Source organism: Drosophila innubila (genome assembly GCF_004354385.1).
Source record: "Drosophila innubila isolate TH190305 chromosome 2L unlocalized genomic scaffold, UK_Dinn_1.0 5_B_2L, whole genome shotgun sequence".
Taxonomy (NCBI): domain Eukaryota; kingdom Metazoa; phylum Arthropoda; class Insecta; order Diptera; family Drosophilidae; genus Drosophila; species Drosophila innubila.
Window position 1 is genome coordinate 2,764,952 of NW_022995373.1, and position 134,965 is coordinate 2,899,916.

At 34.7% G+C, this 134,965-nt stretch overlaps 1 protein-coding gene across 3 annotated transcripts; it reads right to left on the reverse strand.

Annotated features, from left to right (window-relative positions):
• Window positions 1-41,044: 41,044 nt before the first annotated feature.
• Window positions 41,045-117,718, reverse strand: LOC117782563 (tyrosine-protein kinase transmembrane receptor Ror). Of its 3 annotated transcripts, XM_034619587.1 has the most exons (10): window positions 117,496-117,718; window positions 117,305-117,437; window positions 117,102-117,238; window positions 67,435-67,587; window positions 66,780-67,373; window positions 53,207-53,420; window positions 51,586-51,790; window positions 41,639-42,086; window positions 41,414-41,546; window positions 41,045-41,347 (listed from the first exon to the last, which is right to left on the reverse strand). In XM_034619587.1, the coding sequence occupies exons 3-10, from the start codon at window positions 117,128-117,130 to the stop codon at window positions 41,135-41,137; spliced, it is 1,989 nt and encodes a 662-aa protein (XP_034475478.1). In that variant the 5' UTR covers window positions 117,131-117,238; window positions 117,305-117,437; window positions 117,496-117,718; the 3' UTR covers window positions 41,045-41,134. The 3 variants fall into 3 exon arrangements, 1 of the variants encoding a protein (XP_034475478.1); XR_004617293.1 differs by lacking the exons at window positions 41,045-41,347; window positions 41,414-41,546; window positions 41,639-42,086; ... (2 more) ...; window positions 66,780-67,373; window positions 67,435-67,587 and adding exons at window positions 97,412-97,728; window positions 102,517-102,822 and having other exon boundaries at window positions 117,090-117,238; window positions 117,496-117,709; XR_004617292.1 differs by lacking the exons at window positions 41,045-41,347; window positions 41,414-41,546; window positions 41,639-42,086; ... (2 more) ...; window positions 66,780-67,373; window positions 67,435-67,587 and adding an exon at window positions 97,412-97,728 and having other exon boundaries at window positions 117,090-117,238; window positions 117,496-117,588.
• Window positions 117,719-134,965: the final 17,247 nt, after the last annotated feature.

Sequence of the window (134,965 nt, forward strand, 5' to 3'; positions counted from 1 at the left end):
TAGCCGAGTCGATGTAGCAATGTCCGTCTGTCTGTCCGTCTGTATGAGCGCCTAGATCTCAGAGACTATAAGAGATAGAGACACCAAACTTGGTATGTAGGTTCTCTATATTGCAAGCAGATCAAGTTTGTTTCAAAAATCGCCACGCCCCTATATCCACAAATTGAAAAAAAATGTCATATTCAAATTATAAGAACAATTTAAAAGCTAGTGACACCAAACTTCGTATGTAGATTCCTCTATATTGCAGGCAGGTCAAGGTGTTTGTTTGAATCGGACCACTATATCATATAGCGCCCATAGGAACAATCGGTCGAAAATCAAGTTTTAGTATGAAAAACTTTTTTGTTTTATGAGATATCTAAAGCAAACTGATAGAATATGCATTAAACTTGGTTTAATATATCCTGTCCAAAGTTGGTTCAAATCAGATCACTATATTGTATAGCTGTCATAGGACCGATCGGGCGAAAATCAAGTCTTAGTATGAAAATCTTTCATGTTTTATGAGACATTGTAACCAAAATGATAGAATATGCATTTAAGTTAACTAAATATTTTTTATTTTTTCCATTATTAGGTTTTGCCATAGTAAGTACGGGGTCTCCGACAGTCGAGTATGCTCGACTGTAGCACCGGCCGACTAGTTATGATTAATTTTGTGTTTTTTTTTACCATTATATTAGCTCTATTCTGTGCTAATTGTTATTTAAATTTAATCTCTTTTTGATAATCATCATAATTGTAGATCGGGGAAATTTCTTTGAAAAAGGGAATTCTTGTAGTCTCTTGCCAAAAACTAACTCAAATGGGCAATAGCCATGTACTGATGATGGGGTAACACTATAGCAATATGTGAAGTACTGAATCCAATCATCTCAATCGTCTTTATTTACTGATATATACGATCGTATGTGTTCATTGTTCTTTCTATTGTTCCCAATGTTTGATGATGACGAAAGCATCACGAAGGGTGCGAAAGGCGACTAAATATATATACAGCTAAGTTGGAAAATTTGCTACGTCTGTCCGATCAGATCGAGTTATATACCCATCGAAAGGTTTAGTCCTTACTTACAAAATGGCATACTAAAACTTTTTCTAATCAACCTGGGTCATGAGATACGGGGTGTAAATGGAAGGAAAATTTAAGTGATTGCAGCTAATGGGGCTGTTAGCCTTTTGGTAAAATTTTGTATTTTAAAAATTCTACTTAAATATATATATATAAAATACGCGTCGACTAATACCTCAATCACCCAAATCCGATAACTGGTTCAAAAGATAAATAAATTTTAGTGGAAAAATAATTTTTTAAAATATAAATTAATAAAATAAAGCGACAATTGGCATCGGCACTGCGCAAAAGTAATTTTATGTACAAAAGTTACCCTTTTGCACACAGTGCACAATGCCAATGTTCGCTTTGTTTTATTAATTTATATTTTATTTAAAATTTTAGATTAAACTGAATTTTGTTTGTCACAAAATGGATATCAGAAATTTGGGGCTAGAAATTGCTTTTCACACTACAATTTACCTCGTGTAGAGGTTTTTTTGTGGTATGATATAGTGGTCCGATAAACCAACATTAAACAGGATATATAAAACCCAGTTTTATGAATATTCTATCAGTTTGGTTACGATATCTCAAAAAACAAAAAAGTTGTTCATACTAAGACTTGATTTTCACTCGATCCGATTTGAACCAACTTTGGACAGGATATATAAAACCAAGTCATATGCTTATTGTATCAGTTTAATTACAATATCTCATTAAACAAAAAGTTGTTCATACTAAGACTTGATGTTCGTCCGATCGGTCCTATGACAGCTATATGATATAGTGGTCCGATTTGAACCAGACAGGATACATAAAACCAAGTTTATTTATATTCTATCAGTTTGGTTACAATATCTCATAAAACAAAAAGTTTTCATACTAAGACTTGATTTTCGCCCGATCCGTCCTATGACAGCTATATGATATAGTGGTCTGATTTGAACCAACTTTAAACAGGATATATAAAACCAAGTTTTATGTATATTCTATCAGTTTGGTTACGATATCTCAAAAAACAAAAAATTTGTTCATACTAAGACTTGATTTTCACTCGATCGGTCCTATGACAGTTTTTTGATATAGTTGTCCGATTTGAACCAACTTTGACAGGATATATAAAACCAAGTCATATGCTTATTGTATCATGCTATATTGACTCGGTTATTCATGCTGATCAAGAATATATACTTTATGGGGTCTGCCACGCCTCCTTCTGCCTGCCATGTTATTCGGTAAAACAAACCCATAGACCTGTACTTTTTTTCGGGTAACAAAGTTTTCATACTAAGACTTGATTTTCGCGATCCTATGACAGCTGTTATGATATATCTGATGATCCAACTTTGGACAGGTTATATAAAACCAAGTTTTTATTCATATTATCAGTGGTAGTCTTAACAAAGTTTTTCATACTAAGACTTGATTTCGCCCTGATCGGTCCTTCAATGACAGCTATATGATATAGTGGTCCGATTTGAACCAACTTTGGACAGGACATTGCTTTTTGACTTGGCTATTGATGCTGATCAAGAATATATATGCTTTATGGGTCTGCCACGCCTCTGCCTGTTACGCACATATTCGGTAAACAAATCAAATAGACCCTGTAATTTTTTTTAAGTACGGGGTCTAAAAAGACAAAAAACAACAACAATTTACAAAAGCATTCGAATGCACACACATACATAAGCGCACATAAACGCTAGTTTGTATACATGTGTGTGCGCATAAGAAGCGTGCCACGCTTACAAAAAATAATGTCTATTACTTTTTTTCGTTGCACAGTGGCTCTCAATGTATTTCAAAATCTAAAATACATTAAAGCAAATCATCACTGCGGACGGCATCAATGAAGGGTGCGAAAAGGCGACTAACAATATATACAGCTAAGTTGAAAATTTTACGACTGTCCGATCAGATCAAGTTATATATTGATCGAAAGGTTTAGTCCTAACTTACAAAATGGCATAAAATTTCTAGTTTACCTGGGACATGAGATACGGGGTGTAAGTGGAGGGAAAATTTGTATGATCGCAGCTTATGGAGCCGTTGGGGTTTTTGGTAAAAAAATTTTTTTTTAAATTTTATCAAAATACGCGTCGATTGATACCTTGATGACCCAAATCCGTTAACTGGCTCAAAAGATAAATAAATTTGAAACTTTTAGTGGACTTCTCAAAATGAAATGAAAAGTTAGTTTCTTTGTTTGTCTGTTTGTCTGTTTGTATCAAAGCGCTAAAAAAGCTTAGATGTAATGATGGGGACTTATTCCTTTTTGAATATCTACAAATGTTTGCTCTACGAATTTTTCAATTTCCCGCTAGTTTGCCGAGAAAACGCTAAATCCCGATAAATAAAAAAATAGCGAAAATTGGCATTCGGCACTGCGCAAAAAGTAATTTTTATGTACAAAGAAGCTCACCCTTTTTGCTCACAGTGCACAATGCCAATTTTCGCTTTTTTTTTATTAATTAACATTTTTAATTTAAAATTTTTAGATTAAACTGAATTTTGTTCGTCACAAAATTGGATATCAGAAATTTTGCGGCTAGAAATTGCTTTCGTCACTAGACTTTTACTTTGTGTAGAGGTTTTTTTTGTGGCATCAATATATTAAGGAAAACTACGGACGACGTCAACAAGCAGTTCACTGCAATGGACAACGAGATTCAAAAACCTCGCAACGATAAAGCCGAAATCATGTTGTCGCAAATAATTCAACTAATAGAAAACTCCGAAAATATACAATCAGCAATCACAAATTTATTTATCGACCTGAATCATGGGAGAATCAATCCGCAGCTACTTATACCGTCCCAACTGAAAAAGGTAATCAATGTCATCAAAGAAAGGCTACCAGCCAAACAAAGACTTCCAGGACCATCGACAGGTACAGAGCTGAAGGAAATATATAACTTAATGGAAGCTCAGATGCCGAGATTCCGTTATTCAACCAGGAATCTGCAACTGTCTACCGACTAGTCCCGATTCCAATCGTAAAACATAAAAGGACAGTCATAGTTCAAATAAAGGCTGAATATCTAGTTTATAATTTCAACCAGGATATCTACACGTTGATATCAGAAACATAGTTAGCGTCATGTAACCTGCAATCTAATAAACATCTATTGTGCAAGGGCCCTGGAAAAGTGCAACCGATAGCTTATGCGAAGTATCAACGTTAAAGCAAAGTCTGGATCCAGATTGTGAACTCCAACAAATTACAACGGAAGATATGTGGACACAACTACAACCACGAAATACATGGCTATTTAAAATTTTCACTGAGCCAGTTCTGGAATGGACCTGTTGAACTCAGCACAACAAAGTGAAACACATCGCAGGACAAGGCATTTTGCGACTAGAAGAAGGATGTACAGCCCGCCAAGAAAAACATCTACTAACCGCATGTCAAGAAATTACAACAGAGGATGACGTTGAATATCTGACAGCAGCTTTAATTAAATTAGCAAATAACATCCCATTATTTCAAATAAAACCACTAGCAAATAAGTTGATAAACAACACAGAAGAAATTGATAAAATTAAGATTTTAATAGAAGAACAAAAACACGATAAATTTTAGCTAAGAAACATAGAACTTCACAATGTTACTGGACACACATCTTTAACACTGATAATCATTGAAATTATAGTTATAGGTATAATATATGTAATAAGAAAATGTAAAACAGATAAGCAAAAAATTAATATAGATTTCGGGTTACCAACAACAGCTACTAATAAAGGACTCCCGCAAAATGTTCATAAATGAACATACGGTTTGAACAGCCCTCGGGATGCGTGACAGATTTGGGACACAAACCACTTGAAAGGGTCACTACAGTGTAGAATTACCACATGGGTCGCAATCCTGGCGCTCAGAAATAATACATTAATGTGTGAACCTGTATGCTCAAAATAGATAAGAAATACACTCTAGTACGTAAGATCATGTAATCATCATGTACAAGAATGCCAAGAAAGGAGTCAAATATATTACAACGCTAATCTATTGAATAAGTAAAAAAGTTAACCCTATGGTTAACTCACTCTAAATAATAGATTAGATAAAATAGAACAATAAGTAGAAAAGAGTCAAACATATTTTAACATTATGACCAATATATCCTTATAATACATAAAATCACATAGATTCGATGAGTAGAAGTAAGCCCAGAATATTGTCAACACTATATTGAGCCCTGTCTAATTAGTACATAAGATATCCTATAAAACCTCATACAAACCCAACAAACGACACAGTTCTTAAACCAAAGGCGTGAGTGTTTTTACTTAGAGGTTGGCAAGCGTGCTTACATACAGTTCTGACGTTGTGACTAACATCGCGACAAAGTTCACGTACAGAAACAGGTGTATATGTATTTTTTTCCTTTTTGTCTAACCAAATTGGAAAATGATTTGCATTTTTATATCTTTATCTGATGTCAGATGAACAGCTCGTTTCCAGTGATTAGTAATTTCATGCCATTTCTTTGCTATTTTGCTATTTTTGTAAAGAACTCAGATTGCTTCAGCTGCTCTTCGATCGTAAAGCTTGAGCCGGAAAGATTCTACGCAAGAACCCACTTGTCTAATATGTTTGTGGCATTAGTGGCATTCACGAAATTATAGAAAAGTCACTCATCATATAGTAGAATAGATTTCATAATGTTTCTGCTCTTCGTCCCTTGCTTGTAACCGCCCATAAGGCCGTCGATCAAAGGACTCCTTCCAATGTGATAATTCTATTCCTCATTGGGATTGGCTCTGAGGAGTGGTAATATCCTAACATATATATATATATAGATGACAGCACTTGTTATGTTTCCACAATACCGAATTTATGATAACTCCTTTAATTTTGGAGCAGAACTCGGCGGGAAGTAGACTGGATTTGAGGACTAATTGGTTCAAGTATGGGCAATGAAAAGGCTTTAGAAAGACTTGAAGCATGCAGTTGTTGATGAGGATAGTTCTTCTATATCGATGGGTATAGGACCAACACTTTAGGTAAAACTGTTGCCTGAGTGTCTTCGAAAGCATTAAATGAGAGGCTTAAATCTTGAAATGCATCGGAATTATCATTTTCAATAATTTTCAAATTTTCTAATGGTTTCGGAATAGTCTGAGTTTCTAGATTAAATGTTGTCGACAACATAATCGGAGTCCCATCACTATTATAACTGCTAAAGTTATCATCGCTTCTACAAAATCTATCAACTCAAGCAATTGTTAATTTGAAATTGCTTATAAATAAATATATATTTATAAATAACACTAAGCAACAGCCCAATTCTGAATTTAACCAAACTGACTTTTTTGGATAGATATAGTCCCAAACGACGAAAAACATTTTTTTTCTATGGCAGAGTTATTTTTAGAATTTTTAAATTTGGCTTTCGAGCCGTTTTTTTTTTGAGGTTCACTTTTATCATCATACTCGAGAATGGCAAAACCGATTTTCAATAGCTTTTCCTACAAGCTAATGAATATATCCGTAATTCATCCATATACACGATTTAAGCCAGTAGTTAAGGAGCTATTATTTTTTGAATTAAGATAATGTTGCTTTTTCTTAGCTTTTTTTACTTTAAAATTCAAGGAAAACTCGAAAAAAATTTAGAACTTCGGTTTTATTTTTTTTCGTTTAAGATATGATTCATTAAAATCTATGGAGAAACGGCAATATAATAATTTTTTTGAAATCTATGCATGTTTTACTTGATTTTTATGACTTCCTTGTAGAGCGGCATGACCTTTAGTATGACAATTTTTTGTATTTTTTTGAGATAATAACCAAGTTCACAGAATTCGAATTTGTTATTGTCTTACACATTATGACCAAAGTTGGTTCAAATCGGTCGAAAATCAAGTTTTAGTATGGAAAACTTTTTTGTTTTTTGAGATATTTTAACTAAACTGACAGAATATGCATTTGAGATAGTCATTCGAACTATTCTATATATATACCTATATTAATTACTCATCGTTAAGTATGTTTACCGTTAAAATCTATGCTAAGACGGCTAAGTTATTAGCATATAAACAATGAAACAAGTTTTTCGCAAAGGTTGATTTTTGACTGATCGGTATGTTATAAAGGTCCGATTCCAACCAAACTTAAACAGGTTGTATAAAACGATACGAGATTCTTAATTTGTAAGTTTGGTACAGATAACTTAAAAATAAAAAAGTTTTTCAAATTAAAGGTTTCTTATCGACCGTTCGTATCGATCGTTCCTATGGCAGCTATATGATATAGAGCTCCGATTTCAACCAAATTTGGCAAGGATGTAAAGGATAATTAAAAATACCCAACTCATGATTGAGATATCTCCAAAAATAAAAAATTTGTTCATACTAAAACTTGATTTTGTACCGATCGGTCCTATGGCAGCTATATGATATAGTTGACCGATTTGAACCAACTTCGGTAAGGATGCATAAGACCAACTTATATGCTTATTCTCTCAATTTAGTTAAGATACCCTAAAAAACAAAAAAGTTGTTCATACTAAAACTTGATTTTATACCGATCGGTCCTATGGCAGCTATATGATAAAGTGGTCAGATTCGAACCAAAATTGGCGAAGATGTAAAGGACAATATTGAGAACCTAATTTGTGAGTTTGGTTAAAATATATAAAATATATAATAAAATATATAATAAAATATATAATAAAATATATAATAAAAAAGTTTTTCATAATAAAAGTGGATTTTCGACCGATCGCTCCTATTGCAGCTATATTGAATAGTGTTCCGATTTGAGCCACATTTGGTAGGGATATATAACACATTATATGATATACCACATGTGCGATTGGTTAATATATCTCAAAAAATAACACAACTTTTCATACTAAAGATGGATTTTTGATTTTTCGATCGTTCCTATGGCAGCTATATGATATAGTAATCTCATTTTAGCCTAATGTGGTCAAAATGTGTAAGACAACAGCAAATTAATTACCTGTGAACTTGGTTAGGATATCTTAAAAAACACAAAAAATGTTCATACTAAAGGTCATGCCCCTCTACAAGAAATTCATAAAAATCAAGAAAAACATGCATAGATATAAAATATTATTATATCGCCGTTTCTCCATAGATTTGCATGAATCATATCTTAAACGACGTTTTAATAATGCAGCTTTGCAAAAAAATAAAATAAAACCGAAGCTCAGAAATTTTTTTGAGTTTTCCTTGAATTTTAAAGTAAAAAAACTAAAAAAAGCTTTAAGAAAAACTACATTTTCTTAATTCAAGCAACTAATTCAGCTCTTAAATAAGACAGTGTATGGATGAGTTACAGATATATCTATTAGCTTTTAGGAAAAGTAATGTTTTTGAAAATTGGTTTTGCCATTCTCGAGTAATGATGACAAAAGTGGGCGTACCTCTAAAAAACGGCTCGAAAAAGCTCGAAAAAAAGCCAAATTTTAAAAAATTCTAAAAAAAAACTCTGCCATAGATAAAAAAAATTTTTTTTTGTCGTTTGGGGGCCTATACCTATCCAAAAAAAGGTCGGTTTGGTTAAATTCAGAAGAAAAAATTCAAATATGTTGCCCTAGTGTAATATATATACTTAAATTTAAGAAAATTGCATATTAATAGTTATATTAGTGATTATCAACTCAAAACAACTTTAGAAGCAAAAAATAAGCAAAGATATCATAAAAAAGTTGCGTGCGATATTCCCTGATGATACAAGCGAACGGACATATTTTTTCCGGTCTTCAGTTTGTCACTTTTAAGAATACTTCAAGTTTCATTTTGTATTTATTTTTTTACAAAACATAAAAGAATAATAATAATACCTACAAGCATTCTAATTCACAAATCGGTCGACTTAATTAATATATTTTTTTTTTGACGATTGAAATTTCAATTTATTTGGTCATAATTAAATTTGGTATCTTTCACAATTTCAATGTTTAACAAAATTCTGTAAAAAACGGTTAATCGGAGAATAATCATATAGTTTTTGAAGCGTCAGAAAATCAATTCCAAATAAATAATAAATAAACTCGAAAAGAAAAATATATTAGCTTTCCATTAGTAAGGGTTAAAGCCACGTATGGATTAAAACAGTGCTGCCCACAGGCTGAAGGTGACCTATCGGGCCTGTTCCGAATTCGGAAAACGAGTGGAATTGCCGCAAATCGAGTTGATTAATGTTCTGAATTCCGCAAATCGACAAGAATTGTCGTTTTCAAAATGTGCGCTGTTGAGCGAGCGGAATCAAAAGTAAATGCTACAAAAAGCATTAAAATAATTCCCTAAAACAATAAACTGAAAATTCAAATAACCTTGAACATTTTCAGAATCGTTTCACATCACTACTTTAACTGTTTAAACATTAACATCAACAAAATATTGCATACAAAACAAAATTGGGCGGCAATGACTTAACTGATCTGTTCTGAATTTCACTTTACTTTTTGTTATCGATACTACCTCTCGCAATCGAAAGCTGCTAGAGTTACTTGAATTGATAAATAAAATTCGAACAACGAAATTTTAGTCTAATTTATATTCTATGTGCTATATTTAACATGAAATGTTTAAAATTAATTTTCAAAAATAGTTTTAAGTAATTCCAATCGGATTTAAGAGAAAAATTGAAGATTGAATGTTTTTATTATTGAATTCATGACAGCTCTGGTTAATGTCGATATTCACAAGCCAGGCAATCAGCTGGGGACAAAAAAATTTAATGCAAAAATGCAAGCAACCAATAACCATAGTTGCCGGCATTTTGCAGAGTCAAATTAGCAATTTATATTGCTAATAAATGAACATACGGTTTGAAGAGCCCTCGGGATGCGTGACAGATTTGGGACACAAACCACTTGAAAGGGTCACTACAGTGTAGAATTACTTCATGGGTCTCAATCTTGGCGCTCAGAAATAATAGACTAGTGTGTGAACCTGTATCCTCAAAATAGATAAGAAATACACTCTAGTATGGAAGATCATGTTATCATCATATACTATACAAGAATGCAAAGAAAGGAGTCAAATATAGTACAACGCTAGTCTTTGCAATAAGTAAAAAGGAGCCAAGTACACGTTAACCCTATGGTTAACTCACTCTAAATAATAAATTAGATAAAATAGAACAATAAGTAGAAAAGAGTCAAACATACTCTAACATCATGTCAACTGTATTCTAATAATACATAAAATCACATAGATTCGATAAGTAGAAGTAAGCCAAGAATATTGTCAACACTATATTGAGTCCTGTTTAATTATTACATAAGATATCCTATAAGACCTCATACACTGAAAAAAAAGACCAACATCTAAAATCAAGAACATTCATCTTAAATATTATGTTCTTAAAATAAGATTATTTTAAGACCAAATTACTAAAACTAAGATTATTAATCTAAAAATCTTCGAATCTTAATATAAGAATAAAAATCTTAAATTCTTAGGAAAGTATAAATAGGTACTATTTCGTATCAAACAAATGATGGCCGTGCGCTCTGGTAAGAGGCCGCTTCAGTTAATGAAACAGTAGGCGGCAGTTCGAATCCCCTCGTAACAAATTAAGATAACATTTATAAAATTACTAAAACAGTATAAAATATAAATAAATTAAAATTCAAAATAAAAAAAATAAATATAAAAATAATTTTCATTTATTTTATTTTTTGATTTTAATTTAAGAACATTTATTCTTAAAATAAGAACTTGGTCTTATTTAAAATGTTCTTAAAATCAAGATGTGTTCTCTTAATTCAAGAATTTGATGTTCGACGCATTTTTTAGACCAAAATCTTAGTTCTGAGACCAAAATCTTGATTTTAGAACATTTTTTTATCAGTGTACAAACCCAATAAACGACACAGTTCTTAAACAAACGCGTGAGTTTTTTTACTTAGGGATTGACAAGCGTGCTTGCATACTAGTTCTGATGTTATGACTAACATCGCGACGAGGTTCAAAGATCAGGTTTGCTTGCAAATGGTCCTTCGAGTAATTTTGCTTAGTGACTGCCACTTCTTGTAGGTACTTTAATCGGAATCACATAAAACAGATAGCACCTGTCGTGCATCGTGGCGCAGCTAGGGAAAAAAAAAATACATATATAATTCTTCGGCGAACTACGTGCGACTGCAGCGTGGGGCTGGACGGAAGGCACCAGAGCAACAACAAGCGGCGCAGAAGACAGATCTGCAAAGGAATCAGTACTGAGCGACGCTGCAAAGGAGCGGCGTGGGAATCAGGCTGAGTACCGTTCGGCGTAACCACAGAGAAAACGAGCAAAACGCTGGGAAAGTGGAAAATTGTGAACCACGCCAGCGAGAAATCCTGCAACGTACAAACTAAAAAAGGCAGAGTATGGAAGAGTTTTCAAGGCACGCCAAATCAGAAAATTAGAAAATTCAATCCAGAAAGAGCTTTTAAAGGACGCTGCAGAAGAAGATGCCGCCCCACTACCTTTGACGATAGAGGACTACTATTTAAGGCGTGAAAAGAGGTCAGAAGCACAAAAGCAGTCGAGGAAGAAGACGATACGAGCCGGGAAAAGGATCCAAAGGAATAAGAGACGTAAGGAATTGCATACATAAATTGCAATTACCACTGGAGCAACGAAAGAAAACCTTATTCAAGAGCTCAGCAATTTTGAAAGTCAAAAATATTTGAATTAAAAATAAAATAAAAAACGAAACATTACTTCGGTTTTGATTTTTAGTTAAAAGAATATTAATAAAATTGGTTTACACACGGGAACATTGGTTTGCAACCAAGACCAGCAGCCTAGTCTATTTAAGGAATTGAGAAAACATGACCAAGCAACTAATTCGATACGGGATCACTATGAAAATCTAATCGAAGAAAAAAAAAAAAATACGATGACTCACGGAGAAGAAGCCGTCAGAACAAAGAATTAAGCTAAAAACCCGTGGAAATACCGGCGTTTTTTGAGATATTACGACATGGACAAGTTTTTTGGATACTTTTCTCAAATGGTAGACACGAATGGGGAGTTAGATATTAAGTCAAAATTTATACGACTTATAGAACTGGTAAGAGGAGAAGCGGCGCAATTAATAAGGCTCTTTAACATCAGCACAGAAAACTAGGACGTAGCGCTAAAGATCCTAAAGAACAGATAGGAAATTCGAGGAAACTATTTTCGAGCCACTGGTATCGCATTTTAGACTTGCCCAATACAAATAGTGGATCTAGTAAGAGTGTTTAAAACATGATAGATACAACGAACAACTATTAAACTTTTTTTTTTGTCACAAAATTGGATATCAGAAATTTTGGGGCTGGAAAATACTTTCGTCACTAGACTTTTACCTCGTGTAGAGGTTTTTTGTGGGATATCAGAAATTTTTGAAATTACCATTTTTTGACATTATATTATAGCTATCATTAATGCAGACAGATAGTAAAATATGTAAATTTATTTGTTGAATTTCTTTTATATTTAAAAATAATAATAAAGAGAACAGGGGCTCCGCCGCTCGACTATAGAATATCCTGAGCCAGGTACTTTTTTATAAAGTTGATTTTCGATATCTCTACATACAAAAAACTTTTTCATACAAAACATCATTTTCGATGTATCCTATGGTAGCTATATGATATAGTGGTCTGATCAAAAAAAAAAAAAACAAAACATGACTTGAGCAGATACAGACAGACGGACGGACAGACAGACGGACATGGCTCAATCGACTCGTCTGTTGATCCTGGTCAAGAAAATATATACTTAGGGGGGTTTGCCACGCCCCCTTCTGCCTGTTACATACATTCTGCCAAACACATTATACCCTTTTTTGCCCGTTTTTAAGGGCTCAGGGTATAAAAAGAACAAAAAAATTTCATATGCGTTGCAGAAAGACACAACAAGTTTAGGTCAATAAAACTAGCTTAAGCCCGAATTGTCAAAAATAAAAACTAAACTAACACTAACACAACACAAAACAAAATTTTCTGGCAACACTGGTAATTTTTGTCGCGCAAAAGCTGTCTGCTGCATAGGTTTGCTGGTATGCCACTTTATAGCTGCTGTCATCTTTAAACTCTTAGAATTATGTAAATATGCACTTAATCTGTAATATCTTGTCGAAACGAATTTTTACAGATAAGTGTGATATACGCGCAATTTTTTTGACTATAACATATTGAAATTTGATAAAGCTGTCATGTGTAAATTTTTCAAAAATTGCTAAAAATGTAAGCTAAAAATCCTTATTTCACCTGTAAAATGTTACCTGAGTACTTGAAAAAAAAAATTTACAGGTACGCCTAAAAGCCCTCACTTTTCCAATGATATATGGGACATATTTGTAGCTTCTATGGCTTGGAAACTATTAGGGTTTAAATTTTAGGGGGATTTAGCGTTTTCCCGTTAAACTAGCGGTTTTTTCAAAAAGTCTTAATAAATCGTTTCTAAATTTTCGAAAAGGAATACTGAAACTGACTTTTCATCTCATTTTGATAAGTCCACTAAAAATTTCAAATTTAGTTATCTTTTGAACTAGAAGTCATTTGGGTGATTTAGGTATCAATCGATAAAAAATTTTAACCAACGGCCCCAATAGCTGGGATCGTTTAAATTTTGACCCTTCCACTTATACCCCCTTATCTCATGAACCAGGTGAGTTATAAATATTTTTAGTATGCCATTTTGTAAGCTAGGACTAAACCTTTCAATCGGTATGGAATCTGATCTGATCAGACAGTCATAGCAAATTTTCATTGTTATCTGTATATATTCCTAGTCGCCTTTCGCACCCTTCGTACTGCTTTCGTCACTACTACAGTGATGTAATAGGCTAAGACAAAATGTAATTTATCAAATGATTGTATTAATGTTAGTCACTAGTGCCATTATTTATTAGCATCAGCTACAAGCGCAGGTATTGATTACTGAATTATCAGAAGTAAAGAAGGGATTACCGATAAAAAGAAACCTGCCGAATAAACCCAATGTTGTGAAAAGACCCTTTGGTCTTAAATGACAGAAACTGCAGTTGAAATGCCTTTACTTGCAATTTTTTTTACTATTAAACGTTTATTCTATTCTTACATACAAACACGTTACTATGATCGGATTTCAGAATCAATAAATTTGTGTTGTGTCCGGGTTACAGAATATTTTATAGATAAAAATCGAGTGCCCGAAATATCAGGTTGCCCTAATTAACAAGTTTCCGAATTATTGAAATGGAACAGAAATTAATATTTTCGTAAAAGAAGTTTATTCAAGAAAAATATTTTTCTTTTCACGTTTCAATTTCGCGAGCGAAGCGATCCGGACATTGACGAGCGAAGCGAGGAGGGGGCGGAGCCCCCTAGTATATAAATAACAAGTCGGCCGGTGCTACAGTCGAGCATACTCGACTGTCGGAGACCCCGTACTTACTATGGCAAAAACTCATAATGGAAAAATTAAAAAAATATTTATAAAAGATTTTTATACTAAGACTTGATTTTCGCCCGATGGGTCCTATGACAGCTACATAATATAGTGGACCGACTTGAACCAACTTCTGTAAGACTAACTTAAATGAATATTCTATAAGGTTGTTTACGATATCTAATAAAACTGAAAAGTTTTTCATACTAAGACTTGATTTTCGCCCGATCGGTCCTATGACAGCTATATGATATAGTGGTCCGATTTGAACCAACTTTAAACAGGATATATAAAGCCAAGTCGTATGCTTATCCCACAAAAAAAACCTCTAAGCGAGGTAAAAGTCTAGTGACGAAAGCAATTTCTGGACCCAAAATTTCTGATATCCAATTTTGTGACGAACAAAATTCAGTTTAATCTAAAAATTTTAAATAAAAATATAAATTAATAAATAAAGCGAAAATTGGCATTGTGCACTGTGAGCAAAAGGGTGAGCTTTTTTTGTACATAAAATTACTTTTGCGCAGTGCCGAATGCCAATTTTCGCTTTTTTTTTTATTTATCGGGATTTAGCGTTTTCTCGCCAAACTAGCGGAAATTGAAAAATTCGTAGAGCAAACATTTGTAGATATTCAAAGAATAAGTCCTATATTACATCTAAGCTTTTTTTGCTTTGATACAAACAGACAAACAAAGAAACTAACTTTTCATTTCATTTTGAGAAGTCCACTAAAAATTTCAAATTTATTTATCTTTTGAGCCAGTTAACGGATTTGGGTCATCAAGGTATCAATCGATGCGTATTTTTGATAAGAATTTAAAAAAAAAAATAATTTTACCAAAAAACCCCAACGGCTCCATAAGCTGCGATCATACAAATTTTTTCCCTCCCACTTACACCCCCGTATCTCATGCCATTTTGTAAGTTAGGACTAAACCTTTCGATCAATATATAACTTGATCTGATCGGACAGTCGTAGCAAATTTTCCAACTTAGCTGTATATATTGTTAGTCGCCTTTCGCACCCTTCGTGATGCCGTCCGCAGTGATGATTTGCTTTAATGTATTTTAGATTTTTGAAATACATTGAGAGCCACTGTGCAACGAAAAAAGTAATAGTATTATTTTTGTAAGCGTGGCACGCTTCTTATGCGCACACACATGTATACAAACTAGCGTTTATGTGCGCTTATGTATGTGTGTGCATTCGAATGCTTTTGTAAATTGTTGTTGTTTTTTGTCTTTTTAGACCCCGTACTTAAAAAAAGTACAGGGGTCTATTTGGTTTGGTTTACCGAATATGTGCGTAACAGGCAGAAGGAGGCGTGGCAGACCCCATAAAGCATATATATTCTTGATCAGCATCAATAGCCGAGTCAATAAAGCAATGTCCTGTCCAAAGTTGGTTCAAATCGGACCACTATATCATATAGCTGTCATAGGACCGATCGGGCGAAAATCAAGTCTTAGTATGAAAACTTTGTTACCCGTACTTAAAAAAAGTACAGGGGTCTATTGGGTTTGTTTTACCGAATATGTGCGTAACAGGCAGAAGGAGGCGTGGCAGACCCCATAAAGTATATATATTCTTGATCAGCATGAATAACCGAGTCAATATAGCAATGATACAATAAGCATATGACTTGGTTTTATATATCCTGTCCAAAGTTGGTTCAAATCGGACAACTATATCATAAAACTGTAATAGGACCGATCGAGTGAAAATCAAGTCTTAGTATGAACAAATTTTTTGTTTTTTGAGATATCGTAACCAAACTGATAGAATATACATAAAACTTGGTTTTATATATCCTGTTTAAAGTTGGTTCAAATCAGACCACTATATCATATAGCTGTCATAGGACGGATCGGGCGAAAATCAAGTCTTAGTATGAAAAACTTTTTTGTTTTATGAGATATTGTAACCAAACTGATAGAATATGAATAAAGCTTGGTTTTATGTATCCTGCTTGGTTCAAATCGGACCACTATATCATATAGCTGTCATAGGACCGATCGAGTGAACATCAAGTCTTAGTATGAACAACTTTTTTGTTTAATGAGATATTGTAATTAAACTGATACAATAAGCATATGACTTGGTTTTATATATCCTGTCCAAAGTTGGTTCAAATCGGATCGAGTGAAAATCAAGTCTTAGTATGAACAACTTTTTTGTTTTTTGAGATATCGTAACCAAACTGATAGAATATTCATAAAACTGGGTTTTATATATCCTGTTTAATGTTGGTTTATCGGACCACTATATCATACCACAAAAAAAACCTCTACACGAGGTAAAATTGTAGTGACGAAAGCAATTTCTAGCCCCAAAATTTCTGATATCCAATTTTGTGACAAACAAAATTCAGTTTAATCTAAAAATTTTAAATAAAAATATAAATTAATAAAAACAAAGCGAACATTGGCATTGTGCACTGTGTGCAAAAAGGGTAAGCTTTTTGTACATAAAAATTACTTTTTGCGCAGTGCCGAATGCCAATTGTCGCTTTATTTTATTAATTTATATTTTAAAAAATTTTTATTTTTCCACTAAAATTTATTTATCTTTTGAACCAGTTATCGGATTTGGGTGATTGAGGTATTAGTCGACGCGTATTTTTATATATATATATTTAAGTAGAATTTTTAAAAAATACAAAATTTTACCAAAAGGCCCCAACAGCCCCATTAGCTGCAATCACTTAAATTTTTCCCCTTCCATTTACACCCCCGTATCTCATGACCCAGGTTGATTAGAAAAAGTTTTAGTATGCCATTTTGTAAGTAAGGACTAAACCTTTCGATGGGTATATAACTCGATCTGATCGGACAGACGTAGCAAATTTTCCAACTTAGCTGTATATATATTTAGTCGCCTTTCGCACCCTTCGTGATGCTTTCGTCATCATCAAACATTGGGAACAATAGAAAGAACAATGAACACATACGATCGTATATATCAGTAAATAAAGACGATTGAGATGATTGGATTCAGTACTTCACATATTGCTATAGTGTTACCCCATCATCAGTACATGGCTATTGCCCATTTGAGTTAGTTTTTGGCAAGAGACTACAAGAATTCCCTTTTTCAAAGAAATTTCCCCGATCTACAATTATGATGATTATCAAAAAGAGATTAAATTTAAATAACAATTAGCACAGAATAGAGCTAATATAATGGTAAAAAAACACAAAATTAATCATAACTAGTCGGCCGGTGCTACAGTCGAGCATACTCGACTGTCGGAGACCCCGTACTTACTATGCCAAAACCTAATAATGGAAAAAATAAAAAATATTTAGTTAACTTAAATGCATATTCTATCATTTTGGTTACAATGTCTCATAAAACATGAAAGATTTTCATACTAAGACTTGATTTTCGCCCGATCGGTCCTATGACAGCTATACAATATAGTGATCTGATTTGAACCAACTTTGGACAGGATATATTAAACCAAGTTTAATGCATATTCTATCAGTTTGCTTTAGATATCTCATAAAACAAAAAAGTTTTTCATACTAAAACTTGATTTTCGACCGATTGTTCCTATGGGCGCTATATGATATAGTGGTCCGATTCAAACAAACTTGACCTTGACCTGCCTGCAATATAGAGGAATCTACATACGAAGTTTGGTGTCACTAGCTTTTAAATTGTTCTTATAATTTGAATATGACATTTTTTTTTCAATTTGTGGGCGAATTTTGAAACAGACTTGATCTGCTTGCAATATAGAGGAACCTACATACCAAGTTTGGTGTCTCTATCTCTTATAGTCTCTGAGATCTAGGCGCTCATACAGACGGACAGACAGACGGACATTGCTACATCGACTCGGCTATTGATGCTGATCAAGAATATATATACTTGCCTCCTTCTGCCTGTTACGCACATATTCGTTAAAACAAACCCAAAAGACCCCTGTACTTTTTTTTTAAGTACGGGTTCTAAAAAACTATACGATAAGACGTATGCAGATATAAAATTAAAAATAGGACAGTCCATACTATTAAAAACGAAACAGGTCACAAATTAGACAGTAGATACGAAGGACCTTATTTCATTATTAAAATAAATGAAAATAATAATATAAAAATAGAAAGCAACAAAAAGAAAAAAACACAAATCACTGCGGACGGCAGTTCGCGCTAGTGACGAAAGCAGCACGAAGGAAATTTGGAAAATTTTCTATGACTGTCCGATCAGATCGAGTTATATTCCGATCAAAAGGTTTAGTCCTAACTTACAAAATGGCATACTAAAACTTTTCTAACTCACCTCGATACGGCGATTTTTATTTTTAAAATTCTACTGAAAAATACGCGTCGATTGATACCTCAATCACCCAAATCCGATAACTGGTTAAAAAAAATAAATAAATTTGAAAATTTTAGTGGACTTCTCAAAATGATATGAAAAGTCAGTTTGTTTGTCTGTTTGTCCGTTTGCATCAAAGCGCTAAAGAAGCTTAGATGTAAAAATAGGGATTTATTCCTATTCAAAAATCTAGAAATGTTTGTTCTACGACTTTTGGAAAAAACCGCTAGTTTAGCGGCAAAACGCTAAATCCGCTAAAAAAAAAAAGCGCAAAAATGAAACCATAGAAGCTTTAGATATGTCCTATATATCATTGGAAAGGTGTGTTTGAGGGTTTTTAGGCGTACCTTTAAACTTTTTTTCTAAAGTACTCAGGTAACATTTTACAGGTGAAATAAAGTTTTTTAGCTCTCATTTTGGCGATTTCTGACAAACGGCTCCAACGATTTTAAATTTGAGTATGTTGTAGAACGTAAAATTTTGCGGTTTTTGCTAAATGAAGCATACATTTTGGATGAGGGGCTTGGAAGATATTACCTGTTAACTGAATATATATATTTTAATAAGTATTACGAGAGGACAGCAGCATCAAGGCAGCCAGAGCTTGAGAGTGTATAGCTGACAGCTTTGCGTTTCACAAATAACCAGCGCTGCCCGACAGTTTTGTTTTATTTTGCGCTGCTGAAATATCCAGCGTTGCCAGACAGTTTTGTTTTGTTTTGCGTTGCTGAAATATCCAGTGTTGCCAGATCGTTAAGTTTTGTTTTTAGACGATTTTTATTTTTAAATATGAAAGAATTTCAACTAATAAATTTACATTTTTTCTATCTGCTTGCATTAATGATAAAGTTACAATGTCAAAATCAATAGCAATTGCAAAAATGTCTGATATCAAACAAAAAAAAACATCTACACGAGGTAAAAGTCTAGTGACAAAAGCATATTCCAGCCCTAACATTTCTGATATCCAATTTTGTGACAAACAGAACAAATTTAATATAAAACTTAAAAAAAAAGATAAATATAAATTAAAAAAAAATTATACTATCTGCCGGCATTACTGATAATAATATGCGTAATTCATTGAAATCGGTACAAATTTATCAATAAATATTATGGAACAGTTCTTAATTTAATTAAATAATTTTTTTTTAATTTATCTTAATGTTTAATGAAAAAAATTATTAAAAATTAATTAACTAAAAAAAGTCTATCGATATGTGCATCAAAATTGTATATTGTAATGAATACCGATACATATATCGATGCACATATCGATAGCCGGCCGGAGTGTTCTTGTTTGCCATCTCGAACACAACGATCATTTTAAAATGTATCAGCAACCAGGACGCTACTCATTAAGTATTTTGAAGTCTGTTTTTTATTTTTTCCATCTTCCTATGGCTGCCAGTGCTCATGCCACAGTGAATGCGGCAAACGCTGCCAGGGCTGGGAAGCTGCCCCACCCACATATGCTCCAGCTGCCCAAACATGGATGCGTGGGTAAGATTCAAAGAGGAGCAGCGGTTCATCCAGGCTGGGCTCAAGTCGGCCAGCCACAAGCAGGAGTGGGCCAGCCGGTGCCCCAACTGGTGCCTCAACCTGTGGCCCAACATGTAGCTCAACCGATGGCCCAACCGGTGGCTCGAATGGTGGCCCAACCGGGGGCTCAAATGGTGGCGCAACCGGTGGCCGATGTATTGGTCCCCCTGGATGAATTTGGCAACGTATTTCCCGGACAAAATTAAAAAAAATAAAATAAAATACCCAAAAAAAAACCTAATTTCATTTTATTTAAACATTTAGCTTTATTGGAAATATTTAGTATTTAAACTTACACTGATAAAAAAAATGTTCTAAAATCAAGATTTTGGTCTCAGAACTAAGTTTTTGGTCTAAAAAATGCGTCGAGAACATGAAAATCTTAAATTAAGAGAACACATCTTGATTTTAAGAACATTTTATATAAGACCATGTTCTTATTAATAAGATACAAAAATCTTATATTTACAAGACCAAAACATAAGTATAAATTAAAACTTAATATTTTAAGAATAAACATAGACCAAGCAGTTTTAAATTCTCAAGATAAGTATAAGAATAAACTTCTTAAAATTAACTATTCTTAAGAATTGAAATATTTTAAAGTAAGATTAAACTTCTTAAAATTTTAAGTTCTTATTTATAGACAAAAAACTATTAATATCCCAAGACAACAATTCTAAAAGTGAGACCAAAGTTCTTAAAATTTTAAGAAGAGGTATTCTTATTTATAGACCAAAAAGTATTAAAATCCCAAGACAACAATTCTAAAAATGAGACCAAAGTTTTTAAAATTTTAAGAAGAATTATTCTTATTTGTAAGACCAAAAATATTCAAATAAGATTTAAGCGTTTTATTAATTATTAGGAATTATTTCCGTTTATTTATATTCTTATAATTACAAAATAAAATAATCTTTTTGATTGTATATGCTTTTCGCGAACATATGTTTAAGAGTTGTTTAATCTATATAAATGTAAAGGTGGAGTTATAAAATCATTTATTGGTTTAAGGCATGTTTCCGTACATTTGGCACCAACTTCATATGATTGAAAATGATGATCGAAGCCTTTTACATTAATTGAGTTGCAAACAATATACAGTCTTTCGTTATGAATTATAAAATAAATAATGTTATATAATTCAAAATATATGCTTCTTATAGCTAGGTAATAACTATTTTTATATTGTGTTCCCTTATGAATAATGTCATTAGCAAATACACAACTTTCTAAATCTATGCCGTGATTTGCAAATAAAATAATATGAGCTTTTTTGATTACATTTTGGCTTTCAACAGTTAATACTTTATGAATAGGTTCAATACCATTATCATTATCAAACAAAAAATTTGAGAAGTTGATGCTTGCTTTTAATGCAGCTGTGTATGGCGGATTTTTTCTAGAAGTAATATTATTAAAATATAGTTTTGATTCCTTATGCTTTGCTTCAAACCTCATCGTCCATAAATATTTAGTGGTCCACACATTTCTATGGCAGTTTTATAATGTACCATAAAATGGTGTTTCGGTTTTAATGCACCATATAGTTCAGTGTATTTACTATGATGTTTTTTTACCAAAAAATTTAAGCGACATAAATCTTCGCCAATAAAAGATGATTTGAAAAGAATATCGATTATTTGAAGAAGAACTGTAAGAAGTTTTCAATGCTTATTTGTTATAGGAACAAGATCTCCAATCATTAATGGAAGAAAGTGAACAAAAGAGCGTACTTCGCTGGCAGTCATTTTTAAATAAAATTTTTTCAAGTTTGCAATATTTAATGGATTCGAAATGTTTCCGATTTCGATTTCGCCAAAGCTAAAGAGTTGTTTTCTCCCATTTATGTCGTCTAAAGTTATAATTTTATCATTAATTAACGATGTTAAAATATTACAAACATCATAGGCACATACACCCTCAAAAATGTCATGCATTATGTCAAAGCAAAAGTTTTCAGTAACATGAAAGTTTGTTAAATCATCAAATATACACACGTCTTTTACACCTGTTTCTTGAAAATCGTTTTTGCGTAAATCCAATTCATAACTAACTTTGTTTCTTAATGATTCTACTACTTCACACACATAATTTTGCATTTCCATTTTTGTTCTTGAGCATGCTCGAAAAAATCATTTGGAATTGAACGACTGAACAAAGCCCATTATGCTATTAACGGCTAGACTGTCTCCAACAACTTGTCCAAGAATAAATCTTATCTTGCGAACTTTTCCATCAGTTTCGATTTTAATGCCATTTTCTAATTGTTTCAACTCACGTACAAGGTGATAAAATTACCAACATCTTTTAAATTTTTTGAAGATACAAATGAAACTGGAAAAATATAATTTAATTTAGATAAAAGATGTTGTGGCATGGATGGAAAATTCAAATAACATCCGCATATTGAAAAAGTGTGGGTGCAAAAAGCATTATTGATTTGGAAATCGTCGAAGTACAATACGTATGGAAGAACTATATCAAACTTATATAAATTCATTTTAAGCTTAAATACTTGACCACTTGCAAAATTACTTGAAATGTTTTCTTTCAATAAGTTTTCCGTATTTTCTAAGGTATACTCTTAGAGTTTAGGCAACTGAAAAATGGATTTAAAAGTAAATTCTAGTGGCATTATATAAATGCTGACACGACTAGGCCCCAATGTGGGATTTCCGTTGCAGATAATGTCAGTTATATTATTGCTTATAATAAATTTGTTTGGATATTCAAGGATTTGATCATGTTTTGAATTTCTATTACTTGATTTCGCTGCATAAAGTTTTCATTATACAAGCTTAAAGCTAATTTTAAAACCATCGTATATTACTGTCATTTTGCTCATTATTTACATTTTCATTTACAAAACATTCATTATTTATAGATTCATTTAGAATAGATATTTCCTTATTAATAGACATTTCACTTACAGTAAAATTATTCAATATATTTTTAGAGTTTGACTTTTTGAAATTAAAAGTATTTTCATTTGTAGCACACTTATGTATTCTTTCCAAGTGAATTCGAAAATTTTTGAAATCACAAAAAATTTGATTGCAGTTATTTTCTACGCAACATAGTTTAAGATTTTTCTTAGTCAGAAGGTGATCTTCTTTAATATGTTTAATAAGTACTTTGGGTTTAATTACTTGCTTTTTACATAGAAAACATGTGTATTTCTTAATAGTTTATCAAGGAAGTAATATTTGGAGATTTAATATCGAACTTTGTATTAATGTTGTAAAAATATTGTTGAATGAAAAGCCAAGAATCACGGTAAGCTATAGGATAATCTAGTTTAAGAACTTGAAACAATTTAAAGCATACGTCTATACAATCTAGCAAAGTGGGAAGTTTTATCAAATTTTTATCAAAATATATATAAAAAGTCTTTAAATCTGTATCAGTGTATCCTTCAACAATTATGAAGTCATTAATAGTCATTATTAATTATAGTCATTAATATTTATCAATCGGAGAAAAAAGTTTTCTTGCGATTCGATTAATGTTGCCTTCTTGCGTTTTTTTGCTCATGTGTTGTCCTTGAACCGAGCACTTGACGGCAGAACCCCATTCAATAAAATAGCGAACAAATAGTCTTCTGCATCTATTAGAGAAATTAAAAAATCTCATTATTAAATTCAAATGAAAAATTAAAGTTCTGGGGTAGGTCAGATTCTACAGAATAAAATAAAAAAGGAATTAAATATTAATTTACATAATTTAACCGATGATTAAACAACATCTATTATGTAGATAATATAGTTTTTAATAATTTAAATATAGTACTTTTTTGGGGTCACGTTAATAATTTTAATGATGTTAGCTATTTGTTATGATAATTCGAATAGGTTTTAGTTCGATTGCTTAACATTATGGCTTAGATATGAGTCTGTACAAATATAATTAGCTTATATAAATGTTATATGCATTTAAGTGTGAGGGCACAAAAAGTGTGCAATAAGGTAAATTTTTGTGTTTACATTAATTCCTATCAGATAATGTAAAAAATATTACAAAAATACATAATAATATATGGAAATTTTTCAAATCGCAGCGATATCTGCGATAACTAAGAAAATAATGTACAATTATATTTATATGTGACATACAGTTAGTAGTATTTAGCTATACAATAAATTTATGTATAAATTGAATGGGGAAACGAATGTACAACTACATAAAACGGAGCTCGTATTGAGGCGAGTCCGTATCATGAACTTTCGTCTCGTCTGCAGGCTCAGCACTTGCTCGTGCTCATGACGATGGTGACGTCGTATGTTCAATCGGTGGGAGTCCATGATGAGTATGATATCCGTTCCATAGTTCCATTTACATATATGTCTATATAAAAGCTCTAATACACTTACCTTTATTTTTTGTCTTCTTGGCATCGGCAAATTGTTCTTTGCAGCGCGCACTTGTCAGATTTTCGTCATAATAGTTGGCAAACTTTGTTTTAAAGTCTTCCCATTTTGAAAGCAGAAATTCTTGCTTTGCGGGGTACAGTTTGTTGAAGTCAATCTGTAATTTTGTAATTGAAAACATGTAAAAATTTCGATTGTCTTTTACTTACCAGATCTGAAGCCCTAGAATCCTTAAGCTTTGGCCACTTGCTAAGAAATTCAATGGAATCCATTATCCAAATCACTCTAACGCACTTCTCTTTGACTTCTTTCCAATCGGAACAGTCTCTCTGTAAATCGTTTTTTAAAATTCCAATTGAGAAGTCCACCTCGTCGCTTGGGGTTTTGTCAGCCTCAGACTCCTTCACAACAGTTGAGCAAACATATGACTCATATTTAGTCTTCTTGCTCCGCTGATTGCGATATCTGGAAATCAGTTTTCCTCCTGCATTGGCTTTTCCTTTTCTAGGAATAAAATAATATTCCTGCGAATGATATACAAATAATTATAATTTATAATCGGTACTGAAATTTGAGATATAATTTATGGTCTGTAATTAAAAAACAAGTGGAAAAGGTTATAGTCGAGATCCCGACTATAGGATACCCGTTACTTAAGTTAAATATGTATAAACGTATTTGTTTTAAGAATTTTTTTTTAAGAAAAAAGGATTTTGTTATTATTAATTTTTATTATTTTATATTCCCTGAATTCCCTATTGGGGCATGGCTTGTTGTTCAAATTGCCTCCTCGCCGCGCGCTTTAGTTTGCCACCCAGCGGGTACTAGGTGACAATCCAGGAGGAACCACGTGGAGGTAGTGCGTCGACTTGAGAATAGCAGGGACAAGGATCATGTGTCATTAACCAAGTCGAATGCACTAAGTCATTTTACCTTGTATGCTACTCCCCATCCTCCCTCCTAAAGAATAACCATCTAATAATAATTAACATCTAATAATAATAAATAAAAAAGTTTGCTTAAAAATAACCATACCATAATAATAAATACACCGTTGAGAAAATTATTCAGATGTATATAAATACGTATTTTATTTCTCTAAGGTGTGGGCTCAGTTGCAGTGACTATAATTTCGCCATGATAACTATATGTAGTTTCAAAAGTGCGTGCACTGCTGTCGGAGGTATTTGAAAATGCCCAATCAATATGGGAATTACCATTTGTTGTGGATGTTGCTAGGTCTAACAACGAAGTACAGCCTTTAGAATTCACTAAGAAATCAAAAATTCTTCCACAACAACCTGCCATCGAGTGAAGACATAAATTGAAATCTCCTTACACAAATATGTCTGTGTTAAATAGGGAATGCGTTTCAAATAGCTCTTTAAACTCCATTTCGAATTTAAGTAACGGATAGGTTGGACTTTTGTAGACTATAAGAAATCCAAATGACCTGTATTTCAAAATGGCATATTCAAACACTGGAGAAGTCAAGTTCCTACTATTAGCATAAATGCGATCACTAGTAGAAAAACAGATATTCTCAAAAAGATCAGTTTTAATAAATATGAGAATGCCTCTCTTTGGTCGATTTCCGTGAGCTAAGGACTGGCAATCTAGTCGCACTGCTGTAGTAAAGACAGAAATATTGTATGTTTCGTTTGAGTATGTAGAAGCCTCAACAAAATAGAAGATTGGAGCATCACCAGATCTGCACACACATCGTTTATGTGGCAGTACAACTTTCCGTATTATGAAAGATAATATTCAAACTTGAACTATTAAATAAACAGTTGAAGTGCGTTTGAAGTAATTTTTCGGATCGTAATTCTCGAAGCGCTCTATCTGAAGCTGATTGCTGATTGCCACATATAATGCTTCTCTTCGCATTCCTGGACTAGTGTAAGCCAAAACTTGGCTATATGTAGCTCCTTGACTCTTGTGGATCGTTATTGCCTCGGCTGGTACGACCGGAAACTGCTTTCGATCGATTTAAATCTGCTCGTTGGAGCGAAATTGAAAACTTTTAATATTTTTATGCATAGGGGTCCATAAGTTTTTCACTCGATGACTGCACTGAGCCCGTACACTAACACCTACGCTATCATCAAAAAAAGAGATCCATAGAACATCTGGAGTATTCGTTGAACTGAATCCAATCTCTTTTAGAACGCCAGAAGCTCCATTCACAAGGCCATTGGAAGTGTCTATATTCACTGTTACCATAAATTTGGCTGTGGTTTTCAAAATCAATGAAGTACACAATCCTTGTGTATCAGATGTTTTGAAATTCTTAACAGACTCTAGACATCTGTTCCTAGTCTCTGAGTTAAGATGAGTGGCTTTAACAGAATCTATAGCTTCCGACATATATTGCTCAGTAGGAATTTATGATAGTTTTTCTCTATTATAAGAATCAGTCTCCTGATTACTTGAAAAAAGGTGAATTGCATCACCTGGAACTTGACTTGCATCGCAAATGCGGGTTCTAAGTAGAACAATGTCGTCTGACGACACTTGACCGGATGCCATGTTATTGAGTGCAATTGCAAATGGCTGGTCATCTCGCTGGCGCATTATTTCTGTCAGTTCAAAGTATCTAAAATTATCCCACAAAGTAGACCCAACAATAGCACTATATGGATTATGGGATGCTGTGATGGATTGAAAAATTCATCGATCACCAACTGGTCGCAGTTGTCTAAGATCGGCAAACACGATAACAGAAATTTCCCAAAATGCAATGTCGTTATTGGAGAATATTTGTTTAAGGCGACAATCCAAATAGGAAAACATTTTCGCTCCGACCATAGAAATTTCGTCGATTATTAGAACTTTGAGATCCATTAATCTAAAACGAATGTTGTTTAACAAATCCGGACCTAAGCTCTTAAACGCCGATCCAGCTTGATTAACAGTGAGCGAAAACATGGAATGAAATGTAGAGCCACCAATTCCAAACGCAGCTTTTCCTGTGGGAGCACACAGTAGAATTTTTGTTGTTGCTGGGTCACATCCTATTCTACGATTATATTTAAGTGAAAGAGACTGATATAATGTCGCTATAAGTCTACTTTTACCGACCCCTGCTACACCGCATACGAACTCATAAGAATTATGGCTATTACTAACATTATGAAGGACATGGGTTAAAAAAGTTTTTTGCTTTAAATTTAAAGATCTAACTAAACTTGCCAGAGTTTCAGGAGAAACAATTGGCGGCATCTTGTCAACTAAATTAACAACATTCAGTTGCGAAGATATCTCTGGTATTGCCAATGCCCTAAATTCCTTATCAACTGCAGCCTCCCCATCTACATTGTCCTCATGCTTTACCTCCATGGCCATTCTAAGCGTGTCGTCTAAATTGTCTATAGCATTATATTTTTGAAAATTAACTTTGATTGTAGCCTCATGCAGGTTATTAAACTCCTCACAATTTCTGCCAACTAGCTCTACCTCTTCATTTCTCCACGGAAAATATAACATTGATAAGACTCTAAAATAATTAGGCCTTTCCGTGTTAGTATTAAATGACCTATGCTTTATAATGCAAGGTTGTCTCCTTTCTCTGATGAAACCAGTAGCATCGCGAAGTGCGTCATAACCACCTAGGTCTCCATCATCACCTTCATTACCTTCATTGTCACTATTTCCCGTTGTCTAGATGTTCTAGATGTCTCACTGATCTCGTAATTTGCAGCAAAATTGGCTAAGCACTTACTTTCAAGGAAATCTGGTCTTTGTATATATTTTTCGTGTAATCCTTTTACAAATATGTCACTTGAGTCCTGAGGCATATTTTGAAGGATATTAGCGGGTAAGAGCATACGAACACGTTGATCCGGTGGAAACGTATTAATATGCTTTCATTTATTGCTGCTTTCAGACAAAGCCATTCCTAGGCAGCAATAAACAGCTTCCTGAGCAGATATCTCAGTGCCATAAATGAATTTATTACCAATAAATTGAAGTTTTTGTCTGATAGTCAAATTGCCTCTTTAAATTTCATTAACGGCTTCACGCATCAGTTTTGAAATGCCCCTCTGTAATTTGTTAATATAATTAATTATATAACATCAGCAAGCATATGGATCCATTATAAATTGAATATCCATATTTGCCCTTTGCATAGAAAGAAGGTTTCTTCTTTCTGCAAATGGTATCTTTAGAAAAATTTGAGGTTTTTTCAAACCAGATTTTAAAGCAAATGTGTAGTCCTCGTAAGAGAGGTTCACTTGCTCGTGTGATAGAAAGTTTTTAAATATGCTTAAGTTGGTAATAATTTCATTTGAATGCTCTTGAGCTAATATGCTGCGAATTTTCTTTAAATATTCCCTATGAAGAGGAAGATTTAGAGTTTCTTCGGGCAGTGGCATTAAAATATTGGTATGAGGCATAGACGGACGGACTGGGGCTATCGTAATTCTCGATATACCTTCATTGGGTATAAGGTCATTTTCGAGCAGAGTTTCTTGTCCTCCAGGATTAAGCTCTTCAGCTTCTAAATCCTCATCCAAAAGCTGTGGCTCCACATTAACATTTTGCCCATAGTTGGCTAATAGCGCCTCCACTAAGGCTGAGTCAGCTTGAGATGCAACAAAAGGAACAGTATCGGATGTGAAATCTGAAATCCACTGCTCGTTAATTGTAACATTATGCTTTTGGTACAGCTCGATATTCACTAAATATCGAACTGCGGCAGCAACTTTGAAAGGTCTTATGGTTTCTGCCATAAAATCATGACCATATTCCAATCGGCGTTTGAGGTGGAGTTGAACTACCTCGGCCTCATGGAAAGCTCGTGGAAGGGATGTGACAATTCTGGTTACTGAAATAGGAACATTAACAACAGCTCCATTTATGGCACTCTGTCGTTCATAACCTATTGCCTTAATAACCATAAATGGAAGGCGTGGAGAAATCAATCTTTCCTCCAATGTAGTAAGCCCCTTTAAGGAATCGTCCAGCTCGGGAAAATCTATCTATCTATCAATCCCTATCTTGTTGTTGTTTTTCTAATACACGACCCTGTTCAGCTCGTGCAAGAGCTCTCTGCGTAGTATTTCTAAGCTGTTCGTCATTCCTATAAGTTCCGTCCAGTCTCCTTAAATGTCTACGGAGAGTATCAATAGCTTGATCTTTGGTTCTAGCTTCTGCCCTAGATCGTCCACTCCTATGAGCCTCTGTGTTCTCAGCTTGCTCTGCTGCTCTAATAGCAGGGTTATTTATTGAATCTTCTCCAAGGGAGACTTACAATAAGTTTATCAAATCTTATATTTAAAGCTTAGCTAACAATCATGTGGACTTAATATGATCAACGGTGCCCCAAGGATTTATTGCTGGGATGGAAGGTCGTTTCGTTTAAGGCGGGTTCGACTGCAAACCCGAGTTAATCGCCGAGCAAGAGGACTTGGGTGCAAGGATAGCTTAATATTGTAGTTCGCCTTTTGTCGTGCTATCTCATCTTGGACGTATGTAACGTTTAAATCTCTATGAATGTTCTCGTTTCGAACATACCATGGTTTGATTGTACTCGCTGTATGATATCAATATTGCTACTGCACGCGTTTTCCCACAGCTGCGAGCCGTAGGTCCACACTGGTTTTATGGTGGAATTGTAAAGTAGGACCTTGTAGTCCAAGCTGAGAGGAGATCGGGGGTTCAAAAGCCAATAGCGATTATTGGCTTTCAGTTTAATCTGCGTTTTTTTTTGCTTCAAGGTGACGACGCCTATCAAGATGAACGCCAAGGTACGTATTTCTTTGGCTTGTGGGAGTTGCGTATTAGACAGTGCTAACTTAGGACATGTTTGCATGTTGAGAGTAAGCGTGATGTGTTTACACTTTTGTTTATTTATTTTAATACGCCAGTCGGCTAGCCAATTTTCTACTACCGCCAAATGTTCAGCTAGACGTGCTGTTGCTTTAATGGGGCATCTGGAACGACTAAGAATTGTGGTGTCGTCGGCAAACGTAGATGTTGTTAGCCGCTCGCTTATGGGGATGTTCGCTGTGTAAATTACGTATAATGTTGGTCCCAATACACTTCTCTGAGGAACTCCAGCTTCTATAATATGATCATCAGATGTAGTAGTGTTGCATCTCACTGCGAAGACTCTATTGTAGGGGTCCCACTCGAGAAGCATATGAGTGTACACTGGGAGCATCGATTTGATTTTATGCATGAGACCTTCAAGCCACACTCGATCGAAGGCCTGGGGGACGTCCAGGAATATTGCGCTGCAGTATTCCCGATGTTCGTATGCTGTACGTATTTCTGATGTTATTCGGTTAACTTGCTCGATAGTTCCATGCTTTTCTCGGAAGCCAAATTGATGTGTTTGGATTGTGTTGTTTGTTCTCAGATAAGGAATAATGCCCGTCAAGAAGCATTTTTCAAAAAGCTTAGACAAGCACGGTAGTAGGCTAATTGGTCTGTACGATGATGGTATTGTATGATCTTTTCCAGGTTTGGGAATCATTATAATGACCGATTTCTTCCTTTTTTTTGGGAAGTAGCCGAGTGTTGTAATCGCGTTGAAAAGTTTACAGATGAGGGAAACAGCACAGTTTAGAAGTTCAATGATCATATTTTGAGTTATTAGATCGCAGCCTGGAGCTTTCTTTGGTTTCATCTGTTCTTTTATGACTTTTACAATTTCATTTGGACGAAATTCAGGTGGTTCATGTTCGCCAGAACTATCAGATACACAGGATGATAGTAAAAACGAATTTGTTGCGTGATTTGGTTGGAATACATTACGTAGGTGAGCAGCAAATGTGTTAGCTCTGTCTTTGTCGCTACGGGCCCAGCAGCCTGAGGAGTTTCTTATGGGCGTTACCGTTTCGATCGGCGCACTTAGCGTAGGGTGATTGGTGATAATTGCTCTATGTAGCGGCGTTGGGCATCTGCTTCTTCATGCTTAAGAGCTTTGCTGAGTCTGCGGGAAGCATCTTTAAAGCGTTGTTTTGTAGATGGCGACCGGTGAGACTGCCATTCACGTCGCGATCGCCGCTTTTCCAGAACTAGTTGTTCTATTTGAAGATTAGTTTTGCGTTGATTGGTCTGCACATGCGAGTGTTATGGAGTAGAGATTTTAGCTGCTGCAACAAGTACAGATTCTAGTAAATAAGCAGAGCAGTCGATGTCCGCTTCGATGTTGAACTGCGTTGCAAGATCGAGGTGAGAGCTAACGTATTTCTTGTACTTGAGCCAGTTGGTTCTGTGTGTTGTGAGTCTATTAGAATATTCCACATATTCCGGGGATTGGATTCTGCCCTTGATCGTCTATTTCTATGAGCCTCTGTATTATTCGCTTGCTCTAACTCTCTATATTCTTCATCTGGTCTTCTATGATAACGACGTAGCGTATCTAGTGCTTGTTCTATGGCTCTAACATCTGAATTCGAAGGTCTGTATCTATTGGCGTTCGTGTTATCAGCCTGCTCTGCCTCTCTATAATCGAGATTTAGCCGCCTAGAGCGGCGACGTAACGTATTGTTTGCCCGTTCTTCCTGCCTAATAGTTGGATCCTGTCGAAGCTGGATCGTTCTCTTGCCCTAAATCTAGTATTGTACCGTCGCCTGGCTGACCGCCGCTGTGTGTTATTAACTTGGTTTTCTGCTCTAACTTCTTCGTCTACCCGACGGTTGATCTGCGACTCTGCGTTATTAAGCCTTTCACTAGCTGCATACTCTAAATTGTCCCTATTTGACATATTCCACAGTCTGCGTCTCTGAGATCGTTGAGAAGCAGTTTGTCTATTTAGCCGGGGCATTTTAAAATTAGTTTATTATAAATATCGTATGTAATTTGTTCAAAAATAAAAATCGCGCAATATATAATAAAATTTTGTTTAAAAAAATATGAAATATAAAAATGAGAATAAATGTTATATATGAAGAATTATAGCTGTAAAAAAATAAATGAAATATATATTTTAATTTATTTAAGATGTGCATATATCGCAGTCTTCAAAAGAAATTGCGAGACACTGCACCTTTCATAAAATAGAAAAAAAAAGAAAATCTTATCTTAATGATACTTCAGATAATGGCTTTGAAGGGGTTCGCTTTGTCATCAATTTCCTAAAAATAAACACTCACGACCCGCCACGAATTAAACAAACTAATAAGAAATTTAGAATTAAATAGGGAAAATGATAGAATTAAATAGGGAAAAAGAAATAATAAAATAGGGAAAGAAAAACGGCTTCACTTCACACAAAAATATGCTTGGTAGCATTAATTAAAGTCAGACTTTCAAATCAATTATTAGGAATTATGAGAATCGAAAAGGAAGGCTTTTGTCAAAATAAGCAGCTTCTTCAGGTGAACAACTGATACTGGTTATAAGCTGGTTCATGTTTCCAATTGTGCAATTGCAGTTATTTTATACCAATCTTTTATGTAGCAACTGCTTCAGGTTGTAACAAAAAAATTCTGCATAGCGTAATATTTGAACCATCCTTTCTGGAGTACATGAGGGGAAAAATTATGCAAAAAACTTTGTACCAACTTCTTCAGGTTAACAACGGTTTTTGGTTATCAACTTTAGCTATCATACGAGCAACTGCTTCAGATTTTAATCATTTAGCAACTGCTTCAAGTTAAGAAAAAAAAATTTTGCTAGAATTTAGAAATAAATGTATTAAAATTTAATTATGGAAAGTTAAAATTGTGTGTCTTGCTTGCTCACAACAACACAGAACACATGCAAGGAGATGTCAGTCTCTCACATCAGCCTGAATCGACCAGCAATTCAAATTTAATGCCATCTTTGCGTCGCTAGAACCAGTTGAGAATTCTTAGGCACAAGAATGACAGAAAAGTTTGCTTGGCATATTGTGTTGCTGTTGTTACTTAGTTGTCGATTCAAAAAATTTTAAATTAGCCACTTCTTCAGGCTTATTATTTTGCTAATATGGTAATTTTCTCTATATGGTAACCGGTGACTTGACACGCTCAACAACATACTACACTTGCATACATGCAAGGAGTATGCTCAATACGATTCGATAGATGCCAGTTCCATCATCATTGAAGATTCATCGGTACCATTTGGGTTGAGTCGAGTAGCGATTCAAGCCGAATGTCATATTTGCGTCGTCAGAACCAGTTGAGAATTATTTGATGCATTTTTGTTGTCTAAACTATAAGAAGATAGATAGATCCCTTTATTCAAACAGACGAGCGAAAGGTTTTTCGCTATTTGCGGGGGCGGAGGGGGGCGTAGCTTCAATTTGAAACAAACTTGATCTGCGTGGGGTATATAGAAGTCTGTGAGTGAAAGTTTGGTATCTCTATCTCTTATAGTCTCTGAGATCCTTTTGTTCATACGGACGGAAGGACGGACGGACGGACGGACAGACGGACAGACACACATGGCTATATCGACTCGGCTATTGATGCTGATCAAGAATATATATATATAGTGTCGGAGATGCCTCCTTCTCCCTGTTACATACATTCCAACGAACACAATATACACTTTTACTTATTTTTTAAATAACGGGTATAAAAATTTATATATATATAGATATTTAAAAAAAAAAATCAAACATGGACAAAATTTTAAACATGAAAAAAAAAAAAATTTTATAATAAAAATCTTTTTAATTTTAACATTAATACACTATATTTAAAATAACTTCATAAGATTACGTTATTTTTCAAAGGGAGGGAGATGTAGTATGCACACATATCGAATACACACTGTAACACTTTGTTGCAGTGGTTACATAAACATAGGTCCCAAGCATATTCAAAGTGCAAAGTAATATGATCGCACAAGAATGCAATGGGCAGCATAAGTGCCAAGTCGGCGTCTAGCTTGCCGCGCATGGCGCTCTCTTTGTGTGCACATAACATTCTCTCTTTTATATATAAAACCCAAAACGGCTGCTCCGCTGCCGGCGTACCTGGCGTCGCAGCCCTTAGCTTGCTTAAGACATTTTAATGTAAAACGAAATTAATCAATAAATGTACTTTAACGAAAACATACGCGTTTCCCTTTTTACACTAGACGTTAAAAATGCATTTAATTCGCCAAATTGGAACATCATCCTGCATACATTGGAAAGACTCGGAATCTCGCCATACCTCATACTGCTGATCCGAAGCTACTTTAATAGCCGTGTCCTTCTGTATGACACAGATGATGGTGAGCAGCAATACCTAATATCTGGTGGAGTCCCCCAAGGCTCAGTTCTTGGCCCACTACTCTGGAACATCATGTATGATGGAGTCCTGCGCATCACCCTACCGGAGGGATGCACGCTCATTGGTTTCGCTGATGACATTGCACTGATCACAGTTCGCAGTCTGCTTGCTGATATCGCCGAAAGCTGCAGCGTTGCCGTCGATGCCATCATCACCTGGCTAACAAGCCAGGGCCTCTCTCTCGCTGAACATAAAACGGAAGCCGTCCTTATGAGCAGCAGGAAAAAACCGCAAAATCCCTCAATTCGCATAGGCGCTACAACGATCGTGACCCGACCAGCCATTAAATACCTGGGAATATTGATCGACCATAGGCTAAAGCTCAAGGATCATCTCCAGTATGCCAGTCTCAAAGCAGCCAATGCCACAAACGCCATAAGCAGGATGATGGCAAACACCAGAGGCCCAAAGCAACAAAGCAGGAAGCTCGTAGCGGGAGTGGTCACCTCAATCCTGCTGTATGGATCATCAATCTGGGCTCCAGCGATGAGCGTACCCACATACAGCCGTGACTGCAAAGCCGTGTACAGGCGATGCGCTCTACGAGTCGCTTGCGCCTTCCGAACTGTCTCAGAAGCAGCATCCCTAGTAGTTGCTGGAATGATCCCTTTGGATCTCTTGGCAGCGGAACGATGCAGTGGAACAACAGAAAATAGGGACCAACGGGCAAACACCTTAACGCAGTGGCAAGCCAGATGGGTAAACTCTACAGATGGAAGCTGGACGAGGCGTCTCATAAGGGACATCAGGCCCTGGATTCAACGTCGACATGGTCAGGTAGATTTCTATATCTGCCAGCTTCTAACAGGCCACGGCTGTTTTAGAGCCTACCTGTACCGCTTCAAGCACACGGACAGCCCATACTGCGATCATTGTCGAGCCGAAGTCGTTGACAACGCCGAACACGCCTTCTTTGTGTGTCCTTTATTTGACCCATTGCGAAGCAGGATGAGCTCAAATAGCCACCAACTGTCACCGGACAACATAGTCGACCATATGCTGCAAACAGAAGAGAACTGGAATGCCGGGAACGGCTGATGGCATCAACCATAATGAAGGAGCTGCGTCGCCAAGAGAGAAGCAGGACCTCAGAAGAATTCTAGGAGCTTATCAAGGCTGCTATTCGCCCCAGAACTTCATTGGCAATCCCGTGGGAGCGAACAAATGCCTACTCTTCTGTTCTTTTTCTTCTTCCTTCTCTTTTTAATCTATTACTGTTATATTTATATATTTCTTGCTCTGTACATACTATCTTGCCTTATAAAAAAAAAAAAAAAAAAGAACACACACACATGAACAACCATTCGGCCTATAAGGTGGTAATGGGTAAGCTGGCAAGACGTCCAATGCCCATGGAACCGGATCAGCTGGTAGCCATCGTCTCAACCCTATTTCCGGAGCACCCACACACCAACCTTACGGCGGGTACCATCAATGCAGTGGTGGAGATAGCTAGTAAAGCCATAAAGGGAGAACGTTGGAAAGGTGGTAAAAAGCAGTACTGCCTCATCACAACACTGGATGTGCGCAATGCTTTCAACTCGGCAAGCTGGCCATCCATTGTAACAGCCTTGCACGAACTCAGGATCTCCGAGTACATCGTGAACTTGATATGCAGCTACTTCAGGGACCGAACTTTGCTGTTCGACACCTCCAACGGACGAATGCAGCACAGAATCACAGGTGGCGTCCCCCAAGGCTCAGTGCTGGGACCAACACTGTGGAACGTCATGTATGACGCGGTGCTCCGGCTGCCCATGCCACCTGGCACCCGCATCATCGGCTTCGCGGATGACATAGCCATCGTCACAGTGGCAAAGGAGCTAAAACACGTGGAAACTAACACAAACAGGGCAATTGCTGAGGTCATAGATTGGCTAGAGAGCAATTCCCTTTCCATTGCGGCCCACAAAACGGAAGCTGTGCTAATAAGTAGCAGGAAGGCTATTGAAACCGCTACCATAGAAGTTGCTGGTTGCACAATAGCATCGAAACCGGCGATCAAGTATCTTGGAGTGCAGCTTGACCATAGGTTGACCTTTAAGCATCACTTGGAGTACACGGCGAAGAAAGCGGCAAAAGCGACGACTGCGTTAAGTGGCATAATGGCAAACATCGGAGGGCCACGACAGCGAAGCCGGTGGCTCATTGCCAATGTAGTGCGATCAAAAATCCTATATGCAGCACCAGTATGGGCACCAGCAATGGCAGTCACGGCGTACAGCAGATCCTGTAAGGCAGCATATCGCACTTGTGCTCTGAGAGTACTCAGTGCCTACCGCACGGTTTCCGACGACGCAGCTCTGGTGCTAGCTGGGATGGTCCCACTGGATCTACTTGCCGAGGAGACCAGATGCAATGGAGATCCAGCTTCCAAAAGGAATGTGACGATGGCGAGATGGCAGGAGAGATGGAGAGCTGCTACCAACGGCAGCTGGACCAAACGTATTGTCCCGGACATACGGCCGTGGGTGAGTAGGAAGTACGGACAAACTGACTTTTACTTGACCCAACTGCTGACAGGACATGGGTGTTTTAAATCCTATCTATATAGGTTTAATCAGGAGACGAACCCGTTTTGCACACACTGTGCAGGGGTTATTGAAGACGCAGAGCATGTCCTTTTTGTCTGTCCTAGATTTTCTGCTGAACGGGAAGAGCTAAGCCTAATTATTGGGAGGAATTTCATAGTCACCGACTTTATAGATATCCTACTTAGCTCGCAAAACAATTGGGTCGCTGTAACCCACATGGCCGCAGATATCATGAAATCGTTGCGTCGCGCTGAAAGACAGCGCAACTCAATTCAAACTCTAGATGAGACTCTAGAAGAGGCCTTCATGCCATCTCCCCTCGTGAGGTAATACTTAGCGGTGGTTCCGAGAGGGAAACGGAGAGTAGGGGTCGTTTAGTGGGTGCAAGTCCACACTTTTCGGCTTTTAATGCTTTTTTCCCTATAAAAAAAAAAAAAAAAAAAAACACACACACACATACAGATATACATGTGGCATTGGAGACATTGGTGTGAAGAGTCCAAGTGCACGTAATTTTTCCTCAGTCCGGTGTATTAAAGCTTGAACCGTTTTCCACCGCCTGGAAAATTGCAGAAGCGATTTAGATTGGTGCTTGTGAGCTGCAACATACATTCCTAGGATCGGGAAGCCCAGCTACACGTAAATTCTCGGCCTGGCCGGTTGCTGCTGGAGTCGAAAGTCACTCAATTATTCAGTGGACAGGGGAGGGACGGCCTGCTGGTAAGTGCCTTTCTCCGTTTTCCCGCCTTTCCACCGGCTTTCGCTCGCGAAGCTCGGTGTTCGCTTTCTTTTGTTTATTTCTGCGCACTCGCTGGTGGCAATTTCACGCTGTCACTAAGCCACTGTTGGAAACCGAGGAGAGCGCGCAGCTGACGACGTATGGGATAAGACGTCGAGCGCTGTACGTTCGCCTTCAAAACGGCCACAGAGCCTTGACATCTTGAGAGGGAACGCAGACGTAACGAAGACGACGGTGGGGCATAACAAACTGCTCGCCCTGGATCTCGCGAAGCAATGCCTCGCGGTAATACCGTGAGATTCCCCGGGCCCATCTACCTACTATTTCTTTACCTACTTATTTATTTTTTGTACACTTTGTTCTTTCCTTTCTTCTGTTCAAAATTATTATTGTTAACGAAATAAAAAAAAACAAGTGGAAAAGGATATAGTCGAGATCCCGACTATAGGATACCCGTTACTTAACTTATATATGTATAAAAGTATTTTTTTTTAAGAATTTTTTTTTTAAGAAAAAAGGTTTTTGTTATTATTAATTTTTGTTATTTTATATTGCCTGAATCCAGTTGAGAATTCTTAGGCACAAGAATGACAGAAAAGTTTGCTTGGCATATTGTGTTGCTGTTGTTACTTAGTTCAGCAACTTAGCAACTTCTTCAGGTTTATAATTTTGCTAAATGTCAATCCCCTTGGTTAGCGAGCTCTCTATATGGTAACCGGTGACTTGACACGCTCAACAACATACTACACTTGCATAAATGCAAGGACTATGCTCAATACGATTCGATAGATGAGAGTTCCATCATCATTGAAGATTCATCGGTACCATTTGGGTTGAGTCGAGTAGCGATTCAAGCCGAATGTCATATTTGCGTCGTCAGAACCAGTTGAGAATTATTTGATGCATTTTGTTAAGTCTAATAATATTAAAACTATTGCATACTCTAAGGAGCTAATTTTGCTTCAAGAGCTTCGGCATGTTAATACTGCTGTTCTACTTGTACGATCTTGCTGCGATTTTATAGGATAATAGATAATAGCAACTTGCAACTCTAATACCCACAAAAACGTATTATCTTAAATACTGTGGGTGTGGTGGTTTTTCGCGATTTGCGAGGGCGGAGGGGGGCGTGATAAAAATGTAATACAAACTTGACCTGCGTGGTGTGTAGAGAAATCTGCGAGCCAAATTTGGTTATTCTATCTCTTTTAGACTCTGAGATCCTTTTGTTTAAAGAAATTACTTTGAAAACATTAAATCGCCATTACTGCCGTTCTACTTGTCCGATCTTGATGCAATTCAGTGGGATAATAGATAATACTAATAGATAACGTTTATTTTACAAAAACGTATTATCATAAAAAAACTGTGGGTGTGGTGGTTTTTCGCTATTTTCGGGGGCGGAGGGGGGCGTGGCTTAAATTTGAAACAAACTTGATCTGCGTAAGGTATATAGAAATCTGTCTGTCAAATTTGGTTACGCTATCTCTTATAGTCTCTGAGATCCCTTTGTTCAAACAGACGAGCAAAAGGTTTTTCGCTATTTGCGGGGGCGGAGGGGGGCGTAGCTTCAATTTGAAACAAACTTGATCTGCGTGGGGTATATAGAAGTCTGTGAGTGAAAGTTTGGTATCTCTATCTCTTATAGTCTCTGAGATCCTTTTGTTCATACGGACGGACGGACGGACAGACGGACAGACACACATGGCTATATCGACTCGGCCATTGATGCTGATCAAGAATATATATACTTAATAGTGTCGGAGATGCCTCCTTCTCCCTGTTACATACATTCCAACGAACACAATATACCCTTTTACTTATTTTTTAAGTAACGGGCATAATAAGCGAAAATTGGCATTCGGCACTGCGCAAACAGTAATTTTTATGTACAAAGAAGCTCACCCTTTTTACTCACTTTTTTTTTTATTAATTTATTTTTATTCAAAATTTTTAGATTAAGCTGAATTTTTTTCGTCACAAAATTAGATATCAGAAATTTTGGGACTAGAAATTGCTTTCGTCACTTGACTTTTACCTCGTGTAGAGGTTTTTTTTGTAAACTTATACATCCTAAACGAAATGGGTTTACGTCGAGAAACAAGTTTAAGTATAAAATTTAAATTGGTTTTATACATCTCGACCAAATTTAGGTAAAATCAGTAAACTATATCAAATGGCTGTCATTGGAACAATTTGTCAATAATTTAGTACAGCAAGGGCATCAAATCTTTTACGTGCCAACGGCTCTGGGTATCATACAGTCTAGTAAACTAAATGCTTTCTAGTTGTTACCAGCCTTAGCTTTTTCTATAGTAATAACGGGGTCTTCGAGAGCGGTGTATGCTCGCCTGAAGAACCGCGAGCAGGGTACGCAGCCCCTAGTCCAGCTTAGCTTTTCCAAAGTATTTACGGAGTCTCCGACACTCCAGTATGCAGCATCGCGAGTGAAGCGAGCAGGTGGCGGAGCCCCTAGCTTTTTTTTTCTTTAGTTGGGCTTTTGCTAATTGCTCTTTAGTTAATCCGCATGAAGAAGAGATACTTGGAGTAGAATCATCGTCCGTTGAGCCCAAAGAATCGACTTAGCTTACGCTAGTTGAGTTGTGTCTGACGGAAGAAAGCTTGTTTTTAGTCGCATCATTTCTTCACGTTAATGAACATAAGGAAGAGTTGGAGGGGTGTTCTTTTTCACAACTAGCGCACTTAGTCCGCGTGCATGCGTTGAGAGTATACTCAGGTAGGACGCAAGTGACTTAAACTTAGTATGTTTAAAACAAAACGATTTAATAGTTTAACCTAGTGTAATATAAATTAACACAGACATAGATGTAATTTTCGAGCGACAAAATTTATTTATTTATAAAAAGATCTTAACAGTACGCATACAAAATTATTTGTTATTTATAAACGCAAATCAGCCATTAAATTATTTATATTAATTATGGATTAATGTGGTCAATTTTAATGTGACCGTCATACCAAGTCCTTAATCGATGTGAAATATCTGTAAATGTGGGACGTTTCACAGCTTGTTCATGCCAACATTCAATCATTAGCGAATACACTGCACTTGGACAATTCTCTGGACAAGAGAGTAGTTGTCTAGATCTGATTAAATTAATAACTTCAGGGTTGCTGTAGCCACTGTATGGCTGTAAAATATTGAAGATTTATTTAGATTCGAATAATTAAATATATATGGAAAATATTAAATATACCTGCATTCCGTAACTATAAATTTCCCAAAGAACAACGCCAAATGACCATATATCACTTTCTGTTGTAAATTTCCCATATAAAATTGACTCAGATGGCATCCAACGAACCGGAAGTAGTGATTTTGATTGCACTCTATATTGAAAGAAAAAAACAAATTTTGAGTCGATTTAATAAAGTCTTTTGATTGCCCATATCTACAATTTTCCAGCCATTTTTATAAATACCTATAATAGTCAGAGCTGTAAATATCTCGCGACAATCCAAAGTCAGAAATTTTCACAGTTAGTCCTTCATTGACCAAACAGTTTCGAGCTGCTAAGTCCCGATGTACATAATGATGACCAGAGAGATACTCCATGCCTTCACTGATTTGCATCGCTATTTGCAAGAACTCCAATTGCAGTAAACATTTTTTTTCCATTGGTGAGTTGGCGATTAAAAATTCGTGTAAATCACCATTAGCCATATACTCAAAAAGCATACAGTAAGGTTCTTTATTCAATATAACTCCTAATATGCATACAATATTTTGGTGTTTGAGGTCCGATATTAAATCAATCTCACGTCGAAAGTCTTGTTGGGTTTTAATAGATGCATTTTCTTTCAATGCCTTTATAGCAACATTTACTGTTTTCTTATTTAATTGCCGTAGTTGTCCTTTATATACCTTTCCTAAAGAAACAGAGTATAATAAAGTATAAAGAAATTAAAATATTTTAGTGTTTTGCAATAAATTAAGTGCAATTAAAATGCAGTTTTATAACTAGGATATTAAGGTATTGTATTTAACTATAAAACAAACACTTCCAAACCAATTGGGATATCGGGATTGACTACGCTGTTAATATTCGGGAATACATGTATAATATACATTGTATATAACGAATTATTAAGGCCTGTTCCGAATTGCGAACGTTTTAAAAAAGTATAAACTATTTGCTGTTCACAATTCCGACCAAAATTGACTTGTTTTTACTTAAGGAAATCGGTTTCGATAACGATTCGATATCAGTAAGTCATCGACCGTATCAGCTGTTTTAGCCAATGAAGAAATATAAATTGCTTAAATAATATAAATTGCTAATTTACCTCTGCAAAATGCCGGCAATTATGGTTATTGGTTGCTTGCATTTTTAAATAAAATTTTTTTGTCACCAGCTGATTGTCTGGCTGGTGCATATCGACATGAACCAGAGCTGTCATGAATTCAATAATAAAAACATTCAATCTTAAATTGTTCTCTAAAATCCTATTAGAATTACTTAAAACTATTTTTAAAACGTAATTTTAAATAATTCATGTTAAATATAGCACATTAAAGCTAAATTAGACTAAAATTTCGTTGTTCAAATTTTATTTATCAATTGAAGTAATTCTAGCAGCTTTCGATTGCGAGAGGTAGTATCGATAACAAAAAGTAAAGTGAAATTCAGAACAGCTCGGCAACAATTCTTGTCGATTTGCGGAATTCAAAACAGCAATCAACTCGATTTGCGGCAATTCCACTCGTTTTCGGAATTCGGAACAGTCCCGATTGTTTCTTATCCATTAACCCTCTAACAGGCAAAATCATAATAGAAATTAGGTTGGCCTTTTTTAAACAAATTTTTGAAATCAAAAAGCGCCGGGCTGAAAAATATTTGTTTTCACCCCTAGAATACACTTCTAAAATTTGAGCCGGATCGGAGATCATTTGATAGAACTAAAAACGGGTAAAAGGTCACCACAGGGAATTTGTATATAAAAATATAGCAATTGTATGGAAAACTTTTTTGTTTCTAAAGTAATTTTAACGAAACTCACAGATTGTATATTTGGGACAGCCTGTTACATCCTGACCAAATTTGGTGAAAATCGGACTACTATATCATACAGCTGTCATAGGAACAATGAAAAACTTTTTGGTTTCTAAAGATATCCTAACCAAGCTCACAGATGGCATATTTGGGACAGCCCGTTCACCTTAACCAAATTTGGTCAAAATCTGACTACTATATCTTATAGCTTTCATAGGAACAATCGGTCGAAAAACGAGTTGTGTTTGTTTCTCAACGTATCTCAGCCGAACTCGCTAGTAACGAGTTTTATTATGTTCTATACATTTAGACTAAATTTATTTAAAATCCAACTACTTATCTTATAGCTTCCATTGGAGCAATCAGTCAAAAAATGCGCTTGGTATGAGATTTCTTAAAAGATTTTTTACATAAACTTAAAAATTATTTTAATTATTTTTAATATATATTCAAAGCTGGGGTTTATTACTCATATTTAAATACGCGCATAATTATAATTAACATACATAATATTATTATTTAATGGATCGAAACCCCTATTGGGGCATGGCCTGATGCGCAATTTGCCTTCACGCATCCCTTTTTGCGAGCGGCTCTGTCAGTCGGTAACAACTATGGTTGACAGTACTTCCAACGTGTCCGGGGTGTTCCTCTTCCTTGTTGTCTACCTACTACTGTATCAACGACATTACTCCATGCGTACAATGTGACCCAGCTATTATTTTTTTACCGACTGCTCCTATGGAAGCCAAGGACGATCTTTGAAGGCGTGTACAAGTGGTGTGGAATCGAATTCCAATACAGATATTTGAGAATATCGTAAAAAATGTACCAAAGCTTATAAATTAAGTAAACAAAACTATGTTCCTATGGCAGCTATATGATATAGTAGTTATTTTGATCAAATTTAGTCAGGGTGTAACAGGCTGCCCCAAATATATAATCTTTGAATTTGGTTAAGATATATTTAGAAACAACAATAACAATATTTCGATACAATAACTATATTTCTCCATACAAATACCTTTTACCCGTTTTTGGTTCCATCAAATGATCTCCGATCGGGCTCAAATTTTGGAAGTGTATTCTAGGGGTAAAAACGAACATTTTTCAGCCTGGCGATCATTGATCACGCCAACTTAAAAAAGCTTCATACAAGCCGCGGCCAAGCTAATAGACATTCAATCAAGTTGATATTTATTTTCTAAGTAGATATAGGTCAAATAAGCTTAAGTTTTAAATTTCAAAATTTTCCGTTGGTTGGAACGACCGACTGAAGACGGTCTTGTCGGTTTGAGCGGAAAAAAATATGGTCGTTCGCTTGCACCACAACTTTTCGCGATAATTTGTGCTTCTAACGTTTTTTTTTTGAGTTGGTAATCACCTATATAACTAAATTAATATGCAATTGACTTAAATTTAAGTGACTATTATAGAATATATCAATTTATAAGCAGTTTTAAATGAACAATTGCTTGAGTTGAGCGTTACTATGCAATATGTAAAAATTCTTTTACAGGTAGTTTTTTAAGTTAAATGTCTTAAAATATAATTATTTTTGTAATGGGAGACTGATTTGTATAAATTGAGCATTCACTTCTACTAAAATACTGACTATCGGGCCTGTTCCGAATTCCGAAAACGAGTGGAATTGCCGCAAATCGAGTTGATTGCTGTTCCGAATTCCGCAAATCGACAAGAATTGTCGTTTTCAAAACGTGTGCTGTTGAACGAGCGGAATTAAAAGTAAATGCTACATAAAGCATTAAAATCAGGGACTGAAAATTATGATTATTGTTCAAAATAGCTACATAAAAAATCAACCATAACGAACTTCTCGTTTTTTTTTGTTTTGAATGTACCAAAATTTTTGTTATTTGTTTATCTCTGCAAACAGCTAATAAACTTTTATTTTAGTTATAAAAGAAAAAAATCAAAATTAATGGTTATTTAAAGACTTGATTTTTTAAATTACATTTAAGAATTATTTGTGATCAAAAAAATTAAGAATAATAATTATTATTGATTTTTATTTTATTAATAAAAGTCTTTAAAGACTTTGAAGACTTTTATTTTGATAAACAAAATGAAAGTTTTTAAAGACTTTTACGATTTGAAAACTTTTGAATAAAAGTCTTTGTCAATATCTTCGCTTATACTCAAGATAAAACTTTCAAAATTACAACACCAGTAAAACCTACGACATTCTATGAACCTTTATCCTCTACTAACCAACTACGCTCTTTTTCGCACAGCGGGATCAATTAACAATTTTTTTTTGCAATAATCATATCTCTTAATCCAATAAAGATATTTAAATTTAAAATAGTATGAAATTGGCGGTAGAAGGCGGCAGCTAGTTATCTTCCATCAATCTAGTGAATTTGTAAACGTGAGTTCAAATACTTTTATTATTTTTTGGACTCAAAAAATATTTTTCTGCTTTTTCAACTACTTCAGTACTTTTTTTTTACAATGTAATAGGGTAAAATTTTTAAATAGTTGGTGTAAATAAAAGAGAACCAAGTGTTTAATTTTGAAATTTTTATCTTGATTATAAGCGGATATATTCACAAAGACTTTTATTCAAATTTTTTCATATGACAAAAGTCTTTAAAGACTTTTATTAATTTTATTCCTCAAAAATAAAAGTCTTTTAAGACTTTTAAAATTTTAAAATCAGAAAAAAAAGTCTTTACAGACTTTTAAATTATTCATCAAAAAAGACTTGAAAGACTTACTAAAGACTAATAAAATAAAAATAAAAAATAATGATTAATTTTAATTTTTATTTTTTTTAAATAAAAATTACTATTAATTTGTATTTATAAAATAAAAGTCTTAAAATAACCATTAAAAGTGACTTTTTTGGATATTCCTCATAACAGTTATGGTATTTGATTAAAATAATTCCCTAAAACAATAAACTGAAAATTCAAATAACCTTGAAAATTTTCAGAATAGCTTAACTTCACTACTTAAACTGTTTTAAGTTGAAGAGCATTCAAAAAAAATTTTTTAATATTCATATATATTAAATATTGCATACAAAACAAATTCAAGCGGCAATGACTTAACTGATCTGTTCTGAATTTCACTTTCGAAAGCTGCTAGAGTTACTTCAATTGATAAATAAAATTCGAACAACGAAATTTTAGTCTTATTTAGATTCTATGTGCTATATTTAACATGAAATGTTTAAAATTAATTTTCAAAAATAGTTTTAAGTAATTCCAATCGGACTTAAGAGAAAATTGAAGATTGAATGTTTTTATTATTGAATTCATGACAGCTCTGGTTCATGTCGATATGCACAAGCCATGCAATCAGCTGGTGACAAAAAAATGTAATGCAAAAATGCAAGCAACCAATAACCATAATTGCCGGCATTTGCAGAATTAAATTAGCAATTTATGTTATTTAAGCAATTTATATTTCTTCATTGGCTAAAACAGCTGATACGGTCGATGACTTACTGATATCGAAACGTTATCGAAACCGATTTCCTTAAGTAAAAACAAGTCAATTTCGGTCGGAATTGGGAACAGCAAATAGTAAAACGTTCGTTTTCGTATCGTTTTTACTTTTTGAAAACCCTCGGGATTGGGAACAGGCCTGTATATCTTGCTCTCGAAAGGCAGAGAGACTGTGTTGCATATGCAACACAGCAAATAATGAAAAGTTGACTGGTAGCACGGTTGCCTCAGCAGTTGTCTGTTTACGTTTTGATTACACAGAACTGATTTGATTAAAAACAGTTAAGCATAGGAAATGTTAATGTCTCAAATAAAATTAAAGAAGGTGGAACTTATAATAGCACTCAAGCACATAAATGCTTAATAATTTTAAGACGATTTTTCATTCTTATTAAAATGAAAAATATACATTTACTTTATTTATGTGCACAGTTTATTTAATCTTTTATTGTTACTTATGTATAAATATAAATTAAAACAAGGAAAGTTTCCAGATTTTAACCGGAACACTGGTGGCTAATATTAAATAAAATATCTATTTGGCAAAAATTTTGATATGGTTCGATCAAGAATTGCTACTAGTAATTTTTTGTGAAGGTTTTATAATTTTAGTAAAGTTTTAGTGGCGTGTGGACGTTTTCAAAATTGCGGTATTTAAATTCGTGAAAGAGAAAAAATTAGCTTTTTGATATCAAACTTATTTATTTCTGTTAACTGACTTATTTTTGAAACTAATTTGATTGAAAAAAAATGTTTAATAAATAACATATTTCTATGAACCTATAATTTTGACAATTTTTCAACTTTAGGTTGATTTTTAAAATAGAGCTCCCTCGAGCCTGCCAAATTTGACCTTTTGTCTCGAGGCTGAGAGCATAATGAACAAATCCTGGTTTTGACGTATCCGACAGAACTATCGTGTAATTGAGCTCCTGTACTTATTGAATTCCTTATTTTTGGACTCTTGCGCCTCCTCTGACAATTCTCCAATGGGAAGTCATTAATGTTCAATAATTTCCGATCCGTAATGAGACATTTTGGGAAATTTCTCTGTAAAGTATTCTTCGGTTTTCTTGAATATGACCCGAACTTGCTGGTGTCCCACTTTTCTATGCAGTAGAAAATATTAAGTATAACTTGGACCCGTTTAAGTATTTCCACATCGATTCCTGTTATTCAATCCGTATCCTCAACACCGTTTAAAATGGCTGTGTTCCCATCATTCGTGTTTCCATAATTTACTTTTGGAATATACAACAATAATCCAAGATCATTTCGAAACGCAATTTGAATTTTTTCCTTGGGATTTTTTGAATCACTACCATGTTGAGGTAGGGAATAGTTATGTCTGAAAAGCATGGCATAAATCATGTTTTCGATGAAAGCAATTATAAAAAGAAATATATGCATTCAATAGAGAAATCTTCAAAGATTACGAATCCAATCCAAGGGATTTTGAATTCAGATACAACTTGTAGGCGTGACAGCCTCTCATATTCGGCCCAATTTTTTAGTGCCAGCACAAGTATGAAAATTTTACAACAAATTTACAATTTAAACTGAATTGTAGACAAGTAATGCGACTGATATTTTGTTTTGGGATATTATCTGAAATGAATATTAATTTCTAATAAATTGCTGAATAAATTTGTTTCTTCACTTGTTTACTTCTTAATCAATAATTTTTAGAAGAAAACTTTTAATTTTGATGGAAGATAACAAACTCCCGTCACATCACGCCATTATGCCACTACTACAGGACGCTTTGAAAATAAGTTCTGTATTGAACGTATATAGTTTGTCTGAATTCATTTGCATTTACGGCAATCAAGTCAATAAAAGTGATGCAAAATATCACTGCGGACGGCAGTTCGCGTTAGTGACGAAAGCAGCACGAAGGGTTCGAAAGGCGACTAACAATATATACAGCTAAGTTGGAAAATTTGCTACGACTGTCCGATCAGATCAAGTTATATAATGATCGAAAGGTTTAGTCCTAACTTACAAAATGGCATACTAAAACTTTTCTAATTCACCTGGGTCATGAGATACGGGGGTGTAAGTGGGAGGGGCAAAATTTGTATGATCGCAGCTTGTGGAGCCGTTGGGGCTTTTTGGTAAAATAATTTAATTTTTATTAATTTAATTAATAATTTTTTAAAAATTGTTATCAAAAATACGCGTCGATTGATACCTCGATGACCCGAATCCGTTAACTGGTTCAAAAGATAAGTAAATTTGAGATTTTTAGTGGACTTCTCAAAATGAAATGAAAAGTTAGTTTCTTTGTTTGTCTGTTTGTCTGTTTGTATCAAAGCGCTAAAAAAAGCTTAGATGTAATGATGGGGATTTATTCCTCTTTGAATATCTAGAAATGTTTGTTCTACGACTTTTTGAAAAAACCGCTAGTTTAGCGGGAAAACGCTAGATCCCACTAAAATTGAAACCTCAACAGTTTCCAAACCATAAAAGCTACAGATATGTTCTATATATCATTGGAAAGGTGTGTTTGAGGTGTGTTTATGCGTACCTTACTTTATTTCTAAAGTATTCAGATAACATTTTACAGGTGATATAATGTTTTTAAGCTTACATTTTGGCGATTTCTGACAAAACGGCTCTAACGATTTCTGTTAAATTTTACTATGTTGTAATACGTTTTTTGGTATATGAAACATAAATTTTGGTTGAGGGGTTTGGAAGATATTACCTGTTAAGTGAATAAATACATTTTTCTATCGGTCGAAAATCATGTTTTAGTACGAAAAACTTTTTGGTTTTATGAGATATCTCAACCAAACTGATACAATATGCGTTTAACTTGGTTTTATATATCCTGACCAAAGTTGGTTTAAATCGGACTTCTATATCATATAGCTGTCATAGGACCGATCGGGTCAAAATTAGGTTTTAGTATGAAAAACTTGTTTGTTTAGTGAGATATTTTAACCAAATTGATAGCATATGCATTTAAGTCAGTTTTAAAAATCCTGACCGAAGTTAGTTCTTATCGGACCACTATATCATATAGCCAATCGGTCCAATATTAATCTTTAGTATGAAAAACTTTTTTGTTTTACGAGAAATCGTAACCAAACAAATATGTAACTGATTTCATCTATCACCTGTTTGTATGCAACAATTCTTTTAAAGATGCACTTTTTATGTAAAATATAAGAGCAATGCACTATAGCGTATTCAGGAAATTATGTGGCAAAAGTCTGTAGCATTTGAGCCCGGTGATATATCGGTCTAATATTTGAAATATATATTCTTAACACCTGAAAGAAGAATTGGACACAAAATAAAAGAAACGTTCACACGCAAAATTTCATGTTTTTCAACATTTTAAATGCGATAACAAATTAAAAAAAAAATTTAATAGGTAAAACTTTTATTTTTTATTTTATTTTTAAACAAGTGGGAAAGGCTTTAGTCGAGATCCCGTGGTGCGTGGCTTAAATTTAAAACAAACTTGATCTGCGTGGAGTATTTGTATAGAAATCTTTGTGCCAAATTTGGTTACTCTATCTCCTTTAGTCTTGTATTACTTTGAAAACATTAATTCGCCTTTACTGCCGATCTACTCGTCCGATCTTGTTGTGATTTATTGGGATAATATATATTAATGAAAGATCACGTTAATTACAGACGAACGGAAGGCTTTTCGCGCTTTGCGGTGGCGGAAGGGGGCGTGTTAAAAATTTAAAACAAACATGACCTTCTTCAACGCCTTTGGAGTCTGTGTGTGAAATTTTGGTATCGTTGTTTTTTAAAGCCTCTGAGATCAAGGCGCTCACACAGACGGACGGACGGACAGACACACATGGCTATATCGACTCGGCTGTTTATGCTTATCAAGAATATAATTCTTTATGGGGTCGGAGAAGCCTCCTTTTCCCTGTTAGATACATTCCAACGAACATGCAAGAAAAAAACTTTTTTTTTCCAATTTCTGAGGTCAATAAGTCTATTTTACCGTTAATTTGCTCCCTTTCTCATGATAAGCCTATTTTTATTTTGTGGTCGCAATTTTCTCTGAAGTGTTCTAAAAATGTATTTCAAATTTCAGACCGATATCTCAATAGCTAGAACTTTTCGCCACCAACTTCAGTCAATCCTGCTATAGTAGTTAAAGCCATTGAACATATTAAATTATTAGCTTCTGAGCATAGGCTATCTCTATGGCGTAACATGGAAAAATGACGTGGGTTATGTTACTAAAAGTCAAAAATCTCCAATCGGGCACAATTGTAGTAATGTTTTTTTTTTAACCTCTTCTTGAATATTCACAGAATCAAAAACAAAAGTCAAATTTGGTAGACTCGACTGGACTGGGTTTTGAAAATCAACCTATAGTTGAAAATGTCCCAAAAATCATAGGTTCATGGAAAAAAAAAAATATATATATATATATAAAGCTATAAAAATAGGGACAAATCGTAGTTTCCTGTTTGAGAATTATAACCATTTCGTTTTGCTGACCTTTTTAAGTATGCACAGCTTCTTATCTGCAACTTTTAAATCCGGTGAGATATCGGTCTGAAATCGTCCAAGTTTTTATAAATGTCAAGTCAGCAGTCCGGCAATTGTTTTTCTTTTGCAAACCAAATCGACTAGCAGACAGAATTATAAATTTTTATGGTATTTAGCCCTAACAGAACGTTTTCTGGTTCACACCATAAACGGCTTTAAGATATACAACAAAACGTAATATACGGAAAATGGAATCTCCTTTTTTTAGTGTTTGACAATTTATTATAATATCGTGTGCCACAAAAAATATAACACAATATTTTATAGACGAAAAATGACATCTACGTCTTTTAGCGTGTGACAATTTATCACAGTATCGTGTGCATCAGTTGACACAAGAAAACTTAACACAATATTTCATACCGAATGCTCCCTCGCCTAATTCTTCAAAGAACTCTACATCTTGTAGTGTAAAGTGTGGTATTCTCAGAAGTGAATTCTTTTCCATATTTTTAGATGTTACACCCACAGGTTCCATGGAACTATTTAAAGGTATTCTTCCCATATCTTGATTTGAGTTAAGTTGTGAATTTCCATAAATATTATCTCCGGCGTTAGGTGTGTTAATCTGTAATACAATAAAGTAATTATAATGCAATAAAGTTATTAACAAAATAGGAATATTACTTCGGCACACCGAAGATTTGGTACCCTTGCAGAGCGCTGTTAATGTAACACAAAAAGTTAAATATAAACAAACTTAAGGTAACTATATTAAATTGCACTTTTCACTTTCGGTTCTTCCTCTCCACGCTCACAACTGTGAAACTGTTAAAGTAAACCAAAAGCTATCAAGTTTTTAATTAAGAAAATTTTTAATTTTTTGTTGTATTTGTTCACTTTGAAACTCTAGGAAAACTCGAAAAAAATGTGTGACATATGGTTTGAACCTGTATTTAGATGTCGTTTAAGATATGATTTATTTAAATCTATGAAACAGCGCTATAATAACATTTTATAGCAATAGGATGTGTTTGTCCATGTGGTGTCTTCCAGGTGAAGTGATTTGGATCCTAAGGCCTGGCGCACTCAGAGTCAGTGTTGTGCCATTACGCGTAATTTTTGAATGTCTACACTTTGGTGACGACAATCCGTAAACAATGTAAACAATCCGTAAACAATGCAAACAATGCATAAACAATGTCTACACTAGTATCCTTCATAGGTTTGGCTATGCTGCTGGTTGATTTTTGCTGTTGTTATCTTTTTTTTAAATGACCTGAAACCCTTGCTAAAAAAAATAAAAAACAAAAAGCTAAATGCAATGTGTCACCCAATTGCAATTATCTATAATATTTAACTTTTATTAATTTACACGTTACATATAACTAATATTTATATAAAATTATATATTTCTTAATAATTTTGGTATTCTTAGTTAATATATCTGTCGCCTTTAATAATGTCGATTGATCCTGATTGATCCTTTCAAATGCACTATAATCAGGGGTGACACAAAAAGCAAAACAAAAAAATTTCTTAAACCCCATACATCTCCATCTAAACAAACGATCTGAAAAATCAACTGAACGAACTAATTTACTCACAATCACAGACTTACCTCATTCAATCACTTCCGTCATCCGACAAATAGAACTAATTTCGAACCATTTAATACAACTCCATTCTTGTGCACTATAATACTATAATAATGAATAATTAAGTTGGATAATTATCCAACTTTAATTGAATATATTTGATTTATATATAACAATTTTATATAACTTTTTTTCTTTAAGTGCGCCAGCTCACTCTTCTTACATTGTCGGCATTGTCTACATTGCTTACACACACACACATTGCTGACCACACAGACGGACATGACTATATCGACTCGGCTGTTGATACTGATCAAGAATATATATACTTTATAGGATCGGAGATGCCTCTTTCTCCCTGTTACAAACATTTTAACGATGATTATTTTTAAAGTAACGGGTATAATAATACAAATAATTATAGTTTTAATAAAAACAGTACATACGTTTTGTATATTTTTCATTCCTTGAGAGCCTTTTTTTTTAAAAAACACGAACAATAGTATTATAATAAAAGCAGCAACTATCAATCCTGATATTAAAATAATCCTTAACCAGAGATTATGTGAACATTTTGGAATGTGGCAAGATTCTATGTTTCGATCTAATGATCTATCATCCACAAAACACCATGGGCTTTTCTCCGCACTCCCCGGGTTTCTGAAAAATATGCAGCATATTCATTTAATAGTGTTAAAAAATCCTATTTAATTTAATATTATTATTATATATATATTATGAATCCCTTATTGAGGCGTGGCCTGCTGCGCAATTCGCCTCCACGCATTTCTGTCTTGCGCGCTTCTCCGTAAGTTGGTAAAACCAATGGTTGACAAGGTGTCAGCCACTTTGTCCCTCCAACATATCCGGGGTTATCCTCTACCTTGTTGTCTGCCAATTGCAGTTTCAAAGATTTTACGTGCTAGAGTGTCTTCTTCTATACGTACAATGTGACCCAGACAGAAAACTGACAACATCATCGTACAGCTCATACAGCTTCTCGTTAAACCTGATATGATAGATATCGCTAAAGCAATCAGGTCCATAGATTTTGCAAAGATTTTGCTGTGTCGAGGCTTCCGCGATATATAAAGCATTGGATGATGAGCGTCCTGTAAAGTATTTTCTTTGTCTTTCGAGGGAGAGCTCTACAGTTAATTTTCTTACTGAACCCAAAGTAGAACCTGTTGGCAAGTGTTAATCTATGCATAATCTTCTTGACGGACCCAAACCTATAGCTTCCTGCAGTCAACTGAGAATTCCGTGCTAGAGTACACCATAAACTTTGTCTTGCCATAAACTAGTCGGCCGGTGCTACAGTCGAGCATACTCGACTGTCGGAGACCCCGTACTTACTACGGCAAAAACTAATAATGGAAAAAATTAAAAATATTTAGTTAACTTAAATGCATATTCTATCATATTAGTAACAATGTCTCATAAAACATAAAAGATTTTCGCCCGATCGGTCCTATGACAGCTATATGATACAGTGGTCCGATTTGAACCAACTTTGGACAGGATATATAAAACCAAGTTTTATGCATATTTAATCAGTTACGATATCTCATTAAACAAAAAAGTTTTTCATACTAAGACTTCATTTTCACCCGATCGGTCCTATGACAGCTATATGATATAGTTGACCGATTAGAACCAACTTCGGTAAGGATGTATATGACTGACTTAAATTAATATTCTATAGGTTTGATTACGATATCTCATAAAACTAAAACGTTTTTCATACTAAGACTTAATTTGGCCCGATCGGTCCTATGACAGCTATATGATATAGTTGACCGATTAGAACCAACTTCGGTAAGGATGTATAAGACTTACTAAAATGCATATTCTATAGGTTTGGTTACGATATCTCATAAAACTAAAACGTTTTCATACTAAGACTTAATGTTAGCCCGATCGGTCCTATGACAGCTATATGATATAGTGGTTCGACTTGAACCAACTTTAAACAGGATATATAAAGCCAAGTTTTATTTATATTCTATCAGTTTGGTTACCATATCTCATAAAACAAAAAAGTTTTATACTAAGACTTAATTTTCGACCGATCGGTCCTATGACAGCTATATGATATAGTGAACCGATTTGAACCAACTTCGGTAAGAATGTATACTACTAACTTAAATGCATATTCTATAAGTTTTTTTACGATATCTCAAAAAACAAAAAAGTTGTTCATACTAAGACTTGATTTTCACCCGATCGGTCCTGTGACAGCTATATGATATAGTGGTCCGATTCAAAAAAGAAACAAACTGGACCTACCTGCCTACATACCAAATTTGGTGTCACTAGCTTTTAAATTGTACTTATAATTAGGATATGAAATTTTTTTTTTTCGATTTGTGGGCTATATGGAGACGTTGCCGAAATTTGAAACAAACTTGATCTGCTTGCAATATAGAGGAACCTACATACCAAGTTTGGTGTCTCTATCTCTTATAGTCTCTGAGATCTAGGCGCTCATACAGACGGACATTGCTATATCGACTCGGCTATTGATGCTGATCAAGAATATATATATATACTTTTTTTAAGTACGAGGTCTAAAAAGGTCATTTTATATGGCAACTTGAAAGATTTTTTAAAATTAATATAGTTGAGTATAAAATTAATTTTGATGGCTAATTAAGATAATTCGTTCTTTTTTTTGAGACAGTCCCCGCTTACGGACAATTATCTTCACTATTTTATTTACACAAATTGTAGTATTTAGCACTGCTGGTTAATTTGACTCTCAACGCGACTGTTGACCTGTTCTCAATAAAATGCTCACATACAGAGAGCTGTAAAATTCAAATTTTCTTGATTTACTCATACGCAAACATTTTTTCTCAATTGCACTCACTGAACAAAACACAGAATAGAATACAAATTAGGTCATTCTAAAGAGCACATCAATAGTGTTCATGCACAACCTAATACTCTTATATCCATTCGAAACACCAATCGAGTCAATCATACACTTACATCTGACAAAACAAAAAAAAAAGCAAGCATCATGTGTATATTTGAAGTGAAAGAACAAAACACATGAAATTACGAAAATCGTATATGCTTCTAAATGGAAAACCAAACACAACTTAGTACTTGCAACACCCGGTACCATTTGAAAATATTTGTTCGATCGAATAACATTTCAGCAATGTTGCGTGTTTGCAGCTCGTCTTTAAGGATATAAGCTGTTATACAGAAACGAATTAATGTTTCAATAAAATAAAAAACTATAATAATGTCATTATTACAAAATACAATTGATAAAATACAAATTTTCGATTATAATTATTAGTTTTTCTTTAAATTATAATTTAAGAACAAGACTTTATTTACCATGTCTGCGATCTCTTCTCGGATATTAAAAATCTGGCCTGAGAGAAGGCCCGCACTACTAACTGGAATGCCTAAAACTCCGCTGCTAACCTTAAAAAGTAAGTGGAAAAATTTCCTGTTTATGTTCCACCACTGCCAGACTTTAAAATCATCTGTTAATTTAATTTTAAGTGACATATAAGACTGAATTTTAGAATCAATTGACTCATTTCAACTATCGCAGCTATATGTATGTCTAGGTTTTTCTACGACGTCCCTTTCTGACCAATATGCTTTCATTAAATCAGTACATAATTTAGTTACCTTTTTTTTTCATATTCACTAAATTGTAGCAATTTGTTAGTGGGGCGGAAATAAGAAAAAGCAATTTTATAGTAATATACTGACTATAATATACTGATCTACAACTGATTCTAGTAGCCCCAAATCGAAGATTTGAATTTTATAGCTAATGCAGCGTCACTAAATTCGGAGTTAGTTTTTCTTTTTAAATTGAAAATGGTTGGTATCACTAAGTGAAGTGTTGGGTCATTTTCTCCTTCTAATTCTTTCAATGCTTTTTCAATGTGCCCTAGAGTTTTGGCTATTGCATTAATGTTATTTATATTAATATCACTGCGGACGGCAGTTCGCGCTAGTGACTGAAGCAGCACAAAGGGTGCGAAAGGCGACTAGCTAATATGAAAAATTTCCTACGACTGTCCAATTAGTTAGAGTTATATACCGATGGATGGGCTTTTTGGTAAAATTAAAATTCTAATTAAAAATATACGTCAATTGATACCTCGATCACCCAAATTCGACAGCTAGTTCAAAAGATAATCAAATTTAAAATTTTTAGTGGACTTCTCAAAATGAAATAAAAATTCAGTTTGTTTGTTTGTCTGTTTATATCAAAGCGCTAAAAAAAAAGCTTAGATGTAATGATGGGGATTTATTCCTTTTCGAAAATCTAGAAATGTTTGTTCTACGACTATTTTTGAAAAAACTGGTGGATTTTAAAGACGCTGTTTCCCGCTAAAATTGAAACCCAAACAGTTTCCAAACCATAGAAGCTACACATATGTCCTGTATATTGTTGGAACTATAAGGCGTACCTTTCAACTTTTTATCTTAAGAACTGAGGTAACATGTGAAATAAGGTTTTTTAGCTTACATTTAGGCGATTTATGACAAAATGGCTCTAACGATTTTTGTTAAATTGCAATATGTTGTAAAACGTAAAGTTTCGTTTTTTTTTTTTTTTGTATATGGAACATAACTTTCGGCTAAGAGGTTCATAAGATATATCCAATTACTGAATATATATATTTAAATAAGTATTGAGAAAAGACATCAGCAACAAGGCAGGCGTAGCAGCCAAAACTGGAATGAGTTGCGTTGCTGAAATATCCAGTGCTGCCACACAGTTTTGTTTTTTTTTGCGATTATTTAAATATAAAAGAAATTCAACAAATAAATTAACATATTTTTTTATCTACTTGCATTAATTATAAGTTTACAATGTCTAAAGCAAAAGCAATTTCAAAAACTTTTCATAATACACAAAAAAAATTTCTACACGTGGTAAAAGTCTAGTGACGAAAAAAATACGAAAATTGGCATTCGGCACTGCGAAAATAGTATTTAATTTGTTCGTGAATCCATCCCCCCTTTTGCGCACAGTGCAGAATGCCCATTTTCGTGTTTAATTTTTTTAATTAATATTTTTATTTAAAAGTTTTATATTATGCTTTATTTTGTTCGTCACAAAATTGGATATCAGAAATTTTGGGGCTGAAATATGCTTTCGTCACTAAACTTTTACCTCGTGTAGAGGTTGATATTGGTGACGCTAAATTTGCAAATAACTCATTAAACTGCATAACATTAAAACGGTACAATTTATTTTAAACTTTGACTTTGCTTGTAAGCTGTTACAAAAAATGACCCCATTTGACCTCTTTTAAATTTTTTAAAATAGATTAATGAATAAGTAATAAGTTATTTGCAATTTATTTCAAATGCGATTTTTTGCGTTTTACAAGCAAATTCTCGTTTTTTATGTAACCTCTGCATAAAAAAATGATTTGCTTGAAATATGGCGAAAAGAATGCACAAAGAAAGAAAAATTTAATGCAGTTTTGAAACACGAAATTGGAATGGATTCAGTTTCGGATGAAATGAAGAGTCAAATAAGCCAAACCATACAAACCATTCCATGAAAAATCTGAATTTGGAAAAAGAAAAGAAGCCGCTGAGCTTGCAAATGGGACAGCTGTCCCCAATCTTCTCGTTCGAGCAGCAGCAACATCGGCTCGTAAGCACGTTGATGCCGATTTGGCTGCAGTCCTGAAAGAAATTAAGAAACTGCGACATTTATCAACAGTGCAGTAAAATTACAGCAGAAAAAATGAATGGTAGCAAATGAGTTCCTCGCCAAAGTTTTGTTTCAATCTGTTTTACAGCATACAGCTGAAGCAATTGTTGAGATGCAAAAAGAAGTTTTTTAATCTGTAATGGAAGCGGAGAACACAGATTCCTTAAGTTCCGAATTAATATTAAGCTATGGATTTGATAGCAGCACTGGTAAAGCTCGATTTAAGCAAATATTTAACGAGCCAAGCTCGTCAAGTAGCTGTGATGGCTCTCTTTTAGCTACAACAGTTATTCTCTTAAGGTTGCTGCTCTTATCGGAATAGCCAATTTGAAATAGTGGCACACCACAATCTGTAAGATTTTGTAGCCTATTAAAGGAAGACCTGGGCCTAAGAAAAGAAATTGATGCTTTGAACAAGATAATAGTATCGGTTGGAGATGGAAAATTTTTTTGAAGTAACATTTAAATTATTTTAAACACTAAGGGTACGAGGAGATGATAAGTTGACCATCTTAAAAAGAAAAGCAGTCATTCAAAACGATTTCCACACTTCCAGCTGAAGTCGTTCAACTGTTATGCTGCAGCGAACCCAAACAAGACGAATCCAACCAAGATGAGGAAATTAATTAATGAATGTGAAGAGGACTTTTTTGATTTAACTTTAGAAAATGAATTAGATTTAAGCTATTAATAAATGTTTTAGGCTAGTGGCAACGAATGACTGAATACTATGTATTATGTTTGCACTAATGGGTGCAAGAAGGTCAATTTTAATTTTTGGTCATGAATGGGTTAAATTCCATTTTTTTTTAACAAATTTATTCTTACTTTCTTAATTACAGGTTTTAGTTTAAATGCCATTATTTTAAGGTCGTTATTAATTTCGCACAGAAAAAGTGGTCATTTGACATAAAATGAATGCCAAATTTCGTTTTTTTTTTTTACTAATTTATATTTTTATTTAAAAGTTTTAGATTAAACTGAATTTTGTTCATCACAAAATTGGATATCAGATATTTTGGGGCTAGAAACTGCTTTCGTCACTAGACTTTTACCTTGTGTAGAGGTTTTTTTTGTGGGATATCAGAAATTTTTGAAATTGCTTTTGTTTTTGACATTGTAACTTTATCATTAATGCAGGCAAATACTAAAATATATAAATTTAGTTGTTGAACGTATTTCATATTAAAAAAAAATATTTTTCTTTAATTCTACAGAAAAACTAGGGGGCTCTGCCCCCTGCTCGCGTTGCTACAGCCGAGCATACTCTACTATCGGAGACCCCGTACTTACTATTAAAAAAAAAAAGATTTTCATACTAAGACTTGGATTTTGCCCGATCGGTCCTATGACAGCTATATGATATAGTGGTCCGATAAGAACTAATTTCGTTCAGGATTTTTTAAACTAACCTAAATGCAAATGCTATCAATTTGGTTAAAATATCTCACTACACAAAAAAGTTTTTTAATACTAAAACCTAATTTTGACCCGATCGGTCCTATGACAGCTATATGATATAGTGATCCGATTTGATCCAACTTTAGTCAGGATATATAAAACCAAGTCAAATGCATATTGTATTAGTAAGGTTGAGATATCTCATAAAACCAAAAAGTTTTTCGTACTAAAACATGATTTTCGACCGATAGAAAAATGTATTTATTCACTTAACAGCTAATATCTTCCAAACCCCTCAACCAAAATTTATGTTTCATATACCAAAAAACGCGAAATTGTACGTATTACAACATAGTAAAATTTAACAGAAATCGTTAGAGCCGTTTTGTCAGAAATCGCCAAAATGTAAGCTTAAAAACATTATATCACCTGTAAAATGTTATATGAGTACTTTAGAAAAAAAGTTTAATGGTACGCCTCAAACACACCTTTCTAATGATATATAGAACATATAGCTGTAGCTGCTATGGTTTGGAAACTGTTGAGGTTTCAATTTTACCGGGATATCCCGCAAAACTAACGGTTTTTCCAAAAAGTCGTAGAACAAACATTTCTAGATTTTTGAAAAGGAATAAATCTCCATCATTACATCTAAGCTATTTTAGCGCTTGGATACAAACAGGCAAACAGACAAACAAACAGACTGACTTTTTATTTCATTTAGAGATGACCACTAAAAACTTAAAATTTATTAGACCCCGTACTTAAGTACAGGGGTCTATTGGGTTTGTTTTACCGAATATGTGCGTAACAGGCAGAAGGAGGCGTGGCAGACCCCATAAAGTATATATATTCTTGATCAGCATCAATAGCCGAGTCGATATAGCAATGTTCGTCTGTCCGTCTGTCTGTATGAACACCTAGATCTCGGAGACTATAAGAGCTAGAGACCCCAAACTTGGTATGTGGGTTCCTCTATATTGCAAGCAGATCAAGTTTATTTCAAAATTTGGCCACGCCCCCTTAACCACCTGCAAATCGACATAGAAAATTTCCAGACGAAGATATAATTGTCCTAGATTTTTGCTGATTTAGATTTAATTCCGATCGCACAGTAAATAGCGAAGATATTCAAATAATAAATTTTGCTGTTTAATTCGTGGGCCAAAGATTTTTAATTTATTTATGTTCGAATTCAATTTCATTTTATATTTAAACAAACTCAGTGCTTATTTAAAATGTTATATCAACATTAAATGTTAATATATAATTTATTTATTTTACTTTGTAATTGAGCACTAAAACAGGCAATATGGCCATTGGGGAGGTTGAACGCGTAAGTGCGAGAGTGGCTCAACACGTTGAGCCCCTGTTAGTTAAAATTTTTTGCAACTTTGTTGAGGGTTCGATTCCCGGCGGGAACAACTTTTTTTTCCAGCAGTTATTAGGCTATTTTATTAATTTTTACAATTTATTGAAATTATTATTTATGAATGTTTTATTGACATTAAATATTGAATACATGTTTAATCATTTCATTATATCATATAGCGCCAATAGGAACAATCGGTCAAAAATCAAGTTTTAGTATGAACAACTTTTTTGCTTTATGAAATATCTAAAGCAAACTGATACAATAAGCATACGACTTGGTTTTATATATCCTGTCCAAAGTTGCTTCAAATCTGACCACTATATCATATAGCTGTCATAGGACCGATCGAGTGAAAATCAAGTCTTAGTATGAACAAATTTTTTGTTTTTTGAGATATCGTAACCAAACTGATAGAATATACATAAAACTTGGTTTTATATATCCTGTTTAAAGTTGGTTCAAATCAGACCACTGTATCATTTAGCTGTAATAGGACCCATCGGTCGAAAATTAATTCTTATTACAAAAATCTTTTATGTTTTATGACACATTGTTACTAATATGATAGGATATGCATTTAAGTTAACTAAAAATTTTTTATTTTTTTCCATTATTAGTTTTTGCCATAGTAAGTACGGGGTCTCCGACAGTCGAGTATTCTCGACTGTAGCACCGGCCGACTAGCTTTCCTTTGAACCAGCTGTCGGATTTGGGTCATCGAGGTATCAATCAAAGCGTATTTTTGATAAACATTTTTAAAAAATTAAAAATTTTACCAAAAGACCCCAACAGCCCCATTAGCTGCAATCATATAAATTTTTCCCCACCCTTTTACACCCCCGTATCTCATGACCCAGGTGAGTTAGAAATAGTTTTAGTATGCCATTAGGACTAAACCTTTCGATCGGTATATAACTCGATCTCATCGGACAATCATGGCAAATTTTCCAACTTAGCTGTATATATTGTTAGTCGCCTTTCGCATCCATCGTGATGCTTTCGTCACTAACGCGAACTGCCGTCCGCAGTGATTGCAATTCAACATTTTTTCTAGCTTTTGCAATAAAAAAAGTGCAAAATCTAGCAATAATATTGCTAAAATGGCAGCACTGGGTAACAGTGACAATGAATTGATTAGATTTTAGAAGCATATTTAAAGAATTTTCACCGCATTTCCCTATTTTTGTTTCCACGAACCAACAAGTTATCTCAATTTACTGAACTGGAAAAGTCGGAAACAATTGAAGAAGTTCGGGACATAAAGGATTTCCTTTAAACTGCCAAAATGAAAATATGGCCAAATATGACACCAAACCCCAAAACTGATGAGGTATTTGCCGATTAAATAGAAACCGGCACAAGCAATGACATATTTGATAAAATAAATATTGAAATAGAGGCATATAAGCATGTATATGTAGGCTTCACCGATGAGTTTAATGTTTAGCAGTGGTGGATGAACTCAAAGGAGCAGTTTCCGTTGTTATATAACGTAACCCATACGAACATCGGGAATACTGCAGCGCAATATTCCTCGACGTCTCCCAGGCCTTCGATCGAGTGTGGCTTGAAGGTCTCATGTCAGTGCTTATTTAAAATGTAATATTAACATTAAATGTTAAAATATAATTTATTTCTTTTACTTTGTAATTGAGCACTAAAACAAGCAATGTGGCCATTTGGGAGGTTGAACGCATAAGTGCGAGAGTGGCTCAACACGTTGAGCCTCTGTTAGTTAAAATTTTTTGCAACTTTGTTGAGGGTTCGATTCCCGGCGGGAACAACTTTTTTCCAGCAGTTATTAGGCTATTTTTTAATTTTTACAATTTATTGAAATTATTATTTATGAATGTTATATTGACATTAAATATTGAATACATGTTTAATCATTTCATTATATCATATAGCGCCAATAGGAACAATCGGTCAAAAATCAAGTTTTAGTATGAACAACTTTTTTGCTTTATGAGATATCTAAGCAAACTGATACAATAAGCATACGACTTGGTTTTATATATCCTGTCCAAAGTTGTTTTAAATCGGACCACCATATCATATAGCTGTCATAGGACCGATCGAGTGAAAATCAAGTCTTAGTATGAACAAATTTTTTGTTTTTTGAGATATCGTAACCAAACTGATAGAATATACATAAAACTTGGTTTTATATATCCTGTTTAAAGTTGGTTCAAATCAGACCACTGTATCATTTAGCTGTAATAGGACCCATCGGTCGAAAATCAATTCTTAGTACAAAAATCTTTTATGTTTTATGACACATTGTTACTAATATGATAGAATATGATTTTAAGTTAACTAAATATTTTTTATTTTTTTCCATTATTAGTTTTTGCCATAGTAAGTACGGGGTCTCCGACAGTCGAGTATTCTCGACTGTAGCACCGGCCGACTAGCTTTCCTTTGAACCAGCTGTCGGATTTGGGTCATCGAGGTATCAATCAAAGCGTATTTTTGATAAAAATTTTTAAAAAATTATAAATTTTACCAAAAGACCCCAACAGCTTCATTAGCTGCAATCATATAAATTTTTCCCCACCCTTTTACACCCCCGTATCTCATGACTCAGGTGAGTTAGAAATAGTTTTAGTATGTCATTAGGACTAAACCTTTCGATCGGTATATAATACGATCTCATCGGACAATCATGGCAAATTTTCCAACTTAGCTGTATATATTGTTAGTCGACTTTCGCACCCATCGTGATGCTTTCGTCACTAACGCGAACTGCCGTCCGCAGTGATTGCAATTCAACATTTTTTCTAGCTTTTGCAATTAAAAAAGTGCAAAATCTAGCAATAATATTGCTAAAATGGCAACACTGGGTAACAGTGACAATGAATTGATTAGATTTTAGAAGCATATTTAAAGAATTTTCACCGCATTTCCCTATTTTTGTTTCCACGAACCAACAAGTTATCTCAATTTACTGAACTGGAAAAGTCGGAAACAATTGAAGAAGTTCGGGACATAAAGGATTTCCTTATAAACTGCCAAAATGAAAATATGGCCAAATATGACACCAAACCCCCAAAATGATGAGGTATTTGCCGATTAAATAGAAACCGGCACAAGCAATAACATATTTGATAAAATAAATATTGAAATAGAGGCATATAAGCATGTATATGTAGGCTTCACCGATGAGTTTAATGTTAAGCAGTGGTGGATGAACTCAAAGGAGCAGTTTCCGTTGTTATATAACGTAACCCATACGGACATCGGGAATACTGCTGCGCAATATTCCTCGACGTCTCCCAGGCCTTCGATCGAGTGTGGCTTGAAGGTCTCATGCATAAAATCAAATCGACGCTCCCAGTGTACTCTCATAAGCTTCTCGAGTCGTACCTCTACAATAGAGTCTTCGCAGTGAGATGCAACACTACTACATCTGATGATCATATTATAGAAGCTGGAGTTCCCTAGGGAAGTGTATTGGGAGCACCATTATACGTAATTTACACAGCGGACATCCCCATAAACAAGCGGCTAACAACATCTACGTTAGCCGACGACACCGCAATTCTTAGTCGTTCCAGATGCTTCATTAAAGCAACAGCACGTCTAGCTGAACATTTGGCGGTAGTAGAGAATTGGCTAGCCGACTGGCGTATTAAAATAAATAAACAAAAGTGTAAACACATCACGTTTACTCTCAACATGCAATCATGTCCTCCGTTAGCACTGTCTAATACGCAACTCCCACAAGCCAAAGAAATACGTACCTTGGCGTTCATCTTGATAGGCGTCGTCACCTTGAAGCAAAAAAAAACGCAGATTAAACTGAAAGCCAATAATCGCTATTGGCTTTTGAACCCCCGATCTCCTCTCAGCTTGGACTACAAGGTCCTACTTTACAATTAAACCATAAAACCAGTGTGGACCTACGGCTCGCAGCTGTGGGAAAACGCGTGCAATAGCAATATTGATATCATCCAGCGAGTACAATAAAAAATCTTGAGGACTATCACCATGGTATGTTCGAAACGAGAAAATTCATAGAGATTTAAACGTTATATACGTCAAAGATGAGATAGCAAGACAAAAGGCGAGCTACAACATTAAGCTATCTTTGCACCCAAATCCTCTTGCTCAACGGTTAACTCGGGTTTCGGTCGAACCCGCCTTAAACTAAACGACCGTCCAGCCCAGCAGTAAACCCTTGGGGCACCGTTGGTCAACAAAATTATGTTTTTAAATTCTAACAAAAATAATTACGCTGACCACAACATAATCAAAAAAACTTAATATATTTTCCTAATATATATATAGTATAACATAAATTGTGTATAAATTAAAAAAACCATACATTCATTGTACAGTGAGTAAGTGTACAGCAAAAAGCTGCACTTACATTTAGTTGTACAACATTTAGTGAGAATGAGTACACACCTACTAGAAACGTAAAAAAAAACCATATGCACTCATGTTCATAAAAACAATATAGAAAAGGTACAGCCTAGATGAATGTCTCAGGTCATGAATGTGCACTCATGTTCATAAAAAAAATGAATATAGAAAAATATGTACAGCATTTTAGAGTGAATGTCTCATAGGTCGATTTGAATGTATTCATGCAGGGGTTTATTGCGTGTACACACTTCAAGATGGGAAGCAGATCAAAATTATCGTTGATGATGGCCAGCAAAATCAAGGGTGTTCTAAACAGGACTAAACAATTGATATCCGATCAGTTTTAAGTTGTTGATGGTGGCAATCTGAAATATTGGGAATGGAGATCGAACAAAGAGGAGAAACTGGTGGCATAACGGTACACCAAAAGCAATAAATACAGGATCTGTTGCACCAGTACGGCATATTATACCGTTGAAAGCAGACTTTCAAGTAAAGTGCAAAACTCATGCATGTCAAAAGGTGGATCGAGTCAAGTATCAATCGTTAATTGGCTCACTGATGTTCTTGGCTAAAACAACTAGTCCTGATATTCTGCTCTCCTTCTCTAAACTCGCGCAGAGAAACTCTGATCCACTTCAGGAGCACGAAGCAGGTGAAAAGCGTGTGCTACGCTATTTAAAGGGAACTGCTGAACTGAGCATACACTACGAGCGAACTGGCAAGCCAAACTATTGCTATATAGATACGGGCAGGTGACAGTAGTGACCGCAAATCATTGAGTGTGTGGGGTTTCTTTGTAGCAGTTGCTACGTTTACATGGGAATTTAGCATCACCAAAGTGCGCTGTGTCTTCTAAAGATAAGCACATCGACATCAAATGTCATCATGTTTGAGAAATATATAAGAATAATGTAACTAAAATTAATTATGTGCCCACTGAAAATATGATATCTGATGTGCTGAGCAAAAATCTTGTGAGAGTTAAGCATGAAAATGTATTGGATACTTACATGCCTGTATGTAATTACCAGACAAGAACTCTGTTAGAATGTAAGCTATGATGCTATGTTATTGTTAATTTCAGTCGTCATTTATACTTTGCTAAAGACACACGATCTGTACTTACATTTTAATAAATCAAATAAAAACAACATACCTGCAATAGTTCTGTCCAATAAGTTCTGGAAAGTCAGAAATTTCTTTCATTAACCAGGACCATCGTAAACACGGTTTTCCTGTAATGCTACGGTTTTTAATGCCCCTATAACTTGATCCGTCCTCCCAATAGCAGTTTTCAGTTTCGTCCACTTCAATGGTTATTCCTAATGTAGAGCAATCTTTGTGTTGCGGTAATCTTTGACACTCTTCAACTCCAACTATACCAATTACTGGGTGACGTTTGGCAATTGCATACTCTTTTTGGCAAAGTTCGGTCTCTAAAAGTTCACATTCTTCACGGCAAATTCGTTTTAGGTTTTCGGATTCTTTTGTAGGTGGATATTTGCTTGACACATCCTTACTGAAAACATCGTCATAAAAGATTGACTTCTTTTTAAGGAAAAAATGTTTGCTCTTAGAATCTTTTGAAACAGATCGTTTTTCTCGTGTGTCATTTCCACTGTACAAGTTAGTAAACATAGCTAAATTTGCAAAATACAGTAAGTTGGTTCGCTCAGGAGTTCTACAAATCGGAAGTGAACTGAAGCATAAACTAGGTAATGCATACTTTCGACAGTTAGCATTCATATCTCTAAAATTAAAATTATTACATAAGTGACCTTTTTATTAACGATTTTCAAACATGCACTTACTTTGATTCTTTTATTACTCCATAAGCGGCTTTCAATCGTTCCTCTAACTCATTAATTGTCGCATTTGGTGGTATAAATACATGGGTATTCTTCAAAAAGTGTTGACAAATAGTTCCGTTATATAGTTGGCAGATTCCCGAGGACTGGTCAATTCTTCAATAAATAAGTAAAAATATAATATTTTAAAGTATGTACTAAATTGAGACGGAATTTGACACAAATAACTAAATGAAAACAGAAATAAAAGGCGGCAGTCGAACAAACTTTATTGTAGCGTTTCTTTTTAATATAAAACAGTAAAATTATTATATGTTGCACTCCTTTAGGAGTAACATTTTCAATAATTAAAAATAAAATCATACCCGTACAACAGCTGAAATGGAGAACATTTTGTAGTTTTGTTTACCATGGTGTTGATGCGCTATTGGTTGTCTCGTAGTTTCTCGTCCCATTGTTTCTCATTATCTGTCATTGGCAACAGCATGGACAGTATTATACGATTTGTGCGCTCCACATGTCCATTTGCTCTTAGAGTGCGAACGGCATTAAGGATACGCTTGACATTATTCTCTCGGCAGAATTTCTCAAATTCCTTGGACGTAAAGGCTGTATCACAATCGGAGATGATTCGGGCTGGCATTCTAAGGTAACTTGTTACTTCTCGTAGGACATCTAAGACATGTTTGGTAGCTGTACTTTTCACAGCGCAAATAATTGTAAGCTTTGTAAGGGCGTGGACAATGGCAAAGACGTGTTCGTTTCGTTGGGACTTCTTGGAAAGGTTTCCAAATGGTCAATGTGTATTGTGGAAAACGGTATTGGCTTCATATTGTCAAAATTATATTGACCCTTTTGTCGTCCACCTGGTTGCTTATTCAGTGCACAGCCCACGCAGGATTGTATGTAACTCTTTACTTAGTTTCTCATACGGGGAAACCAAAACAGATTACGGATTTGGCTTAATGCTTTGTCCATGTCATGTAACTCATAAAGAATATAATAACGTAGTTGCTTAGGCACAACCCATAGGAGTTTGCTGTCGTGCTTACGGTACAGGCGTCCTTGCTCGATCACATATTTATCGTCTTCGGTTTGCTACTTGGATTTCATATTGCTGACTATCGTTTGGATCTTTTTATCCTGTAGGTGTATGGTGAACAACCAATCTGCTTCGTCAATGATAAGCTTTCCTGTTTTCCAGCTGGCTGTATCTAATTCCTGTGCATCCTTATATGGAGCACGGCTAAGTGAGTTCCATTCAAGAACCAGATCTGTGAGCGATCTCGATGTCGAATTCGAATGAATTCTTAGCCACCATTTTGCGATGCGAGGTATCAGATCACGTTTCTGCATCGCCGTTTTCAATGCGTTACAATCTGTAATAACCTTGATCATTTTTCCGCATAATATTTGAATCGCTCTAACGACTTGACGAAAGCATAATATTTGAATCGCTCTAACGACTTGACGAAAGCTAATGCGTCGAGTTCGTAGCTATGAAAATTCCTCTCAGTTTTGAATGTTGATCGACTAAAATAGGTAATTGGCTTCAACTGTTGAACATCTGGCAACGAATTTCTTTAAGTATCCACTGAGGCCTTAAAAATTTTTAGCTTCTGTCACGCTGTTTGGCATTGGAAATAGAGCCATAACATTCGTATTATCTCGCCTGAACTTATTCCTTCAGGGTGTATCTGGTGACCTAAAAACGAATTCGATTGGGATACGCCCAAGCTTATCGAGATCTCATTGATTGGCTTTCAACCAAGATATCATCCATATAATGAATCGTGTCATCCTTCCCTTTCTGTCAATTATCTGTCATCAGTCGATTAAAAAATGGAGGACTTTTTTAATAAAAAAGGCATCCGCTTGAATTCCAATAAACTATCAGTGGCAATAAAAGCTGTATACTTTCGGCTCTCGGAAGCTACTTTGATTTGATAATATCCGCTATACAAAGCTAGCAAAGAGAAATATTTGAACTGCTTGGGTTTCTGTAAACGCTCTTTGGTATTTTGGACTGGAAAGTTTTCCTTCTTCATGCATTTGTTGAGACGGCGATAATCAACGCACAATCGATCACCTCCGTTCTGCTTCTTGATAAGCACAATGGGGCTTGCGTACTCTGATGTGGACATACTGATTATATCGCGCTGCAACAACTCGTCTATCATCTGATTGGCAATATCTCTTTTGGGTTCTGGTATACGATATTGTGTTGGCTTCCACTACGTTTGTTTTCCCGATTCCTTCTAATCCGGTTGCATGCGATTCTAAAAGATAGCTGAACTTTGCGTTATCATCATCGTTGTCTACATTAGTAAGGAGCTTAGAGAACGAATTAGTTTCTGTTCTGGGAACTTTCTCTGTGCGTTTGTTTCCATAAATCATTTGACCATTATCAAACTTTAGCATGAGTTGCGTGTTGACCATAAAGAAGAAATCTTCTTGAAGTAGATCATCATCTGCAATGTAAATTTGTGCTGTAGTTGTCATGTCATCAATGACAATAGCCACAATTATAGTCTTGTTTAGTATTCGGGTACCAGCACAAATACCTTTCATCTGGATAAGACACTTGCGTCGACCAGCATTGATACCTTGGGCCACTGACTTGCGAACAATACTTACTTGGCTACCCGTATCAATGAATGCGTTATTCGGCTTCGACTGCACGACTTTTTTTTTTGGTGAACCACTGGTCTCTATTCTCAGCACCCAGGCGTCGAGAATTTACATCTGGCGGATTGCAGCTTTCATTGCTTCCATGAAACTTCTTACATTTTTCACAACGAGGATTCTTCTGTGGGACCGGGCACACAATTATAACACTTTAGGGACTTCTTTTTCTTTGCTTCATTCCCTGGTTTCTGTTCAGTATTGTTGCGTCTAACTGGATCATGTCTTACGTTCGGTAATCTTCCTCGATTTACAAAATACTCATCTCCGGTATCTCTTATCTGCTTGATTGTCGAAAACTTAATTGCTGCTATACTCTGTTGTAGCTCACGGTGCTGTATATCTGATGACTGCAGCTTCACTAATAATGTATCGCACGCCTAATGCTGACGTACGAAAACAATATTCCTTCACCGTTTCCTTTGACCGTCGTATAGCATTGGTCTTGATATAATCTCTGCTTCATCTAGTGTTGTTCCAAACTCATCGCGCAAATCGCTTGAGAATGCTCTCCATGTGGTATGCAAATCTGGCGATGAATCGAACCACATTTAAGCTGGACCTTGCAGCTGTGAATGTATTGCGATTAATAAGAATTTCTCCTCCCATTTGAAAGCGTTAATGACATTTTCGACACGATCGATGAACTGCTCGACTGAGATAGCGTTCGTGTCACTTTGATCAAATTCTGGCAAAGTATTGGCAGTCTTCTTGACAGATGATTGTCTGGTTTTGGAGTTGAACTGGCGTTTCTCATTAGCTGAATCCAACATGTTTCATTCACTGTCTGTGCTCATGCGGCTGCGCTTGTACTTAGTACTGCCAGTTTTGCAATTTAGTTGCTATTAGCCACAAATCTAGCAATTTTTAATTTTTTTCAGCAATTTTAGCAACTTTATTACAAAACTAGCATTTTTTCGTTTTTCTTTAGCCTTTTTAGCTTTATTTATATCTTTTTGAAATTGAAAGCACAAATTTCGAAATACGTTCACAATGGTTCACAAAAATATCGGAGCTTGTGTTTAACTTAATGGTTCGATTATATGAATAACTTGAAAGTGTTTGCGCATTATAGTATTATACGTATTCTTAAGTTAAATGTTAATATTATTGCTTAATCTTTTTCATTTTAATTTAAGTTTTTTCAATTTCGATTTTTAGACCCCGTACTTAAAAAAAATACAGGTTTCTATTAAGTTTGTTTTAAAAAAAATGTGCGTAACAGGCAGAAGGAGGCGTAGCAGACCCTATAAAGTATATATATTCTTGATCAGCATCAATAGCCGAGTCAATATAGCAATGTCCGTCTGTCCTGACGTCTGTATGAACACCTAGATCTCAGAGACTATATGAGCTGGAGACACCAAACTTGGTATGTAGGTTCCTCTATACTGCAAGCAGATCAAGTTTGTTTTAGAATTCGACCACGCCCCTTTACCGCCCAAAAATCGACATAGAAAATTTCATATCCAAATTATAAGAACAATTTAAAAGTTAAAGACACCGAACTTGGTATGGAAGTTGCTCTATATTGCAGGCAGATGAAGTATGTTACAAAATTTGGCCACGCCCCCTTAAACGCCTACAAATCTACATAGAAAATTTCATATCCAAATTATAAAAGCAATTTAAAAGCTAGAGACTAAAATTTTTCATAGACGAAGAGAAAAGTATTCTAGATTTTTGCTGAAAATTTCATTTCGATCGGACCGTAAATAGTCAAGATATTCAAATCAAGGGAGCGTTGGCAAGTAATTAAATCTTGAATAACTTGATAACATGAAAATTGAGTTAACTTATTATGTAACAAATTTGCTTTCGATCAGTCATGTGCTTCTGTGGCGTAGCGTGCTAAGAGGCGGAAGGTCAGAAAATGTTCGTGGGTTCGAGTTCTGCCGTGGGCGAAAGTCATTAAACTTTTATTCTTTTTTCTTTTTCATTTAAAAGAAATAAATGTATTATTAAGATGATTAAAGGATAAAATAAAATTTTTTAATTTTGCAATTGAGTAATAAAAGAATTAATATGGAAATTTGGGAGGCTAAACGGATATGTGCAAGTGTGGCTCAATATGTTAAACCTCTGTCATTTAATATTTTTTGAAGTTTTGTTGCGGGTTCGATTCCCGCCGGGGACAACTTTTTAGACCCCGTACTTAAAACTAGCTGGCCGGTGCTTCAGTCGAGCATACTCGTCTGTCGGAGACCCCGTACTTACAATGGCAAAAACTAATAATGGAAAAAAGTTTTTCTTACTAAGTCTTGATTTTCGTCCGATCGGTCCTATGACAGCTATATGATATAGTGGTCCGATTTAAACCAACTTTGGACAGGCTATATAAAGCCAAGTTTTATGTATATTCTATAAGTTTGGTTACGATATCTCATTAAACATACTAAGACCGATCGGGTGAAAGATCGGTCCTATGACAGCTATATGATATAGTGGTCCGATTCGAACCAACTTTAGACAGGATATATAAAACCAAGTTGAATGCATGTTCTATTAGTTTGATTACGATATCTCATAAAAAGAAAAGTTTTCCATACTAAGACTGGATTTTCACCCGATCGGTCCTATGACAGCTATAGGATATAGTGGTCCGATTTGAACCAACTTTGGTTCCGTCCCTCTGTATGAACACCTAGATCTCAGAGACTATAAGAGCTAGAGACACCAAACTTGGTATGTATGTTCCTCTATATTGCAAGCAGATCAAGTTTATTTCAAAATTCGGCCACGCCCCCTTTATCGCCCACAAATCGGGAAAAAAAATTTCATATCCGAATTAAAAGAACAATTTACAAGCTAGTGACACCAAATTTGGTATGTAGATTCCTTAATATTGCAGGCAGATCCAGTTTGTTTCTTTTATTAATCGGACCACTATATCTTTTATAGAATATGCATTAAACTTAGTTTTATATATTCTGTCCAAAGTTGATTCGAATCTGGCCACTATATCATATAGCTGTCATAGGACCGATCGGACGAAAATCCAGTCTTAGTAAGAAAAACTTTTTTCATTATTAGTTCTCCGACAGTCGAGTATGCTCGACTGTAGTACCGGCCGACTAGTTTTTTCTTAAGATTCATGCGACATGTTTACTCCCTCTGATCCTTCAAGTTCCATCAATCGTAGAATCAAATCACTGCCAGAAACAGCTGGCGCGAAGCCTTTTTGACTCAAGCGAGATAACTGATGCTGCAATTTCGTTAATTTGTGAAATTCACACATAGACCGGGGAAACCAATCCCAATTTACAATCTCTTTGGTCGCCTAGACCGAAGTTACATATCCCATTGCGAGCCTGAACACATCACTTATTGCAGTTCTGAACTGAAAGACACTGGGCTTCTAACAGGTGCTCTGTTGTCACGCGATCCGTGCGAGAATCTTGGCGACTCGAATATGATTAACTTAATTTTTGGGTGCATTTCCCATCCAAAAGTGCAATAACGCCAACGGAGCTGCGCAAAAAGTAATTTTTATGTACAATGAAGCTCACCCTTTTTGCGCACAGTGCACAATCCAAATTTTCGTTTTTTTTTATAATACTTTATATATATATACTTTATAGGATCGGAGATTCCTCCTTCTCCCTGTTACATACATTCCAACGAACACAATATACCCTTTTACTTTTTAATTTTATTGTAAGAAATCTTAATCTAAAAACAATGTCATGAAAAACATGTATACATTTTGATATTTTGCCAAGTTTCAATTCCGTTGAAAAGGAAGTTCGAGGACTATAGAAATAAGAGAACGGAGGATGTAAAACAGTTTTGAAAAAAAAAAAAACGGCGCAGACAAAAACTAAAAAAAAAATCGCGCGTAATAACGCCCACGGGTCGTTATTGCAATTTAAAAAGTGAGATAATGCCCATGGGCGTTATTGCACTGGGCGTTATTGCATGCACCCTAATATTTATTAAATGATAAGTAACATAAAATTAAGGAGCTTCAATTAAATGCGTCTACTTCGCACCAGTGCCAGATCTCGTCCTCTTCTTAACTATCGAATATTAAGTATATCGATATTTCTAAGATTTAAAAAAACAAAAATAATATCTTCATTTTACAGCTTAAAGCTAATCAATCACAAAAATTTATTTTATTTTATTTTTATTTATTTATTTTTTTTATTTATGCACGAATAAAAGCAGTCGGCAAAGAAAAAATTACCAAGTATAAAAATTAAGTTAAGGATTACAAATAAAAAAAAAATTAAATATAAATTATGAACTGTAAAGAAAAAAACTACATTTAGATTTGGGGCATGAAAAATTATAATTGATATTTTATAATTTGTTTAGTGAGCCGAAATCATACCGGTATTTCTAAACTAATGTAAGCAATATATTGAGTTGGAATGCCCATGTTCATTTAAACGAATACAAATAAAAATAAAATTAAATATAAATAAAGAAAAAAAATAAAGTTAGATCTGGGATATGCAAAAATTATAGCCCAAATCTAACTTTAATTTTTTTTGCAGCCTATATTTTATATTTAAGTTTATTAGACCCCGTACTTAAAAAAAGTACAGGGTCTTTAAAGTTTGCTTTAAAAAAAATGTGAGTTACAGGCAGAAGGCACTCAGAACGTAAGACTATAACAGAATAATTTCTGTAATTAGTCTTCACTGGCTTTTCTCCAATTGAAAGCTTTTAACACCCACGCTTACGAGTTAGATCACTGCGGACGGCAGTTCGCGTTAGTGACGAAAGCAGCACGAAGGGTGCGAAAGGCGACTAACTATATATACAGCTAAGTTGGAAAATTTGCTACGACTGTCCGATCAGATCGAGTTATATACCGATCGACGGGTTTAGTTCTAACTTACAAAATGGCGTACTAAAACTTTTCTAACCAACCTGGGTCATGAGATACGGGGTGTAAGTGGGAGGGAAAAATTTTGATAATTGCAGCTTATGGGGCCGTTGTTGCTTTTGGTAAAATTTTTTATTTTTAAAATTCTACTTAAAATACGCGTCGATTGATACCTCAATCACCCAAATCCGATAACTGGTTCAAAAGATAATTAAATTTGAAAATTTTAGTGGACTTCTCAAAATGAAATGAAAAGTCAGTTTGTTTGTCTGTTTGTCTGTTTGCATCAAAGCGCTAAAGGAGCTTTAATGTAATGATGGGGATTGATTCCTTTTCAAAAATCTAGAAATGTTTGTTCTACGACTTTTTCAATTTCCCGCTAGTTTAGCGGGAAAACGCTAAATCCCGCCAAAATTTAAACCTCAACAGTTTCCAAACCATGGAAGCTACAGATATGTTCTATATATCATTAGAAAGGTGTGTTTTAGGCGTACCTTTAAACTTTTTTTCTAAAGTACTCAGGTAACATTTTACAGGTGAAATCAAGTTTTTTAGCTTACATTTTGGCGATTTCTGACAAAACGGCTCTTACGATTTTTGTTAAATTTTAATATGTTGTCATACGTACAATTTCGCGTTTTTTGGTATATAAAACATAAATTTTGGTTGAGGGGTTCGGAAGATATTACCTGTTAAGTGAATAAATACATTTATCTATCGGTCGAAAATCACGTTTTAGTACGAAAAACTTTTTGGTTTTATGAGATATCTCAACCAAAATTATACAATATGCATTTAACTTGGTTTTATATATTCTGACCAAAGTTGGTTGAAATCGGACCACTATATCATATAGCTGTCATAGGACCGATCGGGTAAAAATTAGGTTTTAGTATGAAAAACTTTTTTGTTTAATGAGAAATCTTAACCAAACTAATACAATATGCATTTAACTTGGTTTTATATATCCTGACCAAAGTTGGTTCAAATCGGACCACTATATCATATAGCTGTCATAGGACCGATCGGTCCAATATTAAGTCTTAGTATGAAAAACTTTTTTATTTTACTAGATATCGTAACCAAACTTATAGAATATGCATTTATTTAAGACTTATATATCCTGAACAAAGTTGGTTCTAATCGGAACCACTATATCATATAGTTGTCATAGGACCGATCGGGTGAAATCCAAGTCTTAGTATGAAAAACTTTTTATTTCATAGTAAGTACGAGGTCTCCGACAGTATAGTATGCTCAGCTGTAGCAACGCGAGCAAAGCGAGCAGGGGGCGGGGCCCCCTAGTTTTTCTTTATAATTAAAGAAAAAAAATTTTTTAAATATGAAATACGTTCAACAACTAAATTTTTATATTTTACTATTTGCCTGCATTAAAGATAAAGTTACAATGTCAAAAGCAAGCAATTGCAAAATTTCTGATATCACAAAAAAATCTAACGAGGTAAAAGTCTAGTGACGAAAGCAATTTCTGGACCAAAATTTCTGATATCAATTTTGTGACGAACAAAATTCAGTTTAATCTAAAATTTTAAATAAAAATATAAATTAATATAAAAAACGAAAATTGGCATTCGGCACTGCGCAAAAAAGTTATTTTATGTACAAAGAAGATCACCCTTTTACTCACAGTGCCGAATGCCAATTTTCGTTTTTTATATTAATTTATATTTTTATTTAAAATTTTTAGATTAAACTGAATTTTGTTCGTCACAAAATTGGATATCAGAAATTTTGGGTCCAGAAATTGCTTTCGTCACTAGACTTTTACCTCGCTTAGAGGTTTTTTTTGTGGGATAATTTAATCAGGAAGCGTGAGGTAATACCTATTTCAAGAAAATTTCATGTATCACTGTGGACGGCAGCTCGCGCTAGTGACGAAAGCAGCACGAAGGGTGCGACAGGCGACTAGCAATATATACAGGTAATATGGAAAATCTGCTATGACTGTCCGATCAGGTCGAGTTATATACCGATCGAAAGGTTTAGTCCTAACTAAATGGCATAAAATAACTTCATCTAACTCACCTGGTTCATGAGATACAGGGGTGTAAGTGGGACGGTCAAAATTTAATCGACCGCAGTTATTGGGGCCGTTTGGGCCTAAATACGCGTCGATTGATACCTCGATCACCCAAATCCGACAACTTGTTTTTATGTTTGCATCAAAGCGCTAAGCAACCGTAAATGTAATGATGGGGACTTATTCCTTTTCGAAAATCTAAAAAAGTTTGTTTTACACTTTTTTGAAAAAACCGCTAGCTTAGCGGAAAAACGATAAATCCCGCTAAAGTGCAAACCAATAGTTTCCAAGCCATAGAAAATACACTTAAAAAAAGATTAAGATTTCCGTACTTAAACAGGCGATATTCAAGTACAATTGATCTTAAAAGCTGTCTAAGTTCGAAATTTCTAAAGTTGAGAACAAAAATTCTATTTTCAAGTTCGATTTTCGCAAGTACAGAAATCTTAAAATGCGATTTTTCGGGAATACTTTAAGTACGTTTTGGGTTTAATTCAAGTCTGTAAAAATTTGACAACATACTACTTTAAGTACACAAATTAAATCCAAAATGTACTTGTTTTTAGTATACAACATTGTCATAATTAATTAATTCTAATTTTAAAACATACACTAGTATTAAAATTAAATACCATTTAATAACGGTGAATTTTGTTTGTAAGCGACCTTCCGGAATAGTTGCTGATTTTACTTTCAATCTAACCTTAACGTCATATTTGCGTCGCTAGAACCAGTTGAGAATTCTAAGGTGCGACAATGAAATAGAAATATCCAAAAATGTACTTGTTTTTAGTACGAAACGTTGTTAATTTTAACTGTCTTTTAACCTTGAAAAAAAACTATTTAAAGTACAAAAAAATCTAAAACTAATTAAGTACAAATAACTTAGTTTTTTTTGGAGGTAGCTTAACAAGAGTCAAGTATTATATATTTGCCATGGTCTTATATATTCTTACTAAGTTTGGTTTAAATCGGACTACTATTTTATACAGCTGTCATAGGAATGGGCAGTCAGAATTCTAAATTTAAAGTCGATTCATACTTAATTCAAGATTTTAAGTACACAGCAATCTAAAAATTTTAAGAACAAAACGGTATAAATTCAAGGTCGATCGTACCTAATTTTTGGGATGGCATATTTTTCTGAGTGTACAGTTTTATCCTATATATTATTGGAAAGGTGAGTTTGGAGGCTTTTAGCTTACCTTTAAACTTTTTCCTAAAGTACTCAGGTAACATTTTACAGGTAAAATATGGTTTTGTAGCTTACATTTAAGCGATTTTAAAAATGATACATGACATCTTTATTAAATTTCATAAGGTTACACTCAATAAAAATTCGTTACGGTGAGATATTACCGCTTAAGTGTATATATACATATTACCAAGAGTTTTAAGATGACAGCAGCAATAAAGTGGCATATCAGCAAGCCTATGTAGCAGACAGCTTTTGCGCGACAAAAATAACCAGTGTTGCCAGCAAATGTTTTTTTGTGTTGCAGAAATAGCCAGTGCTAGGTTCCTGGAAACCAAAGGCAGATCAAGTTTTGTTTTAATTTATGGACAACTATATCATATAGCTGCCATAGGAACGATACATCAGAAATGAAGTTTTAGTAAGAAAAAGTTTCTTGTTTGTTGAGATATCGGAACCAAACTGACAGAATATGCATCTGGGCTTGTATAATACATCCTGACAACATTTGCTTAAAATCGGTTTTGTATATTATATAGTTGCAATAGATACGCTCAATAAAAAACTAAGTCTTAGTATGAAAAAGTTTTTTTATTTTGAGATATCTTAACCAAACTGATATAATAGGGCCTGTTCCGAATTCCGAAAAAGAATGAAATTGACTAGAATCGACTAGAATTGTCACTTTCAAAACGCGTGCTGTTGAGCGAGCGGAATCCAAAGTAAATGCTACAAAAAGCATTAAAATATTTCCCTAAAACAATAAACTATACATTCAAATAACCTTTAACATATTTATAACCGTTTTACATCACTACTTTAACTGTTTTAAGTTGAAGTATATTTTAAAAGAATTTTTTTATTAACATAAAATATTGAATACAAAACAAAATCGAGCGGCAATGTCTAAACCGAGCTGTTCTGTTACTTCTGTTATCGATACTAACTCTCGCAATCGAAAGCTGCTATAGTTATTTCAATTGATAAATAAAATTCGAACAACGAAATTTTAGTCTAGTTTAGCTTTAATGTGCTATATTTAACATGAATTATTTAAAATTAAGTATTAAAAATAGTCTTAAGTAATTCTAATAGGATTTAAGAGAAAAATTGATCGGACAGTCGTAGCAAATTTTACAACTTAGCTGTATATATAGTTAGTCGCCTTTCGCACTAACGCGAACTGCCGTCCGCAGTGATTGTAAGCTAAAATATGCTGAAGTATAATATCCCAAAAAATTATATATTGGATATAAATATCCCAATTAAAAGTATGCTGGTAAGAAAAATCTATGCTATGCTAATGCTATGAAAAAAGTCAAGTAAATTTGTACTGGTAGGGAAATAAATAAATATTTGCTGGTACTGGAACATAAACCAGTGCCAGTAATAATTTACTGTAAGCTTGAATTTTCAAGCATTTCAAATGTCAACTGGAAAATTTCAACTAAAGGTACAATTGATACATATAGTAGTTGTGACAGAATTGAACCATTTTCAAAGTAATTTACTGTAGACTTTAATACTCAACTAAATTAATGAAATATTTATTTTTTGCTGGAAACATTCAACTAAGTAAAAATATATAATCGAAAAAAAAATTAAATGACTATTCCCAAGCCTGTATCGAGTTATATACCGATGGAAAGGTTTAGCCCTAACTAACATAATGGCGTTCTTCAACTTTTGCTGACTCACCTGGGTCATGAGTTAGGGGGTGTAAGTGGGAGGGGCAAAATAAATGATTGCAGCTAATGGGGTCGTTAGGGCCTTTTAGTGAAAATCAAAAATACGCGTCGACTGATGGTATCAGTATGATACCTCGATCACCCGAATCCGACAACTAGTTCAAAAGATAAATAAATTTTAAATTTTTATTGGAGTTCTCAAAATAAAATGAAAAGTCAGCTTGTTTGTCTGTTTGCATCAAAGCGCTAAAAAAAAACCTTAAATGTAATGATGGGGATATATCCCTTTTCGAAAATCTAGAAATGTTTGTTCTACGACTTTTGAAAAACCGCTGGTTTAGCGGGAAAACGCTAAGTCCCGCTAAAATGTAAACCACAGACGCTAAAGGTATGTTCTATATATCGTTCAAAAAGTGCGATTGGGTGCTTTTAGGTGTACCTTATAACTTATTTTATAAAACACTCAGGTAAAATAAGGTTTTTTCTTTTATTATTTTATTAATTTATATTTTTATTTAAAATTTTTATATTAAACTGAATTATGTTCGTCACAAAATTGGATATCAGAAATTTCGGGGCTACAATATGCTTTTGAAACTAGACTTTTACCTCGTGTAGAGGTTTTTTTGTGGGTATACAAAAAAACGCGAAATTTTACGTATTACAACATATTGAAAATAAATAAAAATCGTTGGAGCCGTTTTGCCAAAATGTAGGCTTAAAAACTTTATTTCACCTGTAAAATGTTACCTGAGTACTTTAGAAAAAAAAATTAAGGTACGCTTAAAAGTTTTTAATAATACCTTTTCAGCGATATATAGGAGACATCTGTAGCTTCTATGGTTTAGAAACTGCGGAGAGTTAGCGTTTTCCCGCAAAACTAGCGGTTTTTTCAAAAAGTCGTAGAGCAAACATTTCTAGATTTTCGAAGAGGAATAAATCCCTATCATAAAATTTAAGCTTCTGTAGCGATTTGATGCAAACAGGCTAACCAACAAATTAACTTTTCACTGACTTTTTTTCCCCTTATCACATGAATATTGAGCATGAGTTAGCAAAACTTTTAGTATGCTGTTTTGTTAGTAAGGATTAAACCGCAGTGATCTATCATCCTAATTTATCGCAGTAAAATTTAAAAAACAACACGACAGTAAAACATATTTTAGTTTTTAAAGAAATTCGAACTCCTATAAGTATATAACAGGTGTTCTTATAGTCGGGATCTCGACTATAGCCTTTCCGACTATTTTTTTCTGGTCACAATGCACATTTTGCTTGGAGCAGCTGATCGGCGACTTCGAATCTGTCAATAAAATCTAATCTGAATCTGTTTCCGGAATATCATCAATATGCACTTTGTATTAAAATGGTAACATTATATATGTTTTGCTTATGAACAGCTGATTTATAAATAGAAGGCACAGTAGCAGCGCAGAGGCGCTTCACTAAATATACTTTTACATCGATGAGGATAATAATATTATGTTTATAGCAGCACCTTTAGAGCTTACGAGTAAGGAGATACGTTAAAAGTGGCTATGTATGTGTGTACGTAACAGATTAATTAAAGCTTAACTCACTTGCTATATTTTAATTTTAACTAGGGGGCTCCGCCCACTGCTCGCTTCGCTCGCGTACTTGAAATGTGAAAAAGAAGAGCGCTTCTAAAATTTTTCTTGAATAAATTTCTTTTACGCAAAAATAAATTACTGTTCCATTTTAATAATTCGGACACTTGTAAATTAGGACAACCTGAAATTTCGAACACTCAATTATTATCCATAAAAAAATATTTTGTAACCCGGCCACCACATAAATTTTTTGATCCTGAAATCCGATCATATAAACGTCTTTGTATGTAAGAAAAGAATAAAAGTAGAAAATTATGTGCAAGAAAAGGCATTTCAATTGCAGTTTCTGTCGTTCAAGAGCAAAGGGTCGTTATTTCTAACATTGGGTTTATTTGACAGGTTTTTTAATCAGTAATGCCATCTTTACTTCTGATGAAGATCAGTAATCGGTAGCTGCTCAATGACATGAACAAATCAGACTACTACGTTTTTCACCGTTCGTACGAAGCAATTATTATCAGTTATCAGTTATTTAAGAAGAATTCAACATTTTTGGTTGTTGGAAATTTCCATCTGAATGTAATAAGGAGCAACAAATTTATATATAATAACATTTTTTGAAAGAGAAACTAATAATTATATTCACGCTTCCAGCTGCCCCTGCAATTGGACTTTGAGAAAATCGCTAGATTTGGCGGAAAAAAGCATGATTTCGCGGAACAAATCTAGATTTGATAGAAAAATTTGAGACTCGGCGTGCAAAAGCAAATTAAAGATTTTGGTTGAGATGAATTAAAAAACAAAAATATTGTTCATAATATTTGAGTTTGCATTTGTTTCTGTTTCTTTTGCTGTTGTTGTTTTTGTTGCTAGCTGCCATGCTGCTGTTGTTGTTGGCCATATCAATATTCCTGTTGCTGTGGCTGCTGTAGCTGCTAATTGGGCTGCAGCCCACCCACCGATCTCCCGCCACCAATATTCATTTGCAACTATTAGTGATGGATATGCAAAGAAGCGATACTTATGCAAAGTAAATATCGATATCATGTTCAAAGCGATGTATCGATAAGCATACTAAATGCGGCATTTGTTAATCACTGCGGACGGCAGCTCGCGTTAGTGACGAAAGCAGCACGAAGGGTGCGAAAGGCGACTAACAATATATACAGCTAAGTTGGAAAATTTGCTACGACTGTCCGATCAGATCGAGCTATATACCGATCGAAAGGTTTAGTCCTAACTTACAAAATGGCATACTAAAACTTTTTCTAATTCACCTGGGTCATGAGATACGGGGGTGTAAGTGGGAGGGGAAAAATTTGTATGATCGCAGCTTGTGGAGCCGTTGGGGCTTTTTGGTAAAATTATTTATTTTTTAAAAATTTTTATCAAAAATACGCGTCGATTGATACTTCGATGACCCAAATCCGTTAACTGGTTCAAAAGATAAATAAATTTGAAATTTTTAGTGGACTTTTCAAAATGAAATGAAAAGTTAGTTTCTTTGTTTGTCTGTTTGTCTGTTTGTATCAAAGCGCTAAATAAGCTAAGATGTAATGATGGGGATTTATTCCTCTTTGAAAACCTAGAAATGTTTGTTTTACGACTTTTTCAATTTCCCGCTAGTTTAGCGGGAAAACGCTAAATCCCGCTAAAATTGAGACTCCAACAGTTTTCAAACCATGGAAGCTACAGATATGTTCTATATATCATTGGAGAGGTATGTTTGAGGGCTTTTATGCGTACCTTAAAACTTTTTTTCTTAAGTATTCAGGTAACATTTTACAGGTGATATTATGTTTTTAAGCTTACATTTTGGCGATTTTTGACAAAACGGCTCTAACGATTTTTGTTAAATTTTATTATGTTGTAAAACGTACAATTTCGCGTTTTTTGGTATATGAAACATAAATTTTGGTTGAGGGGTTTAGAAGATATTACCTGTTAAGTGAATAAATACATTTTTCTATCGGTCGAAAATCATATTTTAGTACGAAAAACTTTTTGGTTTTATGAGATATCTCAACCAAACTGATACAATATGCATTTAACTTGGTTTTATATATCCTGACCAAAGTTGGTTCAAATCGGACTACTATATCATATAGCTGTCATAGGACCGATCGGGTCAAAATAAGGTTTTAGTATGAAAAACTTGTTTGTTTAGTGAGATATTTTAACCAAATTGATAGCATTTGCATTTAAGTCAGTTTTAATAATCCTGACCGAAGTTAGTCGTTATCGGACCACTATATCATATAGCCAATCGGTCCAATATTAAGTCTTGGTATGAAAAACCTTTTTTGTTTTATGAGATATCGTAACCAAACTAATAGAATATGCATTTATATTAGACTTATATATTCTGACCAAAGTTGGTTCTAATCGAACCACTATATCACATAGCTGTCATAGCACTGATCGGGCGAAATCCAAGTCTTAGTATGAAAAACTTTTTTTTTTCATAGTAAGTACGGGGTCTCCGACAGTAGAGTATGCTCGGCTGAGATATAATGTACATTGGAAAAACGCGAAGTTTTAACTCTTCTTGACGCACTAGCAGGACGATTTTTAAAAAATCCTGTCTTAAATGCCGATAAATTTGTCTTATCTGTGTTGTGTTAAAAGTTCAAAATTGTATCTTGAGCAGTTTGGCCGGTACAATGCTCAGTCAGTTGGACAAATTACTTTTTTTATATAGATATAATTATTAGCGCATAAATTTATTGAACTATTATTATACTATTATGGTGGTTTTACATAGGGGCAAAATGCGGCATCATATTCTGCGGAAATTTCTGACAGCCCGTGCCACTAGTCAAAGTGTTCACATTGACGTCACTTAAAATGTGCTTCACAGCGCTGTGCCAAACCAAAATGACTGCCGTCAATGTGAACACTACTTGTCATTTTCACACAGCGCCACGGCTTCAGAAAGTTCACAAAAATTTAACATTGAACAAGTTCGTGCGCCATAAGCAAGTTTTACAAAAAGAATAAAAACAAACCAGTGGCACGCTTTTTCGTCCAGCAAACAAAATTAACTCTATGCATATTTATCAAATATCAGCTTTACACACAACTTCGCTAGCATCCCTTCTTTCTTGCGGATCAAATTATCATTGTCCATTAAAAAATATTCATCCAATATCACCTTTTGCTTCTTTAGGGAACCAATTTGACGATCACATTATTTTAAAATTATAAAATGTACAATAAATCCATTTCAAAACACAAGAATTGCCAAAATAACATAGTAAGTCGTGCCACAGTGTCCCAAAAGAACCAGCTTGCCCGATATGCTTGGCACGGGAAAAGCGTTAATTTGAGCTGGTTCTACTAAAACAGCTGTCAAACTATTTTCTGTCAAATCCGTGCCAGCCTCTGGCACAAAAAGTATGAAGCACGGAATGACACCGGTGTTCACATTAAGTGACAAATTTTTTGTGCCACTTGAATTTTATGTCACATCATTTGTGTTCACATTGCTCCGTGCCACTGTGGCTGTCAAATGTGATTCTTCGTGCCCCTATGTAAAACCACCTTTATTACTTGTGCAATTATTTACAAAGATTCAAATATTTACATGTATATATTTATCAATGTTCGCAGATGACAGAAATGCATCAATCGTATTGACATTGTGTGTTGTTTCCTGGGTACCGATTGTATTTTCTTAATAGGTAATTTTAATATAGGCTTATTAATTTTCAGTTTGATTTTACTCTATTTGGTTTTTGTTGTAAACGCTATCGTACTAATTACTATTACATTTTATCTGTATACATACCCATAATTTTCATTTTTTGGCCTTACAGAATCTACGCTTAAGGCGATGAAAACGATGCAATACACTATGAGGTGACAATGTGAAATAATCATTTTTCGATCCGAATTTTTTAAATTAATTTAATTATTGTAAATTTTTATTATAAATCGCGTGTCAATTTAATTATATGTGTTCATATTTGAGTACACACGTCGTAACTAACACTAACCGAATATACCGCAAATTTTTGTATGTATATATGTACATTGTACATATTCATTCATTCAAGAGGGTTGAATGTATTTATGCTCTGCGCATAAAACATTCAACCCCATTCGTTTTGGGATTTACAGAGTGCCCAGATTTCGATGTGGAAATCTGTTTTGTGATATTTAGTATATTTTTAAAATCAAATTTCGGGCTTACCCAGGGTAAGTAACCCTGTTGTGGTCGACACTGAGCTATCGATAGGCAGACAGCTGTTACTAGCGGCACCAATCGGAAGGCAATATTATAATTTCACCTTGGCTCAGACAATCAGCATCGACTAGAACTTCGCAAACTGAGAAAAGGGTATGATTAGGGAATTAATGGTAATATTGGAGAAGCAGGAATCGAGAGTTTATCTAGTATCTGTATACTTAACTTTGCTTATTATTGACCGACAATAAAAAATGTACAAACATTTTATTCGTGGAAATGTGTTCTTTTTAAATAAAAAAACAAGTCTAGGGGTTTTCTAACAAAATAGTGTTTAAAAACATCACCAAAGTCAAGAAAATGTAAAAAAAAAAACATAAAAAAAATTGTTTACATACCAAATACTCTGATAAGGGAATTGAAACCTGTTAAGTCAAGTATGGCACATTTGAAACCCTCAGTTTCCTCTTTCCAAATCCGGTAAAAAATTAAAATCTGTGGACATTTGACGAAGCTATGGGCGCATTGATGAGCGCAAGTATTAAAAAAACGGTATTTTAAAATTTCGATGTGAACCAAAAAATTCTAGTATGCAAAAAAAAATGTATTTAAATGTACCCACAACATACGCTATGTTCCATCTCAGAAGTTTTTTTTTCATTTTTTTTGTAACTCAGTGTAACAAAAAGAGAAAAAGAACACAAACTGTCTGGCAACACTGGCTATTTCTTGCTCTGACTTAGTATAGGTACTAAGCAAATAACCTAGTCATCCCATAAAACTGAAAGTGTCTCAGCTAAGAGCATGAGAAGGCGTCCCCTGGAAAATTTTTCGGTGGGCGTGTTGTCTGAGGGAAATTATTTTTGGTTTCGATTCAGTTGGCTGGCAGAGATCGTTGCTGGCACAGCAGGCGAACACAAAACATGCGTGGTATAAAATACCCTTTACCATAAAAAATTATTGTCTTTAATATTTTATAAAGAAAAACACCGTAAATCTAATAAATTTATAAATGTGAATGAGAAAAGTAGTGCGATGTGTTGTTTTAATAATTTTAAATATTTTTTTGTGCTTGAAATTATTTCATTAAAAAATTTATTCGTGCAGTGTATTATAAATAAAGCGATGCTGTCAATTCTCTCAGCACCCCATGATAAAATAAGTATATGGTGGTCTCGTCTTCCAAATTATTCCCTTAGCTTAATGCTTCGGCTGCCTATGAGAACCCAGAACGTATTGCATCGTGAAGCTAAGGGAACAAACGAACGAGCTTCGGCTTACTTATTTCATCATGCAGCAACCCATACATATGCACACACTTATTGTTAGATGCACGCATACATAGAAATCAGCCTGCGCCCCCGACTACATCTGTCTCTCTGGCTACAAAAGGACACGTATGTGCAAAGCGGGCGAGAGATGAATATTTTAATTTTGTATGACTGTTCGACGCGCGCTGCTTGCGCGCTAACAGAGCACTATGGGGATTTTGAGCAGTTTTATGAAATTAATAAATAACTTGTAAACTACGCAAGATATTCTAATATTGTTTTTTTTTTAGAATTATTATTATTTGTTGTTGGAAACGCCACTGATCCATATAAATGCCATTTAGCAAAAAAAAGTGATTCTAAGCTTTATCAGGGACCGTAAGTAAGTGTAATGTTAGCAAATTTTAACTAAATAAATCAATAGGATAGAATTATGGTAGGCATTTCATATTTTTGTCGTATTTAGCGATCTAAGCTAAAAACTTTTATTTCAATAACTTTTAAGTAAAAATCAAAAAAAAAAGTTCAGTTGAATGTCTTTTGAACCAATTGGTGTGCTAAACAAATTTAAAGATATTCTTATGCTATTTGTGCCAACCAGACTTGGTGCTATTTGCTAAAGTCCAGAATAAGAACATTTTTAAATTTTTTTAACACACCAATTGGTTCAAGATACATTCAACTGAACTTTTTTTTTTGGATTTTTATTTAAGCGAGCGATACTGTCGGATCAAAAAATGCCTACTGCTTCAGGTGTTAAGTAACCACAAGTAATATGATAATGGAATACGTTATCAAAGTGCTTTGAATTTCTGTCAGATCCTTTGCGTTGTAAATAATGTTGCTGAGCGTGAAGTAAAATTTATGAAAGATTACAACCGAACTTTAAGCAAAAGTTGTCGATCTATATATATAAATATCCAATCCATAAAAAACCCGAATTCAAAATACATAGTATAATTTATGTTCCCGTGTATATTACTTATAATAATGCGATTATCTAAATAAGAGAAACAAATCTCAGCGTTGAATATATATTACAAATAATTTATATTATTTTTAAGTTTGGGTAAAAAATCTCTTAAGAAATCTCATAACAAGCTCATTTTTTGACTGATTGCTCCTACGAAAGCTATAAGACATAGTAGATCGATTAAGAATATATTTGGTCAAAAATTATAGAACATAATAACACTTGTTACTAGAAAATTTAGCTGAGATACGTTGAGAAACAAAAATGTTTGTCACACAACTCGTTTTTCAACCGATTGTTCCTATGAAAGCTATATGACATAGTAGTTCGATTTTGACCAAGTTTGGTCAGGCTGTAACAGACCGTTCCAAATATACAATCTGTGAGTTTTTGTGAGATATCTTTAGAAACACAAAATTTTTCCTTAAAATAACTATATTTTTTTATACAAATGCTCTGTGGTGACTTTTACCCGTTTTTGTGTCCATCAAATGATCTCCGATCGGACTCAAATTTTGCAAGTGTATTCTATGGGTAAAAACGAATATTTTTCAGCCCGGCGCTCATTGATATCGTCAACTTGAAAAAACTCCATAAAAGCCGCGGCCAGGCTAATTTACATGGGTGTACATACTCACTGAGGAAGCGATACCCTTATTTATCACTGTACTTATTAATACACAAACATATATAAGTATGTTATTAAATATTTTATTTACTACATATATTGCTCTATATTTATTTGCGTTTAATTTTATTCGATTGGCTTACATAATTCGCGCTCAATTAGAACGGGGCTGCCAGCACGTTCGTTTTTGGTATAACTGCGGACGGCAGTTCGCGTTAGTGACGAAAGCAGCACGAAGGGTGCGAATGGCGACTAACAATATATATAGCTGAGTTGAAAAGTTTGGTACGACTGTCCGATCAGATTGAGTTATATACCGATCGAAAGGTTTTGTCCTAACTTACAAAATGGCATACTAAAACAAACCAACCTGGGTCATGAGATACAGGGCTGTAAGTGGGAGGGGAAAAATTTAAATGATTGCAGCTTATGGGGCTGTTGGGGCCTTTTGGTACAATTTTTTCTACTTAAAAATACGCGTCGATTGATACCTTAATCACCCAAATCCAATAACTGGTTCAAAAAATAAATAAATTTAAAAATTTTAGTGGACTTCTCAAAATGAAATGAAAGTCAGTTTGTTTGTCTGTTTGCATCAAAGCGCTCAAGAAGATTAAATGTAATGATGGGGATTTATTCCTTTTCGAAAATTTTGAAAAAACTGCTAGTTTAGCGGGAAAACGCTAAATCCCGGTAAAATTGAAACCTTAACAGTTTCCAAACCATAAAAGCTGCATATATGTTCTATATATTATTGGAAAGGTGTGTTTGAGGGCTTTTGAATTTCATTGACTTCAAATTCGTGATCAGCGACCCCAAAAACCTTCGAGTACCGACTTTCATACAAATCCGATACAGTTTTCAAAAAAGTGTCCACCATATTGGATCCGCCATTTTAAATTTCTAAAAATTGAACTCATATTCGTGATCAGCGACCTCAAGAACCCCCGGGTAACGAGTTTCAACCGAGTATGATAAATTTATCAAAAACGTGCCCGCCATTTTGTAATTCTGTAATTGTAATTCATTCTTACACAGTCTAAGATTTTAAAGCTATCAGTTTTTGAATTAAGAAAATGATTTTTTTTAAGCTTCTTTTACTTTAAAGTTCGCGGAAAACTCGAAATAATTTCTGAACTGCGGTTTTAAGCTTTTGTTGCATAGCTGCATTAATTGAACGTCGTCCAAAGTATGATTCATTAAAATCAATAGAGAAACGGCGATATAATAACATTTTATATAGTGACATATTCTATGTCTACGTTATACAAAATATATTCTATGTCCACGTTATACATAAGTCTAGACACCAAATTCCCCATTCCAATAATGTAAACTTTCACAGGCTGGAACTATAAACAAAGAGTAGCCAAGCCACCCTAAATTTCGCATACCAATAATGTAAACTTTCGCAGGCTGCACTTGTAAACAAAGAGCAGCTAAGCTGGCTTCTCCCCATCGATCAGCATTGATCGAAATAACTTACTGTCAGCAAATTTGCGTTCCCAGCCAACGCTGCGTAATTTCGTTCCCAGCCTTTATAATATTGTAAACATTTAAATGTCGAAATTAGCTTTCGTTATAACGCAAAGCACAATTATCAGTTAGTCTTAAGTTGTTCTTGAATAAATGAACTCGTCGTGTAATATCGCCTTGTCTTTTTATTTTATAATAAATTCAACTTAACCGTTAGTGCGCGGTTTTTATAAGATTCAAACTCACAGTAAATAAAGAAAAATCTAATTGGCGCAGCCGGTAGGATAACAATAAATTGTGGATCCTGATGCAATAGCTAAGTTATTAATTCTTGTGTCCCGTTTACTGTTATCCGCTAAAACAACCAACGCGAAGGCAACCCAAGCGACGGTCAATATCGCGTCAAGTTTTTATTAAACCTTGACAGTGACGTGTACACCAAAATTCGCATATTGTCAAAGCCGCGGATTGTGCAAAAAAAAAAAAAAAAAAAACTTGAAAAACAATTCAAGAAGACGCGATAGAATTCGAAGAGAAAATAATTCCAGAAACTTCTGGTTATCTCAAAAAATTCGAAAGTGCTATCTGTGCAAACCAATCAAACATTTTAAACTATAAGTTAACAAATTAAGTGAATACAATAAAAATATAATCAACAACTAAAAGAAACTGAACCTAAAATAAGAGAAGCTGAAGTGAAACAACAAAAACTAAGAGACAAGAAAAATTAAAAATAAAACCAACTAAATAAAAATAATTAAATAAAAAACAAAAATTTATTATAATAAAACAAACAAACAAAAAAAAAAAAAAAAAAAACAATAATGGAAGGCAACGCAATAACACCCTGACCGATGCCAACATGGCACAAGTGATCAACCAACTTAAAACGTTGAGAAGTTCACTGGAGATAAGAACGCTTTGTACACGTTCATCAACCGGATCGACTACATTTTGGCCCTCTACACCAGCAACGATGCAAGGCAGAGGTCAATTCTTTTGGACTTGTGGAACGCTGCATCAGCAGTGAAGTGATGTTATCCTTGGCGTAAACAACTTGATGACTTGGACGGATCTTCGGAAGCAACTAATACTGAACTACAAGACGCAAACTAAGAAAAACATCCTACTGGAGGAATTCAGAGCACCCGTTTAAAGGCAACGTGCGAACCTTTCTGGAAGAAGCAGAACACCGTAGGCAGACATTAATGAGTAAGCTAGAACTAGAAAATAACATTGACGAAAAACATTGTATGCGCGACTAATCAAAACTAGCATTGACGACCTTATTCAAAATTACCCACAAACATTTGCATTCGAATTATAAATTGCGAAATTCTGATTTAAGATCTCTAATTAATATTTTGCAAGAAAAAATCTTTATAACGAGCCCTGTCTTAATCCAACCCCAAATAAAGTAAAACAAGAAAAATATTTGAAGCCATTGTATCAACCAAACCCAAATATTCAAAGATTCCCACTTTTCTTCAACCAAATCAACCCTATGTCCCATATCGACCCCATCAACATTACATTCAACAACCATATCATCAACCATCACCTCAACCAATGCAACAAATACCTAGTCCAATCAGACCAACATACTTTACACCCAGATCGAACTTCCGACAGAACCAATTCGACAACAATCGTTTCGGACAAGTAACTCCACAACAAAACTCTTTCAATAACTCTGGCGTAGCCAATCAACCGACTAAACGAGTTAGACCTGCAGAAAGTGGACAGAGTAAGATGAGTATTGACCAAGAAGCTAGAAATCAGGAAGAGCTAAACTATCATGATTACATGCAACAAGACTACTATAATCAATGCGCTGCTCATCCTGAATATTATCCACAATATTATCAAGCAGAAAGTTACCCACAAAGCCCAGACTTTACATACACACAATCAGCCGAGACAGAACAACCAAATGAAATAGAAATCGAGCAAGCCGAAAATTTTCAGCTGCCAGCCTTGGAAACCAACAGTACATAGTAATCACTTATAAAGGCAAAAATCTGAAATGTTTAATAGATACAGGATCTACTGTAAATATGATGACATCAAATGTTTTCAATTTACAAGTTCATGACACCGACTGTTTCATTCAAACCAGCAACGGACCTTTAACTATCACAAAGAAAGTTAACGTCCTTTCCAATAACCTATTCAAGGGCAATAATGAATTTCTTCTACACCAATTCTCCTCAGACTATGATCTATTAATTGGTAGAAAAATGCTTTCAGAAGCACAAGCCATTATAGATTATAAAACCCAAACTGTTACTTTATACAATAAAAAGTATAAACTAACCAACGATATTCCAATCACAAATCAGAACCACTTCTTAGCCCAACCAAATCCCGAAACTAATCATCATTTTAAAAATCCAATTAGAGAAATTTCCGATAACCAAGAATCTGCAAACTCAAGCCTTTACCGATTAGATCATTTAAATAAAGAAGAAAAAATCAATTTAATCAGCTTGTTGAAACAATATCAACACATACAATATAAAGAAGGCGACCAACTTAGTTTCAGTAATCAAGAAAAACGCATTATAAATACTACCCACAATTCAGCCTTACATACAAAACCTTACTGTTATCCACAAGCATATGAACAGGAAGTTGAACACCAAATTCAAGACATGCTTAATCAAGGTATCATACGGCCTAGCAATTCTCCTTATTGTAGTCCTATATGGATCGTACCGAAAAAGCAAGATGCTTCAGGTAAACAAAAATTCAGAATCGTAATTGACTACAGGAAATTAAATGAAGTAACCATAAGCGATAGGCACCCAATACCAAATATGGACGAGATTTTAGGAAAACTAGGTAGATGCAATTATTTCACTACAATCGACCTTGCAAAAGGATTCCACCAACTTGAAATGCATCCAGATTCCATTCAAAAAACAGCTTTCTCTACTAAACATGGCCACTATGAATATCTTCGTATGCCATTTGGATTAAAAAATGCACCCGCAACCTTTCAACGTTGCATGAACAATGTTTTACGACCGTTACTAAATAAACATTGTCTGGTATATCTTGATGATATAATTGTATTCTCAACATCCTTAGAAGAACATTTGCAATCACTCCAATTAGTTTTCGAGAAGCTTTCTGAAGCAAATCTTAAATTACAACTTGATAAATGTGAGTTTCTAAAACAAGAAACTTCATTCTTAGGACATGTCATAACTAAGGATGGAATAAAACCCAATCCTGATAAAATCAAAGCAATTCAGAAATATCCAATTCCCACAAAAACCAAAGAAATAAAAGGTTTTCTTGGATTAACCGGTTACTACAGAAAGTTCATTCCAAATTTTGCAGACATAGCCAAACCAATGACAACAGTACTTAGAAAAGACTCAAAAATTGACATTAAAAATCATGAATACATTAGAGCTTTTGAAAAATTAAAACAACTAATTTCTAATGACCCAATTCTAAAAATTCCAGACTTCAAAAGTAAATTCGTTTTAACCACTGACGCAAGCAATGTAGCTCTTGGAGCAGTACTCTCTCAAGACGGACATCCCATTAGTTTTATTATCAGAACTCTCAATGACCACGAAACTAACTACAGTGCCATAGAAAAAGAGCTTTTAGCCATTGTATGGGCAACAAAAACTTTTAGACATTACCTACTAGGACGATATTTCGAAATCAATAGTGACCATCAATTATTATGTTGGCTGTACAAAATGAAAGAACCAAATTCAAAATTAACCCGATGGAGAGTTAAATTATCTGAATATGACTTTGACATAAAATATATAAAAGGAAAAGAAAACCACATAGCTGACGCTCTATCACGAGTAAAAATAGAACAGACTTATTTCGGAGAAGAAACACAACATAGCGCTGACGAAGACAATAGTAATTTAATATTCACTACAGAGAAACCAATAAACACATTTAAAAGACAAATTATATTTTCTAAAGGCATTCCAAACATAAAAAAAGAAAACTACTTCAAAAAATTAATAATTCACATTACATACGATAACATGACTAAAGATAAAGCCGAAAAATATTTAATAGACCATTTTTGCACAAAAACCAGTGCAATGTTTATAGACAGTGATGCAGATTTTGAAATGATTCAAAACGTACACAAGGAAATTATTAACACTAGCCATACTAAAATTCTTCGAAGTCTCATTCAATTAAAAAACATTAACTCCTATGCCGAATTCAAAGAACTTATTTTGAAAACCCATGAAAAACTCCTACACCCCGGAATTCAAAAAACAAATAACCTTTTTTTATTTCCCTAACAGCCAAATATTAACACAAAACATAATAAGCGAATGTCATATTTGCAACTTAGCAAAATCAGAACATAGAAACACAAAAATGCCGATGAATATTACACCCAAGCCCGAACACTGTCGTGACAAATTTGTAATTGACATTTATTCTTCTGAAGGCAAGCATTACCTTAGCTGCATGGACATTTATTCAAAATTCGCTACTCTTGAAAATATTAAAACAAAAGACTGGATAGAATGCAAAAATGCATTAATGTGTATATTTAATCAGTTAGGAAAACCAATATTATTAAAAGCTGACCGAGACGGCGCATTTTCCAGCTTAGCACTAAAAAAATGGCTTGAAAGTGAAGGAGTAGAAATACAATTAAATACAACAAAAACAGGAATAGCAGACATCGAAAGACTACATTAAACAATAAATGAAAAAATCAGAATAATTAACACTTTAAATGACGAAGATAATAAACTCAGCAAAATAGAAAAAATTCTTTACATTTACAATCACAAAACAAAACATGACACAACTGGACAAACTCCTGCACACATTTTCTTATATGCCGGACATCCAAATTTAGATACCCAAGAAAAAAAAGAAAAAGTAATAAATAAAATTAACAGTGACCGACAAGAATACGAAGTTGATACAAGATATCGAAAAGGACCATTACAAAAAGAAAAATTAGAAAACCCTTTTAAAGCTAATAAAAACGTTGAACAAACAGACCCAGACCATTATCAAATTACTAACAGAAATAGAATTACACGCTACTATAAAACACAATTTAAAAAAATAAAGAAAATTAACCAAATTCAAATTCCACAGGTTTCTACTTCATAATCATACTATCGTTCACCCTCTTTAACATATGTCACACCCAACAAATCCAGATAAATAACTTGGACACGGATCACGGATGCTTGCTATTTTCAGACAAATCTTTAGAATTACCAACAAGGTTCGAACATCACTCATTGCGAATTAACGTAACTGAAATAATAATAGCAAACGAATATTTCCGTAGATCTATTCCTTTATTTAAAAATTCAACACAAATTAATCACTTATACAACAAATTACAGCAAGAATTAAATGGTATAATCTTTCATCATGAAAATCGTAATAAACGCGGACTGTTCAATGTAGTAGGCTCATTATACAAATTCCTTTTTGGTACACTTGACGATAACGACAGAGTAGAATTCGAAAAAAACATTAAAAATCTATCTTTAAATATTGTTCAAATTAATGAAATAAATGATATAGTAAACATAATCAACAATGATATGAAAAGAATACAAGAACATCAAAATAAGAAAAATATACAAGATACTTTTACTTACCAATTATCACAATTTATAGAATACATAGAAGACATTGAAATGGGTATGCAATTGTCAAGACTAGGTCTTTTCAATCCAAAACTACTTACCTATGACAAACTTGACAGCGTCAATAACCGAAACATACTACTAATTAAAACATCCACTTGGATTAACTACCAAGATAATATCATACTAATTATATCCCATATTCCAGTTGACTTTCAGTCCACTAACACTATCAAAATTATTCCATATCCTGATCATAATGGCTATCAACTTGATTACATTAGTACTACTTCCTATTTTGAAAAAAATAATAAAATTTATAATCGAGATAATAAACCAGTAATTGACGAATGCATAACAAAAATTTTACTACACACAACACCAATTTGTAACTTTGAACGCATAAATAACAAAGACATGATAAAATACATTGAACCAAATACCATTGTAACTTGGAACATAACTAATACAACTGTAAAACAAAATTGCCAGAAAAATAATGTTGATCTTAATATTCAGGGCAACAAAATTATAAGTATAAATTAATGCAAAATGCAAATAAATGACATAATTTTAAGCGAATATTTAACCAGAAGTTGATCTTACACCATTGTATCCCCCCTTAGAAATAATTAAAGTTAAACCTATCAAGCATGATGACATTGTAAAAATTGTATCACAAAATAATGTCTTTACATATGCAATCATAATAATCATAACCATCATATTCATAATTATATTCTTATATCTAAAATATGTATCTTGTAATCCCATAATGGTAATCCATTAAAAATTTAAGAAACAAATTCACGAACCCAAGAACCAAACAACGCCATCGGTTCAACCAGAAGAAGAAGAACAAAGAGACACAATTATCGAGATGACACAAATAACATTGCCAAAACTTTACCCTTCAGTGTCACCTTGACTCGCAGGCTCGCCTCTTAAGGAGAGGGAAGTGACATATTCTATGTCTACGTTATACATAATATATTCTATGTCCACGTTATACATAAGTCTAGACACCAAATTCCCCATTCCAATAATGTAAACTTTCACAGGCTGGAACTATAAACAAAGAGTAGCCAAGCCACCCTAAATTTCGCATACCGATAATGTAAACTTTCGCAGGCTGCACTTGTAAACAAAGAGCAGCTAAGCCGGGCTTCTCCCCCATCGATCAGCATTGATCGAAATAACCCACTGTCAGCAAATTTGCGTTCCCAGCCAACGCTGAGTAATTTCGTTCCCAGCCTTTATAATATTGTAAACATTTAAATGCCCGAAATTAGCTTTCGTTATAACGCAAAGCACAATTATCAGTTAGTCTTAAATTGTTCTTGAATAAATGAACTCGTCGTGTAATATCGCCTTGTCTTTTTATTTTATAATAAATTCAACTTAACCGTTAGAACTGTGCGCGGTTTTTATAAGATTCAAACTCACAGTAAATAAAGAAAAATCTAATTATATATATGCATGTTTTTCTTGATTTTTATGACTTTCTTGTGAAGCGGTATGGAAGACAAATTCCGAAGGAAATATCATCTGAGCTCCAATAAACCCGATTACCTCCGCCTGTGTTTCGGTGAATATTTTTTTGATAGAGTCAGTTAACGTTTCCTTGCTCTATAACTATTAATTCATTCTTTCCTTCTTTTGCGTTGCTGTTGGAGGCATAGCGAAAATCAGATTCCTTGAAATGTATTGGACAAATTCTATTTCTTTCGTCTAGTTCAACTCACGCTGCATATGTCCATATTTTTCTCTTATTTCCATATTTAAGAACGCGAATTACAGCATTTGAAATTGAGCCACAGATTTTGCATTTATTAGGCATTTTTCAAGAAATACTATTCGCTTACTAAAATAATTTGAAAATTTTTTTTGTTAATTTTGACAACCCACTTCCACAACGAATCATAGTGAATAAAAATGGCTCCGAAAATGAAGCCTATGGTGAGTGAGTAATCCACCTTCACAATTGCATCATGATTCGATCCACCATCTCCCCTTTGTTGTTCATATCCCATACGCTTCCATCCGTTTCCAGACGATATTTATCGAAAGCAACACTAGCAATCTGCCTTGCGCTATGAATATGTAAAAGCCATGTCACCTAAAATAAATTGCAACAAACAGAACAATTAATATTAATAATAAAAAAGGTAGAATTAATTAATTAATGTATTAAAGCGCTCAAGAAAGGAACTGCTAGCAGAGTCACAAGGTTAGAAAATCTGCAGATTAACAGAGAGAGCGGCTAATAAGGAATGTATGAAATACACAAATAGCCGGCAAATAGATACCGGGTTGCCATAGCTATGTCCCCATATCGGATTTGACACACGCGAACGAAATAGTTCAATATTTTACAGTCACCCGAACTAAAAGCAAACAGTGCTGGAGACCGACAACTTCTTGATCTGGCAACTCTGTGTAATCCGTTCTGTGGACGCACCAGATAAACCGATGCTAAATTTTTATCTAACTAATTTCGCCACTGTTTTTTTTTTCGCCTACCCTCAGCTCGCTTCGCTGGCGGTGAGGTGCGCCTACAGTCGAGCAGGTACTTTTTTATAAAAGTTGATTTTTGACCAATTGTTCCATTGGCAATTATATGATATATGGAACCAAATTAAACCAAACTTGGTCAGAATGTAAAAAACCAACTTAAATGCATATTCTAACAGTTTGAATAGCATATTTCAAAAAAACAAAAAACTTTTTCATACTAAAAGTTGATTTTTGACCGATCGCTCCTATGACAGCTATATGACATAGTGGATAGATTTGAACGAACTTGGGGCAGGATGGACAAAACCAAGTTTAATGCATATTCTATCAGTTTGATTAAGATATCTCCAAGACTTAATTTTCGATTGAGCGTCTCTATTGCAGCTGTTTGATATAGTTAACCGATTTAAGCCAAAGTTTGTCAGGATATATAATACCAGCCGAGATGCATATTCTATCAGTTTGGTTTTAATATCTTTACAAACAAAAAACTATTTCGTACTAAAACTTCATTTTCGATTCAATCGATTCGGCTGCTGATCCTGATCAAGAATATATATACTTTGGGGGGTCTGCACCGCCCCCTTCTGCCTGTTACATACATTCTGCCAAACACATTATACCCTTTTTTGCCCATTTACAATGGGCTCAAGGTATAAAAATACAGGAGTCTATAAAATTTAAAGAAGACTCAATAAAGAATATATATTCCTGGTCAGCATCAATAGCAGAGTCGATTTAGCCATGTTCGTCTGTCCTGGCGTCCTAGATCTCAGAGTCTATAAGAACCAGAGACACCAAACTTGGCATATTGGTTCCTCTATAATGCAGGCGATTCCGTATTTGTTTTGGATCGGACCACTATGCCATATAGCCGCCGAAAAACCGATTGGTCAAAAATCAAGTTTTTGTATGAAAAAAATCCGCGCTAGTGACGAAAGCAGCACGAAGGGTGCGAAATATATACAGCTAATTTAAAAAAATTGCTGTCCGATCAGATCGAGTTATATACCGATCGAAAGGTTTAGTTCTAACTAACAAAATGGCGTTCTTCAACTTTTGATAACCCACCTGGTTCTCGAGATAAGGCGGTGTAAGTAGGAGGGAAAAATTTTTAATGATTGCAGCTAATGGAGCCGTTGGGGCCATTTGGTTAAATTTTTTATTTTTTAAAAATTATTATCAAAAATACTCGTCGATTGATTTCTCGATCACCAAAATCCGACAACTAGATCAAAAGAAAATCAAATTTGAAATTTTTAGTGTACTTCTTAAAATGAAATGAAAAGTCAGTTTGTTTGTTTGCATCAAAGCGCTAAAGAAGCTGAGATGTAATGATGGGGATTTATTTCTTTTCTAAAATCTAAAAATGTTTCTTCTACGACTTTTGAAAAAAAAATTGAAACCTCAACAGTTTCCAGACCATAGAAGCTACAGGTATGTTCAATATATCGCTTCTATCGCTGTTAGTAGTGCCTTTCAACTTTTTTTCTAAATTACTCAGGTAAAATTTTTTAGGTAAAATAACGATTTTCCGCTTACATTTTGGCGATTTATGAAAAATTGACATCTAATATCTCTATCAAATTTCAATAACACATAATTTAATAAGTCCCAGGCCTGACATATAATTGGTGCCAATAGTAAAAAAAAACATTTTTTTTTTTCCGAAAAATTCATCATTTATAAAATCTGAGTCAAAATTTGGGCTCAATTGGATTATTAAATTTAAAAAAAGTTCCTTTTTAAAATTTTTGAGCAATAAAAAATCAGATTTTCTTACATTGAAAACATTTTTTTTTTTGGAAAATATTCTTTCCAACCCAAAAAATAGCATGACAAATGTTATTCAGAGTCTGCTCTGTTAAAACAACAGTTTTTGGTGGAATGATGAGTGTAAACGTGGTCGTAAAAACACAAATTATGAAGAACTCTCTAATTGTCCAAATTCGGCAGCTGTCCAGGAAAATTTAAAAAATCTCTAAAATATTTTATTTTTGGATCGTAAAATGAAGTTGAGGGAGGTAGTAAGGAATAAAAGGTTTCAGATAAAAGAATTTTCAAAATCTAGCATGAACATTTGCTTATGAAAAAGCTGTTCTCAAAATGGGTGCCGCGTTTGCCTGAAATAGGTCTAAACCAGTGGTGTCCAAACTCACACAATGAAAGATTTGCGCTTGTGTGCGAAGCAGCGAAACCCGAAGGCAACGTGACGTTTTACTGCTTTACACTGAAAAAATAAAGTGCGTGCGATACAAACATAAAACAAATTAAATCGATGCGCAGCATATATGTATTGTATCGTCGATATCGTTGGTAGTGCCTTTTAATTACGTCAAGGGTAAATCGACATGCAACGTAATGGCACAATAAACATTGAGCATTACCATCCATATTCTCAATGAAAAATAATTTATTTTCCCAATTGAGATCAAACATTTTTTTCGGTGTAGTAAAAAATCGTGCGCTCTATGATCTGTCCTCATTGAATTTAGCACAGCGACTGACTGCGCGTTTGACTTTTGAGCTTCAGCCGAACACATGAGTCGTGAGAGAAAATGCAGCCGAACACGCGCATCGTGCGAGAGCAAGTTGCCGAGCGTTCTATTTATAGAATACACATATTCTCTCTCTCTATACATGTGTCGGCTGCGACGCCGGCAGAGTTTGGTTTGCCAACCACGCGTGGCTGCCTTTTCAAGTTTTGGACATCACTGGTCTAAACGACCTAAAAAAGGTACACTTCCATAGTAAAGAGATTTTCCCAAAATGGCATCGCATTAACAGAGAAGCGATGGAATTACAGTATAATCTTAGAAAAATATAACATTGATGAATAAAATTGAATTTTGCATAAAAGTTGCTGTTTTATTAGTTAGGCCCGGGACTTATTGAGTGATGTGTTATGTTATAGCCAATAAAATTCTGGAAATTTTAATATATCACACATATCTGAAAAAATTTGCTGTCTCTAGATATTCACAAATCCTACAAAAAAAACCTCTACACGAAGTAAAAGTCTTGTGACGAAAGCAATTTCTAGCCCCAAAATTTCTGATATCCAATTTTGTGACGAACAAAACTCAGTTTAATCTAAAAATTTTAAATAAAAATATAAATTAATAAAAAAAAACCAAAAATTGGCATTGTGCACTGTGAGCAAGAAGGGTGAGCTTCTTTGTACATAAAAATTACTTTTTGCGCAGTGCCGAATGCCAATTTTCACTTTTTATACCCTGAGCACATTGAAAATGGGCAAAAAAGGGTATAATGTGTTTGTCAGAATGTATGTAACAGGCAGAAGGAGGGGTGACAGACCCCATAAGGTATATATATTCTTGATCAGGATCAACAGCCGAGTCGATCTAGCCCTGTCCGTCTGTCTGTCCGTCTGTTAGAACGCGTCGATCTCAGATACTATAAGTGCTAGAGATTTTGGAATTTGGAATGCAGGTTTGTAAATACCATACGCAGGTCAAGTTTGCTTCCAATTTTGGCTGCCACGCCCCCTTCGCCCAAAAATTGCACAAAACGATTTACAAACGCAATTAATGACAAAGCACTCCCTAACTGAACAATCAGTTGAGAAGTATGCGTATTAAACGACCCTGAAAATTTTAAAGCGATTGACTCATAAATAGAGAAGTTATTTCGGAATAACATTTAATTCAATAATTACATTTGCATGGCAAATCGAACGTGCGAGCGAGACAGCATGTATACGTTTGTATGCAAGGCGCGCACAATGCCAGTACATAATAGTACTTTTTTGGGTACCGAGCAGGAATCGATCGATAAGCAAAAGTATTATCGATATCATGTAATGAAATTGTTGATGTACAATTTGTGCATATAGAAATATACAATTTGATTAAAATATAATTCTGTTAATACATAAATATGTATTTTTGCATGGCAAAATTCCTTATGATGTCACAATTTTCAATATAGTCAGGCAGAAGCTGATAGCTATGCATGAAATTACATGAGAGAAAAAGCGATCATTATGCTGTGTTGCCTATTATGGATCACCGGATTCTCCTCAGTTTAAAAATTCTTTTTTCTTGGATCGGAACACTATATCATATATATCACTATCACTATATATATATATCATATATATCACTATATCATAGAAACAATCGATCGAAAATCAAGTTTTGGTATAAAAAACTTTTTGGTTTTATGAGATATCTCAACCAAACTGATAGAATATGCATATAATAAAAAACTAAGTCCCAAGAAAAGTAAATATTTGCAAGTGACGTTTTAAATTTATTTCATCAGGGGAAAACTCTGAGAGGGGATGGCACCGCATGGAGTTTTATTTATTTTGCTGCTCAAGATGCGAAAGACCATACTTCGAATAATATAAATGTATAAAGCTTACCGATGACTAGTTCAAAGTTTAGAGTGGGGAGGGGCTACAAATCTTCTCCTTCCGCGGCAGCACTAGCCACTGTGCCTTTCCTTATGTCACTCCGAATAGATGCGGGCGCCGTAGGTAGCGTCGCGCGTTGCGTCGCTGTTGTTCGTGGCGTCGTTGCCGAAGATGCAGTTGTTGTTGCTGTTGGCGGCGAAATGCCCTCAGAGGCGGTGCGGTGGTTGTTGTTGCTGTTGCCGGTGGAGCGCAAGGGGCAAAACGCACACACACTGCCCTTTTCACTTCCACTATATCATATAGCTGTCATAGGACCTATCAGAGGAAAACCAAGTCTTTGTATGCAAAACTTTTTTTTTCAAAGTAAGTACGGGGTCTCCGACAGTAGATGCTCGGATGTAGCAACGCGAGCAAAGCGAGCAGGGGGCGGAGCCCGCTAGTTTTTTTTATAACTAAACAAAAATTTTTTTATATATAAAATACATTCAAAAGCTAAAATTATATATTTTACTATTTACTATTTGCCTATTTAAATACTGATGTTCGGCATATGTCGGCTTCATAAGTTTCACGTGTGTTCCGTCGATGCACCCAATTACCCCTGTTATTTCAAATTTTTCAAAAAAATGAGTCTTCGATTTAGTAATTCTTTCCGCACTCTGATCTAATTTTATAAATCGGGTATAAAGCTTCCTTTCGAGCAGCGGAAGCAAGGTCCACAAGATATGGCATACTGTCTGTCGAGAAACTGCTAAATTTTTGTGCTTACCAATAAAATAGAGTCGTAGCACAAATGCCAGCCGCAGGATTGGCAAAATCGACGATAATGGCATTTCTTCTTTTATTAAATTAGAAATGATCATAAATGTGTTCTTGTCGAAACGGTAGTTATATCGAAATCTGTTCAAAATAAAAATAGCTATAATTTTTCTTTGTTGGCAATCAACATAAAAAACGCTGTCAGCAGTCGCCAGTGGATCCGATGCACTTCGAAGAAACCTGCGCTCCAACTGTTCCCTCCGCAAGAAATCAATGGCCAGCAATCTTGCAAGAGGCATCTTTTGAATTTTATTTTTTCACTTAAGCACTTTACAAATGTAAACAAACTAATTTGCTATTCACAAGCAATTGAATAGGAGACTAAGCAGCTGACATGATCGCAGGATTTTCACACAACTTACAAATTTTGGCGGTCAAAATAATTGAATTTTATTGTGTTTTATTTTCAAGCGATAAGTCACAGAAATATTGTTATTTTCCCACTTATTAAATATAGTACGAAGACAAAAATAACAATACATTTTAGTACATTTTTTTTGTTGAACGGTAGCAACTCTTTGTTGACGTTCTCGTTTTGCGCGATTAGAGAGATTTGCAAATCAGCTCAAGCAAAAATCTCTAGAGATTTCTATGGCACCCCTGAATATATATGTATTTTGAAGATTTCTCCATTTTTTTTAATAAAAGTAAAAAAAATTTATATAATTATTGTCCACAGATGGTTTCAGTTGTATTCTGTATTGTAGCTTTATTATTCTTGTTGAATAACTCTAAAAATATTTGTTTTATTTTCAAATGAATTGCGGGTATTTTTGTCATATGGTGTAAGAAGATTGTAAATTTCATTGTTCTTACAGGCAGCCTAGCGAAAAACAGCTGTTTCACTAACAGTGTTGGAAACCGACAATCCCTTAGATCTGGCAACTCTGAATTTTTTTCTGAATTTTCTTCAATTTAATTTCGAAACCGTTTTTTTTTTTTTATGGAGTTGACACCTCGCGAACAACATTTTTTCTCGAGAGTCCTCCGCTTAAGAATTCAAGACCGAGTACATGAGTGAAACGAAAAAAAGGGTCTTGCTCAGAGAAAGACAGAAATTACTCAGTTTTTTTTTCTGACAGCTCTGTGAGGGGATTGCTATGATAATTTGTGTCGACACTTATTTGGGAGCTCTGCATATATTAACATAACATTTATATAACATGTCTTACATAAATTCTACTATGTTAATATAACATTTACATAAAAATGATACAACATGTATAATAGCCCGGCCGCGGCTTGTATGGAGTTTTTTCAAGTTGGCGATATCAATGAGTGCCGGGCTGAAAATATTAATTTGTACGGAGATCATATGATGGACCCAAAAACAGGTCAAAGGTCAGCACAGGGCATTTGTATGAATAAATATAGTTATTGTATGGAAAACAATTTGTGTCGAAAAATATCTTAACCAAACTCACAAATTGTTTATATTGGACGACCTGTTACACCCTGATCAAAATTGGTCAAAATCGGATTACGATATCATATAGATGCCATGGGAACAATCAGGTTCAAATTAACCTTTAGTATGAAAAACTATATTGTTTCCTTAGATATCTCAACCAAACTCACAGATGGTGTATTTGGACTGCCTTTTACACCCTGATCAAATTTGTTCAAAATCGGAGAACTATAGTATATAGCTGCCATAAAGACGATCAGTCAAAAATCATTATATTAGTATACCAAATATTTGTATAAAATAGCCGGAAAGGCTATAGTCGAGATTCCGTCCATAGGATACCCGTTACTTATTTTAATATATATAAAAGTACTTTAAAGAAACATTAATTCGGTTTGAAAAAATTAATTCGCCTTTATTGCCGATCTACTCGTCTGATCTTGTTGCGATTTATTGGGATAATAATATATATTAATAAAAGATTACGTTAATTACAGACGAACGGACGGCTTTTCGCGATTCGCGGTGGCGGAAGGGGGCGTGTCAAAAATTTAAGACAAACATGACCTTCTTCAACGCCTTTGGAGTCTGTGTGTGAAATTTTGGTATATCTGCCTCTTAAAGTCTCTGAGATCAAGGCGCTCACACAGACGGACGGACGGACAGAAGGACAGACACACATTGCTATATCGACTCGGCTGTTGATGCTGATCAAAAATATATATTCTTTATACAGTCGGAGATGACTCCTTTTCCCTGTTACATACATTCTAACAAACACAATATACCCTTTTACTTATTTTTTAAGTTATGGGTAAGTTAAGTTATGGGTACAAAAAGTTTTTTGTTTTTTGATATATCCTATCTAAACTGATAGAATATGCATTTAAGTTGGTGGCAACCGTAATAACGGTGGTTTCTATAACAACAACTAGAGATACGGCAATCAAGGAAATTCCAACAGACAGGGAAACAATGTCAGGGTAACTTAAAATACAGTTGCAAACTCCAAACAACCTTAAGGTACCCACAATTAAATAATCCTAGAGTTGATTCAATAAACTTTAATTTTAACATTTTTGTTTTATTTAATAAAGTAGAATGAGAGAAGAACTGATACCACAAAAAATCTACACGAGGTAAAGTCTAGTGACGAAAGTAGCTCAAAATTTTGATATCAATTTTGTGACGAACAAAATTCAGTTTAATCTAAAATTATAAATTAATAAAAAAGCGAAAATAGGCATTGTGCACTGTGAAAAAGGGTGAGCTTCTTTGTACATAAAAATTACGTTTTGCGCAGTGCCGAATGCCTATTTTCGCTTTTTTTTTATTAATTTATATTTTTATTTATAATTTTTAGATTAAACTGAATTTTGTTCGTCACAAAATGATATCAGAAATTTTTAGAAATTGTTTCGTCACTAGACTTTACCTCGTGTAGAGGTTTTTTGTGGATATCAGAAATTTTGCAATTGCTTTTGCTTTTGACATTGTAACTTTATCATTAATGCAGGCAAATAGTAAAATATATAAATTTAGTTGTTCAACGTATTTCATATTTAAAAAAAAATTGTTCTTTAATTATAAAGAAAACTAGGGGCTCCCCCTGCTCGCTTTGCTCGCGTTGCTACAGCCGAGCATACTCTACTGTCGGAGACCACGTACTTACTATGAAAAATAAAGTTGTTCATACTTAGACTTGGATTTCGCCCGATCGGTGCTATGACAGCTATATGATATAGTGGTTCGATTAGAACCAACTTTGGTCAGAATATATAAGTCTAATTTTAATGCAAATTCTATTAATTTGGTTACGATATCTCGTAAAACAAAAAATTTTTCATACCAAGACTTAATATTGGACCGATTGGCTATATGATATAGTGGTCCGATAAGAACTAACTTCGGTCAGGATTTTAAAACTGACTTAAATGCAAATGCTATCAATTTGGTTAAAATATTTCACTAAACAAACAAGTTTTTCATACTAAAACCTTATTTTGACCCGATCGGTCCTATGACAGCTATATGATATAGTAGTCCGATTTGAACCAACTTTGGTCAGGATATATAAAACCAATTTAAATGCATATTGTATCGGTTTAGTTGAGATATCTCATAAAACCAAAAAGTTTTTCGTACTAAAACATGATTTTCGACCGATAGAAAAATATATTTATTCACTTAACAGGTAATATCTTCCAAACCCCTCAACCAAAATTTATGTTTCATATACCAAAAAACGCGAAATTGTACGTTTTACAACATAATAAAATTTAACAGAAATCGTTAGAGCCGTTTTGTCAAAAATCGCCAAAATGTAAGCTTAAAAACATTATATCACCTGTAAAATGTTACCTGAATACTTTAGAAAAAAAGTTTCAAGGTACGCATAAAAGCCCTCAAACATACCTTTCCAATGATTTATAGAACATATCTGTAGCTTCTATGGTTTGGAAACTGTTGAGCTTCAATTTTAGCGGATTTAGCGTTTTCCCGCTAAACTAGCGGGAAATTGAAAAAGTCGTAAAACAAACATTTCTAGATTTTCAAAGAGGAATAAATCCCCATAATTACATCTTAGCTTTTCTAGCGCTTTGATACAAACAGACAAACAGACAAACAAAGAAACTAACTTTTCATTTCCTTTTGAAAAGTCCACTAAAAATTTCAAATTAATTTATCTTTTGAACCAGTTAACGGATTTGGGTCATCAAGGTATCAATCGACGCGTATTTTTGAAGAATTTAAAAAAAATAAATAATTTTACCAAAAGCCCCAACGGCTCCAAGCTGCGATCATACAAATTTTTCCCTCCCACTTACACCCCGTATCTCATTACCCAGGTGAATTAGAAAAGTTTTAGTATGCCATTTTGTAAGTTAGGACTAAACCTTTCGATCGGTATGTAACTTGATCTGATCGGACAGTCGGCGCAAATTTTCCAACTTAGCTGTATATATTGTTAGTCGCCTTTCGCACCCTTCGTGCTGCTTTCGTCACTAACGCGAACTGCCGTCCGCAGTGATTTTTAGTAGATACAGATGCAGACATATCAATACGAAAAGAAGATTTTGATTTCTTTCATGACGTCCAATATGATAGACATTCATGAACATGTTGACAAAAGAACAACGCTTGCGAATTGTGCAAATTTGTTTCGAAAATAATGGTCGACATAATCGTCCATCAGAGCAATTAATTCGGTTGGCCATGGATCGTTTTCGCACTACGTTTACTCGATGTGATAATACGCATCCGCAGAGACGTCGAACAGTGCGCGCCGAAGAAACAATTGCCGCTGTAGAGCAAAGTGTTGAAGAGGACCCGAATGAATCGATTCGCCACCGTGCACAGCAATTGGAACTTTCTCCATCAACGACCTTACAAGATCCAGCTTGTTCCAGAATTAAAGCCGCGAGACCATACAATGCGTTTTTTGTGTATGTGCCGAAAATGAGATTGATCTCGATGATGATTTTCATCGGAATATTTTGTTCATTTTTGGTTTAATGGCTACGTCAACAAGCAAGATTTCCGCATTTGGAGTGATAATCCCCATGAGACCCTTGAGACACCATTACATCCACAAAAACCGACTGTTTGGTGTGCTCTATTGTCTGGTGGAGTTATTGGGCCAAAATTCTTCCGAAATGATGCTGGAGAGTCGGTTACCGTTAATGGAAATCGGTATAGAGCCATGATAACCAACTATTTTGATCCCGAAATGGATGGCATGAATGTGGATGAGATACATGCCACACAGCGCGCGTCACAATCGATTTATTGAAGGAAACATTCGATGAGCGCGTAACTTCGCGGAATGGACCTGTCAATTGGCCACCAAGATCGTGTGATTTGACACCATTGGACAATTTTCTTTGGGGATATGTGAAGTCGCTCGTCTACGCCAACAAACCACAAGCGTTAGGGGACTTGAAAGCTAACATTCGTAGCGTTATTGCCGACATACGGCCCCAAATGCTCGATAAAGTTCTTGCAAATTGGACCTCTAGATTTGGCTATATTTGAGCCAGCCGCGTCGGCCACATGCCGGAAATCATATTTATAGATGTATGAATTCAACCTGGTATTTACGTTGCAAACACAGTTGCAGTGCCAAAAAAAAAAAACAACCGATAAAGATCAGTTAATTAATATGACATTCTAAAATTTGAACCACTTTCGAACTACGATGCAGTTAAAACTACTCCAAATAATAGAGACAAAAAGTGTCATAGCTCAATTAAGTAAAAATTTTCCAATACAATTCAAAACCCAGTTAATAGGATTACGCACCAAATATGTATTCGGACTTGAAACTGAATTATAAACAAAAATTGAGATTAAAGGATACAGAAACAATTTATATTAAAAACTATCGAAGCCCGCATAGCCAAAAAGACGAAATTGAAAAACATGTAGGAAAATTGATCTCAGTCGAAGTAGTCGAACCTTCAGTGTCTAAGTATAAAAGCCCCCTTTTACTAGTTCCAAAGAAGGACCGTGCAGGCTCAGATGAAAAAAAATGCCGATAGTAATTCACTATCGTCGAATTAACAAAAGACTTTTATCTGATAAATTTCCACTCCCTAGAATTTATGATATCTTATATCAACTAGATCGAGCTAAATATTTTTCATGTCTCGACTAAATGTCAGGTTTTTATCAGATTGAACTGGAAGATAGTTCCCGAAATATATCGTCATTTTCAACGAGCAATGACTCATATCGCTTCACGCGATTACCTTTTGGTTTAGACTTGACCTTCGCAAGCTTTCTCTTATATGGACGACTTAATAGTAAATGGTTTTTTCGAAAAACGTATGCTCAAAAATGTAACAGATGTTTTTGACAAAAATAGGAAATACAAACTTAAATTGCATCCGCAAAAATGCTCATTTTTTATGCATGAAGTGACATTCCTCCGTCGTAGATGTACAGATAAAGGGATTTTGCCGGATGACAAAAAGTTCCACGTCATAAGAAATTACCCAGTCCCACATGATGCGGACAGCGCTTAAAGATTTATTGCATTTTGTAATTATTATAGAAGATTTATTCTGCCACAATACAAATTTACGTAAAAAGAACGTGGAATTCGTATGGACACTCACACTCAATGTCAGAAAGCTTTCGAATACTTAGGATAAAATTTAATGAGTCCAACTTTATTTCAATACCCAGATTTCAGCAAAGAGTTTTGCATAATATCTGATGCAAGTAAAAAAGCTTGTGGAGCGATTTTAATTGAAGAACGCAAAGGACTTAAACTACCAATAGCCAATTACCTATTTTCGACCATATAAACTATGCGCATGGAATGAGAAAGATGCTTCGCTAAGGGAAAATATTGAATAAGCTTCTAAGCCCAACGTATATGAAATCATTAAAAATGACGATGTACGAAAAGTAGTGGCCTTGCGTATAACAACTAAGAAATGTTATTTTAAACATGGAAATAAAGTTATTTAAAGAATTAATGATAGCGATTTGTACACCAATGGAGCTATTGACTAAGGTCCAAAGGCTTGAAAAGCAAGACGGTATAAGCAAAACAAAGCTATTGCGTGTTGCTTAATCAAATTAACTGTTCATAAACAAAACAAAGGACCCCCTGTGCCCAAATACTCTGCACTAAAAGTGATTTTTCGACCGATTGTTCCTATGGCAGCTTTATGATATATTCAACCGATTTAAACTAAATCTGTTCAGGATGTACAATACCAGCCCAAATGCTTATTCTGTCAGTATGGCTAAGACATCTTAAAGATATATGAAAAAATAAAATAGTCGGAAAGACTATTGTCGAGATCACGACCATAGGATACCCGTTACTTTCTTCAATATATATGAAAGTACTTCAAAGAAAATACTTGTTTCTCTCTGAAAACTTTCATTCGTCATAGGGCAAAAATTTATATAATCGCAGCTTATGGAGCCGTTGGGGCATTTTGGTAAAATGTTTAATTTCTTAAAAGTTATTATCAAAAATACGCGTCGATTGATACCTCGATAACCCAAATCCGACATCAGGTTCAAAGGATAACTAAATTTTAAATTTTTTTTTTTTTAGTCTCAAAATGAAATGAAAAGTCAGTTTGTTTGTTTGTCTGTTTGTATCAAAGCGATAAAAAAGCTTAGATATAATGATGGTGATTTATTCCTTTTCGAAAATCTAGAAATGCTTGTTCTACGACTTTTTGAAAAAACCGCTAGTTTAGCGGGAAAATGCTAAATCCCGGTAAAAATGATACCTCAACAGTTTCCAAACCATAGAAGCTACAGATATGTGTTGGAAATGTTGAGGGCTTTTATGCGTACCTTTGAATTTTTTTTTCCTTAAGTACTCAGGTAACGTTTTGCAGGTAATATAATGTTTTTAAGCTTACATTTTGCAATTTCTGACGAAACGGCTCAAACGATTTCTGTTAAATTTTAATGTACGTACAATTTCACGTTTTTTGATACACGAAACATAAATTTTGGTTGAGGGGTTTGGAAGATATTACCTGTTAAGTGAATAAATACATTTTTAATACGAAAAACTTTTTGGTTTTATGAGATATCTCAACCAAACTGATATAATATGCATTTAACTTGGTTTTATATATCCTGACCGAAGTTGGATCAAATCGGACCACTATATCATATAGCTGTCATAGAACCGATCGGGTCAAAATTGGGTTTTAGTATGAAAAAATCTTTTGTTTAGTGAGATATTTTAACCAAAATGATAGCATATGAATTTAGGTTAGTTTTAAAAATCCTGAGCAAAGTTAGTTCATATCGGGCCACTGTATCATATAGCTGTCATAGAACCAATCGGGCGAAAATCAAGTTCTTCTGTGAAAAACTTCTTTGTTTTATGAGAAATCTTAACCAAACTTATAGAATATGCATTTAAGTTAGACTTATATATCCTGACTAAAGTTGGTTCTAATCGAACCACTATATCATATAGCTGTCATAGGACCGATCGGGCGAAATCCAAGTCTAAGTATGAAAAACTTTTTTTTTTCATAGTAGGTACGGGGTCTCCGACAGTAGATGCTCGTCTGTAGCAACGCGAGCAAAGCGAGCAGAGGGAGGGGCCCCCTAGTTTTTCTTTATAATTAAAGAAAAAAATTTTTTTAAATATGAAATACGTTCAACAACTAAATTTATATATTTTACTATTTGCCTGCATTAATGATAAAGTTACAATGTCAAAAGCAAAAGCAATTGCAAAAAACCTCTACACGTGGTATAAGTCTAGTGACGAAAGCAATTTCTAGACCCAAAATTTCTGATATCCAATTTAGTGATGAACAAAATTCCGTTTAATCTAAAATTTTAAATAAAATATAATTAATAAAAGCGAAAATTGGCATTCGGCACTGCGCAAAAAGTAATTTTTATGTACAAACAAGCTCATCCTTTTTGCGCACAGTGCACAATGCTAATTTTCGTTTTTTTTATTACTTTATATTTTTTTTTTTAATTTTTAGATTAAAGTGGATTTTTTTCGTCACAAAATTAGATATCAGAAAATTTGGAGCTAGAAATTGCTTTCGTCACTAGACTTTTAACTCGTGTAGAGTTTTTTTTGTGGGATACACTTTATAATTCTCTCTGTTATACACATTCCAACGAACCCTTTTACTTATTTTATAAGTAACGGGTATAATAATTTTCAAACTAAAGATTGATTTTCGACTGTGCGTCTCTATGGCAGCTAGAGGTCCCATTTGAACCAAATTTGGATAGGATGTATAATACCAGCCCAGATAAATATTTTGTCAGTTTGGTCGAGATATCTCAAAAAAACCAAGAAGTTTTTCATAGTGAAACATCATTTTCAATCTATCGTTGCTACGGCAGCTATATAATATTGAGGTCCGATCGAAAAAAAAAAAAACAAACTTGATGTGCGTTCGGTATCCAGAAACCTACATACCAAGTTTAAAGTTTCTAGCTCTTATGGTGTCTGAGATCGACACGTTCAAACAGACGGATAGACAGTCGGACATGACTCAACCGACTTGACTGTTGATACTGATCAAGACTACTTTTGGGGGTCTGCCACGCCTCTTTCTGTCTGTTATACCATAGGGTATAATAAACCACTTAACATTTTTCATTAAAACAAATAGAATTTTGAAATAAAATATTCCATCACGTTTCGCTGAAATAAATGTTTGAGCTGTTCACCGAGAAAACGACTTCTGTTTTCCAGTTTATAACTAAAATTTTGGTAATTGTCTAGTCGGTGCACGACCTCTCAGAAAATTACGAAAAAAAATCCTCGATGGTCAGGGATTTATCATGAAATACACAAAGCAACAAATTTTGACTTTTTTCTACTGAATTTTTTGGATAGATATAGAGCCCCAAACAAAAAAAAAGATAAAAATTTTTTTCTATGGCAGTTTTTTTTTAGATTACTTTAAAATTTGGCTTTATTCTTGCTGTTTTAGAGGTGCAAACACTTTTGTCATCCTTACTCGAGGATTTCAAAACTGATTTGCAAAAGCTCTACTTTTCCTGCAACCTAATGAATATATCTGTAATTCATCCATACACAATCTAAGATTTAAGTCAGAAGTTTAAGATCTATTCATTTTTTAATTAAGAAAATTTTGTGTTTTTAAGCTTTTTTTTTTTTAACTTTTTTACTTTAAAATTCAAGGAAAACTCAAAAAAAAAATGTTTGAGCTTCGGTATGATTCATTAAAATCTATTGAGAGTCGTCGATTCAATAAAATTATATTTCTAAGCATGTTTTTCTTGATTTTTATGACTTCCTTGTAAAGCGGCATGACCTTTAGTATGAAATTTTCTTGTGTTTTTTGAGATATCCTAACCAAGTTCACAGAATTTGAATATGTTATTGTTTTACGGCTAAGTTATTAGCATATAAACAATGAATCAAGTTTTTTGCAAAGGTTGATTTTCGACTGATCGGTCCCATGGCAGCTATAAGTTAAAGTGGTCCGATTCCAGCCAAATTTGGACATGTTGTATAAGACGATACGAGATTCGCAATTTGTAAGTTTGGTACAGATAACTTAATAAATAAAAAAGTTTTTCGTATTAAAGGTTGCTTATCGACCGTTCGTATCGATCGTTCCTATGGCAGCTATATGACATAGTGCTCCGATTTTAAGCAAATTTGGTAAGGATGTAAAGGGCAGTTAAAAATAACCAATTTGATTGAAATATTTACAAAAATAAAAAAGGTTTTTTATGCTAAAACTTGATTTTGTACCGATCCGTCCTGTGGCAGCTATATGATATAGTGGACCGAATTGAACCAACTTAGGTAGGGATGCATGGTTAAAATATCTTAGAAAATAAAAAAGTTTTTCATATAAAGATAGAATTTCGACCGATTGTTCCTATGGCAGCTATATGATATAGTAATCCGATTTTAACCAAATGTGATCGAAATGTATAAGACAACAGCAAACTGATTTCCTGTGAGCTTGGTTAGGATATCTCAAAGCACACAATAATTGTTCATACTAAAGTTCATGCTGCTCTACAAGAAAGTCATAAAAATCAACAAAAAAAATTAAAACTGAAGTTCAGAAATTTTTTTTCTGAATTCTAAAATAAAAAAAGCTAATGAAAAAGCTTTAAAAAAAAACAAAATTTCTTGCGGGTCATCTTTGTAAATTCACTTTAAAGTTTCAGTGCAAAAAACATGATTAATCAAAGTATGACTTTAAAAAATTGCTTTAATTCATTACTTCATCGTTGAAGACCAATTATTTTATTTTTTGCGAAATGAAAAATGTTGTGTTACGCATAAAAATTTGTACCAGATGTGAAAGTTTGTGCAAATTTTGATTAAGAAGTGAGAATGTTTTAAACTTTCGCTGCTATGGAGTGTCTTACAAGACAAAACCCAAGCAGAAGGAAGGAGCACTTTCTTGGATATTTCGCAAGATTCTACTTTCACAAGAGATACAAGGATCACACAGATCGGACCCATGAAGCGCTCAAGGCCATTGGACGTCTTTATGACCCGACCAAGGAATCCTTGGTAAACTGGGAAGTGCATTTTCGAGAGGTAAGTGATTATTTAAGACCGTCGTAGGTAAAAAAATGTTATATAAAAATCACGCGAAATTTATATAAAAATGTTTTTGTCTTCGGCACTTTTTTTTCACACGTTATTCATCGCGCAGATCCAAATGACCACTGATCTTCGTGCAGCCCAAACGGTAAGGCCGCTGAGGATGAAATTTGGGCACATCATAGCTGAGAAAACTTCATCGTTCAATAAGACGGCTTTTTGTGAAATTCGCACTGGAAAGGGGTCAAAATCGTTTGTCAAATATTACACACACAGACAAAAACAAAGTATGTATTACATACACACACATAAATACACATACACAAACATAAATACGTGCTCTCATACCCACATACATACATACACAAATTCATACCCTGTGGTTCTGAATTTCCCTTTGCTTGATTGTCATTGACCATGATGTTGTTGTCATTTCTTAACGTTTTGTAATAATTCTGCCAGCGTCAACTGGCCGATGCTCGTTCGCACTTTAAAATTTGAGTCAATTGGTCAATTATTCTTAGCCGAGAAATTTTAGGCGGAGTGGCGTAATGGTTAGAGTCGCCGACTTGCCACATGGCAGACCTATTCAGTTTGGGTTCCCGGGTTCGAATCCCGCTCTAAACAGTCTTTATAAATAATATTGAATAAATATACACGTCCGTCGTCAAAGTATCAAACATGATGTTTTAAATTCAAAAATAAAAAAAAAAAAGGAAAAAAATATTTTAAAAAAAAAGGAAAAAGCTAAAAATATTTTTTTCACTTTAATGCTTAGGGGTTTCTCGGCAGAGTTCCACGAGGATTCCCTAACGTTTTTCGTGAGGACTATGTTAGGGAGGTGTCCTCTGTCCTCAATCCTAGGACATGACAATGTTAAAGTCCTCAACGTTTTTCAAACCATGTCCCTAGGTTTTGCCTATTGATTGGGGACAAGTCTACATGGTTTCCACAACTTGTCCTTGAGGTCTGGAACTACTGGGTACATACCCAGTAGAACTGGACCTCAAAGAAATACTGTGGAACATTTCCTGGTCATTGAGGAAACATCGATCCGTTTGTATGAAAATGATTGAGGAATTTAACATTGGGAGTTCCTAGGAACGAGGAATGAGGAAGCTTCCTATACATTTCTCAATGTTTCCTAACAAGAAACGTTGGTGACTTCTCGTGGAATTCTGCCAAAAATCCACAGACACTAAACTAAAAAAATTATTTCAAACGTATTGTTTTCATTTTGAGTTTTTTTTTTTTTGTTAATTTTTTTTTATTACTTTTTTTACTTTGTTTTTTTTCGTTAATTTATATTGTATTAAATTTTTGTTTTATTTATGGCAGTTCTAGTGGGGTTCGATCCGTGGCCCCCAAACTGAAAAGTAATGATTGTCTGCCACACTCGGCGACTCTAACTATTGAGCTACGGAAGCTGACATTTTTTGCTTAACAATACTGTAGCAATTGATTTAAATTTTATGTTTCGAAAAAGCAGCGGGCAGTTGACGCCGGCAGAATTATTACAACACCAACCATAAAACGTCAAAAAATGACAACAACATCAAGTAAACGTTAGGGAAAATTGAGAACAGGGATTTTCAGTTCCACTGGGTATAGACAGTGCAGCAGTATAGCAGTGTACATACATGCACACATATGTACATAGCTAAATTTTATACAAAAACTTGAATCACGACCAGTTTAAATAAAATCTGGTCAGGATGTATAAAACCAGCCAATTTGAATATTTTGTCAAATTGGTTGAGAAATATCAAAAACCAAGAAGCTAATCCAACCAAATATTCTATATGATCTTAAAAAATCTTGATATGCGTACAGTATCCAGAAAAGTACATACCAAGTTTGAAGTCTCTAGCTCTGATAGTCGCTAAGACCGAAGCGTTCAAACAGACAGACACATGTACACACTCACACACACAAACTCGCACATGCAAATACAAATAAAACAGGGGTGCCTTGCACGCAGTGAGTTTCGACTACAGTCGATCACGGTATATTCAGGTATTTTATACTAAAAGTTGAATTTCGTTGAAAAAAATTCCTAACGATTATTCAACCCACTTTGTACTTGGGAAGTCGTTAGCTAATGCGACCCGGTATATTTGAGGACATGCAGTGCAAAAAATTGTCGGAAAATTGCATTGCTGGTGTTCCATGTGGTTCCCTAAGCAATTCGCTAGGTTTTCGCCGGACCCCCGTACTGCAAGGTAGTTACGCATTTACACACGCATAAATGCACACACAAATCAAATTTACATTTATTTTCACACTTACCTAAATTCATACGAATGTATATATAAGCAGTATAAAGGCATCTTGAGACACCATTTTCCGGTAAGTTAACTGCATTTAGGAGCACCGTTCCAGTTGTACTGTTGCTGATCTGTGTCGTTGCTATTGTTGTTGAAAATGTTGATTAATACCTGTGAGCACAGTTCATTATTAAGAAATTATAAATGTTGATAATATCTAACATATGATAATCTCACTGAAACGAGTACGATGTCCGGTTATTTTTGTTGTAGATGGGAAGGGGGAACATAATGGCCAACGCATGCTGAGTTTTGGGCCATCTGGGAGGCCAACAAATAGGGAGGGTACTCCCGGGTGAAGGGAAGGGCCCTGTTTGAACCAAACTGGATTAGTGTCGTTTTATTGATGTTTTGTGAGTTTTACTTACCACTTGTATTTATTGTTACAGTTTTTCGTCGCCGTCATCTTCTGTTGCGTAGTTTGTTTTCTTTGTGCCAATAGCGATGGTAGTTCCAGTTTAGCTGGAGCTGCTTGCATTTACCAATAATTTATCGATTGTGTGAACTGAGGTTCAGGGATTGACTCCACCTGAGTATCGTTGAGCTATTCAACGCAGCTCACCGAGAAACAAAGCAAATCATAGCCACTAAATAACCTATAGAGTTTTCATTTCATGCAACGAAAATGCACACAGACATTGCGTCCACGGGTGAAATTTACTATGGGCATTAAAAAATGAACCGTCCTTTTATTCAGGTTGTCATGTACTTATTTTATCGTTATTTCATCCATGTTTAATGTGTTTAGAGTTGGGTCGTTTCGTTCTGAAAAAGTTTAAATGAACGGATCATTGATATGAATTAGTGAACTTATTCAGTTTTTCATGATGTGCGTCAAGTTAGCAACGGTTCGCCAGCAACGAAAAACGGAACTTGGTTCATGAGTCGGAACCAGTTATGAATTTTATCATTTTTAAATGTTTTTCGACATTCAATCAATAAAGTAATGATGCAGAATTGTAGATAATTGTTTTATTTATAGTTTTAAGCAATATTTTGGCAATTTCAGCCTTTGATTTGGGTAAAACAAGTCAAGATAAAAAGTGAAAAAGTTTACATTTTCACCATTTCTTAAATAAATAAGCTCAGGGCGGACGGCCCCGAAAACCGCTAATGCACGATTAAAGCCCACAGTTTCACCTTTCTAATGGGACCATATTTAGAAAAAGTTATCAGAACGTTTTTGAGATATTTTGGAAAGAACGCAGCTACCTCAGTGAAAGGCTCATACAAAATGACCGCCAAAATCAATGCCTGGTTCTCAAACCTTAATATCTTTTCTCAGGAAGAACGGCCCAAAAAGCGGCACATATCAAATTAAAGCTACAAGTTTGGAGAAGCTATTTCAATTTAATTTAAAGAAAGTTATCAGACAGTTTTTGAGAAAATTAATTAATTGTAAATTAACCCCAAAAAGTTCATGAGCAAGTCCTATCGAACTAGTAGCTCCAACGTGAACTGAACTACTACACAACAGAAAGCTGACTGATATGGCTCGGATACATATGCGTATGTCTAACTTTTGAGCGCGGCCCCAGATGCACGGTATGGGAGTATAGGCCTTAATTTTACTAACATTTTGCTGCAACTTTCATCAATTTCTATCAGACAGTTTTTGAGAAATTAGCATTTTAGTAAATTTGCCATTTTATCTGAAATCAAATACATAAAAAACGTGGCAGCTCTTGTACATAAATATTAAAGAGTGGCACCGCTTCAAAAAATCGTTGCTAACTTTTTTAAGCGCGCGGCCCCAGATGCACGCTATGTGGGAGTATAGGCCTTAATTTTACTAACATTTTGCTGCAACTTTCATCAATTTCTAACAGACAGTTTTTGAGAAATTTGCATTTTAGTAAATTTGCCATTTTTGCTGAAATCAAATACATAAAAAACGTGGCAGCATTGTGTATGTACATATGTAAATAAAGGCTGCCTGATTGATGCACATTGTCGTGGTCTTTTTACTTTTTATGAATGAAAATTACCACATATTTACAAAATTTTTACATCCATGTCAATTTTAACACAATATGTTTATGTTAAGCAAGCATTTTCTAAGTAATTAGCATAATGTATTTTGGCGCATTGCCGCCATATGTTAATGTGGGCTGCCAACCTGATTCGCAAATATGCGTCGATATTAAACTAGGTGGCAGCCTTGTACATAACGGAACTTTAAAGCTACATTTCCGAGAAGTCTGACTTAAGTGTGTCATAAATATGCAGCGAAACAATAATCGCATTGCCGCCCTTAGGGCAATGCAAAATAACATCAACCGAGAAATTAGCACTCTGGAGTCCAATACGCCACAGGCTTTCCATAGCCTTAAGAACTCTATATCGCAGTTAAAAGTGGAGCAAAAAAAAATAAAAAAAACAACAAAATAAGCTGGAGATGGTGGTGCAGCAGCAGCAACAACAACTTGACAACGCCTTTGGCATGATTGAAGAGCTGCAGGCTCAAATAGAGCAGCCGGTGCTACGGCAGCAAGGTCTGCAGCAGCCGGTGCTTCGGCAGCAAGGCCTGCAGCAGCAGTCGGTGCTACGGGAGCAAGGACAGCAGCAGCAGTCGGTGCTACGGCAGCAAGGCCTGCAGCAGCAGTCGGTGCTACGGGAGCAAGGACAGCAGCAGCAGTCGGTGCTACGGGAGCAAGGACAGCAGCAGTCGGTGCTACGGCAGCAAGGCCTGCAGCAGCCGGTGGTGTTGCACCCCGTGTGGTCGTACCCGGTACGACAGTAAACAACAAGGTAAGTTAAGCAATCCACAAAGAAATTGTTATTAAAGTATTAATTACTTTTACTGCTTCCAGATGACAACACACAAGCCTCGCAACCTTCTCTGCTTTGCCGCCTTTGCTGCTGTCATATTATATATATATATATTATATGTAAATTGCTATATTAAAAAGAGGAATAAACTTTATAACTTAACTCCTTTCCGCACCACCATTGAGGTAGAGTTTACAGCGCGTTTTTTTTAGTGTGGTATCCCCAGTAGGCCTAATCCACAACACAAACTTTTGTGTATTTACTTAAATACATTTAATATTATGTTATGTTCAAAATGTATAAAAATGTATGTATAAATATGTATATTATTTTAAAACATATGAACTAAGCTCACATATCTTGCAAATAATATTTTCTGAATTTGTTTTATAAAATTTTTTGGTACAAAGCTCACATATAAAACGATCACAATTACAGCATCTGGATTCTGAGAATGTTGTTGTCTTAAACGCGCAGTGAAGACATAAATCATTTAAAGAATCTCCAAATTTGAGAATTTTATCAAACATTTCGCTTCTGTATAAGTCATTAGACTTTAAATTTGTAAGTGAAACGTTCGACACATACGATTCTGCAACTGTAAAATTAAAACTCCGCAATTGTAATCATCCAATTGCTTGTCATGTTGTATTGAAGCCACTGAATAATTTTCTTCTGGCTTCAAACGTTTTAACATTCTGAGATAGTAATTTTCAAACACACTAAGCCAATGTGGTTTCCCAAATGGGTCTAAAAAGACTATCTCGTTTTTCGTTTGATTAATAAATAGTATATAAAAATGATTTTCGAAACAATGAGGTATTATTAAATTGGTATTATTGTTTAAACCACTTTTAATAACCTCCTCATTATTGAAGCAATTTTTATTGAGTTGACAAGGCAAGTTTATAAAAGACTCATCCCCATTTTCGTATAAAATGGCTGTTAGGCAAACATCGACAATAAAATTTGTTAGCCACTGGCAGCCGTTTAACGAAAATAAATCTTTTATAGTTATGTGAAACATAAAGGCAGGTGAATTGATGCCAGCATGTACACATGAAAACAAAGTTTCACAACTTAAAATGTAAAGTTCTGAAATATTACCTAAATTGCTATGCTTTTTTAAAATGGACAAATATTTCTTATATTTGAAATCCATTTTAAAAGCATTCTTGCACTCTATTGAAGTGTAGGAATGGTCATGGCATATGGATGCCTCATGATTTTCTTGGATTTTTAATAAACCAGAAAAATCACTTTTGAACATACCTACTTTTAATCTTTTATTTAACGATTTTTTCCAACTTTCCTTATTTCATTTCATCAAAACCTTTTTTAGATTTTGATATAAAATGTTTTTCTCGTGGTCTCACAACCATTTCATTAAGTGGTTGCAGAACTTTTGGCTTAGCAAGTTCCACTTGTCTGCTAATGGAACTTGATAAGTCATTTAACTGGCGAATAAATCGTCCAAGCTTTAAGCCATTTTTGTTATTCGTTTTAATAACACTATGTTTAAGTGTTCTGAAAAACGATTCTACTGGAGCATTACTGGGCCTTTTAGTAGATTTATCAATAAAATGTCCAATAATATTGGTCCAAAATGGCGCATACACAATATACTTATTTAGAATTAAGTCCAACATTTTTGGACACAAATAAGTATTTAATGTACAGAAGATGCTCTTATTTTGTGATACGAGTTCCTGTACTTCTGTACGTATTTTTTGAAATTTAACTCTAAATGGACTTTTTTCAGCAATAGACTGCAATGTTTGATCTTTAATAACATTGTTAGTTTCTGCCAAAATTATATTATCCATTGAGTTAAGTGTGGATGGCTGCTCAGAATAATTTGAAAAATAATGAATAGCATCATCCACATTTTATCAATATTTGGGGAAAGAAGAATGATTGCAATATATTTGAACCATTCTTCTAAATCTCAGCATTGTTTATTGAGTAAGCACAACCCAAAGCGTTTCTTAAAAACGTTCTGAGTTTAATATTGTTCAAGCCAACAACTTCGTCTATGTTACGACACATAATTTTGCAGTAATGGCTTGTACAAAATTGAACACAGACTTTAGGCATAGTGCCACTAATATTATAATATTAATATTAATATTTTTAAACAAACTTGTACTGAGCTGGGTATACAAGAACTTGAATGCAAAATCTCAACATCTTTTACACTCATACAGACGGACAGACGAACACTTGCACAAAACCAATATCCCCTTTTTAGGATGTATAACCACACACACTTATACAAACATACAAGCACTGCCTATAACATATAATTGAAAGACATACCTTTTTGCCAATTCTCGAAACATTTTAAGCTACTTTTTGATACAAATCGCGCAACAATTTCTTTTTATGTTTTTCACACATAAACAGACTTCTCGGAAATGTAGCTTTAAAGTTCCGTTATGTACAAGGCTGCCACCTAGTTTAATATCGACGCATATTTGCGAATCAGGTTGGCAGCCCACATTAACATATGGCGGCAATGCGCCAAAATACATTATGCTAATTATGTTATGTTCATGTTTTATCGTTTGTGTCAGCTCGATGTTTTGCCGTTGTATTTGCTTAATTATCGGCTTCGTCGATATATTTTGTTAGTTATTTATATATTTTGTTATGTATTTAAAAGATATAGTTATCGATAGGTATTGGCGGGTAAATTACATTTGAAAGGGGGTGGCGACCCTAAAATTTAGATTATAAAGAGAGAGACGATGCATTTTGTTTTTGCAGTAACGGCGAGTTTTTTTTTGGATTTGAAAAGGAAAGGGAAAATAGGAGAAGAGGAAGAATGTTAGGAGACCACGAGGTTGACAGAAAATAGGAGGAGTTCGATTTGATCGGCGAAGAGGAGCGGTTGTCTTCCCCAGGCACACAGTTTTTGTGAGGAGAAGTTTCGCGCCTTGTGCCGCAGTAGCACACGTGTGCCATCACTCGGTGCCGCCCCGAAATTTGACATTCCACCAGAGGTTGTGCCGCGTCTGGAACCGACGAGCACTGGCCGGCCTCTGCCCCCAAGAGAAATCTTTGTGCCGTGCGAAGACTGCTTGCCGCACCAACTGCACGTCATCTTGGCAAGTTGCACTTATCGGCCGAAAGGTAGCCAACAAGAACGACATCCCCCGAAGTCCCGTAGAAGACCTGTGAGCAGCAGTGGGCAGAACATCGGCGGCGTTATTGTATACAAGTGAGTCCGTTCCGAGGAGCCCCTTTCCATGTCAGGAACTACGCCTTTTCGCTGTTTTTTTTTTTTTTATAAATAATTACACATAGTGCGTTTTGTGTAGAGCAGTCGCTGTCTAAACTTTATTGGCAAAAATAGACGAAAAGTGAACAAAGAATTAAACTTAAAATTTATTATCTTAAAGATAAACGAAATTAACTGAAAGCTGAAAGAAAGAAAACAAGAATCTGAATAAGAAAGAAATAAAATATTTTTGTATTATTAATGACTAAATTTAAATGATATAAAAATCGCAGTAAAAATCAAGCTAAGCTAAAAAGAATCTAAAATTAATTAAAATGCAAATTAAAATTGAAAACAAGACAAACAGAGTAGGGACGATAACGACATGATTAATATTTAACAGATCTTTATATACATTTAAGTATATAATGATATTTAATTACAATTACAAGCACACATCGATTGACAGATAAATATATATATATATATAAACATTTATAAATATATACATATACTCTACCCTTACATCGCCCCTTAAACCACCCAGAGAGCTCTTTAGGCAGGCTAAGGTAATATTAAGCGATTCACATTTAACCTTAACATAGAGAAACACGATGGCCAACACAGGATGAAGTAGGTCCATTCGGTGGCCAACATGAGGGAGATGACGTTGAGGTGGTCATCTCAGGCAGGGCGGGTACGCTTGGGTCCGGAACCGGGATCCTGTTTGGACGAGAGGTGGATCAGTGTTAGGTTTTGTGAATGTTTGTTTGTTTACTTACCGTTTTGTTGTTGATTGCAGGTTTTGTTGTTTATGTTGTGGATTTCCGTCGTCTTTTGTTGTAGTGTTGTGTAGTTCCGTTCGCCACAGCTGTTTGTGTATCGATGATGTAATCGATTGTTCGGACTGCGGGCCAGGGATGGGACTCTACCCTGAGAACCGATGAGCCAGCCGGCGCGGCCCACCGAGAAGAAAAGCAGTTCGTAACAATTACTTAGAAAATGCCTGCTTAACATAAACATATTGTGTTAAAATTGATATGGATGTAAAAATTTTGTAAATATGTGGTAATTTTCATTCATAAAAAGTAAAAAGACCACGACAATGTGCATCAATCAGGCAGCCTTTATTTACATATGTACATACACAATGCTGCCACGTTTTTTATGTATTTGATTTCAGCAAAAATGGCAAATTTACTAAAATGCAAATTTCTCAAAAACTGTCTGATAGAAATTGATGAAAGTTGCAGCAAAATGTTAGTAAAATTAAGGCCTATACTCCCACATAGCGTGCATCTGGGGCCGCGCGCTTAAAAAAGTGAGCAACGATTTTTTGAAGCGGTGCCACTCTTTAATATTTATGTACAAGAGCTGCCACGTTTTTTTATGTATTTGATTTCAGCTAAAATGGCAAATTTACTAAAATGCTAATTTCTCAAAAACTGTCTGATAGAAATTGATGAAAGTTGCAGCAAAATGTTAGTAAAATTAAGGCCTATACTCCCACATACCGTGCATCTGGGGCCCGCGCTCAAAAAAGTTAGACATACGCATATGTATCCGAGCCATATCAGTCAGCTTTCTGTTGTGTAGTAGTTCAGTTCACGTTGGAGCTACTTGTTCGATAGGAATTGCTCATGAACTTTTGGGGTTAATTTACAATTAATTAATTTTCTCAAAACTGTCTGATAACTTTCTTTAAATTAAATTGAAATAGCTTCTCCAAACTTGTAGCTTTAATTTGATATGTGCCCTTTTTGGGCCGTTCTTCCTGAGAAAAGATATTAAGGTTTGAGAACCAGGCATTGATTTTGGCGGTCATTTTGTATGAGCCTTTCACTGAGGTAGCTGCGTTCTTTCCAAAATATCTCAAAACGTTCTGATAACTTTTCTAAATATGGTCCCATTAGAAAGGTGAAATTGTGGGCTTTAATCGTGCATTAGCGGTTTTCGGGGCCGTCCTTCCTGAGTTTAGATATTTAAGGAATGGTGAAAATGTAAACTTTTTCACTTTTATCTTGACTTGTTTTACCCAAATCAAAGGCTGAAATTGCCAAAATATTGCTTAAAATTATAAATAAAACAATTATCTACAATTCTGCATCATAACTTTATTGATTGAATGTCGAAAACATTTAAAATGGTGAAATTCATAACTGGTTCCGACTCATGAACCAAGTTCCGTTTTCGTTGCTGGCGAACCGTTGCTAACTTGACGCACATTCTTTCATGAACTATATAGTTCATTTTGCTCAGCGGGTCCGTTGCATGTAAACAAATTTTTTTTTCTCAACACTGGAGTCATTGAAATTGAAGAAGCACTTGAATCTTTTAATAAAATTTTTATATTAAAATGTCCAAAAGAAAGCGCAGTTCTGTTTGCAATTTTGCATATATTGCAAAAGCCAGTTTAAGTTTAAGTATCCTAAAACTAACAAACATTTATTTTATTTTCTAATTATAAGCTTTAAACAAATTTTTCTATAAAGGAACGGTTGTGAAATCATCTCAGTTAAACAAATTGACCGGTCTCGAAGTTTATAATCTACTGACCATTTGATCAGAATGACCTATTCATCTTCATCAACTGAATAATGAACTAAATGACAACTGAATAGAAACACACTAAACAAATAACCTATAGAGAAGTCATCCCATACAACTGAAAGTGTCTTAGCATGACAGGGCCTTGATGAAATTAAAACAATATCAGAATATCTTGCGAAGTTTAAAAGTTATTTATTCATTTCATAAAACTGCTCAAAATCCCCATAGTGCTCTGTTAGAGCGTTTGCAGCGCGCGTCGAAAAGTCATACAAAATAAGAATATTTATCTCTCGCCCTATTTGCATATACGTGTCCTTATGTAGCCAGAGAGAGATGTAGCCGGGCGCGCATGCTGATTTCTATGTATGCGTGCATCTTACAATAAGTGTGTGCATATGTATGGGCTGATGAGAGAGTTGACAACATCGCTTTGTTTTTTTTGTTGCTTCCCTTTAAATTTTGTATGTAAACTCTAATACCCTGAACAAACAAATTTTTTAATGAAGAAATTTCAAGCGCAAATAAATATTTAAAATTATAAAAACAACACATCGCATATTTTTCATTATCAACATTTATAAAATTATTAGATTTACGATGTTTTTCTTTATAAAATATTAAAGACAATTATTTTTTTATAGCTAAAGGGTATATCGTAGCACGCATGTTTTGTTTCGCTTGCTGTGCCAGCAACGAGCTCGACCAGCCAACTGAATCGAAACCTAAAATAATTTCCTCAAACGACGCGTCCACCGAAAAATTACCCAGTGGACGCCCCGTCATGGTTTTAGCTGAGACACTTTCAGTTGTATGGGATGACTTCTCTATAGGTTATTTGCTTAGTGGTGATAGAAACCAAATCATTCTTAGTTCATGACAACTATCCAACTGATTTAGTTCCCGACTGAAAAATGAACGAGTGAACTTACTCAGTCCATTGAACTAGAAATCCCAACTCTAATTGTATTGGTGGGACTCCTGAAACAGATTCGGATTTGGTTTCGTTACATATTTGATTTCGCCGATCAGCTGTTCACAGCTGCTCCATACAAAATGTGTATGGTTGCTATGGAAAGTGTATGGAAAGTGATTTCACGAAATCAGGTTTTTGGCTGATTTCGTTTGGATTTCATTTCGATAATATGTGAGACCGTGCATTTCGATAACATTATTTGGCCACACTTGGTGTTTGTTTACATTAGTGGGACTCCTGAAAAAGATTCGGATTTGATGTCGATTTGGTTTAAGCAAATCTTAATCAGTTTCAGGAGCGACCCTTTTTGCACACTGATTAGATTTTGATTTCGAGAGTTTAATAAAATGGCAAAACACAAATTGACAAATGAAAGTGTGAAATCTGTTTTTCTAAGACTTTTTATTATTAATTTGGTTACAGAATAGTATAACTAGAATAATACTATTTGTTTATAATGCTTAAGCTGCAATTTTACAAATTAACAGCTCATTTATTATCTGCGTCTTTTTAAGAAATTTCCCTGAATTAGCTTCAATTCTCAAAGCCCTTTCTTAGCTGTCATATCCTTCTGGGACATTTTTAGTAATTATTCAGCATTAAATATATAGTTACTATATTATTTATACTTGAAATGTAAGAAACTTTCAACATTCTCCAAATTAAAATCGCCACAAAATGTAAACAAACACCAAGTTTGACCAAAAATTGTTTTAGAAATGCATGGTCTCACATATTATCAAAATGAAATCAAAACTAAATCAGTCTCAGACCTGATTTCGTGAAATCACTTAGGGTTACCACACTTTCCGTATAATGTTTTAAATTTGCCTGGCAACCCTACACATATTGTATGGAGCAGCTGTGAACAGCTGATCAGCGAAATCAAATCTATAACGAAACCAAATCCGAAACTTTTTCAGGAATACCACCATTTTGTTGCGATTTTAATATGGAGAACAATGTAAGCTTTTTGAAAGCGTTTTGATAATTAAATAAATATACCATTATTTATTATTTTTAGAATGAATATGAGCCTAAAAAAAAAAACAAAGGACCTGCGCCATAAAGTGGATGGAGTCCAAAGAGCTGCAATTTCTTGGGATTGTTCTTGACTTGGTCAAAGATGTGCCAGAGTCGCTAGAGGTAAGTTACAGAAGAAGTTAAATATTTTACGTTAATTAATTATATGAACTCATTATATTTTAGAAACCAACAGCACAAAAATTCAATGCCAGTGTTATAGAAAGGTCAAGCTATTTTCAAGAAGAAGCTGATGAATAAGATGCGTTCTTTTCGAACCCATTATATAGCTGCGGTAAAGTGGAGGAACCAAACCGGAGCTGGTCTATTAGCAGATGGCAAGTGGGAGTCTGTCACTGGCCATGAATAATTTTTTTAAATTTACAGATTATTTGGAAAAACTTTGCCCAAATTTCGAGATTCTCGAACAAATTTATAGCCAAAAAAAAGCGAAAAATATCTAGCCGAGGCGTTATAGACTCCGCAGAGTCTCCGCAAAGAAGATTCTCCCTGCTCTTTCGGCGTGGAAAGCGGTGTCTCGATTAGCGAATCCGAGGGTAGTTCAACTAGCCGAACTGCGCGTGCCTCTTCGGAACCGAATACGTCCAAGCCGTGCAAGACTCCAAAGAAGGAATCGCTGCTAGGAATAGTCACCACAATGCAGCAAAGAAAAGTTGACATGGATATGCAGATGATGGATCTGGAAAGGGCCTGGCCTGGGAAAGGGAGATGGTTGCCAAGAAGGAAATGAGGGAGAAAGAAATGGAGCACGAAAAGGAACTAAAAAAATGGAAATTAAAAAAGAGATAAAAATGTTAGAGCTTAAGCTGAAATATAATAAATAAAAAAGAACATGAATAGTAAAAATTAAATAAAACAAAAAAAAATTAAGAACATATTAAATAGAACATTTATTAATTTTCATAATTCACTCATTAATCTTTATAAGTCTACAAATCATTTTTCGTTTTTCCTCGGCATCAACTAAGGAATTTGATTTAGAAGCTTAATTTTCTTCAGCGACATTTTCAAAACTGTTGGGAGTAAAATCGAAATCTTAAACATCGTCTCTGCTTTGCTCGGTAATAATATTGTCCAAAATAGTACATACAATTTCATTACAATTTCCAGGCTCCTGCTTCTTTTATTCCGTTGTCGTTTTTTTATCATACACTTAAATTTCTTTAAATATCCAAATCGTTCCTTTAACAACGCGAAGCAATGTTCAATGCGAACCCTGTAGCTGCTAAATCGACGGTTAAAGGCATTTCTGAAACTCGAAGTTAGCTCCTTTGAGCTAGAGTGAAACGGAGTAATAACTTGTGGAGTGAGCTTGTAAGCACTGTCTCCTGCAATCCACTGCACGTCATCAAAATATGAATGGCACCGTGTGAACAGGGGCAGTTTTTATAAATTCTGCTGTCATGCACACTTCCTGGCCAACCAATATCCATATGCCGAATAATCTTATTTCGGTCACATGCTTTGATTTTCAAGGTGTACTGATGCTTCTTTGAAAAGTAAGACTCCGGATCTTGCAGCGGCTTCTCTGAAAGTCTTATTTCAGTGCCATCGACGTAGCCTATGCAGAGAGTAGAGAGAGTAGAGCCCTGCACGAATCCATTTGAGACATCAAACGAGACACTCATACCGTTTGAGCAAGCATAAAAAGCAAGCATCATTTTCATATTTGCGAGAACAAAATACTTACGAAGGCTTGAAATTACGGAGCAATCGAATACGTGCGAAAGAAGAACCAAGAACAACTTGGTGCTTGCGATACCGTGTACAATTCGAATGGATTTGTTCGCTGAACACAAATATCAGAATGAAAGACGCAGTCTCTTGAGCCCGACTAAGAGATTCCGTGCACTTGCATATTACAAGTGTATATTTAAAATTAAATAAATAAATCATAGCAAAAATAAACAAATTTTATTTTAAAACAAAACAAATGGTTGTTAATTCAAGGAACTTCATATAAATTCTTTCATAATTTAAATCAAAACAAGTGGGAAAGGTTATAGTCGAGATCCCGACTATAGGATACCCGTTACTTAACTTAAATATGTATAAAAGTATTTTTTTTTTTTAAGAAAAAAGGATATTGTTATTATTAATTTTTGTTATTTTATATTGCCTGAATTCAGTTGAGAATTCTTAGGCACAAGAATGACAGAAAAGTTTGCTTGGCATATTGTGTTGCTGTTGTTACTTAGTTGTCGATTCAAAAATTTTAAATTAGCAACTTCTTCAGGTTTATAATTTTGCTAAATGTCAATCCCTTGGTTAGCGACCTCTATATGGTAACCGGTGACTTGACGCGCTCAACAACATACTACACTTGCATAAATGCAAGGAGTATGCTCAATACGTTTCGATAGATGCCAGTTCCATCATCATTGAAGATTCATCGGTACCATTTGGGTTAAGTCGAGTAGCGATTCAAGCAGAATGTCATATTTGCGTCGTCAGAACCAGTTGAGAATTATTTGATGCATTTTTGTTGTCTAACAATATTAAAACTATTGCATACTCTAAGAGCTAATTTTGCTTCAAGAGCTTCGGCACGTTAATACTGCTGTTCTACTTGTCCGATCTTGCTGCGATTTTATAGGATAATAGATAATAGCAACTTGCAACTCTAATACCCACAAAAACGTATTATCTTAAATACTGTGGGTGTGGTGGTTTTTCGCGATTTGCGAGGGCGGAGGGGAGGCGTGATAAAAGTGTAAGACAAACTTGACCTGCGTGGTGTGTAGAGAAATCTGCGAGCCAAATTTGGTTATTCTATCTCTTTTAGACTCTGAAATCCTTTTGTTTAAAGAAACTACTTTGAAAACATTAAATCGCCATAACTGCCGTTCTACTTTTCCGATCTTGATGCAATTCAGTGGGATAATAGATAATACTAATATATAACGTTTATTTTCACAAAAAACGTATTATCATAAAAGCTGGGTGTGGTGGTTTTTTTTGGCGATTTTCGGGGCGGAGGGGGCGTGGCTTAAATTTGAAACAAACTTGATCTGCGTAAGGTATATAGAAATCTGTCTGTAAAATTTGGTTACGCTATCTCTTATAGTCTCTGAGATCCTTTTGTTCATACGGACGGACGGACGGACAGACGGACAGACACATGGCTATATCGACTCGGCTATTGATGCTGATGAAGAATATATATACTTTATAGTGTCGGAGATGCCTCCTTCTCCCTGTTACATACATTCCAACGAACACAATATACCCTTTTACTTATTTTTAAGTAACGGGTATAATTAACTTAAAATCTTTCTTTCTGAGCGCTTCAATTGTTTTCGGCAAATGAAGCAGAAACAATAGAGACAACGCTAAATGCAAAACGAAAACAAGACTCGCAAGACGCGCACATGCTTGAAGAACCAAGACAACCCGCAAGAATTACTGTATTTTGTTTATTCCTTTGCTCTTGTTCCTATTTCTTCATGCCGATCGATTTTCGTTTTCACTGCTGAAGCTTGCCGCGCAACACAAAGCAAGAACCGATTGCTTTTGTGCTTGTATTTGGTTTTGTTCGTTTGAAGCTAATTTTACGGTATCGAACAAAAACAGAGTATAGAGTATTTTGAAGTAGATAACAACGAGTGCATTCGTGCAGGGCTCTACTATGCACTCAGGCAACTCATTGGCTCCTTCGTCAGCAAGCGCTTTACGCTCGGCGGAATTTGGCCAGAATATAAATCTTACTCATCGCTAATTTTGCTTTTAAGACCCTTCAACCCTTCCTAAAATAATATTGAAGCTCTCCCAGTTTACTCTCATGAACTGCTTAAACCTTCCTTCGTCTAAGTTTGGGAGAACTTGATTTGTAAACTGTGTGCATTTTGGGACAGAATGCTTGACATTAATGATTCCATATCAGCACAGCTCTGCTATTGTATTATATGTCAAAATTTCCACCACAATTTCGTCCTGTTTCTTCCTCTTAAGACCTGCCAAATTTTATAGGGATTTTAAATAACCACAAACCAATAATTGATATATCTCATAATTTGAACGCGAGTATTCTGTAAAAATATAATCCGCAAGCAAACTATCGTTTAAATAATTTATTTACTTAGTTTTTTACTTTCCTTTGGCATTTGTGTTGGCGTCTTTTCTTTCAGTTTCTCAATTGTCAAACAGGTGTTCGACCAAGCTGTCAGCTGTTCACGAAATCAAAATCAAATCAGTGTGCAAAAAGGGTCGTTATATACCGATCGAAAGGTTTAGTCTTAACTTACAAAATGGCATACTCAAACTTTTTCAAACCAGCCTGGGTCATGTGATACGGGGGTGTGGGAGGAAAATTTAAATGATTGCAGCTAATGGGGCTGTTGGGGCCTTTTGGTAAAACTTTTTATTTTTTAAAAATTCTAATTAAAAATACGCGTCGATTGATACCTCAATCACCCAAATCCGATAACTGGTTCAAAAGATAAATAAATTTGAAAATTTTAGTGGACTCTCAAAATGAAATGAAAAGTCAGTTTGTTTGTCTGTTTGTCTGTTTGCATCAAAGCGCTAAAGAAGCTTAAATGTAACGATGGGGATTGATTCCTTTTCAAAAATTTAGAAATGTTTGTTCTACGACTTTTCAATTTCCCGCTAGTTTAGCGGCAAAACGCTAAATCCCTAAAATTGAAACCAACAGTTTCCAAACCATAGAAGCTACAGATAGTTTCTATATATCATTAGAAAGGTGTGTTTGAGGGCTTTTAGGCGTATCTTTAAACTTTTTTTCTAAAGTACTCAGGTAACATTTACAGGTGAAATAAAGTTTTTAGCTTACATTTTGGCGATTTCTGATAAAACGGCTCTAACGATTTCTGTTAAATTTAATATGTTGTAATTTAATTTCGCGTTTTTTTGGTATATGAAACATAAATTTTGGTTGAGGGTTCGGAAGATATTACCTGTTAAGTGAATAAATACATTTTTCTATCGGTCGAAAATCACGTTTTAGTACGAAAAACTTTTTTTTGGTTTTATGAGATATCTTAACCAAACTGATTCAATATGCATTTAATTTGGTTTTATATATTCTGACCAAAGTTGGTTCAAATCGGACCACTTTATCATACAGCTGTCATAGGACCGATCGGTCAACATTAGGATTTAGTATGAAAAACTTTTTTGTTTAATGAGACATCTTAACCAAACTAATACAATATGCATTTAACTTAGTGTTATATATCCTGAATAAAGTTGGTTCAAATCGGACCACTATATCATATAGCTGTCATAGGACCGATCGGTCCAATATTAAGTCTTAGTATGAAAAACTTTTTGTTTTACAAGATATCGTAACCAAACTAATAGAATATGCATTTATTTAAGACTTATATATCCTGAACAAAGTTGGTTCTAATCGGAACCACTATATCATATAGCTGTCATAGGACCGATCGGGTGAAATCCAAGTCTTAGTATGAAAATTTTTTTTTCATAGTAGTAATGAGGTCTCCGAGAGTATGCTCGTCTGTAGCAACGCGAGCAAAAGGAGCAGAGGGAGCCCCTAGTTTTTCTTTATAATTAAAGAAAAATTTTTTTTAATATGAAATACGTTGAACAACTAAATTTTATATTTTACTATTTGCCTGCATTAATGATAAAGTTACAATGTCAAAAGCAAAAGCAATTGCAAAATTTCTGATATCCCACAAAAAAACCTCTAAACGAGGTAAAAGTCTAGTGACGAATTCTGATATCCAATTTTGTGACGAAAAAATTCAGTTTAATCTAAAATTTTAAATAAAAATATAAATTAATATAAAAAAATCGAAAATTGGCATTCGGCACTGCGCAAAAAGTTATTTTTATGTACAAAGAAGATCACCCTTTTTACTCACAGTGCACAATGCCAATTTTCGCTTTTTTATATTAATTTGTCGGAGATGGCATAATTCATATTGCGCGGCCTACTTTGCTGGTAATAACTAGTATTGTGAGTCTTACTAGTGTTGGACAGAATTAACACTGTTAGAGTGGGATGACAGCAGAAGCTGTCATCGAGTGAGGCTCTGAGTGAGTGTCGCAAAGGAGATGACTTGGCAATAAGGTGTCAAAGAGGATGACTTTACAATTGGTCTTTCGGCACGACACACGCAGAGACTCCGCTTCGCTCTATAATTTAATCGTAACAATGAGTTCAAATCCAAAACTCCGACATCAGAAGGGATTGGGCTCGCGTATGCTAACCGCGGACGAAAATTTCGTGTTTTGTTGAAGCAACAAAATAAAAATTTTTTGAAGCTAGCAAAATCGTTGCAGGCAACTGTACGCGAGCCGCAAAATAATGGTGTTGTTGTGTTGCCGAAATTCAACTCGGATGTTCCTGGCGCTGATGCTACCAATATGGTCTCGATTCGCTCGACCTCGACGAAACCTCTGCTCTCTTATCTTGGCATTAAGCAGCAGGCGAGGTAGTGCGTGCCACTATCTCAAATATGCTATCCGGGAATAACATGGCAGGCGTTCAAAACTCTTCGTGCAGGCTAAGTCAGGACTCCACGCGTTCTTGAAATTGTTAAACAGTCGTCCAAAGGCTGATGAAGGTAGGCTGTGCAGCAGCTTTAGTGACGTCACTAGTTAAAATGGCGTAGCATGGATAAAGAAGAGATAGCTGTGTCCGTAGTTCTTGGACATTTGGCAAACTTTGATCGACGCTTGCAAAGAACAGCGTACACGTCAAATGTGCACAAAGACGAGAGATGCAATCCGAACTACAAGTTTTTACTTTGGATAAAAGCGACACAATTCCCTGACGATGATTCTGTTGGTAAACGCTTCAAGACGTCTCAGGTACGATGCTATTCTTATGGTAAACTGGACACAAGTCAAACGAGTGCAGAGCTAGCAAGGAGCAGGCTGAACCGATGGAGAAAAGAGAGAACCGCCCCGGCAAAGGACGAGATGAGAAGGACTACATAGTGTGTTATCGCTGTAAGGGGAACGGACACATCGCCACTTATGCCCTAAGAATACCTTAGAAGGAAGACCTGAATCGCGCCCGAGTAAGCGAGTTGACTTATGCATCGTAGACGAGCCGAAAACTAGTATGCAGCAACGAGGTGAGAGGTTCCAAGTTACATCGATTCCGCAAAGTGCTCCTTAATCAGGAGGGATAGCCAATAAGCTGATGGGCAAAAGAGTTAACCACGTCATCGCTCTAAGAGGCATTGCAACGCCAGCATTTCGAGTACCATACAGATTGAAAGCGATGTTATTATTAATGAAAATAGCTTAAAAATTTTGTTTCATGTCGTACCAGATA

What these genes read in the sequence shown, in the direction of transcription:
- LOC117782563 (XM_034619587.1), bottom strand. Translation starts at nt 117,130, where the DNA reads ATGCCTTTATACTGCTTATATATACATTC. An exon ending in GGAGTAATAAAAGAATCAAA is followed by an intron (nt 67,374 to 67,434) that starts GTAAGTGCATGT and finishes TTTTAATTTTAG; the next exon opens with AGATATGAATGCTAACTGTC. An exon ending in TACAGCTCTGACTATTATAG is followed by an intron (nt 41,547 to 41,638) that starts GTATTTATAAAA and finishes CTTTCAATATAG; the next exon opens with AGTGCAATCAAAATCACTAC.